We start from the raw sequence: 144,179 nt of genomic DNA on the forward strand, positions 1-144,179 counted from the left end.
TTAAAACTAGCATGTTTGTACAAAACATACACCGCCAGCTCAGTTATTCCATCAGAGGACTGCAGTTTCGTGCTTTTTAGCACTTATCTGCCCGGAATAGGAAGTAACTGAGCTGGAGGCAGAAAGCCAGGTTATTTTATTAGGTTTTTAGTATCCAGCGCAGATGCATCCTATTCCGGGCTGATGAGTGCTATAAAGCACGAAACTGCAGTCGTCGGATGGAATAACTGAGCTGGCGGTGTATGTTATGTATTTTTGCCTTAGCCCTGGCTTAGGGCGGTAACTTAATGCAAAATAGTATGTTTGTATCTGTACAGATTTACCCCGAATCTCCGGCGTTAGTTCCATATGAAAGCGCTTAATAATGTTCACCAAAAAAAAAAAAAAAAAAAAACATTTTTACAAATACAACCAAAATACTAATGAAACCGAATTTAGCTCTTAGAAATATTTTTGTGACATTTGATTATTGTCAAAATAAAGAAGTTCCATTCGATTTCTATTTTTATAGGAATTTATTATGCTTCAAAACGTTACTTATTTTGTTGAACAACAAGGTATTGAAATAAAGGTTTATGTTTCCGTTTTTAAATTCACAAATAAAGCTTATTTATGTTAGAAAAGAAAGATGTGCGTTTAATTTTTTTTCATACCTTAGACACAAAGAATAATGTTCCAAATTAGTATTTTCTTTCTATGTTTTTCTCAATCAGTAATTAATTAATAGTTTATTTTGTACTCTCGAAAGATTTTAGAGATAAAGGTTTTTATAATAAAAAATCGAAAAATTTCGTACGTGCATTATGAAAAAATATCGGTAATGACATCCAGAGACTGCAGTTTTGTCCTTTTTATGGACTCGTCAATACGGAATAGTCAATGACCGAGCTAAAAGCAGATGTCATTTAATTGAAGCTGAAAATGCCAACAAAATCAATTTCTTGGTGCTTGTAATTGCCTTACATTTATTCGTATAGGTGCTAATATTATTTTTTTCAACTATCCAAAATTTAACGACAAAAATAGTCGTACCAAAAAAATAATAATAATAAATAAATAAAATAAATATGGGAATAATCTGTCCACGCCAAGACATTTCTAATGTAAAAAGTATGTTCAAATTGGGTTATTATCTCAAATGATTTATTTTGGAAGGAGGGGGGGGGGGCAAACAAACCGAAATACACATACAGTGGCTCCCAAAAGTGTTCGTACACTTTGAAATTTTTTAGTAAAACCAAAATAACTCGAAACTGAATTCGAATATGAAGTTCAATATTTTTTCACATCATTCCTATGTCATTCTAAATACAACCCATTGGTTTTTTCAAAATATTGATAGATATTTTTTTCGAAATGGGTCAGAAAACGAAGAGACAGAGAAATAACACGCCACAAAAGTCATCGTACACTCAAATATTTTAGAATAAATTCATGATTAAAATTATCATATGTCGTTTTATTAATATTTTTGCATTCTGTTGACCCTTATAAGTCATTTAGCTTTAATTTTTTGTTTATTTATTCCTTAATATTGTGCTTATTACTGAAAAAAGGCTGAAATTCGTAAAAAACGGCAAACACCATTCAAAATTTGAATTTCTATCCCCACAGTAGTGGTAAATTGGTTTGAAATGTCTCTAAATTAGTTAATTTATTTGTTTGTATAGTAAAGTGCTTGATAAAATGCTTTAAAGAAAGGAAACGGACCGAAAACAAGGTAAGAAAAGGTCAACCGGCAAAGTTGACAAAACGTGATCGGAGATTTAAAGTTAAAAAAATTATGAAAAATACACATTTGAGTGCTATAAAAGTTTCTGCAGAGTTAAATGAAACCTTTTACATTTAATTTTCACTTAAAATTGTTCGCCAAGTTCTCCGATTATCTGGAATAAATGGGACCTCTTCCCGCAGAAATTTTCTTGGTCGTGCGTAAAACAGAAAGCTTACGCTTTTCGTCGCAAAATCGATGATAAATAAGCTAAAATCATTTTAGAATCATGTCTTACTTACAGATAAACATTAATTCAACATTTTTGGTTATATTGTTGCATAACTGTAAGTAGAAGAAAAAATTAGGAACTTGTTGTTGTTGCAAATCTCCGGTGTTTAGCAGCGCTAAACCAGGTCTATGAAATTCGTCACTCTCAAAAAATCCAACACCAACATTGGATCCGGCAAAAAATCCAACCTTGAAAGTCCCAGACAATTCAGTATATGTTCGGGGGTGGCCTGATGATTGGCACACTTCACACAGGTTGGAAAAGTCTTTTTTCCATTGCAATAAGTCAATGATTTTAGATTAGGAACTTAATCTTAAGAACTCATTTGAATCAGTTTATCAGGACGGGGTGGAGATGTTCTAGCGTGAGGGTGCATATCAGCATCAGGACTTGGTAGTTTGCAATTTTTCGATGAAATAATGAATCATGCTGTTCCTTTAAATATTTTAAAAACCAATTTTGAACTCTTAGCCAAAAATTTGGTTATTGGAAACAACTTTGGTTTTTATCAAGATAACGATAAGAAGCACACGGTTTTTCAACGTTTGCGTCTAGTGCCTCGAAAATTGTCCTAAAGTTTAGAAAATACCCCCTCAATCTCCAGATTTTAACTTAATGTAACGTATTTAGAGATATCTGGAGGCTAGATTACGGAAATAGGGCTTTAAAACGAAAATAGAGCTAGAAACAGTGAGACTCGAAGTGTGGTTGAACACTTTTTCAGAAATTACGCAAAAAAAAGAAAGAAAAAGAATGAAATCTATTCCCAGAAGTTTAAAAGGTGTTATGAATACTGTATGATATTCTACTAATTAATAACTTAATCAAAAGTTAGATTATTCAATAATATATAGACATTTTATAAAGTGTACGAAGACTTTTGTGAGATAAAATTTCCGGCACTTTTTGGTTTTTGATTTTTAAAAAATTAAGTTTTAATATTTCTTAAAAACTTTTCATGTAGTTTTGTTAAAAGTTGATCATAGATCTTATAATTAAATACCTATTCCGAAATATTAATTCTAACTAATGGATTGGGGTTTATTTCGTTGAAAGTCGTAGGTGTGCGAAGACTTTTGGGAGCCACTGTATTTCTCTGCCATAAAAACTGCACTTTACAGTTTTTATTTTTTTTTTCTCATGTTTATTTACTTTTTACCTTTTTAGCGATATTTATTCCAAGAATTGAACGTTCTTTCATGCTTTTAAACTCCTATTTTCACTTTTAAGTTGGGCTAGAACACATTTTGAAAAAAAAATTACACTTTACAGTTTTGAAATTTTTTGCACTGATTCACCTATTGTTTAATAAGCAAAATCATTACATAAATATTATTTTATTTTAATTTTAATTTAGTTTATTTAAAAAATGGGGTTACTTTAAATTGTTAAAACTCAAAATATTCTTGTTCAATTTTCAAATTTTTTAAACAAATATCTAAGTTTTAATTTTTATTCGGTGATTTCAAAAATATTAATTCAATAAAAAATAGAAATTATTTGAAGTACTATTTCGAAAAATTCGAAGATACTTTTTCACTCTTTCTTTTTTTTTTTTTTTTTTTAAATTCATATTTTTTTTTTTTCCAGAAAAAGTTTCTTTTTTTCTCAAAATTTACCGAAAAACAATTTAAGTCAACTTTTTGAAAATAATATACTCCAAATTTCTTTTCTTTATCTTTATCAGTTCTTGTGTTATAAGTGTTTGAATGCAAAAAATCGGTAAAAATCATTATATCTTTCGATACTGAAATGGAAACAAGATTCAAACTTCCTTGCAGAAAAAAAAAACGGATAAGTTTTTTAATGATTAAAAAAAATGCAAAATTTGACGATTTTTGTATCCCATACCCCCTTAAGGGAAAGTAGGCTAAAAGGGGGAGGGCGTATATTTTTCTTGTCAAATGCATAGAGTTATTTAAAGAAGCAAACGCGGAAAATTTTTAGTTGATGAAAACGACGACACCCCTTTTGGCAAAATCAAAATTGGCATTGCATGATCGCAAATTTGCTCAAAACAGTCATCCTTCTTATTCGTTGTGGTGCAAAGTAGTGTAACTACTGAAAAACTCTGAACATCATTTTATAGATTAGAAAGAAGTGAATTGAAAAAAAACAGTAATTGAATAAAATACTGTTGCTTTTATTGAATAAAATACTGTAAAAAAAATCAGAAATTGCAGGAAAAATTCTTTTTCAAGAATACAGAAACATCAGAACGCTACACCGTTAAAGTTATTGCATTAAACCTTCTAATAGTATGGATTTTTACCGAATGTAAATTCGCTGAAACTATCAACGTTAAAGTTTAGCAATTAAAAGCTTTGTTCAATTCCATTTCGTATGAAACATAATTAAAAATCATATATCTGCTACCGATATTTCCATATAGTACCGTAGAAGCGGGTGACTATGGTACAGTTTTAGTACATTTCTAACTTTAATTACTCATTCTAAAAAAAAAAAAAAGAAGTTGCGTTATTATTATAGTTTAGGACCTTGGCTTTTGATTTCGATCCTGAAATAATTTGAAACTTTACTGACATCCCCTACAGAGCAGTTTTTCTTTGTATTATTCTCACCCTCTCATTGCACGTGAGAATGGTACAGCACATGTTAGCACAACGTTTTCATATAGGTTTTGGTGGTTTTTACCATACTCTACCTCTCCTACATTTTAAAGGGGAAAAGTTGTAGATTTAAGTTATAGTAAAAAATAAACTTGGCAAAGTCAGGTACATTATAAAATCAAGGTAAAACAAATATTTTATTTTCTTCATAATTTTTGAAGATGGATACCAAATATTATCATCTCTTTCAGGCCTCTGCCAAAACTTACCTCGCTTCAGCATTGTTGAAACATCAAACTCACTTGCATCTACACCTGCGATTTTTCCTGGGTACTTTTTCCCCTGATAACCCAACGCTCTTTCCAAAATTTCGACAAATTTTGGTACCGCACTCACCCTCCAAATTGTAAACTTTACACATTTGTAACTGTAGCAACATCAAAATATTTTATTTTTGAGTGAAAATTGGAGGTAACTTTCTTTATGTAATGTGGAAGCGAAAGGTACTTACGAAATTGTGATTCCTTCTGCACTAAAAGTCCACCAACATAAGTTTCCGAGCTACCTACAAACAAGTAGCACCAGTTGCTCACAATAAATAAATTTATTATCACCAGGTTATTCGTTTGGAGGACCGTTATGACAGTGATAACAACTGTCTCATCACCAGAGAATATTTCACAATAGTTCCTACTGAAACTGAGCCATCCCAGAATGAACTACGAACGCTTATTACGTCAAAACTGAGGTTTGTATCATTCTCACCCTCCAAACCATTCTCACACGCTTTTAAGGTATGTGTCTATGTTTGTATAAAATCTGAAGGTTTAGAGAAATGGTGCTAAATTGCAATTTTTAAACAAACGAAGAATTAAAAAACATTTTAACTTATTGATGTATAACTGTATTACGCTGTCCTTATTCCAGAAACATTTGAAGTTTATCTTTTATCGTTTGCATTATCAATTGCTCATTTGGGTTCTAATACTTAAAAAGTAATTGTTGAAGAAATAAAACGATTAGAATTTGAATGTAGACGCGGTCAAATTCGACGGATGATTTTTCTTAATGCATCTGCTTTTAAACGTGAATATGCTCAGCTATGTTTTCTGCTCAAGAAAAGGTCTTTATTTTCAATACGATAAGAAACGTCTGGTAGAACTAGCACCGATGTTCAACACCAGGTTTTACAGAACAAAATCAACCATCGACATCGTTCACTACCATTCTTCATGTCATCAGAATTCCAAAGAAGTAACAAATCAAAACAGGAACTCCTCGGGAAGAATTCCAAGTAGTACTTCTTAAAACTTAATCTTCTTACCAAAGAGAGCATCTTCCGTTTCACTTCCTTCTTTAGATTAAGTTCAACCGCCTGCAAAGGTTCCTCATTGTAAAAACTCCACAGGAAGCTACCCTTACATACTAATCATTGCAGTCCGAAAATCAGACTGATTGGTTGCACCAGGATTTTCCTTCTGCGGGTTTCGAACGAAACCCTCTTACATTTATTACAAATCCACTGCTTTTATTTGTTTAGACTGCATGATTTCGAATTTCAAGTTCTTTGATATGGTAACAAATCAAATAAAAACAATAGAAAAAGTTATGCAAATTAAAAGTGTATTTTCAATCTTATATAATCTTAAAATATATAATAAATACAATTTTTAAATGCAGTGATTATATAAAGTAATTCAAAATGGAATTTTAATATAGTTGCCTGGAAAAGAACACAACAACACATGTTGTTGATGATGAATTAAAAGTTCTGTTTGGGTAAGATAACAAACTAAAATTGAAGCGTGTTAAAAAAAAATCGTGTTAATAAAGACACCGGATATTTCAAATTGTGTTGGAGAAACAAGGGTTTAGTTAATACACTTTTTGCATTTAGTTTTTTTTTTCTTTTTTTCACTTTTTCTTACTAATGTTACGTACCAAAATAACATTTCTTGTAAAACTATTACGATTTTTCTATGAAATATTGATTTCTAAAACGCTGTTGATATATTTTTTATATGAAAGTGTTTAAAACATTTTTTTAATGCATCTTGAACCAACGTGAGTCAAGTTGATTTAAAAAAAAATCCTAAACAGTTATGCTGACGTAATAACCAACAAAATGAAGATTTAAGAAAAATTTTCTTATTTTTATGAATAGTCAGTCCTCTGATAAAATGTTTAAAATATTGATACGAGTTTTATGATGCATAAATATTTGATTTACAGCTATTACAATCATTAAAAAAAATCCAAAATATGCCCTTTGAATTGTTTTTAGAGGAATCCACCGCCCCCCTCCCCTCTTATATATATATATATATATATATATATATATATATATATATATATATATATATATATATATATATATATATATATATATATATATATATATATATATATATATATATATATATATATATATATATATATATATTTTTTTTTTTTTTTTTTTTTTTTTTTTTTTCCATTCTTACGCATTTTCGTAAATGGAAAAAGCACTTAAGAATTTATGAGTTAAATTATCACACGTATCAACTAGAACCCCGGAGCGATGTATCAACTTGTCTTAAAGTACTCATTTATTTAACTGAAAACGGTGAGAAAACTGCTGCGAATATAAGGTAATTATCTTAAGTAAAAATATGGATTCTAGTCAAGAAACACAGTAGGAGCTTGCTGAATATGATACAGCTAAAGTTACTTAAACACCTTATACGACACTTGAAACTAAACCAGAAAAAAAAAGAAAGAAAAAACTTTGGTGAGATGAACGATTTGGTGCAAAAAACAACAACATTTCTTTAGAATTATTTTCTGCAAACAAAAAAGACAGATTTTCCCGCGTACACAGGTCTTGCAGCCTAACTCATACTTTTTATACTAGATAGTCAGTTTTGGAGATATAAGCTGTCTAGAATTGTATTAACTGAACACAATCTTCCCAATAGTTTTCAGCCAAAGAGAAGATGAGAGATTACGTAAAACATGATCAACATTATTATCTAAATAACTAATAGCAAATAGTATTTAAAATTCACATTCGACAATAGGTAATAGATGAGAAATATAATCATTCGGGGTTAGAACAACAGTCCCTAGAAATCCTCGTTAGAATGATATTGCTAGTACTTGAACGGTTTTACAAAAGTCAACCCCCCCCCCCCCTTCCCTTTAGCTATCTCCAAGAGTGTGCTGACTAATGACCTCAAATGATGCTGCATTGTAAAAATCAGATGATGGCATCGCAGCAGTGAATCAAATCGCTGAAACGTTATGACGTAGAATAAAGGTCTTTTTTAACAATGACCACGTCCAAAAGTGACTCGTGGCTTGTAATTGAAGGATCACCTACATTTCAGCTGAAAATTAGGCAAAAACATTATGATTCGTTTCCTACTCACCTTTGAAATTTTAAATTAAGTAGAAAATTGCCGTTTTCAACTTACCTTTCATTTTATGCAGAAAAAAAAAGTGTTCTATATTGATCTTTAATATAAATATGTATGAGTATATTTTTATTCATAAATTAGAAGATGTATACGTATATGTGATCATTTTGCTTCAAATGGGCTTAAACTAATTATTATATTTTAATTAATTGATCTGAATTTCTAGAATTGCATTGTCACAAAGTATGAGAACTCATACCAAAGTTTTTCAGAATTTGAGTAGAGGAAGTAAATGAAAATTAAATTAAACGATTCTAGAAATCAAGCACGTAACTTTAATCATTGGAATTTAGGCGTAAACCTCAAATTTTTGGCAACAGTCATTTTATTTTCTCAACCTACTTGACCGAAATACCTTAATTGTTAATTTTTGGCACGAAAAAACGGCCAAAAAAAAGTGTAATTGCATAGGTGTCCAATTATCAAAATCTTCTCGCAAATGAACTCCGAAAAACCGATATGTTTTCATACAAACTTTAAATTAGGCTCAACCAGTGAATGGAAAATTATGGTATTTCACCGACTGAATAATGTAACAGTATGTTTGAATTATAACTGAAGTATGTGAATTCAGCCGTGCTATTTATTTTTCTTTCTAAGATTCAAGAGAGCTGTGCATTTATTTATTTTTCCTTTTCTGAGAGTAGATTATCTCTGTGATAGTTAAAAAGCTGTCTGAAGTTACTTTAATATCGAGTAAGCGGGAAGAGTGATTTAATGAGAACAGCGCAAGCACTTTCGATGGTTGACAAACGGCAATGAAAAGGGGGACGGTAACACCCTAGTACTTCCATTAAAATTAAGAAAGCTGCTCCTAAAAGTCCTTAGTTAAATTACGAAGATGCGAAAACGAATTCTTTTGACTGACAAGTGAGTTTTCTCTCCTAACAATCGTGAATCTAGTACATATTATATGTTCTGAAAGTACATTGCCTTAGGGGCAATGGTGTAAAATATATTAAAGGTAACTGCAGCCTTTAAAAATTATAACTGCTATTGTGAGCATATTTTTCTGACTGAGACTATATTAAACAAACATATTTCGAATTTAAATGTTTACTCTTGTGCCGGAAAAACTAAAAATATTGAACAACTTTTAAAATTCATTAAAAAAACAGCTTATATGTGAAAATGTAACTCCTTTTTTTGAGTCTATTATCTTAATTTCACAAATCTTAATTAAAGTTATTAGTCCCTAATGATTTGCTACAATATAATTTCGACATTCTAAAAATATTACTTGTCTATTTTTAACAATTACCACTTTCACTTTCTTCTATGAAAGTGAAATCAAATGCCAATCATAGTTTTAACATTTCATTGCTTTTATTTAAAACATTTTTAATACTTAAAGATCAAGTAGACATTCATTACTACCACTATATACAAATATATTTTTGCCTGATAAAGCTTAAACTTCCCAAAATCCATTTTAGACAGGAAATACACCATCTTAGCACCAAAATACATAACCATTTTACTGGAAGTGCTAAAGGAAAAACAAAAGGAACCGTCCACTTAGCAGAAGGCGCTATTCAAAGAAAAGTCTTTGATACTTCGAATCCTTCTTCTCAACTCCCGACGGACAGCTTAATCCACTTACAACTTGATCTGAGCCGTTCCTTTCCTTCGCTTCTAGAAGTACCCGATATCTAAATGTCTTTATTCATCGGAGACAAGAATAAATCGAAGTTCAGATTCTTTTAGATACGTTGATGTTTAATGATGAATAGAAGATTTTTCTCGTTGGTGAATAACGGTGTTGGCAAGGATTGCTGAAATTCCTACGAAAATCACTTGTATATATGTTTATAAGCCTGCGAAACGACAAGTTTCTACGCCTGTCATCTTATGATTCATATCCTTGATAGCAAAATGTCTGATCTCCAAAGTTGAAATCATGTTAATATTTATAAAAAGTTAAAATAAAGTTAAAATTTTAAAACGAAAAGCAGCTATATTACTTGAGGGTAAAACCACGAAAAACTCTGACATTGAAATTCACGAGATAAGACTAATTACTTCATGGTATTTGCATTTTCTGTAACTTTTTTCTCGCTTTTTAATTAAAAAAAAATATATACACATTTTTTTTAATCTTAAAAATGTTAGTATTATTCACTAATAATAACATTAATCTTTAGTTTTTCGTACAATGAGCTAATCTTTTCTGGTAAAACTCTTAACCAGGATAGACACTATAGTGGAAGAACTCCTATTATTTCATCTAGTTATTACAACCTGTTTAAGGTATATTTTCACAAGTATAGCTTCCAACTCTTTTAAACCATGCCCATCTTTTAAAAACCTTTCTTAAAAAAATAAAACTATTCTTAATCACATTATAATCTAATGATTTTTTTTTTTTTTTTTTGATGATAAAAAAGCGAATAAAAAAAAAGAACTCCATGCTGTTGGTTTATCGATTAGACATCCATCATCTTCAACAAAAGCTGTTGGCATAAATAAAGGTAAATAAGGGCTCGTTTAAATAATCAATTTCGGTAACACCATAGAAACAGGATGTTTTTGAAAAATCTTGTGCTGTTAAACATAATTAGGTATTGTTGAAAATTACTGGTAACAAAGTTTTCATAAAACAACTTCAAAAAAAGGGTTGTGAATCAAGTTCAACAGTTTATTCTATTATTTACTTTTAGTCATACTTCTGCAGAAAGAAAGACTCATACATTAGATTTATTATCGCTTTAAAAACATTGATTTTGAGGAAATGAGCATTTAGTAATTGTTTTTGAACAAAAGAATATCACTTTATCTATCGTCGCTTCAAAGAAACAGTAGGACTGCTATTTCTGAGATAAGGTCTCTTACGGTTGCTCTGAGATGACGGCATGTATTTTCGATTGAATTCAAATAGAGTAAAGGTCGCCTAAACGCTCCAGTAACTGTTGTTTACGGTTTCAGCAACGGAATGCGGCTGTATCTACTTTTTCTAGAGAATTTGTATATAAAGAGGTTCTAGGCATACACTGCAGACATTTCCAGAAAATTTAGTCTTGTGGCAAAGTGCTTGGTAAGAACTTTTTAACGCTGGATCTACGATAGTACTTTTAAAAACATTTGTTTAAGTAACTAGCGTTCCAGTATTATGTTAATTTATCATTTTATACTGTAAGCGAACATCATAAAGCAAGTTGTTATCTTTGATTGCAGATGTATTGGCTTGCTGCTTGAAATGAGGCGGTGAAGTAATTCACCCAGCCAAAAAGGTAATATGCATCACCATACTTCAGGTTATTTGCCGCACTGGTAACTTGACAGGGTAACAGGGTTGTTTCCTTCACTCAAAAGTACTACACTGTTGAAAATTCAGGAAGATTTTCTGGTAATTGTTACTGTAAAATGGCGGACTTACAGCATCGCTGACTTTTACGGTAATTTATACCGGGGAAATAAGCGATCCCAGCGCCAATTGGTTGCTGTGGCCTACCGCGGAAACCGTAAAATTTTACAGTAACATTTGATTTTTACGGTAATAGTTACTGGCAACATGGATGCCAGTAACAATTACCGTAAATTTTCCGGAAAATTTTTAACAGTGTACTTTCATTTGACTACTACTACTAGTTGATTAAATAAGCAAATATAAATGAATAAATAAATGAAAATAATAATAACATGGATCTGGAAAATACTTTCATTTTTCCAACAGTTAATTTTTAATTGTTGTTTAAATAACTAATTTTTGCAAACAAGACGTGTTCTTTATGACGTCACAAGTGATGTACTTTGGCACTCATTCCACTGGCACGCTGAATGTTTATGTTTATTGTCTACCGCATTTCCAGGTTATGATAATTCAGAAGCGAATTAAATATTACGCTCTACGCTTGCTATCAATCATAACGTTGCCACTATTATGAGTAAAAAAGCGAATCAAATATTGCGCTCTGCGCTGATGGTATCAGTAAATGGTATATTATCACTTGTGATGTCATGTGCAGAAGCGTAAAAAATGAAATTGAATACGCGCACCGATTAGAATAATTGTTAAAAAATATTACACTTTGTTAAATTATTTAAAAAATGTTCAAATGATATGTTTTTGAGCATGTTATTTCAGAACAAAATACTTTTTAAATTTCGGAAACGACCCCACTGCGCCTCACATTTTATATCGGTACTTGTGTTGAAAAAAAAATGAAATAATTACTTTTATTTACTCTCTTTTGCCAATATAATTGCAAGATAGAAATGTATTAATCAGCTACTTGTCTGCATTTATGAAGTTTTTATTTTTAAATGAAAAAAAAATATTTGAGTATATTTAGACATTTAATTAAAAAATATACATAAAACATAACATTGTTAACGTGCTTTCTGTTTTATGAATTTTGAATGTTTTACAACGTTTCTTAAACTTATAATAACGTACACTTCATATTATAGAGAGGGTATAGGAAATCTTCACATGTGACCTAAATTTTATGTTCACAAGTGCCCCAACATCTAACTTTAAATAAAGAATTCTTCATTAAATGAAAAAATAATACTGTCGTAAATTTACCTGAATGTTCATACAATGGTTCTCAATAGTTAAATTTAGCGTATTGGTTAGTTTAAATTATGTTTTCATTCGAAGAAGACAGTGATGAACTACATACAACTTTTTCTAAAACAAAGAAGTTGTCACCGTAGAAACCAGGGCTGTGGAGTCGGAGTCGAAGAGTCGGAGTCGGACTGATTTTGGGGTAAAGGAGTTGGAGTCGGAGTCGTTAGAAAACATGCCGACTCCGACTCCGACTCCGGGTTTCTTGTTTCTTTCCTTTTCCCTGACTCTCCTTGCATTTTTTAAAAACGGACTACCAATTGGTTCGATTACATGTATAAAAAGATACTAATAAGGAAATAACTGCCATTATGGCAATCAGCTAGCTTGAGTGCTTATCGAACTTTCTGTAGCTGTCCCCTAGTTTGCTTGCTTTTTAACTTAACTAATAGCAACTGTCAGCAAACGGTTTTGTTGCCTAACATTTTCAAGTAATCACTTTCAAATAAAAATAGAAATATAGTGTTTTGTTCGATCTCAATTATAAAATAGTAAAAGAAACGTAACAAATTATTAAATTGAGGCCAGTAGCTAAGGTTGAAGCGTTTAAGGGTAAACGGCAAATTCAAAGAAGTTCTGGCGCGAAAGTACGAATCCAAAAAATTCGATGAAATAATCTAATGTTTTTTTCTTTATTAAGAATATTTCTATAAGCTTGGTTCTCACTAAAAAGTATGGAACAAAATAAGTGTAAATGATTTCTTGATTACAACACTCAATAATTGCAGTTAATCTTAAAATCTTCATATTAAGGTTAATTCAAAGCAGCCAATAAAATTTAAATTAAAAATTTGGCGAAGAAGAAATATAGGTATAGTAACCGCTATTCGTACAAATTTATATACCGCCGCATTTTGTGTAAAATTAGCTCCTGACGTATATGTGCCCTATTTTCGTTGAAATTTTATTGATAAAATATAATTTAAAATATATTCGCAAAAATTTTCAGAATTAAAGTATTTGTATTTTTTATAAACTCTGAAATTAACTTTGGGTGTCATCTACCAGATGGGTGTCACCCGGGGCGAACCACCCCCTCTCAAGAACTTGGATTTAGAAAAAAAAGCTTTTTTTCTCTCAAGTTACAGCTTTAAAAAATTGAAAGCACACGATTTGATCAATATCTATTTGTTAAACATTACAGGGGGGCAAATTACAGATAATCCTTTTCAAATTTTTTAAAAGGGATTTTTAAGTCATCTCACTTTTTAACTCGTAACTATTGGAAAATTTGATCTTTAAATTGAATTTCTAACGTTGTACGCGTCTTAGGTTTACAATAAAAAACAAAATGCGAAATTTTCATAAAAAGGAATTAATATTTCAATCTCTGTTTAGAGGTTTTCCCCCTTCCCCTGAAGAGAGCGAGGGAGTTGAAAAAATACAATTATTTTTTTTTTTTAATCCGGAGTCGGAGTCGGAGTTGGAGTCGGAGTCGGGCGTTTCAAAATCCAGGAGTCGGAGTCGGGGTCGGAGTCGGTCATTTTCCTTCCGACTCCGCAGCCCTGGTAGAAACCAAGATGGCTCATTGTTCTAAAATTGATGAAACTGCATAAAACATTATGCAACGCAGAGTTAGGATTGGTACTGCACTTACTTTAGACATTTCATGAATTTTTCGAGTAACTTAGTAAAAGACTATGTTCAATTGTGCCCGAGTTCATATGTGCTACTCTTTCTCCAATATTTTTAGTCATGAAAACGGAACCAAAAGGACAAAACTAAAAGTTTACTGTTGCCAAAACAGCATCTTAAAACAATTCTTTTTTTTTTTTTGAAAAATACGCAAAAAGTCAACTACTTAAATTTAAGTGTTAATGATCAGTTTCTGATCATCAAACACGAAAAAATATGCCGCCAGTTAACGTGAAAGTTTATAATTCAATTAGAAATTGAAATGATCTCAGACTCTGTGATGTGAAAAAGGTTAGAACTTTGGTTCATAGTAGCTTTTTAAAAGTAGGAAACAATTTCAGGTTCACTGTGAGAATCTGCAGTTTTGATTAGCATTAAAAGTATAGACACGCAAGTTTGTTTAACTCTTAAATTCGCACAATTTTGAAATTTTTAACAGCTAATTCAATTTTTAACTTCCGTAAGTTCTTGATGATATTTCAGGTTCAAATATTTCAATCTTATTACCTTTTTACGGTGGTTATTTAATCAAGCTGATTATCACTCCTGGTGAAGTTTTCTTCCCTTTCACCCTCGAAAGATTTTAGCTTCAAACGAATCTACTCCTGTTTTCATTTAGGTAAATGAAAAGTATAAATTTCAAGTAAATGAGTGAAAAATAAAAAAAACTATTTTGAAATGGTAAAAAGTAAGTATCTCTTGGAATTTCTTACATACCTACATCAACCAGGCCATATGTACACATATATATCTTAACCCATGCGCATGCATTACACATACATACTCTTATGCACACATTGCTCTTTTACACACGTTGCCCTTATGCAGATATTGATATACAGCAGCTCAGCAATATCAATAAAAATAATTGAACACAGTGTAAGAATATTTAAAACTTCAATAGTTCTAAAAAAATAAAATATCGAAAAGAAAAATCGAACTAAAAAGAAAAAAAATCGATACATTTTGCACAAAATGTGTTCCGCTCCCTTATCACGAAATTATTTTTAGTAAAGCAACAGCCAAGAAAACAGCGCAAAATTATTGTTATGACTAAGATATAGACGTGAAGGAGCTCGTAATGAAAATACCTTTTGTGATTCATACCACCTGTTAGTCCATTTATGTCACTGCGGAGAATGGATCAGATATTTATGATTGAGTCTATAAAGGCCACATGTCTTTGATTCATAGGAGATGCATTGTTCGCTTTCATATTACTCTGTGCACCAAATGAGTAATGCCAGCGATAGAAGAGTTTCACATTGCAGTTTTTCGAAGATAATACCGTTAAGTGAAATTTATAGGACATTTCCTAAAAGCTATGGATGTAGCTTTCGCATACTGTCGAATTTTAAACACGATGAATGTTTTCATGATTAAATTATTGTTTTACAGTTTCATTCAAAGCAATTAAAATGAACTTTAGCTGCAGTTCCAAATTATTTACTCACAAATGCATCCCTTAAGGATCATTATTTGAAATTCGTATTCATGCATGGCACACATGCACATACAGACACACAAACGCAGACATAGTTTCAAAACTTTCTTTTTAGCATTGGGTAAGTGACCACCTCAGTAGAAATATTTTAGGCAAATGTTGTAATGATGGGGAAAATGTTAATACTCCCTTCACTGCAAAAAAAAAAAAAAAAAAAAAAAAAAAAATATATATATATATATATATATATATATATATATATATATATATATATATATATATATAATAATTTGAATTCTGAAATTTTGAGTTCAGATTATGTTTTTTCGCAATCACGAGCTGCAAAAGGACCCTACTCATTGGAGTTATTGTTTCTAGAAACGACTCCTGTCTCCCCAAGCCCGCCCCTCCTCTTGGGCGGTTACATGTGTATAGTTGTGTATGGTATGGGTTTGTGTGTGTGCGTAGACCTGTGTGTATGGACGTTGGCGTGTGTGTAGTGTATGTGTGTAAATGCGCGTGTGTGAGTGTGTATGTGTGTGCAGTGTATGTGTGTAAATGCGCGTGTGTGAGTGTGTATGTGTGTGTAGTGTATGTGTGTCAGCGTGTGTGTAGTGTATGTGTGTAAATGCGCGCGTGTGAGTGTGTATGTGTGTGAGCGTGTATATATGTCAGCGTAGGACATGGACGCCACCGACCAGGACAAGCGGATCCGGGGGAAATTGCTCAGGGCCGAAGGAGCCGCGCTTGCAGAGGACGATGAAGTTCAAAAAGGAACCTAACATCAAGGACGGTCAAATGAAAACAATAAGTAATCGTGATTGCTCCAAAAAAAAAAGTTTTTTTTTTTTTTTTGAGTACTCACAGTTAAGGTTCCAGTTTAAAACTGTAAAAATAACAATAATAAACGTTAAACTAGCGGTATTATACTGTGTTATAAAGAAGTTGTCCTGTAAAATTAACAATGATAATTTGCAGGAGCCCTTGCATGATCTGTTCACAGTGAAACCCTTATTTTTTCCAACCTTTCATGACATTATATTACTTAAACTGCACTAAAGGAAAATTTATCTGTTTACCGGAGAGCGTAAGATTAATTACCATCGATGAATTTATCTTAAACGGTTAAGTACTTGAGCCTTACACTGCTTTCAGATGAAAGACGTGTTAAAAGCGAGTTAAGCTTTTTACAGCAAAACTAACAGAAGGCGCAATCGCATCTTGAGTACTTTATTTATGACCTTCAGACTGGAAAGTTTTACGAAGACAAAGAGCACATGTAAGTATCAGTTGTTATTATAAGCACATAAGATAACCTTTCTTTCTCCGGACATGATAGCTAAGAAAGCATTTCTTTTTAACAGGCATAAGTGTTGCAACAAATGTTCATACTATAATGTATTATAAAAAGTTTTATTTAACACAATGGAATCAGATTTAAATGGGGTGATGCTTGAAATATTCAACACACTATTAAAATGAGTTTAAAAAAAATTAAGCAAAAAGTACTAAAGGTGACTAAGAGGGAGTGAAAATTATGGATAAGGTTAATGTGTGCATCCGGATTTAAAACGTACAATATAAATTAATTTCTACACCATAGAAAAACGCGAACACTGGAATAAGACAAAAAAGCTAAATATTGACTGCAATAAAACTAATTTGAATGCAAAGATAAAGTTTGAGGGTTGCAAAAGATTTGTGTTGTCAAAAAAAAAAAGGCTTTTATTATGTAGAAACTTCATTTCGGACATTTTATGCTGTACAGGTTTACAATTAACTTATTTTTCCTGTAGAAAAAAAAAAACTAAGCAGGGTAAATTACTCCTATTTTGACAAGCCTAGCTGGGCAGCATCGCAATGCTGCACTGTCAAAAAAATGTGTAAAATTACTAGTATTATTGGGTGTAACGTTACGCGAATTCTGTAGTGTGTAGCTTTATTGTTTCAAAAACTCAAATTGTTTTAGGAACCTCGCGCTATGGTTTCAGTAGAATTTAAAGCGCATGCGGAAAGATTAGAAGCGGCGCAGAACAGGTAAACTCTTATTAGCGTAACAAGAAACTCGAAAAGTCCAGCGGTAAAAGCTCTTGCTTTGCGAGTCTGTAAAATTCGTTGTTGTGAGTTCGGACACCACTCAGGTCATTTCCTCTCTTAGTGCAATAAAGATGTCTTATTCGTATATTAAAGTAAATAAATATTGTATATTAAAAAATAGGTTGTTTAAAAGCCTGAACTTGGTAAATCGTTCAAGAAAATTAGATGGGAGTTAATTTTTGTTAATGTATAACCTTTCAAGCAATTATGCTGTAACCTTACGCAGAAATAAGTGAGACGTTACGCTACAATTTCATTTCCATGGTGTAACATTCCACAAGCATTTGTGTTACTTTACACGAGTTATATCTGTGGAGGCAACTAAGCAGCATCCTATTTTATGGAGTAAGGTTACACAAAATTTTGTACAGTGTGTATTAGGATCTACGTAGCATTCACAATACTGCCATGATAGGTTTTCCCTGACTATAGTTACAGACATGGTTAAGGTGTTTTTTTTTAATTTAGATTGTTGTTGAACTGCTCTCTTGCTGTTCTAGGTGGAATGCAGAAAATAATTCTCATGGTGTTAGAGTTTAGAAACTGCTTTTTCGTGGCTGAGAAAGTTTCATTAATTTTCAACTATGACTTACAGATTTTTCTTGACAAAATAAAAAATTCACAATTTTGACCAATTATGGTCCCACTCGCTATGTTACGGGGATACTCAAAGTTAGTAATGGTCATTGAAGTTGAATTAAATTAGTTTATACACAAAACAGGAAGCATTCGATAATACTAAAACACTTAGTTTTCTTACAATAGAACAAACTTTGAAGTTAACAATTCGAGCAACATTTAAATTTAAAAATGAATGCCTGACGAATTCCTTTTGAAAGATTTGTACAACAGCAACAAAAACTAATAAGCAAATAAAATAAAGATACCTATCCCATGGCTACATTTAATATTTATCGTCTGTCAAATTTAGCTACAGTTTTATCATCAAATCTAAGTAATTCATTCGAGAAAGAATGGCCAAAAACCTCAATTATAGTAATAGGAGGCAGTTTGAAGCAAAGGGATTTTAGTGACAATTTTCAAGTTTTGAATCAAACGCGCTTAAATTTGCTGTGCTCAGTAGCCTTTTTTTTTAAATCATGCTGCATAACAACAACTATCAGAGCTGTTAGTAATATATCTTGTCCCTAGACAGAGGAAGGGTTCACCTACCATTTGTAATAGATATCTCCAAATTTTTCCTCTCCAAAACAAAGAAACGAGCTGATGTGTGCATCACATGACTTCCTCTTACTCCAATTTAATGTCATTTTCTCATTATTGGCAGTTTTAATGTGATTCAATAGTTTACTCTCTAAATATCACCAACAGTGGCCAAATTGAAACCAGATTTTTTAAAAAATAAATTAATTTAAAAAATAGCCAAATTTGTTGCCAAGTTGGCGACAAAACTTGGCGACCAAAATACTGGGAATATATCGCAGAGTGTCCGCCAAATTATAACACCACTTGAGTTTTACATCGAAATCAACAATGATTTTCCCCCAAAAAGGAGCAAAAACCCCCTTTAGAAACACCCGAATGCCAACAAAACGGGAGGTGCACAGCTAGACCCCACAAGGAGTTTACGTACCAAAGTTAAACTTTCTAGGACAGTCCATTCTTGAGTTATGCGACATACATACGCACACACATACGTACATACAGACGTCACGAGAAAACTCGTTGTTTTTTTTTTTTTTTTCGGGAGTCGTCAAAATGGTTATTTCGCGTGTCTAGACGTTCTTAGGCCACCCACGTGTGATCGAGTCGAAAAAAAATTTAACATTCATTCGGGGGTGAGCAAAATGGAAATTAAGGTCGATTTTTGAGTGAAATTTTTTTCGCGAATACAATACTTCCTTTTTTGTAAAAGGAAGTTAAAAAAAACTAGTTCTTGAAAGCACGTGGAGAAGAAAACGTTAAAAAGAAATCTATAAACTTGCTTCATTATTTTCAACTTTATCTTTTGGAAGAAGTAATAGAATAGGAAATGGAGAGAAATTTGAACAATAGAAGCAAATAAAGTTTTAAATAAATTAAGGATTTAAGTGTCGTTTCTAATAATAAAGGAAACTCGAATAGAACAAGAAAATTTAATTACCGTGCAAATAAATCCAATAAACTTTTCCGACGAAACAAACTTTTGCAACTCATATACAAAGTAAGGATTAACAAGGCATTTTCCTTTTGCTTTAGATAAGAATCCAAAAAGTTGTCCTTCTTTTCTTTTTATTTAAAAGGGAATTAATCAAAATTTCGCAGTTGTCCCTTCTATCCAAACGTCTCCAAACAAATTGCTCGCACAGATAAATTTTTTTCTATACATTTTAATTTAAAGGTTTAAAAATATTTATAAAAAAACAGGCTTATTATAGCTTGATACCTAGAAAAAATATAAGGATATCTTTTTCTTTTTAATTTAGAAAACTACCCGTCAAGAAAAGGCGGTCGGAAATAGCTTCTACATTTGAACGAAGTTATTAGTACAGTAAAATTAGGCCAAAAAATGGCCAAACCCAAACATCCAAAAAAAAAAAGTGAAACCTGTTGCAAATTACTTCTTACCCTTCCAGCAAGAAGGGGTAAAAAGTCCCAGAACTTTGCGCGTCGGGTTTTGGGGGGAAGGGGGGGGGGGGGGGGAACGAAATAATCCTCTATTTAAATAAAAATAATTTCTATTACTTAAAAAAATACTCAAAAGTCGCAGAAATCACACTCTATAATAGTAAAATAATAAACTCTCCCGTTAAAAAATTCTAATTAACAGAGGGGTGCACAAGCGGGGGGGGGATGGGGGGGGGCTCATGGATCAGCTTTGCGTCATTGAAATTTTTAAGGCAGTTTTTTCAAGGGGTATTTCTTTCTTTTTTGAGGGCTTTTATTCTGGATGGATACTCCGTCACAATTAAGGGGTGCGCCATCGCTTTTGGGGGGGGGGGGGACCCTGAATTTAAATTCTAAAATGAACTGTTGCAGTGAAGTTCACGAAAAAATTTCCCCAATTCAAATTTTTCAGAAGTACAAAATGCCACACAATGATATGGTAATGTCAGAATGATAATTCTAAAAGATATAAGCGAGCTCAGTAACCAAATTATTTGTGATTGGAGTAATTAAACTGTTTAGAGCGCTGGAAAACAAAATTCCTGTGCAGCTTAAAAAAAGTCCAAATTGACCAATGTTTCCCTACTTCTTGATTAACTTACTTCAACTTTTCTACAATCTTTTGCCATCACCGTAAGGGGGGACAAATCAAAATTGCCAATAGTGAGACGGGCAATGTTGCAATTCTGCACCCTCTAAGTCGGTGGGGGTTCTCATTGACAAACACCGAGCTACCTCTCTTTTACGCAGCTGGTTATGTGAATTATGCTAAATATGCAGACATATACTTGCAACACTATCTCAAACTTTTGAGTACATTATGCGATAAAAAAAAAATTTGATCACATCAAACATCAGCTAAAACATCAGCTATCCAACGATCTAACGCAGTGACAAATTCAGGTGGTCTAGAACCTGTAGTGATTCAACGATAGAACAAGTCTTGATGAGAGCAATGAGCAATACAACAATAGAATGCTAAATATTTACACCTTTTTGTCTCCCATTTTGGAAATCACAATCCGTTTCAAAAGCCCCCAGAAGTTTCTTCCCTCTCAAGTTGGTAGTGGTATTGCTCGCTGATGATAAGTTGCGATGAGACCTTTAACGTACGGGTACAAAGGAAATTGAAGGCAAACAATTTTGTGGCATTTCTTTGCAAAGGAGGTAAACAGTTATGTCTTTAGCTTCTGTTGCGAGAGTAGTTACTATCTGTAAAGATGTGTAAGCCCAAACCATTTTTTACACCGAATGGTATGAACAGTAAAGATGGAATAACAAATTGTTAAAAACTTCTGGTACGAGTTATGCGCTGATCCTCCATCAGTATTCGATGAATCTGGTTTCAGAAGGAAAGAAATCTTGTATTGTTAAAGTGCTATTATCTGAAGCAAAAGGTTCATCCACCATCACAGAACGAACAGCTGGTGTCATGTATGAGGCAGTGAGAAGCAAAGGGATGCAAGTGGACATTTTCAAGTTTTGAATAAAACTCGTTTAAAGATAACATCCTAGGTAGGCTTTCACTGATTTTCTTTTCTAAATCATGCTGTATAGAATCAATTACCAGGTCTACTAGTACCATGTCTTGCCTCAAGATAGAGGAGAGGTTCACCAACCATTTGTACTGGTTATCTCCAAATTTTTAATTTTGCCACTTACATCCCTTTGCTTCTCACTGTCTCATATGTAATAAATGGAAGATATCTGCTTGGTCATATTTTTGGTAATGATCTGTAAACTTCAAGGAAATATTCCAGCAATGCAGTGTATAGGTAACTTGTAAGTATGAGAAAGCTTGTGTCATCTTTGATGGGTGCAAAGAAAGCAACACAGAAATATAATCTGCGTCCTGTTACAACAGCCAAGCCTTCTGCTCTAGAAGACTTTCTGCTTCTCAAATCTTGTGCTTGCTCTGAAGGGTTCATTGGATATAGTGAATGTTTGAAAAGTCTGAAAATGGACTGAAGTGCTCAATTATATGCTCAAACTGTGTTAGACATAGCTGCAACAATAACGATTTTGCTGAGGATCTAGATTCCAAAAAACATCTTGACTTTTTGTTACAAGATTAGGAGAAATCATTTGAAAGCAAAAAACAGGTCAGCGTAATTTTCTGGTTATTTAATCGAATGTGCACCATCAGAGAGGGTGGGGGGGGAGGATAATATTTTAGTATATAATTTTGTTTTGGGAGATGAGCTATGTTCTTATGGGGTGGACAGTCCTGATTTAATGCATTTTAGATTTGCATGGAATAATACTTCTACTTGAAATAAAAGGGGGGGGGGGTGAGGATTTATTTTATTTGACGAAGGGGGGGGGGGTGCTGTAGCTTTGAGGTGCACCATCGATCTTGGAGGATGGACGCACTCGATTTCTAACTTTAACTTAGCATAAAATAATGTTTCCATATGAAATGTATGGAGGGGGGTTCGGGGGGGTACTGCTTCGTTTTACGGGGATAGGGGGGCTCTGTAGCATTGGTGGGTTATGTCATCCCTCTTGGGGGTCGAACACCTTTAATTTCATGCTTTTAAATTTAGTATAACATAATATTCTCACTTTAAATTTACTCTAAAAATTCTGGAAAAATACCCAAAACGGCAATTTTTAGATGCCCCCCATTCAAAAACCCGACGCACAATGGGGTGGGACTTTTTACCTGTTCTTATTGGGAGGGTAATAAACAATTTGCACCAGGTTTAGCTTTTTTTTTTTTGGATGTTTGGGTCCGACCCCTATTTTTACTGTACTATATTGCCTGTTTGGTGATACTTTGATAGTTGAAATTGTAACCCTAACTCCAGTAGATTAACCTTAAACTCCAGTAGATAGAGTTCATTGTTGACCATATTATCGTTTTCTTTATTCTCCTGAAATGACAGTCTTACCAGTAAAACAGTTAAGTTACCAGATCCAGTTTAGCCTTGCCACAATAAAACCTTTCAATGCATATCAAACATTACCAAAAAATATTATCAAATTATTATAAAGTGGCGCGAATTTCATCCCTGGTGACGTCAGGAGCGTTACTCGGTCATTGGCTATTTTATGTATGAGGATTGCAGCAAAAATGTGCACATACATTTATTGAATATAACTTGAGAGTATTAAGCTGTAAAATTTCTCATTTTATCTTGATATAATAGTTTTAAGGGGGGGATATTGATTACAGAAAATATGGAACGAGTAGACGTGAAATTCCACGGAAAATAAACCGATATAATAGAGGCAGGAAGAAGCACCCAGATAGACTACGAGTAATCGTCCGACACGATTACTTTTATTTACTGGTATTAAACCTGAAATTGGTTTATCATGCACTAGCCAAAGATTGCATAGTGTTCTAAAAACAGCCCTTATATTAAAGCCGCTAAATTTAGTCACATTGACCCTCTTCAAAATTTCAATCAAAACGCAGGATTATTCCAACCTAAACGTTTCGGTTCATCTTAATAGAAAAATTAGAGATTTTCCGAAAAAAAAAACAAAAATAGATAAATAAATGAATTTATTCGACGTATTTTTTTCCCTCCTGTTGGTAGAACTTGCGACAATAACACCCTTTTCTATTTCCTTTTACAGAAAAGGAACTATTGTATTCGAGAAGACATTTTCACTCAAAAATCGGCCTTCGTTTCCATTTTGCTCACCCCCGAATGAATGTTGAGATTTTTTTTTTTGACCCGACCACACATGGATATATGCATAGGAACGTACAAACACCCGAAATATCCATTTTGACGACCCCCTGAGTTAATTACAACGAATTTTCTAGTGTCGTCCGTATGTATGTACGTATCTGTATGTGTGTATGTACGTTTGTATCTCGCATAACTCAAAATCGGTATGTCCTAGACAGTTGAAATTTGGTACGTAGACTCCTAATGGTTTCTAGTTGTACACGTTCTCTTTTGGTTGCATCGGTTGTTCCTAAGGGGTATTCTTTTACACCTTTCTGGGGAGAAATCATTGCTAATTTCAATGCTAACTCAAGCGGTGTTATAATTTGGCAAACACTTGGCGAAATATCGCCAAACTTTTTGCCGCCAAGTTTGTCGCCAACTTGGCGATTTTTTTTCTAAATTTTTTTTAATCTTGTTTAAATTTTTCCAATGTTGGTGATATTTAAAGAGTTAACCACTGATTCACCATAAAATTGACAAAAATGGAGAAATAAATCTGTGTAAAACGTTTTTTTTTTTTGCTTCGGTTCGCAAGAAACTAGGGGTGAAAATGTTTAGTGTTTCTTTGCGTACTCCAAGACGCTATTTTCATCAAATCGGCGTAAAAGGAAGTCATATGATGCACCACGCATCAGCTCGTTTCAAAATCGCTTCCGGAGAGGTTCTGTGATTGTGTGGTGAAGCTTTTCAAGCATTGAAACGCCCCGAAATGTGTCTATTTAAAGTGCCTAGCAACTATAAGTATTCGTTGATTTCTCAAATAAAAGCATACGTTTTGCAGCACCCCTTATCACAAGTGGTGGTTTTTTGTTTCAAGAAGTTGTTACGCAAGTCCCCGAGTGTCTTGTAAATTTCTGATTCCCAGATAGTTCCGGTAACGCAGTACTTCTGCACTAGCTACGAAGAGGACCTGCAGTAAACAACAAGGAATCTGTGGAACATTTTATTTTGAAATTTGCAAAAATATGGCATCCAGTAAGAAAATAAAGACGAACTGGCATCTTCTTTTGAATTAATCGGAAAATAAATTTTAAACAGACTTTTTCTGGATGATTGTTATGTGATTTTAATACAAAAATATTATTTAATATTGACTTCATGTATAGTTGTTTTTTTCATATTTGAGGTATTACATTTTATTTTATATGTGTCTTTACTAGCAAAACAAAAAGGAAGGGGGTAAGAAGTTTAACGTGTTTGTCTGTATCGTTGTATTTTCGTGTAATCGTAGCTCCTAATTGATCAAAAATTTTTAAAACACATTTCATTGTTTGAAAGGTGACTTGATCGATGATGTTCTTCGATAAAACTTTAAGGAAAGTATTAACTCAAAACCGGGAAATTAGCAATTTCTTTGCAAGTTTGGTAATAAAAACTTACTCGCATAATTAAAATATTTTGTACAACATGTTTTTTTGAGTATGATAGACTTTCTACGGACCTTCACACTATTTTAAACACATAAATGAAAATATTTTTTGATAAATTCTAAATACAAGATTAAGCTTTATTTTCCCTAATGGGAAGGCTCAAGGACCCAGTACGCCTTTATTCACTCGATTGTTAAAGATTTCCTTTTCGATAAATAAGGAGAGAAATTTCAATGACTCAAAATTTTATCTGTTTCTCATTTATATGTGTAAACATATAATCTACTTGAAATATATTTTGATTAGAAAGGCTTTGAAAGGGCTTTTCAGTTTCCCCTCGAATTCTTTGCTTTCGTTACGAACAAACCTTAGAATAGTCCTACAGCAATAAAATAACCATTGTCATTTATTTAAGAAAACGAGTTCATTACTCAAAATAGGTAGACAAGAATGAAATAACGCGTGCCTTATATTTTTGAGTTTAGGGACCTTTTTTTGATATGAAAAAGAAAATGTATTCCCAGACTATTTTCGTTATGTGACTCTTTAGACCTGAAATGTTTCAGTGGCAGCAATAACCGCATTCAGTTTGGGAAGCAGTCAAAATGACGAGCTTTGCATTCTTTATTGCAATTCTACTCACTCCAATTTCCAATTCAAATTAATCATGTTGTTGTTGTTGTTTCTCATCCCCGAGATCCGCAGAGATAGATCAGATCCATGAATCCATTCTATCTGAGGAAGTCTAAGACCAATAAAGGATCACCAAACAGGTGCTGCCTGGTGTACCCCAAACAGGATAAAATGTGTGCATGAGAGGCCTGTGGAGATGAACACTTAGCGCAAAGTTGGAACTGCTTAATACCATTGACAAAAAATCATTGTTGATAATGTCCACAAAAGAGACGGATGAGAGCAGTTTGGTCCCCTCTACAGTAGTCCCGTGTAAGAGAGCCAACAGGCTGCTCGCTTTGATACCAATTATGCACCGGCGTGGCTTTTCAAATGGATATAAAACTGGCCATTTGGAAAGCCCCATTTGTTTTGTCTCCCTCAAGTCCTGCAGGCCGCCTCAAAGTGTGCTTTCGAGCCGGCGAGAGGGTGTACTGAGCAAAGTGGGTGAAGAACGTCGGGAGTGTATACTCCTGGTAGGTTCACCAAGGGCGTGAAGGAAACTCCATTATGCTCAGATAAGGTCTGCAGGCATTGGAGCTAAGTCAGTCTTCAACCACTGGTGCACCAGGTCTTTGATCAATGAAGCTACCCTTTAACCCATCCATATATAATACACCCAAAAATTAATCATAGGATGCATTGTTCTCTCTGACCAATGGCTGCTGTAAGAAGTAAAACCAAAACCCACCTACTTACTTGGAATATGACCTGACCAATGAGACAACTACCTTTCTCATTGGACAGGAGTCTTGACTGTACAAAATTGAAATGTTGTACCTCTTTGGCCGATTTCATAAGTTACAAGCTGAGGAACGAATTTCACATTGCAAATTCTTTTCGTTAGTTCTCCTCTTGGTATCTCCCTTTATGAAGATAGACGCTTCTAAAATAGGTGGAGTCAAGGGCCAACTAAAAACAGCTGGACTAAATTAGTTGTGATCATCTTTCTTTCCCGTGTTTACCCACGTCATCAAGCAAAACTTTCGTGTCTATTTGAATGTTATATCTATTTCGACCAGAGAGATTCATTTTAATATGAGGTCCGCCTTCTGGTTATGGTTTTGCTTTTATTTTTTAAATCAATATTATTTCTTGTAACAATTTTATTGCATCTTGATCTAAGTTTTTTTTTTTTTTTTTAATTATTAGCAAGTATTGTTGAATTTTGATTTTTGTTATTGATTTCTGTTGTGATTTCTGTTCTGAAAAGTGATACTTGTACTAAGCTCTTCACTTTCCATGACTGTATACTCAAAATTGAATCTCCGGGTTACTTTCTGATCTCTCAAAAATTGACTTTTCCGAAACTAAAAGGTCCTGCCCAACCATTTGACCATTGTGGTACTTAATAAATCCATATGCTGTGAATGTAGTATATAATATACAATACAAACCAGGTGAGCTTTAAAAATTAGGCCTAAAAACATATCAGTTTTGAGAATAAGCAAGAAATTATTAAGACGTCAATAGCTAAACATTGTTGGGACAAAGATCACAAATTCGAATTTCCGAAAGCCGAATTATTTGCAGAGGGTAGTTGACTGCGTTTTAAGCGTTTTGCGTACATAAAAACTTACATAATATTTGTAACAAATCGTTTGCAGCCCTCACATGGAGCTAATCTAAGGCCTCGATTTGCATTTTACAAATCTTGTTCTACTATTTGATCATTGTGGTACTTATTAAATAGACTCTGAATGTAATATTGAATACACTAAAAAACCAGGCGGACTTTAAAAATTAGGCTAAAAAATCATATCAATTTTGAGAATAAGCAAGAAATTACCAAGAAGTCAATAAGCTGAACAATTTTGAGACAAAAGTCCTGCATTCGAATTTCCAAAAGTCAATATGATTTACGGAGAGTAGTTGACTGTTTTTGCAGCGTTTTACGTACATGAAAATGTACATAATATTTGTACAAATTGTTTGCAGCTCTCAAACTAAGTCAATGAATCTAAAGTTTTTACAATATCTCTCCAGCCGATCGTGGCTAAGAAAATCAGTCCGGTTTCAGAGCTGTCATTTGAGTATTTAAACTAACAAATTTATTTCTTTTTGTTTCTGGGCGCAGAAGAATTTAAAGATTTTCTTTGAAAACAATGCTTACTTGAATCATTTAAATCTTTCGCATTAACTTTTTCGTATCTTAACATTTTTAACACAATGCAACTAAAACATCTGACAGCCATTTTATACATAAGATCACTTATTTTGCATTAAAAAAGGTGGCTCCTTGTAATCCCAAAACAAGCGTGCGTAGTAATCAGAAATTTTGTGTTATTACTCGTTTATATTTCCTACTTCACCTAGAAAATGGTTCAGTAGTTTCAAAATGGTAGAAAATCAATTTCAAAGGACGGTGGACCAGACGCTTGGATAACTTCTGTAGCGAAAGAAAACGTTGGCACCGATGTTGTAATGGTTAGAGAATATAATCAAATCAAGTAAGGAGATCTATCGTAACTAATGAACATTTTATTTGGTTCCACTCAATTTTTATCAAAGAAAAACTGTTAGTGATAAGTGCTTGTGCGTGGACATACGATTTAGTTCCTTTTGCTTTCTTTCTGCTACCAAATTTGAAGAATCGCTTCTGGGGCAGGCGTTGGGTGACTTTGGAGATGACTTGGATGTAACTTTGAAGAAGGTGTCCAAAAATGTATTCCAGAATGTCTTTCATTTGCGGCAACTGGAAAAGGACATCGACAAGTGTAATGCATGCACGTTTAATTAATGTTAAAATTTGGAGGATTAATACTCCTATTTTGCGTTATTTATTTAAGATCATCATTTTTTTATCATCATTTGTATAATGAAATTAGATGGGCATAAATAACTTAATGATTTCTTTTTTTTTATATATTAACTCGTAAAAAAAAAAAAAAAAAAAAAACACACACGTACGATTAGATTGCATTTGTTTCAATATGTGACCATGTTCTATTCAATCTCTTAACATGTTAATAAGTTTTTCTTTCAAAAAGAGCTTAATTAACCGGCTCTAAAACATGATCTTACGTTAAATCATTAATCAAACATGAAAATGATTCGTATTAATTATCTAGTTAACTTACTTTACAATGAATAAATGATATTTCCATGTTTAAAAAAGTAAATTATCGAACTAGTACAAACATGACATTTATGTTTAAAATTCCTGGCTGAAATCCTAATTAAACAACATATGTATATTATCATTAAGCTTTAATGGTGAGTACATATCTTCCATGAAATAAATAGCACATAGTCAGTGTTTCACATTCAAGTGTTTGAAATGTTAGGGGATTTATCTGCAGGTTAATTCCTAATGCGTTGCAACAACAATTACCCTTTTCAAATGACTTACACTAATTGTAACATTGCTGCTCTGTAAAGCAGGAAATGTTTAAGGATGGAAACGTGTAGTGCTTTTCAGTTCCGAAGTGCTGTCTCATTGTAATAATTCTTCATTAATAATTTGGATATATTAAGTGTTAATGTTATACATAAATCAGTCTATAAAAGGTTTTGTTGATATTTAGTTACATTTAAGAAATGTCAATAGCATTATTTATTAGAAGGAAAGAGACATACTGTTTGTGCAAAGGGTTTTAAGATTTAAAAAAAAAGGAAAACGTTTAAAAAAATCTAATATATCATTCATGCCAAAGTGCGCCAAAAATGTTGGATTCTTTTCTTCAGTAACATATGCTTTACATTCATGGTTAGAACCCATATGTTTCAAACTAGGTTTTGGATTAGACCTTTTAGAAATGTCCTTCTGTATCGTTGAGAAGTAGACAACGTTAACTCTCAAGTTGCGGAAAACTTGAAAATATATGTCTTTATCAATCTTTTAGAAAACATGCGCCAGAAAATAGATTTATTCTTAAATCCTGCTTTCAAAGCCATTTACAGTGAACAAAAGCATATGAAATAGCTCACTTTAAACGAACATTTGACAAATATCGTTTTGCTGAACATTTAGTACTAACCGCTTTGTTAAGTATTTTTTTTTTCTTAAACATTTTATGTTATCCCATTTAGTTTGTTCCATTTCATGTTCATCCATCTCGCTTTAAGAATGTGGTTAACAAAAGAAGCAATTAAAAATGAAATATAATTTTTTTTACAAAAGTTTACAGTGTGATTGAAACAACCCAAAGACAAGATTATAATTACCGAATTGCGAAGGGATTTTCTTTCTAGGTAAAAAATAAGTGAAAAATCTCATGGTTAAAGTTATTTTCTTGCACTACGTAAAGTTCAATTTTTTAAGTAGTTTGTAAAACAATGATTAATTTCACATGACATAGTTCCGATTGATGAGACTGGTTATTTGTTTCCTTAAAGAAGCGAGTATTTTTCTGAACAATATAACAGAAAGATTTGCGGTGGCCATGAATTTTTTTGCTATTATTCATTCTACTAAATACTATTTACAGCATGAACTCGATTTAACGATTGCCATGGGACTGGTTAAATAAAGGATAGCGTTAAATCGATGACCATGGACATTTAATACTGTCAAATCCAGATCTGTGAACTGTATCATTAAATTGAGGAAATCGTTGAATCGGGTATCGTTAAAATATAGGATAAATACAGAAAGAACAAAACAGCTGCGAGGAAATAAATTGTGAAAAATTATTTCCACTCTTCGTAGTAGATACATTACCTTTGTATTCTTGCTGCTCCTACAATTAATAGACATTCCATATTTTTTTTAAAATTTTATTTCGTTTGATAAATGTTGCCTTGGCATCCCCTCCACCCATCTCATTCCGCTGATAATAAATAAAAGAGGTAAAATAATTTTAAAAAAAATGTTCCCTCTTAATCCCACTCTTAGTTGAAAATATAATCAAATGCAAGACATATGAAAAAGCTGTAGCAACTGCAAAAGATTCATTTAAACATAGATTATGGTTTAAGCTTCAAGCATATATTGTAGGTGATTTCATTACAATCTTCAAACAGCAAATTGCTTTGAAAGGAGTTTCCTTACGAACTTGTAACACGATATTGCATTTGTAGAACTGGCAAAATGTTGACTGCAAATAAAGGCTGACTTTGTATTGATATTTACTAAACTTATTGAAACGTTTTAAATTTATTACTTTGGTAATTAAAATGTTTCCGCGAGGATAATTTTTCGCCCATTTTACTCTAAGGGAAACATTCATCAGGTTATAGTAAGTGTTTGATACATCGCACCCTGGCCACCCAAGTGACACACCCTAAATTTTTGGAAAAACGTACTATCTATTGATATTAAATGTTTAAAGTAAATGCAATTACTTGCAGAAAACTCTCACAATGTTAGCTTACATAACTGATGCGTAGTAACGGAAAAACAGGACAATAAATAATCACAAATCCTTAACATTTCGCAACTCAGAAGAAAAACTTTCAAAGTTTAAATTTGCGCAATTAATTTGGTTAGCAAAAAATAACCGTTAAACAATACATCATAATATTTTTATGCGTATTTTAATATTTAAGAATAAACACCAACCTATTATTAGGTAACATCTTGTTTTTCTCCTTGTAGCAGATAAAATAAGTGCTGATGTGCGAAATTTTATTTTTCAATTGTTTATCTAATATTTTGATGGTTTAAAACTTCAAATCATTGTAACAAATATACATGAAAACAAACAATAACCATGTCATACGAATTCAAATACATCCATTAAAATGAAGAAATATATCAAGTTCTCAAAAATTCACAGATTGCACTTTGCATTCATCAGAAGGTCAGAAATACATTAGCTGTGCTTTGCGATGCTCGAAAACAACATCAATCTTTATTTACTGTGTCACATCATGTCCTTAAAGCAAATAGCATTTGAATTGTAAATCGTACCAGGTAATGATTCACGTCCATCAATTTTGAAGTATTCTAAGTCGCTATTCAAAGTGAAAGTTTCACTGCTTTAAAGTATACTTGATGGGTACTTTTTGCATGATGTAATTTAAATTATATAAACATGTCTCCTTTAAACAAAAAGTATTTAATATTTTGTAGTTAAGTTAACAATTTTATACTACGCTTGTATTTGCCTTAAAACTAATAATATTAACTATTTAAGCAATTTTAACGTTAACATTAAGCATTCAAACATTAAGCAACTTCAAAACATCACTTAAAAAAAAAAAAAAGAAAAAAAGAAAAAACTGAGTTAGTACGTTAGGATGGGAAATTATTTTTCTTTTAAAAAGTCTAATATTGTTGAACTCGCTTAATAGAATATCGAATAAAAGAATATCAGGTTTATTGCATTAAACTGTCAGTGTACCTAACCGTATTAATGTGTTTTAATTTTCCAGATAATGGAATGGCAGGTTTGAAGATATGCCAAATAAAGCAATAGTTTTTAGCAATGACGGTATCGAGATTATTTTTGACTTTCCAGCCTTATTGTAATATTATTTCTTTCCATTAAAAACTTATGTATATCACTAAATGTCTTTTAATGCAATTTTATCACTTTGCATTAAGTGTAGGAAATGGGGACTTCTTGGATTTCAGAGGAGGGTTTATATTTAGTGCTTTTTTTTGAGCAATCACGATTGCTTATTGTTCTCACTTGACAGTTTTGATGTTCCTTTGATTTTATTTTCCCCCTTCCCACCTCCCTCTGTAACACCACCGTCGACCGGCCTCACGATGCTGCCTCCAGAGAAAACACCAGGTTGCGTCCATATCATACACATACACACACATGCCTGCGCACAGACACAAACACACACGTCTACATATACACACTTGCGATTGCGAAAAACATACTTTGAGTTCCAGATGTCAAAATTCAAATTAATTTTACATTTTTTTTCCACCACCTCTTGTATTGTTTGACTTCTCATCATCCGTTTTGCTACTCAGAAGTCCAGCAGTAGATTTTTTTTTCAACAAATTGCGCCACAAATTGAAAGTTTCAAAAATAGTCTACACAGTGAACCAGTATTAGATTCGTAACAATTCGCCGCCTCAAACAAACAGTAAGATATCTTAGTGTTATTCCTGGGATTAGATATCTTAATGTTGCTTTGAGGCGACGACTTAGTGTAACAAAACATCTCCAAGAAATGGCTCGGAATAAAATTGTGATTTTAAACATCAAGTGTAAAATGTTAAAATGTAAGCTAAAATGCTTAAAAACAAAATTTTAAACTCATATGCAGGTAGGCGACTTTTGAACTCTCAGTCACTGAAAACTCCTTTATAACATTTTTATAAACTATTTGTTTGTTTCCTCCTTCGAAACTATTTTACTACTGAAAACTCGATAGATTCATAAAAAAAAAGCGATAAAAAATTCCAATTCAGAAATAGTTTGCAGGAAGCCATCATATATCCAGTTCAGAAACAGTCTGCAATTGACTGCGTAGCTTCGCGGTGTTATTGCTACCAGACTCACAATGATCTAAACTTAAATATGAGAGCTAAAGCGACACCTACAGAATTACTATTTTAAATGTAAAATAACATATTTACATGTGAGCACAATTATTATATACTACTAATAATTAAATACATATAAACTAGCAAACCATAACTAATTATTTTTTTATTATTGCTTTTTTTCAATAGATATGATGGATTTAAAGAATAATAAAAGAGCGTTTCTCTACAGCTTCTTTTAAATTTATTTCTGAAATGAATAGAATGTCCATAGCGTTGTAATGGGAATCAAATGTAGTTAAGTTTGTTGAATGATGCCAAGGATGTCATTTTAGCTTGATTTCTGCATCAACCTGAAACAATGAAATACATAAAATGCTTATTCATAGTAAAATTGTAACATTTTTTTAATTTGCTTATTATTACCGTTATTATGAAAAGGAGGCTCTGCCCCCAGCTCTATAACGATCACTAACCACCAAAGAATGCTTCGCAATCTTGTTTTGTTTGCGAAGATTTCAATAATTGGTTGGGAAAAATCAGATTAAAATCACGCGATTAATATACGCCTTTCGAAGTCCACCCCTAATTTGTACCGAATGTTACAGCAGTACTGCCGTGCTCAGAGCAAAAGTCATATCTGCATCTGAGTTCAAAATGAGAAATTTCGATTTAAAGTTGTGTGCCTCCATGTGTTTGATACAGATGCAAATTTTTAGTTTTTTTTTTTTAGATATATATATGCCATTTACAAATGAACATGAAACATTGTATTGAGGTAAAATATATGACCAAAAAGCACTTGGTGAACGCAACTCAATTTTGATATAAAAAAGTGCAGATACGACTTTTGTGCTTAGCACGGCAGAATAGATAGTAATTGTCATAAGTATAACAAAACGACCATTTTATTTATTTCAATGATCGTTTTCAAATTCATTGTCTCCAGTAACATTTTCCTCTTCAGATTCATGCTTGAATTGAGTTTAGACTAGTACTTTTGCCAAATTCGAAACTTAGGAACCTCCTGTTCTAATTAATTGAGAAAATCGGGAGAAACTTGATCTTTTACAGACAAAATGGATTTGGAACGACTGAGAAGGATAACGGGCGGGGGAAATGTATCGTCCCATTAATAGGCAGATTATGTGAAAATTTACAACAATTAAGTGAATAACTTGTGTTTATGCTTTATATACAGTGCACGATAATGTATTTCAAAGTTCTTTTAAACTTCAGTTTTGGATTAAATAAGAATATTGTGTCTTTTTATTTTCAGTAGTTATTCTGATAGCGCTAAATTGTTAACTAACTATTTAGCAACCAAAATTTAATGTTTTTACTTCCTTTTACAGAAAAGGAAGTACTGTATTCGCGAAAAAAAAATAACTCAAAAATCGACCTTATTTTCCATTTTGCTCACCACCGAATGTATGTTGATTTTTTTTTTTCGACTCGACCACACTTGAATAAGGGCCTAAGAACGTATAGACAAGCGAAATATGCATTTTCACGATTCCCGAGTTAGTTACAACGAGTTTTCTCGTGACGTCTGTATGTACGTATGTATGTGTGTATGAGTGTATATATCTCGCATAACTCAAGAAAGGTATGTGCTAGAAAGTTGAAATTTCTGTTGACTCCTAGTGAGATCTAGTTGTGCACCTCTCCTTTTGGTTGCCTTCGGGTGTTTCTAAAGGGGTCTTTTGCCCCTTTTCGGACGAAAATCATTGTTAATTTCGATGTAAACTCGAGTGGCGAGAGTTATAATTTGGCGGACACTTGGCGATATATCGCCAGTGTTTTTTCGCCAAATTTTGTCGCCAACTTGGCGACAAAGTTGGCGATATTTTTTATTTTTGAATCTGATTTAAATTTGGCAACTATTGGTGATATTTAGAGAGTAAACTATTGAATCACATTAAAATTTCCAGTAATGGGGAAATGACAGTAAATTGGAGTAAAAGGAAGTCATGTGATGCACGCATCAGCTCGTATTTTTTGAAGGTTTGTAGTTACATTACTCAAGTAATTTGAAAAGGCTTCATTGCGAAAAATTGGAATAGTTTATCACATATTTTTTAAAAAAAGAATTTTACACTGATTTAATTAGTACTAGATAAACATCTTCCTCGGCTTATAATTATGTGATTTTGTTTTAAACTTTAATGTTTCTTGAAAAGGAAGTTTCATATATATATATATATATATATATATATATATATATACATACATATATTTTAATCTGGTTTCAATTTGGCCACTGTTGGTGATATTTAGAGATAAAACTTTTGAATCACATTAAAACTGCCAATAATGAGAAAAATGACACTAAATTGGATTAAAAGGAAGTCATGCGATGCACACATCAGCTCGTTTTGTTAAATTCTAAAGTAATTTCTATAAGCTTGGTTCACACTAAAATTAATGAAATAAAATAAGTACATGTTTTCTTGATTAAAACACGAAAAAATTACTGTTGTTCTTAATATATTTATATTTAGCGTAATTCTAAAGAAACAAATAAAACTTAAATTAAAAATTGAGAGAAGAAGAAATAAAGGCGGTATAGTAAAAATTATTTATAAAAAGCTGTATACCGTATAATTTTCCTCATATTTAGAGCAGTTCCAAAGCAGCTTATAAAATTTAAATTAAGTAGTGGGAGAAGAAGAAATACTTGCGGTAATATAGTAAAAGCAATCCGCAAAAAGCTGTATACCGCATACTTCTTTTTCTCTCAGTTTTAATTTAAATTTTATTGGCTGTTTTATAATTACCCAAAATATAAAGATATTAAGATCACCTACAATTTTTAGTGTTTTTATCGCGAAATCATGTACTTATTTTATTTCATACCTTTTAGTGCAAACCAAGCTTATCGTAATAGTCTTCAGAATAAAAAAAAACAAAAAATTTTTACTTTCTATTTTAAAGTTTTTTGGTTTTAAAATGTATTTGAAAAGAAAATTTTTGAAAGTTAAAACAGATTTTCTTGCTACTTATCCTTTCTAGGAGGAAAAAAACGGTATAGACAAACGTTTGAATATAAATGTGTTGCGCAGACAGAGATAATAGATTTTTTTTTCCATTAATCTTCTTTCAGTTATGCTGGTTTGTGTGCTCGAATTTAAAAGCAATTTTGAACAAGTATGGAGAAAAAAAAGAAAGTTTTTAGAAACGCCGACAAATATATGAATGCTTCACTTCAGCCTGAAAACTGTTTTTTTTTCTTTTCTTTTTTAAATTGATTGACAATCATTTATTCAATTTTCCATTGTTTATGGCAGCAATTAAAAATCAAAAGCATGAAACTTTTATAATTATTTTTTTTTTATTGTTTTTGGCAACAATAAAAACCCGAAAGCTAAGCAAAGGATTATGACAAAGAAAGTGAATTGAGAAATAATCTATAATAAAAATAAAAACTAATAAATCAAAAAATAAATACATTTTTAATAATAATAATATCAATTAGAAATACATTTACTGAAAACGATTGTAGAAAAAAAAGTTTAAATATTGAAGCATTTTTAAGCATTTATACCCTACACTTATTTTCATATTACACAGAGGATTTGAGAATTGTTCAAGTGTGTCCGTAGATATTCACAAGTGTCCCATTGTCTACCTTGGAGTTAACTTGCAAAAATCAATAACTCCTCATTTTTAAACAAATTAATCTGTGTCATAAATTTACTTGAATGCTCATTTAATGGTTTGCAATGGTTAAGTTTAACTTAGTGCAAAACATGTCTTTACGTACAAAAGACTGATAAAATTATACACAACACCTGCTAAAACAAAGTAGCTGTCGCCAAAGAAAAAAAATGTATATTATTGCTGTAAAAGTTTGTTAAAGAAGTAGACATGTTAATGTTATTACTTGAGATTTTTTAAGATTTCTCGGTTGAAATATACCTTTGTAAAACATACCACATTCCCCTACGTCGCTTCCGTTACGCCAAAAGATATCAAATCAAAATCTCGAAGCCATCGCATAAAAAGTTTTAATTCAAAAGTTTAAGTACGAAACCCTGATGATTTATTTCGGTGTAGATCTTCTATTTTCGAGGGTGATGCCGAGAAACAGTCGCATGACCGCTTAATGTGTCGTCTGTTTCTCGTTATTACCGCAGGAAAGTTCTATACCAATAGAAACATAAATTTTGGGGTTTTGACAGAGCCCAACTATCAAAGTGCGAATCTGTAATATCCTACACATTGAGAAATGCAGCCATTTAACTGAAGCCGGATAGTTATTGATACATTGGGGGTTTATCTTTTTTAATTCAACGACAGGCTCCGCAATAATTTCATTTGAGTTTTACATTATTGTTACTTTACACGTAAAAATTCTACTGGAAATGAATACTCACGTTCCAGTTATTGTAGTATTTTTAACTCCGGTTTTATATTATTCTTAATTCGACTGAATAATTTCAAATCGGAGATGCATGTAATGGGCTTATTTACATTCAAGAAAAAAAAAAGGAATGACTAAAACTGCGAATCTTAAATTTTACCTGTGATTTTGGATGCTTAAATTTGAAGGTTGAATTACTGGTACAGAAATATGATTTCTAGAATGCGAAGAAGGTACTTTGATGTTGCATCTGAAACAAATATTTAAAGATATTTCAGTAAAATTTATTAGTTGAAATGCAGAGCTAAATACTTCTAACATGATATTTAATTTTCAAATCATTTGATAAATAATTTTGTAATCTTCAGTAAAGAACCAAATTCTTAATAGGCAATATAAAAAAAAAAAAACTTAACTGGCATTTTTTCTTCATTCAATTTCAGTCTTCTAGGACAGCCGAAATCGATATTTTTGTTGTTTTTTTCCGCTAATTCATTACATTTTTAATAAAAATTAGACGGGATTAATGAAAACTGTCGACCGGTTTTTCGTTTTTTTAAATATCCGCAAAGTACAACCAGAAACCGGATCCTTCTAATGTATGTAAATCATTTGTTTAGGTTTCCATAGCATTAGGACTACATAATTCTACTGCGATGGTTTATATAAGTCCGGGTACAGGGTAAGGGTTGTGTGGGTAATAATGGGTTTCGGTACAACTATTACACGTGATATAGCGCCCTGAGCACTCATTATTTCTGCAGAAAACGCTTGAGAACGAGTTTCCTTTTGAGCACATGTATGACAATCCTCGTCCAACGAAATGCTCCTTTTAAGTCACTTTCCCAGTAAAAGTCGGAAAAAGAAAAGAACAATACGTTCTGTCCAGAATCAGCCTACTTCCCGCTATACCAATATCGACTTTTTATTATCTGACCAATATTCTCAAAAATTAGTTAACATCAAAAATTATTTCAAACATAATTTAAATATTTATATTTTATATTACAATTAGCATTTTAATATTTAAGCTGATTTCTAGGAATAAAACGTAACTCGCTCCTCTAAAGAATTTGATGCGTAACAAATAAATAAAGGAACACATAAAGTAGCAGCAGCTTTTAAACAAAGTAGCTAATACACTTTTTTCCATTGAAAAACTCTTTAACCGCTTTCAAAATGACAAAAAAAAAAAAAAAAAACTAAAATACATAAGCTCATTAAAATAAATGCCTACATCATATCAAAAAAGAAAAAAAAACCGCTTGCTTTTCCCCCATATCCAAAAAATAATTTAAAAAATGGATTAATGTACTTAAAAAGTTTATTGAAACAAAAAAATGGCAACTTAAGTAAATAATTTTCATTATAAAAAAAATCGTCTCCGCATATCTTTATTTAGAAACGAAAGGGACTCTGAATTTCTCCGCCAAAAACGTAATACATAAATTTAACTTTAGAGTGAAAGTAAAAACAAATCATATGATCAATAATGGGATTGTTTCCTTCAGTCAAAAGGTCTACTTTTTGTCACTAAAATTGAGAGAATAAGAAAAAAAAAGAAAAAAAAAACATGGACCCAGAAAATACTTTTATTTTCCCAACAGTTATTTTTTAATTAATTTTTTAAAATGTCCGATTTTTTAAACAAGGCGTTGTCTTGATGACGTCACAAATGATGCACTTTGCCGCATCTTTCTACCGCGATTCCACGTTATGATAATCAAGAAGCGAATTAAAATTGCGCTCTACGCTTGCTGTAAACCATATTGTTGCCAATACACGTGAGTAAAGATGCGAATTAAATATTTTACTCTGTGAATGGCAACACTGAATGGCATTTCATCATTTGTGATGTCATCGGGCATGAGCGTAAACAATAAAAGCACACCCATTTAAGTTTTTTTTAATGTTAAACTTAAACAAATTATTTAAAAATGGTTTAGATCCTATGTTTTTAAGCATGCTCTTTCAGAAAAAAAAATACTTTTAAAATTTTGGAAACGACCTCATTATTTTACACATTTTTCATGGCTGCGGAGTCGCAGTCAGAGTAAATTTTATTTGGAGAAAAAGAGTCAGATTCGGGAGCGGAAGGTTTTTAATTCAAAGACTCGGAGTTGCAATCGGTCATTCTCCCTTAAAGGCCACAACTGTGCCAATGTTTGCAGAATCGGACTTACTTTGGGAAACAATGAGTCGGAATCGGAGTCGAACTCCCAAGAATCGGAGTCAGTCATTTTTCCTCCGTGCATAAATTTTTGCTAAAGCCGTGTATAAATTTTGCCACGTATAAATATTTGCCAAAAAAGTCAGAGTCGAAGTCAGGAAGTCGGAATCCGACTAATTTTCGGGCATAGGTGTTAGTCAAATGCCCCAAAATTCTTGAAGTCGGGTTCGAGAGTTGTTCGTCAAGAGCTATTACCAACAAAACTAGTTTGAAGGATCCGCCTTTAAGTTCGGAATCTATGTTGACATTCAGTTTTCTCGTAGGCGCTAATATTAAGGATTTTGAATGTTCAAAATTGAACGAAAAAATGATCAAAACAAAGGAATATGTTCTACACCAGTTCTTCATCAAAAGCTTTTTAACCCCCGAGACACAAAGAAATGGGGTGATAAATCTGACGTGTCTGTGTATCTGTGTGTATGTGTATCTGTTTGTGGCACTCTAGTACCTTAACGGATGGACCGATTTTGAAAAAAAAAACTGTTCGAAAGGAGAGTTAATCGAGAGTGTTCTTAGCTAGGTTACGTCTTTGGATGACATTAATTAACGAAGATATTAATTAAAAACCTCTAAAAGGTTTTTCGTGATTTTTGCAATGAAAACATATTTAAAAAAATTAAAATTGAATACCAAAATAAAGAGTTTTTTTCCCCGAGTCAGATATAATGCGTTTGGAACTTCCATATTACAGAGAACTCGAATTATAACGTTTTTTAAGGCAGATTTTAATAACGGCTAAGCCTTTATTTACGCGATTGATCACCGAATTCATTGTTGGCCGACAAGGAAATTAAAAGCAATGATTTAAAATTTTTATCTGTTGCCAGTTTCTATTTGTTAGCAAATAAAATAATTGAAATTGATTTTTAATAGTTAAGGCTTTTAAAACGATTTTTAAGTTTCCTTCTTGATTCTACAGCTGCGACTCAGTCGGGTTTTTTTTTTATAATTTTGAATTTTATATAACTTGTTTCTACAAAGTTTGTTTGAAGCGAATTCCCCTCTAAGTTCAGGATTTATATTCGCGTTGAATTTCACCGCAGGTGCTATCGTCAGGGTTTTTTGAACGGGATATTGTTCGAATCAAAAATTGAAATGTGCTAATGGGAGGTCCTTCTCGAGATCTTTCGAACAAAAAAAAATGTTCGAATCTCGAATCGAACTATTCACCTAAAAGTTATTAGGGGGGGGGGGGCAGGTAGATCAACAGAAATTTTCCCCCATCTTAAAACCCTACTTTCCAATTTTAAATTTTTTGATATTTTTATTCATTTTTTTTTCACTTTTTGTTTTTTACGATATTTTAAAGGTGCATTAAACCTCATATGAATGCCATTTTCTTTCTCCGACTTTAACTGAAAATGGCTAAAAACATGAAAGAAAAGCCAAAAACATCAAAAATAAATACAATAATTAAATAAATATCAAAATATTAAAAACTGGAATGAATGGTATTGAGATGGGGAAAAGGTTTGTCGTTCTGTCTGTCGTTCTGTCCGTCAGTCTGTCTGTCGTTCTGTCCGTCAGTCTGTCTATCGTTCTTTCCGTCAATCTGTCTGCCGGTCCCTCTATCTGCCCCCACCCCTTAATAACTTTTGAGTGAATAGTCCAATTCGAACTTTTTTTTTCGAAACATCTTGGTAAGGAAACGTTATTCGGTAATTTCATTTTTGATTTAAACAATTTTCCGTTTAATTTTGAATACTTAAAATTATTGATTACAATAAAATAGTAGCTGCGTCGCCCGGCTTTGCACGGGGCATCTCGGAAATAAAAGTTATGTCAAGTGACGCATGTTCAACAATCAGGCTTGAAAAAAAAAAAAAAAAACATCAGTGAAATTTTGAGGCATGTTGCGGAAAAAAACCCGAAAAGGATACATCTTTTGGAAAGGTAGAGCCAAGTTTTCCCACTTCTGCTTTTCGACGAGCTCATGGTAGTCTCTCAGCTTTGACATCAGCTGTCCAACTTACCGCATCCAAAGTGACCCCAGATATGCTCAATCTGGTAAAAAATAAAATGATCAAGGAACCCCGAGAAGAAGGTGATAAAATAGAAGAGGAAGAGGAAAGCCTTTGACACTTGCTGTGAGTGATCGACAATTGTCCTGTTAAAAATGGCTCTTGGTAGCCCTGACAGTGGCAACACATGTGACTGAAGCATGACACAAAAGTATTGTTAGACAGTCATGGTATTGTGGAATAATGTTATGGTGACCTTGCTTCGTATGACTTGATGCCCAATAATATTTACCAAATAGTGGATGTGGTGCAACGGTGTGCCACTGAAAAGAATGACGGGGGGGGGGGATGTTAAAACTGCCTCCTACATTGGAAATAATGACACTTTCAACGGGATAGGACAGACACAGCATGTATTCAGTTCGTCCTTAACGACAAACTAAAATTTAGTTTGGGTGACGATAACAATCGTGCAAGCTTGGAGAGACCCCGTTTTCAACGCGCTATTAGTGACTCTGCTTATCCACCGCACATTGCAGCCACAGTCGAGACTATGTTATTGGGTGCTATCGCATGCGAAACATGTTTACCCCTAATAATAATCCAAAACACCATGGAAGCCGAACGGTACCATTGTTTTTTGCTTCAGGAACACATATGGGCACTCATAGCAAGGCTCCCAGGAGTATTTTTTCCACAGAACAATCCTCAGTGACATGCAGCAAGGCTTAATCAGCAGGAGACTTAATCTTTTACAGCTTCAACTTCTCTGACCTACTAATCCCCTGATTTGTTCCAAATCGAGCTTATCTGGGAGCACTTGGGACGGTAAGTGAGACAGCATACGAGTTTGATCAAAGTAGAGGCATGTTTACCGTCATTGTGGGACGAAATGACGCAGGACATCGTATGATACGTTTATGCCCAAATGCTTATCTGTATCGCCTCGTACATTCCCGCTACAAGTAACCCAACACAGTAATAAAACCTCCCTTCATTTTGGATTTTCTCTGTAATAAATGTTCTTTTTGCTTTCATATTGTAATCAATTGCTTGTGTTACTGCTGTCATTACGATTGTAAATTTTCGTTTTATTCTGACAACTTCTACGACTTGGTCAAGCTTTTGTTACGTAGTGTATTTCTTATTTAAAGAAATTAAATATTGATGACTTTCCCCTAAATATATAAAACTATATATTTCTTTTCAACCAAGTTGCAATTAATGACTATGAAAATGAAAAATGTATTTTAACTTTAAAATATTTACTTTTAGTACATTCCAATTACTTACCTCATAGGATCTGGAATGAACCTAAATAAAAAGCAGAGGTATATGATTTTGACATTGTTTAAGCATTAAAGGAAAATAAAATGCTTAAAATAAGAGTAATTAAAATATTGCATGAATGGACCATGGAAACCACGAAGCTCTGAACAAGTTGGTATACTTCGTAAGTAATTGGTCTGAAATATTCCGAACAATTCCATTTACTGGAGGTTTAAAAAATCTTTTGCTTAGAATTGGTATAATTTACTATGCACATTTTTTTCCTGTTAAGTGAAATCGATAGTTTTTCACGGCGATACAACTAACGTGTAAACTGAAATATTAACGATAAAAATCGTTTTTTCTTGGTGTTATTTTCTTTTTATCAAATTCTGATTTTTTTTTTATTATTTACTTGTTTATTTATTTATTTATTCATTTATTTTTTTTTTGCTTTGAAGCTCTTACAGATATAGAAACATGGTAGCACTATATAACTTACATTTTGATTTCATTGATGATAAAGGTAAAAATTTCTTAAGCTCTAGAGCTTGCTACCATGTCTAGAGTAACTTTAAGGAAACAGTTGAATCACATTTAGAGGAAAAATATATATTAAAGATTTTAAGTTTATTTACTATAAATATTTTTGCAAATATAGTTTAATGCCTGTATACCCACTTAGAGCCCATACAAAATTAATGATAAAATTGTTACATTGTAAGAGATAGTTGAATGTCTGTATACCCACTTTCAGCCCCTGCAAAATTATTTATAAACTTGTGACTCTTTAAACTAATAAGCTCTCTATGGAATCTCAATTCAAAGCAAGTCACATTTTAATTTTTCGGTGATAATTTTGAAAAAAATTAGTCAAAACAAATATTTTTCAAAACTAAGATGTAAAGTTGTTGGCACTGAAGGTTTTTTTGATCTTAGAGCAGTAAAAGCAAATTTCAGTTGGAAGAAGTTAACGATTTATTAAGGAGAGAAATTTAGTATCTTGTTTATTTTCAACATTTAAACTTAAACTAATTTTTAAGTAAAATGTCAGTAATCCAACGTTATTAAGCACAAAACTTGCAAATGATTGCAGACACGTGTTTCGGTGTTACAAGGAACAACTTTGACTTTTCATCCAAAAGCTCACACTTCTTTGCATTGAAAAAGGTGTTCCTTGTAACACCGAAACACGTGTCTGCAATCATTTGCAAGTTTTGTGCTTAATAACGTTGGATTACTGACATTTTAATTTTTCAGCACAAAGGTATTTATTCTTTATAATTTTTAAGTAGTTTAAAATGACTGCCTGAAACATCATGTCATTCAAGAGCTAAAATATGACTTAAGGGTTGCTAGTGACATAGTTTACACAGGAGTCAAACTAATCCAAGATTTCAATTTCTCTTCGACGAAAAATGAAGAAAAAAGGCAGTTTCAATTTTTTACTTGTGTTTTTTTTTAATTCTTTTTCCTTCGTTTTAGTTCTGAAAATTGTAGCATATACTTAAAAAATAATAATAAAAACCCTTAGCTGAAGTATTTTTATTAATATACAAAATTGAAAGAAAATGAGGACTCAACTGTAATTGAATATTATAATGCTTTTAGGCTTTTGGGTGAAAATTGCTTTTTGATGATATTCACTACAGCCTTACTTGGAAAATGTTATATACTTCTCTTTAAAAATTAGCGGAAACATAAGTGGGTGCTGCTTCCGTTCAACCATGAAACGTAAAAAGAGCCTGCATTTTCGTACGAATGGTTATTCTTTTATCGTAAAAAAAAAAAAAAAAAAAAAAAAAAAAAACCGTTGTTTTCTAAACTTTATCGTGTTTAAGGCACTAGTTAATATTATTCAATTGAGAAAAACATTTGATTTGCTATCAAGGCGGCACATTTTAAAAGGCCGCCAAGGTTAAAATTCGGAAACTGAATTCCTGTGACTACCTTGATAAGACATGCAACAATTAATGAAAATAATAGTTTTTTTTTTTTTTTTTTTTTGCAATTGTATGACGACAAATAAACTTTGAATCAAGTCTTAGAAATCAAAATGTAGAGAAATCGCTTTACCTTGCTTGTGCGAATGATCCTGAGTCGTCCAAAGCATAAATTGATTCCAACATAACTTCAATGCTCGAGCTCATATCTCTGTTATTGAATCAATAACAAAAACGGCAAATTAATGAACATAAAACTAATGATACCTAGCTACTGTGTGAATTATGTGTTATAATTTCAATAAACTTACTGCTATAGATAAAGCATGCAGAATCCTGTGAACGTGGTTCTCAGAAAAATGACAGATTAATTTTGACGTTATGAAGTCATCGCACAATACTCTGTCTTTTGCAAATAAAAAAAAAGAAATATCGCATTCAAGTGGATCAAATGAAAACAGAATGAGGCTCATAATCTGTTTTGTGGTAACATAATTGGTGTTTGAGTGCACCTATCAGGTAACCACGTGGTTTGGACTTACGGCATTGTCGTTCGACAGGCAATTATCTTGCGTCAGATTTGATGGCATTACAGATATTGTCAGCTTACACACGGACAATTTAATCAACTTTGTTGTTGTCTCTACATAATACTAAGTGATCTAGCAACAGCTGAATATAATCTATGAGTCTATGTATTCTTGCAAAGTCAATCACTACAAGTGGAGATGATATTAGGTGTTCCAGTCTTAGACTCAAGCAGTCTAGTACTTGCTCTGAATAGGCTGACTGTAGGTGTCACTAGGTGTAGGTTGGGAAGATTTTGCATCCGGAGCCGAAAGCAAACCTCTAGGATGGCCATTGTTAAGTCTAGAATTTGCCGTGATATCTGATCGATCACCATCGAGCTCAAAAATGCTGCCTAGGCGCCTTCTTCAGTACCAGTAAAGAGCTGGAGGAATAAGCCATGTTTCTCTGCAACTTCTTTTCCGTACAGATGCAATCTTTTAGAAAGTGAGAGTCACAACTTGTCAATATCTTGTGGAGCTCCATTTCAGCTAATGTGTCAGCGATTTCATTATCTCATTGTCTGTTCAAGTTCATTAATCAATGTTTTTGTGATAACAAATTTGACCAGAATTACTCTCTTCACTTGCAGAAATGCTTGTGCCAGTCATTCCTGTGAGCCACTGTCGGTGAGGGCTCTCCACATATGGTTTTCATGAGCTCCAACCCCATCCAATTCTGAAAATGAATAACACCAAGTTGTTTCTCCTTATTCGTGCACTTGTCACAGCCTAGTTTCCTATTGAACGGCATTGATATCGGACCATCAACTCATAGAACATGATTGCACTCTCATATTAAAGGCGAGTCCATTCCACAATAGGATTACAATATTCCTATATCTCCTGCAGTATAATACGTATACGTAAATACATCAAAATATAGTTTTCAGTCTATTTTCTTTGATCCACACGAACATAAATTGTATGGAGCGAAAATAAGCACACTACATGCTCTATAATTTCGAAACCAAGCAGACAATTTTTACAAAAAAAAAATTAATTACGATCTGACTATATTTTTAAACATAAAAACTAGAGCCTCGTTGAATCCCAAACATCGAAAAAACTACATCGTTTAATACATTACTACACATCGTTAATTTCCTTGTTATAAAAGCTTAGGAATTTTAGAACACTACACTGAAAATGCTAAAATGCAATAAAAGTTTATATTTCACTAGCTGTACCCGACGCGCGTTGCTACGCCAACAAAAAAATTCATCATTATACTGATTTTCATGACAATCAGTTGAATGGGGCAGAAGTTGCTACTATGCAGTGCCACCTGGTGGCGAGTGGCTTCAATGAGCATATTATGCACCTTCTCCGTGGAAAAATACATATATATTGCAATTTTCATAATAATCGGTCCAGGTATCAAGTGAAGCCGTGACTATACTCAAATTTTGTTCTCACGCAGTTTGCAAGATCAATCAATTGCTAAAAATATCAAATAGAAAAAGTTTTAAATCCCCCCGTTGCATGAAAAGCCATAAAACAATAAAGAAAGAAATTATTTGTTCAAACTCAAGAAAAATGGCAACATCTAACTTCTTATCAATGAGATCTTTCACGCGAATCAATTTCTGCAGCCGATAATATTATTCGTATTTATCCAATGGATTGTGACTTAAATTGCAATAAAAAAGGAACTATCGATCGGATTTTTTTCAAACTGCTCTATAAACATTCCCAGTACCAAAAATAACAAACGGTGAAAGTTTCAGCCGAATCTGCCGGGTAGTTTTTGAGTTCATGGATGACATACAGACAAACATTCATTTATATATATATAGAATAGATATATTGCACACTCGTTGCTTCGTGGTAGGTTGCATAAAACAGTTGTTAGAATAAAAACGCCAATTAACTTTGTAATACTTCATTAGGTTTTAATACTTTACTTCCATAAATAGCAGCTTTACTTGCATCGATAATAATTATCTGCAATTCGCGAAATGACGCCTACAACTACTAAACAAATTGTTTAAAGTCTCTTTTTTTTTAACATATTTGTATATTTGTATGTTACGATAGAACGAATGAAAAAAAAGCTGTATTTTCTTCGACAAGCAACAATTATTTTTAAAACTTCATATTTTTGAGCAGTATTTCAGCTAGAAGTTTTCAGTTTTGGAAAATACCCGTATTTCTTTGTCTTAAAAATTTAGATTTAAGTAACTTTACTAGAAACTGCAAATTACGGTAGTTATGCTTATTTCTATTAGTTTTAAAAAAATAATATTTAAACATTCCAAAAAAAACGATAAAAACAGGCAAAGGACTTGTGTATGACGCAACATATTTAAGAAAAAAGAGTAATAAATTATAATACATAGTTGAATGGTTTTCAGCTAGTTACAGATGTTAATATGAGCTATATATAAAAAAATAAAACTGATGTAACAACCAAGTTTTATTTTATTAAAATCGAATTTAGTAGAAGGATGATAAGGAATGCTTTTAATAGGAATAAAAATTTTTAACAAATGTGAAACGATGTATCTCACCCTCCTTTAATTAATTTATTGTGAATTTTATAGGAGTATCTAGCGATTATTTTGCACCTAGGTTTAGCGTGTCGTCAGTATTTACTTTATTAACGTTTCATTATCTGTTCAAACAAATACCACCAATAAAATTTAATTACAAATCTTAAACCTATATGACTACTTTATTCAAACGTAATTAAATGTATCGCAAAACACATCCATTCTAATTTGTTGAATTTAATTCTGACGAATAGGTTCAATCAAATCTAACTCTTATTCGAGAAAATTAAGTTTACATTGCGGCATACGCGAATTGTGTATAATTAATTTATAACTCTACTGGTTTTCCATTCCTTTAGAAAACTCAATTAATTTTATTTGCTTTAGGTTTATTTTTAAGATTCCACTTAATTTATGATCCAGGCACGACACACACACAAATGGAAATATACAGGTGCATAATATACTTACACAGTGACATTTTGAAACTTCAAAACTTCTCGGTTTTGAAACTTGAAAAGGGCTTTTTTACTTTATTCTATGTAAACACCCACTTAATTGAAAGCATTAACTCCTAGTAATTAAAGCAGATTATATACTTACCGCTTTACGTCAGCGTCTTGACATGAAGCAACTTCCTTTCCATCCACCTCTTTCTTTTCGGTATCATCTGTAGAAAGCTTCTTGAATCTGCTGTTTTTATCTAGCCGATCCAGGCTGAAAGATTCATTAGTCCGTTTAATTAGAAAATGAGTAGTCACTAAGGCAATTAATGAGAATATTTGCTATTCAAAGGATATATGTGTAATGCTTTTTAAATGGTTGAAATGCGATCATATGTGAAAAATACTTTCTTTAGATAATGAGCATAAGCATGAGTACATATTTTGTAAGCAAAATAGGGAAAATATTTTAGTTACAATGTTATTTCGTCGAAACAAAGAGAAATATGAAATGATGTACATCTTTACGTTAAGATGCAATTGTTATTTCGTAGAGAGTAAATGGATTAACAGCCAAAAAAAGATATAATTTGCAATAATTCATCCAAATGGAAATAACACTTAATTTGATATTAAATCTCACGTTAGAAATTCAATAAATAACAGTATTCAGGCCAAAAGAAGAAAATCAATCGCATCCTTGTTTTTTTTTTTTTTTTTTTTTTGTAAAATTTTACTGTTTGACCTTCAAATGCCATTGAATGTTATCCATATGCCTTTCTTCTCCATTAAAACATTATTTTTGCTTATGTCTTATTGCTTTCAAATAACAAAACCGTCTCAGGCTGTAATTTAATCAACATTAAATCAAGAAAAATAAAATGTATGAGTAGCCAAGTTATTTTTTTCCTTTATAGTTGGTGGTAATTATTAAGAAAAGTGCATACTAGTTGTCAGTTGTCAGTGCAGTAAAATAAATTCGAAATTTCAATTATCGTTTATTGTTTGAATATTTTCTAACATCAACACTAGATGGCTTCTGATAAAAACTCGGTACGTTACTTTATACACAACTTTAACTAAGAAGCAACAGTAAAATTTAGGAACACTGCACTTACGCCATATAGGTGAATTTAAGGTCTCTTTTTCTTTCTTTTCTATCACTTGGTTTAGGTCTAAAAAAGAATTGAAGGACAAACAAAATAAGTACTTATAGAATGATCTAATGGATTTTCTTTCTATATAGGGAAGGGTGGCTCAAAGCAGGTAGGTTAGCGAAGAACGATAGAAAATTAGGCTTTTCTACCATTTTTGGCTTTTTAACCGACGAAAAAACGGAGGAGGTTCTCAATTCGACACGTATATATATATATATATATTTTTAATGTATGACCACGCATAACTTTTTACAGAACAGTCTGATTTTGATAATTCTTTTTTTATTGGAAAGGGTATACCCCGAAGGTGGTCCCATAAAAATTTTGAAAAAAAATTCCTACCCTAAGGGTGGGAAAAGGGGGTTGATTTGTTGTTCACTCACAGATTTTTAATGCATGACCACACATAACTTTTTACAAAATAGTCCGATTTTGATAATTCTTTTTTTATTGGAAAGGTTATACCCTGAAGTTGGTCTCATATAAATTTGGAGAAAAAAATCCTACCCTAAGGGTGGGAAAAGGGGGAGATTTGTTGTTCACTCACAGATTTTTTTATATATGACCACACATAACTTTTTACAGAATAGCCCGATTTAGAATATTCTTTTTTTTATTGGAAAGGGTATAGCCTGAAGTTGTTCCTATATAAATTTGAGGGAAAAAATCCTTCCCTAAGGGTGGGGAAAGGGGGCGATTAGTAGTTCACTCTAAGATTTTTTGATGCTGAATTGGGTATAACAAAAAAAAAAAAAAAACCTTACGATGAATGAGATGCAGACTTGTATGTCTCTCGTGTGTACTCTCTTGAGCAGGTAAACGATAGTATCTGCAGAAATGAGTTTTCGAGATATTTGAAGAATTGTGCGCTGGATTCAGTACTATCAACTGGGAAATGTTGGAATTATATTTTTTTTAGCGGAAACCAAATAAGTTAATTTGTACAACAAAGCTAACGTACAAACAATGATGACAAAATGCAAAAAAAAAAAAAAAGATAAAATTGCAGTTGTAGCCCTTTACCTGCACACGGCAGTGTAGACCTCTCAATCTCTGGTACTTGTGATTAGGGTTAGTTTTCAGTGCCAGTCGTCAAACATTTTTTATATTCAGGATCTGTATGAAAAAATAGGGCGAAGTTTAGTGATGGTGACATACTATTTTTAACCGACGAAAAAACGGAGGAGGTTCTCAAGTCGACACGTATATTTTTTTTTTTTAATGTATGACCACACATAACTTTTTACAGAATAGTCCGATTTTGAATATTCTTTTTTTATTAGAAAGGGTATAGCCTGAAGTAATTCCCCTATAAATTAGAGGGAAAAATTCCTACCCTAAGGGGGGGAGAGGGGGTGATTAGTTGTTTACTCCAAGATTTTTTGATTCTGAGTTGGGTATTACAAAAAAAAAAAAAAAGCTCACAATGAATGAGCTTCAGACCTGTATGTCTCTCGTGTGTACTGCCGTGGGCAGGTAAGCGGCAGTATCTGCAGAAATGAGTTTTCGAGATATTTGAAGAAATGTGTGTTGAATTCAGTAGTACTAACAATAAGAAAATGTTGGAGTTATATATTTTTTTCAGCGGAAACCAAATAAGTTAGTTTGTACAACAAAGCTAACGTACAATAGATGACAAAATGCAAATTCGTCAGCAATTTGTGTTATCGTAGAAATATCGATCACAGTAGGAAAATGCACACGAACATCTTTATACAGTGCATTATTCTTTAGGAGCCACTGCAATGCCACTTGAAGTTTACCTATATCAATTTGAAACTCCCTAGAATGTTCTAAATTTTCACGACTTTCTACTACGAGCACTAATCCAGTTTGATTAGGTTCAAGCGGAAGTTGTTCCGCCAGCTCGACCACATCCTGAGCAAAAAGGATTGCCTGCCCTTTGCACCAGTCTTGACTAAAAAGATTTTGAACTTTTATTATTTTAAGAAATGGCACTACTCTGCAAATAAAACGTTTCTCAATTTCCGATAACTCATCAATTTCTGTAGGTATTGCAGCTACCGACATTTTGTTCCAATAGGCCTGGGGTGGAGTTTTATGTTTTTTAATATTGTTTGAGCATTGTGAACAAGTAATTATATTACCTAAAGCTACCAGTTCGTTAGGCAAAATAGAGCCTAAATTTTTAGTTTGCAATTTCCTACGTTGCTGAGGATACAAATTTTTTTTTGCATATTGAACACGACAAGTCAGCATAAACATTAATTGAATTCTTAAAGTTTTCTGCGTTACACTGGTTTCTTCGATCGCGAGCTGCTTGTCGCATGGCGCTCAGACGATTAGTTCTCTCCTCGGAAGATTCGTGAAGTACCACCATTGCTGAACGGTTACGAGCAGCATCCAAACGCAGCATACGTTCGTCCTCAATTTCATTTGAAAGTCGCTCTCTTATCAGATCTAAACGATGAGCGCGTTGCTCTTCACTCTCATTTGAAAGTCGCTCTCTTATCATATCTAAACGACGAGCGCGCTGCTTATCACTTTCTTGCAATAACCTATCGTTATTGTAGCTTCTCATTCTAGACAGTCTTTCCTCGCGCTGACCTAAACTCTCCTGTGAACGTGTTAATGTAATTCTCTTTCTGTTTGCTTCCAACCTTTTTTCTTTCTTATTAATAGATTCTTCTAAACATCTTTTCCTCATCCGAGCAGCATTTTTTGTAGGCCTACCTATGTTAGTATATAAAGCCTGCTTTTTTAAAATCATTTATGTAACACAACAGATAATTGTTAAAATACGATTATATATATATATATATATATATATATATATATATGTTAATAGCTAAAGTAAGGTAGGTAGATATTTTAAAAGTAATCAAAAATATAAGCATACAGATTATAGCCACATTAGTAGCTTATAGTCACAAAAAATTATAAAATAAAAACTTTTTAACAAAAAAATTGAACCGCCGAAAAAACTGAAAAGCAAAAAATAATAAACCATTTTAATTAAACCTTAATAACTAAGTTCTTAAACTGATGTAAGTATACCTAAGTATATATTTTTGTAATAATTTAGAGTTTTTAATTAACCTTAATAACTCAGTTCTTAAATTAATGTAAGTATACCTAAGTAGTTTTGAGTCGGTGCCAAACAATAAATAAACAAAGATCCCTAAATTACCTAAATTTAAAGAAATAACCAAATAAAATTAGCAATGTAATGTGAAATGTCCGGCGATAAACATAAATGTTTCAAAAAATGCTACCTCCACACGCCATCATTAAATCATGAATACTAGTAGATCGTATGCAACAAAAAGTACCTCTCGTTGGAGCTTTGAAACCTTTGGGACCTCGCACGAGAGAGGCAAACAACCAGTGAGAAAAATCTTCAGGATCATGTATGCAATTAACGGCTACAGTTGTTATGCCATACTTACGCTGAATAATACTATGACCCACAAAACCATTTATTTGAGCTTTTAACAAGATGAGAAATCCTTCTTCAGTATGATGAACAATTATATAAACATTTTGACTGTTGTATATGAGGCAAAAGCTCAGTAGCAGCCAAATACTCGACACGTGCTTCTTCGAGACCACTCGACGACGTTCGGGTTTAACTTCGTGAACGCTCGGCATTTTCCGGCGAAGGGGCGTGTCGCCATACGCCACCGCTGCGCCTCACGCTTTACAAAAATAATTAATTTTTATTGAAAAAAATTTGCTTTTATTTCCTAGCAGGGATCGTGAACTTTAAAATGAAAAGTGATTCTTGCATTATTTCAAACCAAATTTTTTTTGATAATCAAATAGTACAAACACTTGAAAAAAACCCTACCAGAAGATTTAAAGCGGGTAAGCTTAACTAATTGTGATTTCGTACATTTGTCAGTCAACTATAAAGTAATAAATGATTGAATCAACTGTCTAGCTAACTGCCATTACAAAAAAACTAAAATAAAATAGTAATATTTTCAATTAAAATTGGATAAGTATAAGTCAGTACATTTGTTTATAAAACATAAAGAAATAACCTATTAAATCTATAGACTAGCTGATAGACATCATTAAAAAAACATTTTTAAGTTATACTTACCCTATTTAAATAGAAAATCCAAGTGTGGAGTACATTTGCCAAAAATATAAAGAAAGCCAGTATACCTGTTTACCTTACCCCCTTCGCCCGAAAGCATGTTTTTATTTCAATAATTATAATCTTAAGTTAATAAAAAGAAAACAAGCAGAATAACCATAGTAGTTTATAGGTGGATAATGTCAGAATAACGTAATATTATTGATAAGTAAAAAATAAGTTACAAACCTTCAGTTCATTTTTTTTATTTTTTTGGAAACTTATCTTTTTTTTTTTTTTAAATTTTAAGCCTGGCTACGCCATGCAGCTTCATCGCTAGTTTGTCGGGATTGATTCAAACTCGGGGGTAAAAAAAACATATTTTATTTTTCAAAGAGAGTGATTGTTTTACCATGTGTATTAGGGTGTCCCGAAAAAAAAATTTTCTGTTTTTCTTAATGCAAGACCTCTCAAAATTTGCGAAATCGATCGTAAATTACAAAAATAATTTAAAAAATAGAATAAAACTATATCTTCAGGGCTCTACCGATCGTCAAAGTTTTGAAAAATTGTCATTTTTATGGCAACTGAAAAAGAAGTACTGTGAATAAAGTTATAAATTTACTGTGAAATAAAAGCTCGACAGCTGAAATAAAAAGATTGTGATTCGTAATATCAACACGAACAGAAAAAAAAAAAAACATATGGTGATTACTACTGTAAATGCCTATATGGGAATAACCCCCATTTCCGCAGTAGAATCGTCCACGAAGCTCGGCGCCACGTCTCGATTTACATGCAACAATATGTTAGTGACGACTTCGACTTTGTTTGGTTTCAACTTGCTAATTCCTTTTACTTGTTTCGAGGGCTTTCTTGGCTTGACTCACGGGTGTTTTCTTCGTAGCCAAAGTAATTTTAATGCTATAAAAGTACAGTTGCAATTGTTAGTGTTATATGCCGATTCTGTTAGTTTTAAGTAATGAGTTCGAGACGTAGTGAGACTACTTGTGCTATACTGGGACCCTACAAGGAATTTGATGATCGGAAGCTACCTACTGTAAAAGACGTCATAAAATTTATTTTATTTGTCAGGAGCGAACAGGAATGTATGCATAATGGAAAGGATCCTTCCAGTTCAGATATATATATACAATTGTTTCTGAAAAAATCAACAGTATTTGGACAAAAGCTTCAATTCCAATCGTAACTAAGGAACGAGTAATTCAATTATTAAAATTCTATTTCGAAAAGTACGTCAATTTGAAACGATATCCCAGAAACAAACGAAGTGATAGTTTTGAAAATAAACTGAAGTGCTTTTTAGAGTCATCTGAGAAGCTCTTCGACGTTGCGGCTTGTAAGTGCCCTGTATTTGAGTCTTGTTCGTGTTTAAAACCTAAAAAAGTTCCCATCAATGAGAGAAATTTCTTGTTGGATCAAAGAAATGACAGGAAAATGGTGATAAGAGGTGTCGATAAGAAAGAAACAGCTAGATTAATGAAACAACAGCAGAGAAAACTTGAAAGGGCAGCAAAAAAGTCTTCTACTGAAAATAACGATTCTGTCTCAGCAAATTTTGATGACGATTCGATGTGTGAATTTTCTCCAGAAACGTATCCCATAACAGAGACGAATACGGCCTCTACAGGGACACCATCAACTTCAACGACAAATAGGAATACACTGATCTTGCCAACAGTTGCTAAGGTCTGTGACAGATACGGTTTGTCGACGCGATCTGCTGCTGCTGTTGCTTCTGCAGTTTTAGCTGATGTCGGCTTGGTTTCAAAAGAAGATTTAACTCTAGTTGTTGATAAAAACAAAATCCACAGAGCTGTAGCTAAAGCTCGGAAAGAAGCTTCCAAAGATATTGGAAGTATTGTTATAAAAAGCATTTACTTTTATGGACGTAAAGACAAGACTCTGATAAATGAGAAAATAGGAGCTCGTTACCATCGCAAAGAAATTTTAGAAGAGCACATCTCAATTTTAGCAGAACCCGGATCAATTTATTTGGGACACGCACTGCTTCTAATGCAATTCTAACTTCGATTACAGCTCTATTAGAAGGTCAATGCTTGAATTTAGAAGACGTGATTTGCGTTGGATGTGACGGAACTGCAATAAACACCGGTTGGAAGGGTGGCGTGATTCAATATTTAGAGGAGACCATTGCAATGGTGTGTGTGTATGCTTCATGCCAACGAATTACTCCTTCGTCATTTATTCTTGACCTTAGATGGTTGCACTTTGAGTTCTAAAGAATATTCCGGACCTATTGGAAAACAGTTAGCTGGTTGTGAAAATAAAATGACATTGTCTTTTTGCCCGGTGGATGGTAATTTGCCTAATTTGCCGAAAAATGTGGTTGATGAACTAAGCACTGTTGTGTATTCTGTTTTCGAAAGAAATGCTTTTTTTGCGCACCCAGAAAACCTGCTGGTCAGTATGTTGTTTGATGATAGGGAGCACATTCGGGAGTTAGCATTACGAAGAATAAAAAAAGCTAGAGAGGCTGAAAGTAGCACTAAACGCAGAATATTTAAAACACCAAAAATTAACTTCTCTGCTAAAGATTATACGGAAATAATTGTCTGGCAAGAGTGTCAGGTTACAGCACCACCGGTTCTTCGACATATTTCTAACGAGAACTTTCAAATTATGGCAAAAGATAATAGCTTGGAAATCGTTGACTTTCCTTGCCACTCACAATCTGTGGAAAGATGTGTTAAACTAATAACACAGGCTTCACAAAGTGTTACTAACGCTACTTCTAGAGATGGCTTCGTTAGAACCAGGTTGCAATCTCGCGCAGAAATGCCAAATTTTGGACACAAAAATAAGTTTAAATTCTAAACTTTTGTCATTATTTATAAACTGTAGTTTGTTTATTTTGTTTTCTTGTGCTTTGTTTCATTAGTTTCTTAAATAAAATGCTTTCTAAACTTTATTTTTGTATTTTTTAAATCATATCGTTTAGGTCTGTCAAAAATGTAAAATATGCAAAACTTCAAAGAGCGGTAGAGCCCTCAAGATGACACGCAATTCCATTTTTTTTACCTTTTCCGTGATCTGTGAAAAATTTCGCAAATTTTGACACCTCTTGTGATAGTGTAGCTCAAAATTTTTTTTTTCTCATATATGGACGGGACACCCTAATGTGTATGGTAACGAAATTATGTCTTTTAACCAAAATATTCGGTTACAGTTATTAATATTATCCGTTTTCAAATCTTTTAAAGAAATATATAAACTTTATGCATAGAAATAAAGTGTTTTTGCTTTTAAAAAAAAAAAAAAAAAAAGAGAAAGAAAATAATAGCTCTTCATTTCTTCCGCACCGAACATTACTTTTTTAACTTTTAAAGTATCCAAATAAGCAGATAAAACAATATTTGCTCTTGCTCAACACAAAAATATTAAGCTGGTAAAAATAAAAATCAAAAATAACACTGAGATATCCTGGAGAAAATCTTCAGACATATGTTTTCATGGTTTTGAATATTTCATTAAAAATTGTAAAGGAGAACATTGTTACGCAACGAATAAATATCAAAGCGTGTTTACTATTGTTATACAAATCAGTTATCAAATTAAATTTACTAAACAAAATCTAACTTTAAACAGATAAAGAAAACTACTTGTTTTACAACTTACACTATTCATATCTAGCACAACTTTTCCTACATTTTTTTTTCGAATCAATTTTCTTTTTTGATTTTGGAAGTTAATTATGACTATCACTGAAAATATTAACTTTAAGTGTTTATATCATATAGATCTATCCTTTATCAAGGACAATTTTACGATACGGTCAAGTTCTTGTTTTGTCAATTATCATCCTCATATATATTATTTATCCTCAAATATTTGTAATTACTATGCTTTACTTTCCTTCGGTAATTACTATATATATATATATATATATATATATATATATATATATATATATATATATATATATATATATATATATGGGTCATTCTCACAAAAAATGTTACTTTTACAGTCCCTTAGTAATAAATAATAAAACTTCAGTATATTCCTTAATATTTTTTTCATCTGTTTTAGTTAAGTTTTGAACTAATTAATTTTATGCATGACAATTAAATAAATTTAATATTTCAGTTTTATTTTTTAATAAATGTTGCTTTAAAATCCCCTCCGTGGACGTCCTTAATTCTGTGAGACAAAGTAATTTGTAATTGGTCTCAAACTGTTTAAATTGGTTTTAAATATCTTTTATTATATTAACTAGCTAAGAATTCTAAGATGTTTTTTAAATAAAATTTAAAAAATATATATATTTTTAAAGAAAATGACTCATAAACTTTGTCTCTAAGATTGAAGTCTCCCTCCGTGAACACTTAAAATAACTTAATAAATACATAATAGAGGGCAGCAAAAGTCAAGTCCATATAGGGTAAATGGTAGGATACTTAGCCATTTTGTTTTCTAATGATCAACTTTAGTTTTCTTGTACACGTGTTGGATTGTTGTGTCTAAATTTGATTTGGCAAAGTTCTTAGTGTATTCTCCGTGGTCATCATACAAAAGGTAAAATAAAACTGTTTTGTATTTGAAACATCATTTTTAGATAGCAAAAATAGTATATTTGATAAAAAGAAGCATTCCATTTTTTTAACTTTAAAATCAAAACTCTGAAAAATTCTAAAACTTACTTTTGTCTCCTCCATGGACTTCCCCTCCGGGCACGTGGCATGTCCATGGAGGAGATGACGTGGTCCACGTAAGAGACAAAGCCTTAGAAAAAACCATAATAAATTTCAGTTTGCTAGACAAAATATAGGGCAATTTTGTTTTGTATTTTTTATAGAAAAGAAATTAAATTCGACTCTTAAAGAAGTTCATTTTGTCAGTTTTTCTATTAAATGATTTCTGTAATGTTTTATATATACTATACATATATATATTCTTTTAATAGTAGAAAGAAATGGCAAAACCAAAAGGCAAAAAGAAGTCAGACGTTCAAATCCAAAAGAGGAGGGAACAAAAAAAAAATCTTAGCATGAGACGTGCTAGACAGAACTTTAAAAAAAATCCTCTTATGTTTGAAGAAAGTAAGAAAAAAGAGAGAGAAAGTTACTACCAAAGAAAGGCTAGTGGAAAAATTAAATGTGTTCTATAAATGAATGAACGTGAAAAAAGAAAAATAAGAAAACTTTGGAAAGAAAAAGCAAGGAAATATCGTAAACAAGGAAAGTTGGAAGGAACTGAAGAATTAATTATAGATACACCTCCAAGCACCTCTTCTCAATTGGATAATAGTAACAGTGCCAAGGAAAACAAGAATTCTGGAATTTTGAGATGAAAAAAAAAACAATAAGAAAAAACCGTTTTAAACTAAAGAAGAAGATAGAGGAATTATAAGAGAAAAACAAAAAATTAAATACTAGACTTGAAAAATATAAAAAAAGATTCAGCAGATCTCAGAAAAGTGAAGAAAAGAAAAATGAATCACCAAGAGAAAAAGTTCGAAGAGAATTGAATAGTAGAGATAGAAAAAGCAAATCCAATGTGTTTGGCTGAAGCTATTGGCAGACAAATACAAACTAACTTTAAAAGCCAAAAATCTCACGAAGTGAAAAAGACAATGCTACAAGTTTTGTCTGGTAAAATTATGAAAAAGTATCGACTACTTAATGAGGTAAAAAAAATAACCTCAATCAAAATGCTTAGCAATTATGGTAATAAAACATACAAAAGTGTCAAAAAGAGATTTCACAGAAGAAACACAGCTAAATGTTCAGAAATTTCTAGAATCTGACAAAGCAAGTCGCTTGTGACCAGGGAGAAAAGAAACAATTACAAGAAGAAAAGAAAAAAAAAACAAAAGCGTTATTTAAATGATACTATGTATGATTTGCATAAATGTTTATAAAAGAATGCCCACAACATCAAACTCTTAGTTATCAAACTTTTTGTCATCTCCGACTTTTTTGGATCTTATTTCCGAAAGTTTCCGATCGGGAGACATGTTTATGCAAAGTTCACGAAAACATAAACCTTTTAATAGTAAAACTACATAGTTTTGTTGTTATAAATGAAAAAAATATATCTCAAGTTCTTAAAGCAACATGTTGTGATCCTCAGAGAGAACTTTGCCTAAATCGTAAATGTTATAACTGCAAATTAAAAGAAATTAAAATAAATGACTTTCAAGATGAACCTGTACTTCTTCCAAAATGGGTTAACAAAAAATTTACTATGAAGATTAAAGGTGAAACAAAAATTTGCCATAGAACCATGAAAGTGGATATTGAGAGTACAAAAAAAGAATTAGTGAAATTATTTTTTTCTGATATCATCAAATTTTTTAATCATACATCTAACATTGTACACCAATATCAAATGATTTCAGATATAAAAACAAATTTGAAAATTAATGAAATCCTAATGCATATTGATTTTTCCGAAAATTACATGTGTAAGATTCACAGAGAAATTCAATCAGCCCACTTTGGTGGCTCAAAGCCACAGGTAACTATACATACTTGTGTTGTATATTTTTATAAAGATATTAAAGAAAGTCCTATTTCATATGAAACAATCAGTGCATGTAATAGGCATGATGCATCAGCTGTTACTGCTCATTTGCTTTCACTCAAAGATAATTTAAAGTCTCTTATACCTGATTTAAAAAAAATTCATTTTCTCAGTGATGGTCAGAGTGCTCAGTACAAAAACAAAACAATGTTTCAGTTAATAGGGGGATATTTTTCCTCTCAGTTTATTGTGGAGGAAATTCACTGGCACTATAGTGAAAGCTCTCACGGAAAAGGTGCTCCAAATGGAGTTGAAGCAGCAATAAAAAGAACAGCTGACAATTTAGTTGCCCAGAAAACAGATATCCCAGACTGCGAAATTTTAGTTTCGGTACTTAAAAAAAAAACTGTAAGAATGTAATAATAAAAAATGTTGAAGAAAGTTTTATAAGTGATGTAGATAAACAAATTCCAAAGCATATTTCAAAGTTTCCAGGAACAATGAAAAGTCATGAACTTGTATTTAAAAAAGACCAAATAAATATGGAAGCAAGATACCTCACCTGTCTAAGTTATGGTGATCAATGTAAACATTACCATTTGGGATTAATTCATCGAGAAAGGATAAGAAGCAAACCAAAAATCAATCATTATGTTTTTGTACAGCAGGGATGCACAACCTATAACCTGCGGGCCAGAAGCGGCCCGCGAAGCTTGTTAAATCGGCCTTTGGCAAGTTCTTAAAAAAAAAAAAAAAAAAGAAAATGAATTTTTTTGAATTAAAAAAAAGGTCTTTTGATTTATTAGGTTTTTTTTTTACTCATCAATGAAACTAAGAAAATACTTTCGATATTTTCTTTTCCAACTAAATTAGGTTGCACTTTATTGATTTTGTTACCAATGCTAGAATGATGATTTTTTTTCAATAAAACAGGATATTCATAAAGAGCGAGGTCCTGAGATTTTATTTCAAAAACCTCCAAATTTTAATTTGTTAATGTTAAGTAAGAGTCACATAATAGTTCATATAGCTTTAAAACGCATGTTTACTTTCATAACAACCTTTATTGACACTTTCTTACACAAAAAATATCCTCCGTTGACTATTGTATCCCCTCCGTGGACGAGGTGGGGTTTAAAATATTTGAAATCTTTTTAAAAATAAAATAGAAAACTTAACCACTACTATAGGGACATAATTTATAAACAAACAAAAACATTTATTTTAAATTTGAGGTAAATAATAAATTTCTCATTTTGGGAGCAATATGATATGACGTTTACTGCAGAGCTGCGTTTTTGCTCAAAAATGTAGGTCACAAAATGTTATAAGTAATCGTAGAAAATGAGTCACGATAAATATGCAATGAGCACTAGGGTTACATAAAAAAAGCACTGTAGCTTTATACCTTCTTTGTTAACTGACTACAGAGTTGAGGAAGATTTTACCATTAATGACACAAGAGACCACTATTCGAAAATACACAACTTTACGAATGGAGTTTCATTTCATTTTCGTGGTCATCAGAAGCTTTTACGATGACGGAAAAAAAGCACAAGCATAACTTCACGAAATAACCTTAATAAACCTAAATATTCTTTGGAATTCAGAACATAAAAGGACATCTTTACATGTTAAGTTTCGGGGAAATCTCTAGAGCAAAACAACATTAAGCACAACTTATCTCCTTTATGGCTGAATGTTTATTCTTTCAATTCCAACTTAATTTTATGCTCATTTGCATCCAACTTCTTTATAAACGAGAAGATTTAAACTACTGATGTTAAAGTATTTCCATAAATTTTATCCCGTTAATAGCAGTTACTGGAAACGAATAGAAGCAATCGATTTCCTGAAGTTTCTACGAATCTTTATGCTTCTTTAGTTATTCATTTAAATTTTATTAGATAAAGTTTAGATAAATAATACTGCAAACTCATCTACTTAAGTTTTAAAGGGACAAGAAAACATTTCTTTTTTTTTAAATACATTAAAGAAAATAAATAATAATGATGTAATTAAATTCGTTACCAATATCATATGCCATCTAGAGTGCCAATTTTTAATTACGGACAGAGAAAAGTCAACAGTTTCGTAGCAAAATATCCGGAGAAGGCATTTTTTAAATTAAGCAAATTTTTAATTTTCAAAGCAGAGAATGGTACAGTAATCGGAAAAGAGTATATCCCACAGAAAGGGCAGGACGTTAAAACCTGATTGTGAACACTGTTCTTGACAAAGTGAAAAAAAAGCACCTCGAGAGGTTAACCATACCCATTAAATGGGGCACTCGTAATGCTTCCTCAACATTACATCACATGGTTTCCGTTTATTCACAGCCACAATTGTTCACAACCACGAATTTTCAATTTGACTGATAACCAAAATGTCATCCGCAGAAAATTTGCTCCCTAACCAGTGGATTTTGTCAATCCAGGAATAGGAATTTGCCTATTTCATTGCAAAAAAAAAAAAATGAACGAAGAAAATGAAATGAATAATTAAAGGTTTTAATTTGATAAAAAATCATTTGTTTGAATAAAACGAAAATAAAGAGATCCTAACTAACTATCCTCACTCTCATCAAACGTTTTGAAACCAATCTACCTTACTTACAGAATTCTTGTTACACACGTTTCTATTTTCTTTTCAGGGGCTGTTTTGCGTTCCTTCTGCAAGTAATTCCTAAAATGGTATGAAATTAATAATAAAATTAAAAAAAAACTTTATTAAATACATTATGTAAACTTTATCAAATCAGTATGAGGAAAAGGGTAGAAGAAAGAAAGAAAAAAAAAACATACATAACAAACAAACGAGGAAAGCCAGTGGGACCAAACAAGCCTAACTTCCTGTACATTAACATCAAATATCTAACATTAGCTAAACCTCTTTCGCTACTGGTTTAAGTTTCGACTGTAAACTCTTTCAAAAAAGCTATGGCCAAAAAACCATATTCTAAAAATGTATACGTTTTGAGCAAAATGAAAATTAATAGCTGATGTAAAATCGATTTCAAACAGTTAGAGGCCAGGTTCCTGCAGATTCTAACTCTCAATAATCTCTTTGTTGAAAGCTTTTTTATTCACAAATTGTTGCCCATCATTTAAGTATTTAATAGGAGCAAAAATGTAAAACTGTAGGGGAGAGTGTTGTACTATAGGTCACTTTTCATATTTTAATTTTTGACGTCAATTATTTCAATCATATTTAAAATCTAAAAGTCACATTAAAATACTCCAACATACTTCTATACAATATATTTTTTTTTAAATTCAGACAGTTTGAAAATAAAATATTGCCAGCCATTTTTTTAAGTAAAAATTCCAAGCCGTCCCAAGGTAAAACATCCTACTGTACCTTGGGACACATCCCGTTGTATTCCGTGGTGTTCCCATAGAGTATACTCCATACACGCCGTATGCTCTCAAATTTTTTTAGACATATAGCGTATACCCTCTAGCTTCAAAAATTTTCATATTATGACATATTATGTATGTAATCGCAAACACATATTGTGCGTAATGAATTACTGGGAATATACCCTCAGAAAAATTGATGGGAACAGCACTGGTTGTACTATGGGAAAGTCTTCATGATTCCGAAAACAGCCATATACATGAACCAATTTTGCACCAGGAAACAAAAAATATCTTTTTTCATGGTAGTGAATTAAATCATGAATATTTAATAATAAATTATGAATAATGAGTTATGAATTATTAGCTAACATGCAATGTGCTTAAAAAACTACATAAGATTAGAACATTGTTCCATGTTCCTAAGCATATCTTAATTATTAAGAACCATGCATATGTTGTACCTTAGAACGTGTCCTAAGGTACAAAATGTTTGCCTGTCTCAAGGTACAATCACCACATGGTTTAAGGAAAACCAAAACGGGGTCAATCTAGACTAGATGCATTATCATTATTTTATCATAAGCAAAATATTTAAAGTACTTCTCTTTCATTGCAAAATAAAATTCAGTTGAATAAATTTACGTATACAAAAACAGAAAATAAAATAAAAATGAAGAAAATATTTTCTTTTGAGTAATGAAATTTTCTTTCTCTCGCAAAGTCGTCAATTTTACTCATTTGATGCTGATTTTTCTTATGGCACCATTTAGTGGTGAAGGTTACTATTAGAGATTACAAAAACATGGCTGCTAAAAATAGATTCTTATCAATTAACAGTGTTCCAAAGTACAACACTCTCCCCTACTATAATAAAAATTTTCTCTTTGTTAAATTTCAAAGTAGTGTAAATAAAGAAAAAAGGAAGTGGAATATTTCTCAATGAATTACTAATATGAAAAATAAAATAAATTGCAGCCTTTTCTTTTTATTGAGAAAAAAATTAATAACTTAATTTTACGGAAAAAAACTTATTTATACATTCTTTATTGACTTTTGTCGTGCACACATTTTTTTTTTTTAAATTTCCTTTAAAAATGTTGAAATTCTACCCAGTGTACCTGCAAAATTCTTAACTTTTTGAGCTAAACATAAAATTTATTAAACTTTTTCAAGATGGCTAGGAGACCAGTCCGAGATATTTGTTAAGTTAAAAAATGATAATATGCTTACATAGTTTTAGGAAATCCTGCTTTTTTTCCACGCATTTTTTGCCTCTTAGGAAAACAAATAAGACAGAGCAAAAAAAAAAAAAAAAAACACTTAGAAAAAAAAAACATACACTTGAGACACAAAGTACAATTTCATCTCAAATTATTGAATAAATAAAGGAATTTACAGAAACTGGTAAGTACAAAGACGATTTCCATAAGCAAAATCTTTAACTAGTTGAATGAAATCAATCCAAAAATTAAAAAAAAAAAATTGTGTGTGTTCATTGTTAGTTTGCACATTTCATCGCGCACACAGTAGCTAAGTAACTAGCGTTCATGCATTTTGAGTTACAAAGAACAATTGATTCAGTGTATAAAAACGTGATACTCTCACACAATGAGTGACTAACCGTGTGAGCAGTGATAGATTCAATATTAGATTTAGCACACATTAAAATTCATTAGTGAAACGTAATTTTATATTTTTTGTGATTTAATATGTCTTGCTTTACTATATTGGCTTGCGGAAGTAAAACTTTAAAATAAACTAGTTATTTTACCACATTTTTTTTTTAAGAAAAACTTTTTTTTTCACTAAAATTTAAACACTTACGTGTATGGCAAATGAGCTTTATGACCACATGACAGGCATCTGAAATAATATGAAGTATCTATCAAGAAAATATCTTGTAGTATGATAATCGCATTCAACACGCTGTATGGAAAACTTACTGCTCTGAAGGGTAAGAATGTAATTCAAAATAGCTGTAACTATACTTTGAAAGTGAAAAAGTAGTTCGTAATAGCGCTAAAGATACATTTAAATATGTAGAAAACCGTATTTTATGAGGGTAAAATTATTTCTGTACTCTAATGGTGCGAGGCGTTCTCGTGTTCACTAGTTATGTGCATGATTTTTTAATATCCTTTAATAATTTCTTAAATTAGAAAAAATGTCATTCAAATGATTAAAAAAAATATTAATAAAGTGATGAATCAGTTATAAATTCTTTTAAAATTTCAGCATTTTTATTAAGTAATTTTGACATTTTAGAAGTATATTTTTAACCCAAAAACGGTTTATTTTTTTCGAATCAAAAAAACAAAAACTATATACTTAATTTTACTGGTTTTTTTTTTTCTCTCTATTTGAGATTCAAAATTGTATAATAAATTTATAATTTCAAAGTAAGTGACAAAATAAAACAAAACAAGAAAAAAAAAATTCTTACTTTGTAACTCCTGGCGCCTCTGGGTAGATTACTGCTTTAACAATGTCATGCAGGTTTTTAACTGCTAATCCGAGAGCTTTCAGCTTTTCGTTAACTGGACCTCGATACTTTGAAATCTCTTCTTCGGAAGCCTTGATGCGAAGTTCATTTAAGATGTCATCGCTAATTAATTCACTCCTTGAACTCTTCAGGAGAAAAAATCTGACTTTATATTAACCAGTTATTTAACTAAGAAAACATTATTAGTTTTAGGTAGGCAAAACATATGTAAATTAAAGTAATTTATATATATATAAATATATAAGTAATATATATATATATATATATATATATATATATATATATATATATATATATATATATATATATATATATATATATATATATATATATATATATATATATATATATATATATATATATACATTCATTTCTTTGTTGTATTTATATCGCTTCTTTATTGATGGTAATGTTGTAGAAAATGATAGATACTAAAAGTTTGTTTTTTTGTTTCCATTATGCAGAGTTTATAAGGAAAATTATAGGAAGTTAAACGAATAAATCTGAAGATGTTTAGTGATTTCTGTCCATGCAACTTGCATTTGCTTTTATGCAATTAAAGTACTGAAACTCGCTAAAGCTTTTAAGATGCAAGTAAAAACAATATGTACCGAAAACTGATTTATTTTTTCGTTATGAAGCAGCCAAACAGAGTAAAATATAATATTTTAGAGGATTAATGTCCTTGCTTTAGCATACATAGTAGAAGCAACCTCGAAATTAATGATTTTTGGATTAAATTAAGAACAACTGTTTAAACTGTTGAAAGGTTTCAGAATCGCTTTAAAATAAGCAATTGTTAACAAAGAATACTACTGCAAACGACAAATTGATTATCTCGATCAAATTAAAAAATGTTTTTTTTTTTCAGTTAAAATAAGAAAGAAATTTGGTTACGGATATGCATAAAACATTATATAGTTATAGTTAGTTGTTATTCTTGTTCCCTCAAGAAATTAAACACCCTCGCTTTGTATTTTCGGAAGTTTTTAAATTTAATATTTGTTAAAAATATTTAAAAAAAGGAAGTTAGTCAGATTATCGTCCCCGCCCCTGAAAAAAAATCCTGTCTTATACTACAGTACGCTAAAGATGCCAATCTGTGTGACGTTTCTCACTTCAACAATCACTTTTCAATTTTTAACAACATTTTAAAACTGCGTTATCTTCAGAACGAAGCACAAAATTTTGATTCTTTTTTTTTTTTTTTTTTGAAACATAATGATTTGCTCTTTTAAATTATCTGCACCATTTTGAAATATCAGTTAATTTTTTTTTCAACAGTCTTTTTTTTTTGAAAAAATCAGATTTTTTGAAAGAGAAAACGCATTTTAAAAATACTCTCAAAATTGGAAGTGTGGAATCGCACTCAGGTTGGCATCCTTGATGGGCTGTATCTCGGGGCAAAAGTTTTTTTTTTTTTTTAGAGCAAAACAGAAACATGGCAACTTTTGAATTTAGCATTTGTTAAATTCAAAATCTTCTGAGACAGTGCAGGTCCCCTCTGTCTGGATGGACACGGACTACAGTTGCAATGACATTTAAGCACGATCTTAAAATATAAGTCAATGATGAATATAACTATTGGACAATATTGACAGGCACCGCAAAATTGATATTTACATACAGCAGAAGATTTTATGTGGCACCACATTACCTGTTTCTGTAATTTCTGTGCTAATTCACTTATAGCTTCTCCCATTTCCTCTAAAGCACTTTCAAACTCTTCTCGATCTACATCGCCAATTTTATCACCTCGTTGTAACATCTATTAAAGATAATCACAATTCTTGAAATTCCTATTTTAGTTTGTATTATTACGTAGCGATTGTGTCAAATTATAAAAGAACGATTTCAAAAATGGGCATGTTAATTGTTACATCACAAAAAAGCTGAACATCTGCCATAATACAGTGCGGCGTAAAAGTTTAAGCAAGATGCATGAAATAAAATAAAAAGAAATTTGTTTAATGAAATGCTTTCAATTATCTACTGTAGGGGGTAAGAAGGGTAATAAATATATGTATCTGAAGTTATGAAGGAACAATAGTAAAGGAAAACAAAATTGCATTTTTTTTTTTGTGTGTGTGGCAAAAGTTTGTGCACAAATAAGATATTATACAATTATCTCTTGAATCATGATAGGTGGAACAAAGGTGATTTTTTTTCTTACATTACAAAGTATAAGGATCACTCAACAAATAAGCTAAATCCTAAAATATATGTACTTCTTGTCTGAAGAAAATGAGAAAAATTGTAAACCGGATGCATAAAGTTAAACCACTTTGCAAATTTCACTTGTTTCAGATCGGTCTAAATATGGTAATGCAATGTGTTTAACTACGTGAAGATCAATTCAAACATGATTATCCTACAAAAAATCCAAGAAAAATCATATTTAAATGAGGGTGAAGGAATTAAAAGAACGACTTGAACTGATAATTTGTCTGTTACTCAATAAAATTTCAACTGAAATAAAAAAAAATAGTACGTGAATAGCATAAGTAGACGAACAACTGAATCAGGATCTATCAAAAAACAAATATTTGTTTATGAATCGTTTAGTGTCACAAATGAGCGTAATTGTAATAGGAAAAACAGTACATATTGTGACTAAATAGTTAGTGTTACTACCTCTAATTAAGAAGAAATGGATGGTCCGGATGGGTTGTCATTTTATTAGCGTGACTCATGAAAACTGATCTAAAGGGTAAATTTTACAAGTAGTAACGAAATGATAGTTTGTTTATGGTATGATGAGCTTTGAGAAATAATTGAGGCACCTCTACTTGCTTTCTAAATGACACATAAAGCTCAAAAAATTTTCCAGAGACTGCGGGTGAGCAGCAAATGAATCTTTCAATAAGACAGTGCATCATTGCATACTAAAAATTTTAAAGAAAAATGGTTCATATCTCAGAATACCAGTATGATGAACTGACCAGCACTCAGTTTAGATCTCAATCCAAGCGAAAACATCTGGGAGTCCCATCACGTTACTTCTAAATTAATGGAAAGCAATATTATTCAGCTCTGTTTAGTGCTATAGAGCTTAAATATGCGATTAAGAATGTCTGGGGACGGACTTGTGACAAAAACCTTCCATTACCTACATTATCGATTGAAAGTTACGTATTTCGCTTCATCATGCATAACAGAAAAACCACATTTTACTAATAATATTTTTGTACTTTGTGGAATTAAAAAAAAAAAATATTGCGCATACACTTTTACGACGTAACAAAATTTGATTTTTGCCAATTTATTAATTCTCCTTTTCTGAATGGTTTCCATATTTGACATGAGATCTTGTAATAATTATTTTTATGCGGTAAGAAATTGAAAGAATTCTAGTGTAGGATATTTTTTATTTCATAAAAACATGTATTTTGTTCTTAAACTTTGGTGCCGTAAACAGTACTGTGTGAAATAAAAGTAAACAAGAGAGAGAGTTAAAACCAGTTTTTAAACCAAGACTGTTGAAAATTTTTTTTCCATAATTTGATGCTTTCTATCGGATACTATCACGTTACGAAGCGGTTTGAAGCGCATTAAACTCAACTAAATTAAAACCAGCTGTCTAAAACAGGTACTCTCTAAAAAAACAATAAATCAGAAATTGAATTTGTTTTTTCCTGTAAATATTTTTGTGGTGGATTGTACTGGTTCTTGTTTTAATCGGCTGACATAAAAAGAAAATGGGAACTGAAATGGAAAAAACAGTTTAGAATATTTTAAAATGATTTTAGATGCTTTATATACTTAGAAGAGAAACTTAAAAGTCTCTGCATATATATATTGACAAACAACATTCGTTTTATACTTAAGTCAAAAAAGCAGAAAAAAATCGAATATAATGAAAACATCCAGTCGCGCTTTTAACGCACTGAAGTAAAAATTAAAGTGTAGATCTATTTTGTGCCTGAATATGTTCGAAAATTCAGAGTATTCTACATTTCACACTCTTGCTAGTGCCCAAAAACAGCGTTTTAAAAGTATTTCCTCTGGGGAAAATAAAAGTTCTTTTAAGACTGGTTTAAAATCTGAATCTTCACATTTTGTGTGGTTCCTTGCACAAAACAAATAACTGTTAAACCACAACTGTTAAAATCTGTGTAAACATCTTTAAAGATTCATCTGGTACGCCTTCTTCAGATTAAACCAAACGTTAACTTTAAGCAAAAGCGTGAAAATACTTTTCTATTACTAAGCATTCCTCATGAAATTGGGAGAGACTACTTTTATGTGATAGCATTTATTGCTTGTTTCCGGTGCTTTTCTAAGAATCTTAAATGTTTTCATTAACAATATGTGTTTTGATGGAAAGAGCACTTTACCAGGATCATTTAAAAACATAAAATATTTAAACATAAATTTCAATTTCCTTGTAGTATTAAAACTGAAGCATTTACGACATATTAAATATTATAAATATTTTGCTGTCTCTAGAATTGGATGCTTGACAAATTCTGCAGTAAAGCTAAACCCACATTTTTCATTAGCATGTTTAGCTGCACTGCGGAAAAAAACATAAATATTCCTCACAGGGGCAGTATTGACATTTACGTTTATCATTATTTACCATTAATAATTCTTCTTTCAAACCGTTCGTATATTTAATTGTATCTTTCTCTTATGTAGACGTAACGCTCTATCATATATTTGAGACTGAAAATACTTATCTATACCTTATTCATGGCAGTCAGATAACATTTGGAAAACAGTTTTGTATGGTAACATTCATAATTACCCTCCTCATTCTTGTATCTTTTTCTTTTCCTAGTTCTTCAATAACTTTAGATGTCTAAAAAAAGAAGTTTCTGTAAATTAGATCTTAGGAAGGTCAAAAATATAAGGGTTAAAATGTAGCAAATGGTTATTTTAACCATTTTAAATTCATGCCGATTGCAGTCATGTAGGTACATAGCTAGAAAATCGTCCGTCAAGCGATTATGGGTGAAAATTGTTTGTACATTTGAACCAATTGCATGTTTGGTGATTTTTCGGATACTTCAAATTTTAAGACTAACACCAGTGGATTAACACTAAACTGTAGTACATAGTGTTCATTGTATATACTTTTTCGTTTCTTCATTCTCCTAAAATAAGTCTTACCAGTAAAAAAAAAAGCATTTCCCTGCATGTCAAACATTACCAAAACACATTATCAAAATGTCATGAAGTGGCGCGAATTTCATTGTTTGTGACATCAGGAGCGTTACTCGATCAGTGAATTCGCTACTATATCAGGATTGCTGCAGATCTTCCGCTTTTTTTTGGACGCAATTGATGCGTAAAATGCTTAAAAGAATTCAATTTTTTTAGCATGGAATATATTTATTATATTTTGCAATATGTAAGAATGAAAGAAAATTTTTCCGTTTCGACCAATCCGTTTATAAAGTCTCAAAGTCAAATGTCTAGAGTGCAACCACGTGAGCAAGGTTTGAAACCAGTATGCGTTTAGAATATACTTTAACTCAACATTCGTTGAATCTCATAAAAATCAATGTATGCAACATCTTTGACCTTGCTTTACAATTAAAAATTATATTTGGAGGAAATAAAAGGTGCAGTACACTTTTACTGAACTATCTTTCTCGAAAAATGCAAAATTGTAAGTCTCGCCTTCTGTGTGCTTGCTAATAAAGAGCGGGGGAACATTTTTTTAAATCAAAATACAGTCCGACCATGGATGATATGGAAGTGACAAGTGTCCTGTTAAGATATTGTTTATCTAGATAAGGGGGAAAAATAAAAATTTGATGCGCGTTCTTCGTCAATTTAATGTGCCCCTGCTAAATTTTAAGACTAACGAACGTCTACAATAACTGGCATCCCTGAAATGTAATAGACGCGTCCATTTCCAAATGTTAACCGAGTGTTTGTCTTTCCATCTCATCGGTGATCAGACTGTATGTCTCTGAATAAAGAACTAGGATTTCGTCTAGAAATTGCACTATTTCAGGCAAGATCGTTTTGAAAAATAAAATTACTCGAGCAAATGATTGAGACACTGCAAAGTATGAATAAGTGACACGATATAAATTCCATAATTTAAATAAATCAATTGTTATGTTATAACACTTTTTGTGAACCAGTATCATCTGACCATCGAAGTATCCTCATCTATGTAATAGCCAATGAGGGCCGTGGTGGCCTTATCGTTAAGGCATCGAACTTGTAACCAGAGGGTCCCTGCCGGTCGAAGATACACCGTCTTCACAAGGGTGACTGGGGGACGTTAAATATGCTCGTGGTTACAATGTCCTCCAAGTAAAACGATACCTCTGGGAGTGCTAGGCCAGAAAGTTATTCAGTATCTGGTCTGCTTCTAAGTTATCGAACTGTCCGCAGATGGTGCTGCCATCTATCGTATTGTCTGAGCCAAATCGGAGTTCAACCAAAAAATAGGCGCTCGATGAGCAAACGGAAGCCGTTCCCCTCTCCCTTAAAATAGAGTAGCATTGCTACTCGGGCTCGGATTTCCGAATGGCATAAGTAACAACAACAACAACATAGCCAATGATCAAGTAACGTACCTGACGTCATCAACGATGAAACTCCCGCCACATAATGATAGTTTGATAATGTGTGTTGGTAACGTTTAAAATACAGGGAAAGGTTTTATTGTGACGAGGTTCAACTTGATCCGGTAATTTAAAAGTTTCACTGCTTGTGTTCGACGAGCTCAACCGGTCGATACCGGTTAACCACTCACGTGACAGCTAATGATCACGTGCTTCAATCAACCAATCAACAGCTTAAAATGGTAACCGGTGAGGTAACCGAAAGATGATAGAACGCTGCGGTTAGCAACTGGTTACTCACCGGTCGACCGGTGAGGGTCGTCGAACGCAAGCACTGTGTCATTTCAGGGGAATGAAGAAACGATAAAGTTGTCAACAATGAACGCTATCTACTGGAGTTTAGTGATACTCCACTGCAGTTAGGGTTAAAATTGCAACTATCAAAATATCAATAAACAGGCAATTGCTTCGTTCGAATGTAGAAGCAATTTTCACCCGTCATAACTTGACAGGCGATTTTCTAGTTAAAGAAAGAGAAAACAAAACCAAACGACTGCAACAACACGATGGATAGAATTCAGCTTTCATTGCAACCAAAAAATTAACGCGTTTCAGAAACTTACTCTGTTAAATGATTTCTCTAGTTCGTTGACTCTTCTCTGCAGTTTCTTCAGTTCCCACATACGCCAAATGAATTTTCCGGCACTTTTTTGACTTGCACTGTCTGCTGCGTTCTCCTCATCTTCCTCGTGCACATCAGAGAAAATAGAATACTCTTCTGATTCTTTCTTCACAATGTCTGTTCTTTTAGCAAACTTTGAAATTTCAAGCTCCTCTCTAGAAATTGGCTTACATGGTTCAACAATCGTCTCAGGAGATATATCTTCCTCTTCTCCTCCTAAAACACGTAATTCAATTTACATCGTCATTGTTTATCTATATCCATACATATATCGTCCACTTAAATATATCTGCAAGAGGAATAATATGAAATTTTTGTCCCTTTTGTGTACAATTTGCACAATCTAGTACCTTATCGAAAGTTGTTTTAATTGAAGAAAATATTTTGAGGTTCGAGACTCTTAAATCTAATTTTTATTTAGTTGATTCTAAAGTTGATTTTTTTCCCGATCTTTTCGATCACATCAGGAAAAAAGCATTAGTTTACTGCATTTTGCATTTTTCAATATCTATTTGCAAGTATTACGTTTTTCCCCCTCTTTTGTCATGTCATGTTATTCAGGAAAAAAACCTAAATAGTAGGTACATAATCATATTTAAAACAATTTCTGCTTTATACGCAATTCTAGCAGTTATCGCTTGGTTTGTGTGTATGTGTGTGCTTGATTTCAGCAGCCACAGAGGTTTTTTCTTCTTGAAGTAATTTTATCAGCCACTGAATAGTTTTTTTCTTTCAAAAACATTCTGAGTAGATAAAAGTTTCTACTTTGTAGAAATTGAAAACGTCCGTAAAAATTACAATAATTTTTAAAACCAAGGAAAAAATATTTAAAAAAATGTGCTAATCACAGTCACTGGCACATTTTATAGAACCTCAGGCAGATAATCTCAAACTATTCGTACATAAATAAACATTCTATACCTAATTCACCATCATTTTGTGAATATATCTCGGTTTCTTGGTCAGTGGCAGCTACAGCACAGATCACCCCTGAAGTTTTTGTCCCAAATTTATTTAAGACATAAATATCTGAACAAACAAAAATAGAATAAATTTCTATTTTGATGCATATCCATAAACACTACTGCCAAATGATATTACGAAAAATAGCTGTTTAGCATTAAAGCTTTAAAATTATATTAAAACTCGATTACATGACCCCCACGTTGATGATTACGTTCTTGCTCGAGGTAAATAATAATAACCAAATGTTGAAAAAATAATCGACACAATAAAATTATTGAAAAATATATTTATCATATTAAAATTAATAAACGTATTCAAACTTTAGAATACGTAAATTCTTGCAAAGTTTGTCCTACTTTGGCAATGATATTGAACTTGACAACAGAGAAGAGAAGGTTTCACCATTAAATAGTCTGTTACTTACGGACTCATTTGGTCATTATAATCCACGGCGGTGGTAGATTTACTGATTCGAGGACTCATATAATTGCATTTTCGGGGGTGCCTTTGTCTGTTACAGACAGAGCTGCGGAGTCGAAAGGAAAATGGTCGACTCTGATTTCAGGATTTTGAAACGTCCGACTCCGAATTTCTTATTTTTTTAAATTTATTTTTCAAATCCCCCCCCCCCCCTCATGGGAAGGGGGAAAACCACTAAACAAAACTTGAAATATTATTTCCTTTTTATGAAATTTTCACGTTGTATTTTATTGTAAACCTAATATGCATACAACGTTAGAACTTCAATTTGAAAATCGAATTATCCAATAGGTGCGATTTCTAAAGTGAGATTACTAAAAAGTCCCATTTTTAGAAAAATGAAAACGATTAACTTGCTCCCCTTCGATGTTTAACAAATAGATGCTGATCAAATTATGTGCTTTCAATTTTTGAAAGCATAGAGAAGAGTGACAGAAAGCGTTTTGAGATATTTTTTTTTTTTTTTGCTAAGTCAAAAAACTATTTTTGAAAGGGACGCCGCCCACCCCCCGGGGTGACACCCATCTGGTGGGTGGCACCTCAACGAAATTTCAGAGTTTATAAAAATTGAAATACTTTAATTCTGAAAAAATTCCCCAATAGTAAATCTTTAATTTCATCTTAAAAATTTCAACAAAAATATTGCACTATATTGCGGAGAGAGGTCGGGTACATTTACGTCTGGAGAAAATTTTACACAAAATGCGGCGGTATACAGCTTTGTACGAATAGCTTTAACTATACCTATATTTCTTGGCTCCATTTGTTTTTAAATTTTTTTATTGACAGCTTCAGAATTAACCTTAATATGAAGATTTTAGGATTAACTACAATTATTGAGTTTTGAAACCAATAAATCATTTACTAATTTTATTTTGTACTTTTCAGTGTTAACCTGGCTTTCTTAGATAAAAGTTTTTAGAATTAAAAAATTAATTATATTTTATCGGATCTTTTGGATTTGCGCTTTCGTGCCAACACTCTTTTGAATTTACCAACAAAACTGAAAAGTTTCCCGACTTGCTCAAGCGATAAATACATTCCTTTTACTATTTTATAACAGAGATGGAGCTAAAAATTACATTATTATTTTTATTTGAAAGTTATTATGTAGAGAATGTTAGGCAACAGAACTGTTTGCTGACAGTTGCTACCTCTTAAATAAAGTGAGAAAATATGCAAACTATTAGACGGCAAAGGTAGCTGTTACAGAAAGTTCAATAAACAATCAAGCCAGTTGGTTGCCACAATGAGGAATTTTCTTATTAGTAGGTGTTTATACACGTAATCACATTAATTGGTAGTCATTTTTTGTGCAAGGGGATTCAGTGAAAATTAAAGAAAAAAAAAAGAAACCCGTAATCGGAGTCGGCATGTTTTCGAACGACTTCGACTCCACTCCTTTTCCCCAAAATCAATCCGACTCCGACTCTTCGACTGCGACTCCACAGCCCTGGTTACAGAACTAAGTAAAACTTTCACCGTGTTCTTTTTTGAGCCCTTCTTGAAGCTCCAACAGCGGTTGCATGATGGTAAGGCCGACACTGCTTCATTCTGTGCTTCGGTATATAGCTTTGGTTCTAATCACTCCATTTTTATGAATTCATTTACTGTGATTGGTGTAGTTGGAAAACCTTTTACTTATTTATTTTCTATAACGCTATTCGCTTGGCTGTCTCATTTATTTGCAATATGCGGATTGCTATTTTTTTTTTAAATTTTATTTTGAAATGACCGCAATACTTTTCATTTTCTAATTCAATGCTTAGATATCACGTTTTAATGAAGTTTTGTTTAATCTATGTAATCGGCGTATTATGGACACTTTTAACTGGGTCATTTACATCGAGCAAGTGTTGGTGTAATTTTACCTTCATGACGGAAAAAAGGTGGCTACAAAGATTTAAATGTTACATTTGTATGTCGTCATATTTGCTCAGAAGATAAAAACTCGAAAATAATAATAATGATAATAATAAAAATAATAATAATAATATTAATAATAAAATAAAAAATCCTACAAAAACATGAATTCAAAGTTCTTTGTTATATTAATTTTTAAAAAAATCATTTTCTAGTTGGAAAGACCTACAACCGTTGTACGATATAATTTTGCGTCGCTTCTACATATTGACGAGTTTGGCAATAGTCGGTCGGTAAAAACTAAGCAACATACTAATTTGATGTATCAAACCTGAATCAAACATAATTTCCTCTTGAGAATGGTCAATTTCTTTTATTTCTTTAACAGGTGACGCTGCCCTTTTCTCAGAAGAAATAACTTCATAAATTGTATCAATTCCTAGATCAGTACCTTCTACCCTCTCAATTTCCGAAATCTTAGATTGATCACTTATCAAATGCACTCTTTTAATATCGTCTTTATCAATTATCTTGATGCTGGACGTTTCTTTAGACTTCTTAACATCAGTTTCAGAAGTTTCCTCAGACGTCACTGTCTCCCGCATTTCTTCAGAAGAATTAATATCCGACGCATCTTCCATAATATCAGATGTTTTTGAAGATACTTTAATTTCAACTTCGTCATCAGTAGCTATACTATCATACTCTTCCTTTTTTCTTTCGATTTTGGTCTTCTTTTTTCCTTTCTCTTTCATTCGAGAAACCTTAACTTCTCCTTTGTCTTCAGAAGCTATACTACTGTAATCTTTCTTTTTAGTTCTTTCCCATTCGGTGTCTTTCCTCTTCTTTTTCTCTTTTCTGGGCGATACCTTAACTTCAACCTCATCTTCAGAAGCTATAATATCATGCTCTTCCTCTTTTCTTCCCTTTTCGATCTTCTTTTTTTTCTTTTTATCTTTATTTATTTGTTCCTCCAGACGACGAGCAACGTCTAACATAGCTGTTTTCTCTACTTGTTCTGTTTCTTCCTCTAAAGTTTTTCCTTTTAGCTTCTCTCGCACTACTGTATACTTTTCACTTGATTTCCACTTTAATCTTATATGATCAATACCAGTCTCTGCAATAATTATCTGAAGAAGCACACGAAGTGTATTAAAATTCACAGCTCCAACTTCTGGCGTTCTCAACGCTATGTCTACAAGTTGAGTTAGAGTGTATGTTTTTTCAGCCATCGTCTATTAGAATAAGTAAAAATAAATAAATAAATAAGTAAAAAAATCAATAAAATTAGAATAAATAATTAGAATGAACATTGCTTAATTTTGTGAGCAATACCCTAAAAGAAACTGTAAAACATTATTCAATATTTTTCGTTAAAGACTTTTCTTGTTAAAAGAATAAATAACAATACTATTTGATTTATATTAGGAAAAAAAAATTCAATTAAGTACGGAAATTTTCATGAAAAAAAATCTCACTTCACGACTTCAATGAGTTAAACAACTTAGATAGGGTGTGTATAACCAATTGCGCACGTTAAAGTAGTATTTCGTAGATAAAAACATTTTCAATGACTTTTATGATTTTTTTAACTTTTCTGCACCAATGCAGAATTGTTATTTTCAAGAAAGACACTTTTAAAAAAAAAAATTCTTTAAAAATATTATACTTTGGTATAACTGAAACATTAAATTACAGACTCATTGTATTATTGGAACGTATAAAAGTGCAAAAACTAATTATGAACGTACCTTAGAGGGAAGAGAAAAAAATATTTGATCCCTTTGCTAATTGAGAATCGAGGTAGAAAAAGTTTCTTGATGTTCATGATATTTAGTATTGCGTTGGGAGGCAATTTCACCAAGTAATGCTAAAATTGTCACACTGATCCTGGAGTTTCGCATCGCATTTTTTTTAACTTGTAATTCACTAGATGATAAGCCACCAAAATATTTCCTTCTTTATGACGCCTCTTAATTTTCTAGTCCGTTTCAGACTAAAATTGTGCCTTCATCGCCTCAAAGGATTTATATTTTCAAAAATATTTTCTATTTATATATATTAGGGGGGATCCGCCCCCTGCTGACGCTCACCGATCCATGAAGTTGCGCAATCTTATCAATCTCAATCATATTAGATAGAAACACACACAACCGAGATATTAGAAGAAAAAAAATAATTTGAAGAGCACCCATATCCCTTGTTCTAAACTAACTAATAGAAACTTGCACATCTATAGGTACTAAAGGAGATACTCCTGACCAGGAAACCACACGATCAAGAAATGTCGAAAAAATTCAAATTGGTAGCATTTTGGGAGAGCATCGTTAAACATGTTTGTGACACATAAATTATGAGCCCTCGTGGCCCTGTTATCGAAATATGAAACCTTAAAGTTTGCAGAATATTTACGTAAACTCGCCAAATTGAAAGAGTGTCTTTCAGAAATGGAAGGTACGGCGCGAATTCAACATCAGCATCTGAAGACATCTCATTGCCCTTTTTAGTCTGTACCAAAGCGCGTGAGAGATGTTTATAGTTAATTCCTTACTCAGGGGAGACTACCGGGGGGAAGGGTCGTGCACAGACTGTGCCATTAACGTTTTCAGGAGGTTGTTTTCCGGGGCATTTTTTCCTTGTTTGGGGGGGGGGGTGTTTTTGTGGGGTCTTCAAATTATTAGAGGGGTAGCACTATCGCTCTTGGGGCAAAAAGGCACCCCAGCTTTACTTGTGTGTGTCAAAGTTGAGAACCACAATCAAGTTTATGAAGTGCAAAGTTTTCCCAAAGGAACGACAACTTTTAATTAACTTAAATCATATCTTACTAGGGGTTCTGCCCCCTGCTCGTCAACGATCACCAACCCCCGAGGAATGCTTCGCAATCTTATTTGATTCGCAAATATTTATATGGTCAATTAGAAAGAAACAGATTAAAAATGCATTATGAGTTAGTTCCCTTTGGAACAAAAAGCACCCCTTCCCCGGGTTTCAAAATATCTTGTACCAACTTGCAGAACCGTAAGGGCTAAGGGGCTCCTGAGCATTGCAAAACTACAGTTTTGTACGTTTGAAAAGTCACTTTCATATTCGTGGTCTCTTGTAATATATTTTGTTCTTTATCTTGGGGCTTGAATTGAGTTGCGCCTAAGTTTTTTCTGTTAAAATTGAAACCCTTAAAGTTTGTGAATAAGAAAGAAGATACAAGCGAATCGAAAAGACGTAACTATGTTAACGCCAAATAAAACATCAATAATTTTAATGAACATGAGATTATTCGAACTTAATTTTTAACGGGTTGTAATTTTTTTCCTCCGGAGAAAGAAGGTCTTTTATCTTTTTTCAAGATAGAAGCTTAGTTTTTCGACCATAGGTCGAATTAGATCTGGAGTTAAAAAAGCCGCTCTTTCCAGTGACGTCAAAAAGAAAACTGTGGGACAATTCCTTTTTAACTGATGGATTTAATGAAGAAAATAGTGCCTAAGTTTTGGATAAGCCTAAAAAAATTCGAGCTAAAAACGCAAATAAATCCCACCGTATTTGAGTTAGAGCACTAAAACAAATTGCTTAGGAAGCGGAAACTTCTACCCTTTTCAACGGTATACAATATTAATATGTGCAAGTAATTTTTCACCACTTTAATAGCATATTAGACAATTTAAGCGAAATTTGAATAATTACAAAAAAACTAATTCGAATTTTAAAAAGCAAAACCCTAGGTGCAAACCACTGGGGCTCGAAGTGATTTTGTCCAAATTGTCGAGGCTGCAGGTGCTATGGGGTCTTCTGGACGCAGGCCCGCCACAGACTTCCATCCAGAATTTCATTAAAACCTTACTTTTATTTAATACTTGCTGCATCGCCCGACTTTGCACGGTCGACTTCGAAAATAAAAGTTTTATCAAGTGACGCATGTTCAACAATCAGGCTTGAATTAGAGGAAAAAAAACTGTAAAATTATCTTCCAAACAATCATTCTTAAAGAAAGAAAACGTCAAATCAAAAATTCCCGATTAAATTAAACGCAACTTTCCTGATTATCTTCTGCTGGCGGTACAAAAAAAAAAAAAAAAGAAGAAGAAGAAGAAGTAGTTAAATCGCCAAATAATAATCAAAAGGAGAAAGTTTTACCCTCAAAATAAAAACAAAATTTTATTTTGTCGCAGTCGAGAAAAAAAAAGTGGCAACCTTCGGACACACAAATTTAAATATTTTTCCTCGTAGTAGTCAAACAATAAAACTTCATGCATTGTTAATAACTAAAAAAAATAATAATGAAAAAATAATTGATGATGAATTTCTCGCCAATTTGCTATTTTCATTTGCTCGCCCTTGTTATGGTTATTTGCTTGTCCACGTTATAAAAATTTACTCGCCCATGTTACGGTAATTTACTCGTCTACGTTATGGTAATTAACTCGTCCACGTTTTATTAATTTGTTCGTCCACGTTGTGGTAATTTGCTCGCCCATGTTATGATAATTTTATCGGGAAAATATTCTTAAAATATGAATAGAAAAAGAACAAAATCAAATTTTTGAAAAACTAATTTTAGGCCAAATTCCATGAAAATCGGCCGAACGGTCTAGGCTCTATGCGCGTATCAGACATCCAGACAGAGATCCATATATCCAGGAACAGGCTTTTACCTTTATTATTAGTGAAGATAAAGATATATACATAAATATTAGCCTGCTTTTTGCACTTATTTATATTAATTATCCAGATTATTAAGAAATACTTACATTTAATTAGTCAAAATTGACTCTTAAATTAGTTAACTTAAATACACCTTAAATACAGAAAAATTTGCGTTTAATTTCATTGTAAAGTTGTCGTTATTCTGAATTAAGTTTACTGCTTTCCACTTCAAAGGTTTGATGTTCATTCTTTATTTTTACACACACAAGAAAAGGATTAATGCAAAACATCTTTCACACGGGGAAGATTTCGATAACTGGGAATCTGGCGATCTTTCTTCATTGCCGCCAATTTTTGGCTCCGGCTCCTGCGCTAGAGGTATTTTTCGTTGCAAATCAAAACAAAGAGAACGGAAACATCTTTTCACATAGGCTTACTGTAAATCAGCAGGGTTATAAAAGTAAAATTATTTACGCCAAAAAATGAGATGACCGGCCAGATTCCCAATTATCGAAATATCCTCTTCACACGCTTTGCACATGACCTAAAATGGAAATCAGATCCCTTGCAAGATGCAGACGATGAAATCACGCGCTGTTTTCAATGTCTTGCCAAGTCTTGAAATTCGGCGACTTTTCTTGAGATTTTGTCAGGCTTTACGACCCTGTATATCGAAAACGAGGAGACGAGGGCACATACTTTAAATGTCAAAAAATGTCTAAATATGCTCTTTTGAATGCGACCAGTTTAAACTTTTTTCATCATATACAATTAAAAACCGAGCGTATGTACCTATGTATGTACTCTGTGTATGTATGTCCAAGTTATTTCTCCCGAAAGCCAGTGAACTGAGCATCGAACCAGGTTCGATGGATTCGTAATCTTCCCGTCTTTATGTTTGGCTATTTAACATAATCCTCCGATAATAAATACCAATAACCAATAAAACTATTAATTATGACACTTAGATTCTGTCATAAAATCCCTATTTTTCGAAGACTTTCCTCCATTCAAATTATGATTCGGTGCTTCATCTCAATTTTCCGTAACAATGCTTTTATTAAAACTTGTAGCGTGAAGAAAATCGTTGAGAAGAAAGAACTGGTCCCCATTTTTTTTCTCGATTATGAAGAAATAAAGTTCTGGCTTTTGTTTTAAAGGCTTTTCCTGTAATCGGGGTATTTAAAATGTTTACTTTTTGGTTACTTTTCCGCAATCTGCTGCAAAATTTTACTTTTTTTTTTTTTTTTTTTTTCAAGCCTGATTGTTCAACACGTGTCACTTGACATAACTTTTATTTTCAAGGTAGATCGTGCAAAGCTGGGCGACGCAGCTAGTTATTACTTAATTCGTGTGGTTCCCTGATGAGCATTTCAAAAAATGTGCTTTCAAACTCGTTGTCTCTAGTAATACATTTTGCTCTTTAGCTCCGGGTCTGAAATCAGTTGATGCTGGAACTTTTCACTAAAATAGAAATCCTTATATCTGCTGGTCTTTGAAAAAATTGGAACAACTCTTGTTTGATGCAGAAATAAAATATCTTTTGAACGACATAGAAAATTAAGTGGAGTGGGAAATCATTCACCTATTTAATAGCCAATTTAAGCAAAATTGTAATTCAAAATATTAATTACAAAAAAAAAAAACTAGTTTGAAAATTAAAATAAAAACTTTACGGTTTATTGCCAAGTTGGAAACAAATTTGGCGAAAAAGAATATTTTTTCGAATTTGGTTTCAATTTGGCGCTATTCGCGATATTTAAAGAGGTATCCATTTAATCACGTTTAAAATTGTCGATATTGGTAAAAATAATCTCTGTAAATGCTTTTTTGCATCGGTTCGTAATGAACTAGGGGTAAAAAAATTATAGCGTTATCTTACTTATTCCAAGGCAATATTATCAATAAATTGGTGTAAATGGAAAATTAATTAATGGTCCGGTTAAAGTGTAATTTAAATCACCCAATAAAAGTTAATAAAGATAGTAAAAAAATAGTAAAAATAGTAAAAAGTATAATAGAATGTTAAATAAAACCATTTATGGATGTAACGTAAATGATCTATATCTGTTTTCGTCTAGGTCCAATCAAAAGTGAACAAAACGCCGTGCTCCAAGTGCTATTCTCTACTTTTGCCTGCCATACTTAGCTTTATATCACATACTTCGTATTTAAAGTTTGTAAGTTAGTGTATAAAGCATTTAAATATCTCCTTGGGAGAATAGGGTCGTTTCCAAAATTTTGAAAGTATTTTTTTTTCTGAAAGAGCATGCATAGGACAAAGCATAGGATCTGACCATTTTTTAAATAATTTGTTTAAGTTTGATATTTTTGAAAAATTACTTAAATCGGTGCGCTTTCATTATTTACGCTTCTGGCGATGACTTCACAAATGATGAAATGCCATTCATTGTTGCCATTCACAGAACAAAATATTTAATTCTCATTTTTACTCACGTGTATTGGCAACGATATGGTTTAAGGCCCCTATATACACGAGCCGACGCATCAGCTTAAGATCAGCCTTTTTGGATCGGAGCGCGCGTTTGAGTGGTTGTCTTTTCTGGCGAGTAATCGCGTTTGGTGATTGTTCACTGCGAGCGAGTATTAGCGGCACGTGAATTGTTTATTAAATAAAGTATTATTTTCGGCAAATTTGGTGAAATCCAAAACTTTATTACGGTAACCCTGGCAGTGCAACAATGAAAAATCCGATCCAAAAAGGCTAAACTTAAGCTGATGCGTCGGCCTGTCTATATAGCGGCTCTAATATGGTTGATAGCAAGTGTAGAGCGCAATTTTAATTCTCTTCTTGATTATCATAACGTGCCGCCTGCTTTGCCTAATGGTCAGTGAAGTCTGACTGTGACAAGAAGGTTCGGGTTCGAATCTCGGCTCGGGCATGGATGTACTTTCTCTTTCCTGTCCTTGTCCTTTCTTTGTGTGAATGTTGTTGTGCTGTGAATGGTTGCCTAACCTATAAACGGGTTCTTATGGCATGTGTGTACTGTAGAATTCGGACTTCATACCAAATGATGGTACAATTGGAAAAGTGAAGCAGCACACCCCAAATTGCCAGCATCGCTGGCACACGACAACAACAACATTATCAAAACGTGGAAACGCGATAGAAAGATGCGCCAAAAAGCACAATTTGTGACGTCATCAAGACCACGGCTTGTTTGAAAAATCGGACATTAAAAAAAAAATAATTGAAAAATAACTGTTGGGAAAATGAAAGTATTTATGGGTCCATGTTTTTTTTTTTTTTTTTTGTTTATTCTATCAACTTCAGTGACAAAAAGTACTACTTTTGACTAAAGGAAACAACCCCATTATAACAGGGAACACTTTCAGATTTTTCAAATTTTTCGCCTAACTATCCAAAACAAAGCTTGAAAACGTTGACAAAATCAATATTGTTGCAATCCAAAATGTAAAGCTGCAATTTAAAATGTAATGTCTTAATTTTTAACTAAGCAAGAAATTAAACAAGGAAAGGTGGCCATTAGAATAAAACGTACTCTGCAAAATAAAATACAAATTGAACTAAAAAAAACAAGTTCTTAATATGAAACGTGACATAACACATTTTAAGATGAACATTTATAGAGCGAAAAAAGGCAACGATTGTTTACACAATGGCACTTTTTTCGCCAATTTGGCATGTTTCACGTTAACATAATTACACCGTCTCATGTCTTAAATACCGTTAAGTTACATAAAATCTGAATAAATTGGGATAATTATCGCAATGTGAAACATTCCAATTTGACGAAAAAAATTCATCATTTTGCTAAAACTGCTGTTTGCCTTTTTTGTTTTTCATGGCTTTATACTACATTTTGCGGTTCATTTATGCTTTTTTAATGCGTTATTATATCCTTACGTATTATTTTACTTTTTAAAGGCCGTATTGAATTATTTTGCGAATTAACTTTCATTTTACAGGCTTTTAGTGTTATTTAAGATCGTGCATTGTTTAAAGTTTATATTTAGTTTTGGAACTACTTTGATATACCCCCCCAAATCGGAAATTTGGCGACTTTTTTTGTTCTTGTTGACACAAAACTTTGTTGCCACAAAAATTGTTGCCACAAAACTTTAAAAAAAACTCAAAAAATGGTACAAAATACAAGAAAATACTAAATTTGGCAACAGCAAAAAGCTAAAAGCTGAAAAAACCTAAATTGGCAACACCAAAATAAGAAACAGCAACCCTAAAAAGTCCGTAGGAAATGCCAGATTTGGCGCGTAATTTTTGGGGGTGTATATCAAAGTTATACCTTAGTTTTTAATTTCAGTAACATTGTTGTTAGCGGCATTTCATAAGCAAATACATAGGTACCTTGTTTTGGTTAGTGAAGCGTATTACAATAAAAATGTAAATTTCCGTTTTTTGATAATTCCATCAATATTTTTTTTTAAAAATGTAAAAGTATAATTTCAATGCAGATTCGTTGTTATTTCTAATATAATCCTTATTTTTATTTCGTTTGGCACAGATCTAAAATGTTAGCAGACGACTAAGAAAAATGTTTTGTTTCCCAGATATCAAAATCTTCCCTTCATATTATTGTTCGAAATAATTTAAAAGAACCAAATAAGTGATTTTGTGATAAACCAATATTTACCTACTTATCTTGTGCCTCAATGCATTAAACTAAAAATATGCATTTAATTCAGTTTAAAAAGTAAACTTTTATTTTAAACTGTTGCCAATTACATAATAACTAACACTATTCTTACATGTAAAGCATTTATGCAAGGCAAAATCCTTTTTGAATTCACACAATCTCTCTCATGAAACATGGCCAGAATTATTCTGAGTTCCAGAGTTGAAATACGCCATCTTGCGGCGATTTACAGAATTAGCAAAGAAGGTAAAACATTTATTTATTTATTTATTTATTTATTTATTACAAAAAGGGTTTCATTTTAAAGATTTCATCCTACGTAAAAGGTTTGTATGTCTTTGTTTTACCTCCCTCCTCAATCATTAGCCAGAAACTGCAGCGCTTACTATAGTTTACATGAAACGCAAATACGAGATGACCCATAGTTTATCTATGTTTGAATATTATTTTTACTTTCTTGCACATACTAGAGGAATTATTGTAGTCACAAAAAAATGGTCACTCCAATATCGGCAAAGTTCCAATTTACTCACCATCGAATGAATGTTGAGAAGTTTTCTCGACCGAACAGCATGTGCATATATACCTAAGAACTTTGGAACGCCCGAAATATCCATTTTGACTAACCCCAATTTATTACTACCAGTTTTTTCGTGATATAACGTAAGTTGAAGGTATGCATGTAGGGGAGGGTGGCCCAAAGCGGGTAGGTTTTTGAAGAACGCTCGAAAATAGTAGTTTTTGGATTTTTATTGCAACAATTTCGGTTTTATTTCCTAGCAGGGTTCTTGAACCTCAAAATAAAAAGTGGTTTTTGAATTATTTCCAACCAAATATTTATTTATTGTCAAACTTTACAAGCATTTGAAAAACCCGCTTTGTCCTACCAGGGAGTCCAAAGCAGGTAAGCTTAACTAATTGTGATTTGGTACATTTGCCGATCAAATATGAAGTAAAAAATGATTGAAATAATTAACTAGCTACCTATCATTATAAAAAAGCATATGAAAAAAAAATTGTACTTATCCAATTTAAAATCAGCACATTTGTTTATAAAACATAAAGAAATAACTGATTAAATTAATAGACTAATTAATTGCCATCTAAAAAAAACTTTTTTAAGTTATTCTTATCTATTGAAATAGAAAACCTTAGTCAGCACACGAGTCAAGAAATTATAAATAAATATATGATTAAATCCTATACCCGCTTTACCCGGCCCACTTTGCCCGAAGGCACTTTTTTATTTCAATAATTATAACCTTTAAAAAAGAACCAAACGAAATGATTATCGTAGTTTGTTGGTAGATGGTGTTAAAATAACGTAATATTATTGACAATCAAAAAGGTAACCTGGTCTTCGACTAACGACAAGTTACAAATCTTCCTTTAAAAAAAAAAAGAAATGCATCATTTTTTTTTTTAATTTTAAGCTTGGTTGCGCCATGCCGCTTCACTGCTGCTTCGCCAGGACTGATCAAAACTCGGGGGTGTTTATGTAAACACGACAAACGTATGATTCGCCGCTTACACACTATGGAGGCATGCGAAGGTCTACCCACTTTGGGCGACATACCCGCTTTGAGCCGCCCTCCTCTATATGCAAATATACCTATCTCGCATAACTCAAGACCGGAATGCCGTAGAAAGTTGAAATTTACTATGTAGACTCTGAGTGGAATCTAGTTGTGCACCTTCTCTTTTGGTTGCGTTTGTATCTCCTAAAAATGGGTCATTTTTACGTTTTCGAGACAAATAAGACAAATCAATGTTATTGCAAATGGTTGCTAAAAAGTAATTGGGTCGGTAAACAGACAGTCCACCGACAAAAACATTTAATTTTTATCTCAAAATCTTGTTTTATCATTTTTAATTTTAGCTTTTTTAACTGTATTTATTTTGGTGCTTTTTTTCCTGTTTTGTTTTTACCGATATTTTTGGGATGCATTAAATGCTCTCTCGTGTTTTCTTTTCTTTCACTTTTTAACCGACTTCAAAAAGGAGGCGGTTATCAGTTCATACCGTATGTATGTTTTTTTTTTGTTTGTCCACTCATAGCGTCTCACCTAGTGAACCGATTTTGATGATTCTTTTTTTAATGGATAGAGGATGGCTCAACTTAGGTCCCATTACTTTGTTTGACCATATTTGTTCTTTAGATAAAAAGTTATGGGCAAAAAACAGTAAATTTCCCTATTAAATGATTAAAATCATATTGTAGCGAAGTTCGCTCTTTTCATCCGAGGATAACGGTGGCTCAGTGGTAGAATTCTCGTCTCCCACACGAGCAACCCTGGTTCAAATCCCGACTAGGACAAAGTGAATGTTACTAAAATTTCGTTTCTACTGTTTCCCGTTTTTTCTCGAATGTTCTATTAATTTCAGTATCTTTTAAAGTCTGGAAAGTTCCAGCACTTTTTCAAGTTGTATATAAGGAGATGTAACGTTCATTCGTGGTTCTGAATAAAGATCTCGAGTTGAGACTAACGAGTATTCGCTTCATTTGGCTTTCACATTGTCTTCGCTATTTTCATCTACGCGACAATATGAAACTCATTGTTATAAAAGTTTGGTGCCATATAACTGTAACATTAATAGTAATTGTAATGATAATTTTGAATAAAGGCTTTTCTAAAGCAATACAGTGATATAGAGCCGCACTTCTTACTAGGTAACTTCTTACTTTTACTGAAATATCTACATTTACACTAAAAAGAATGAAATAAAAAAATTTTGAAAAAAAAAAAAAAATAGAACCGACTTCAAATTTGCTCTAAAAAGTGAAAAATAATTTTATTCTTTAAACACCATCGATAATACTTTTAAACATAATTTTTGAAGTTGGCGCAAAAACAAAAAGTAAAATCCATTGTAACCATGCTTCGTTCATATTTTTATCAAAAAATCATCCAAACTTAGGAACGAAACATTTATATCGTTACTCAGATATGCTGTCATCAATGCGTAATGCATGTGGTAGTGAAGAAACTGGACCTGGTTAAATTTATACTTGTAGTTGAGTTATGGCTGTGAATGATTTTATCGATCGTTTTTGCGCCAACTTCAAAAATTATGTTTAAAAGTATTATCGATGGTGTTTAAAGAATAAAATTATTTTTCACTTTTTAGAGCAAATTTGAAGTCGGTTCTATTTTTTTTTTTTTCAAAATTTTTTTATACGGAAAAATATGGATTGTTACAATTTATTATGTCCTTTATTGCTTTTAATTTATTCCTTTACTAAAAATATGTTATATTTTAGTTCAAAAACTCTTTTCAGACCGAAAAAATAAAAACTATATATCTATGTAATTTAATAGTACCTGTTGCTTTTGAAGAGGAATCAATACATATGAATCTTTTTGCAGGCATTATTTATTTACATTCAAAAACTCTTAAAAATTTGATGTGTACGTTACGCAAGAGTTTAAGTGGTTTCTCGGAACAATAAACAATAACGACATCTGAAGGAAACTTCAATCGGGTAATAAAATATTGCATAAGGGTCTATGCTATGAATAAATGCGTATTTTGTTTATAAAAGTTTCCGATCGTATTGTTTAATATGTATCTTTTGTTTTTATAATATCAGTATTACGTAGCGATGTTTTAAATAAAATTGTTCAGTTTTTAACTCCCGACAAACAATGGAAAGGGGTTATAAGTTTGACGTGTCTGTGTATCTGCGTGTCTGTCTGTGGCACTCTAGCACCTAAACGGATGGACTGATTTTGAAAAAAAGAAAAAAATTCAAAAGGAGACTTGATCGGTTCTTAGCTAGGTAGCATCTTTGGATGACATTAATTAACGGAGATATTTATTAAAAACCTCCAAAAGGTTTTTCGCGATTTTTGCAGTGAAAACATAGTTGAAAATTAAAAAATTTAATACCAAAAAAAAGAGAATTTTTTTTCCGCGTCTGATAGAATGTGTTTGGAACTTCCATGTTTCATAGAATTCGAATTATTACGTTTTTTTTAAGCAGATTTTAATAACGGCTTAGCCTTTATTTACGCAATTGATAACTTAATTCATTGTTGGCCGACAAAGAAATTAAAAGCAATGATTTAAAATTTTTATCTGTTGCCAGTTTGTACTTAATAGCAAATAAAATACTTGACATTGATATTCAATATTATAAGGCTTTCAAAAGGATTTTCAACTTTCCCTCTAGATTATACAGTTGTGATTCAGTCGGGGTTTTTTAAATTTTTAATTTTATCCTTATTATAAAGTTATTGTTTCCGGTTTTTTTTAGGCTTCTGTGTCTTTAAGTATTCAATAAATGCTATTTCATTCAAGATGAAATAGTCTTATAGATTTATCTATACGAGTTGCAATAAAGTTGCTGTCACTAAAATGATTCAATTGTAGTCAATAATCAGTCAGATAAGTCAATGCTAAGCAATAATTCAAAAATACGTAAAGGAAGAACGATTAGAAAAACTATATAAACGTTGATCTGACAGCACTTTAGCAAGACAGTTTAAATAGGGATATTTTTTTTGAAAACTGTTTAGTAGGTGTCCTATAAAGTATTTTAGACTTGAGTGGACATCCGCCACCTGGTACTAGAGCCGCTATATAGATAGGCTTGCGCATCAGCTTAAGTTTAGCCATTTTGGATCGGATTTTCATTGTTCGCTGCTAGGGTTACCACAGCAAAGTTACGGATTTCGCCAAATTTTCCGAAAATAATATTTATTTAATAAACAGTTCACGTGCCGTTAATAATTGCTCATAGTGAACAATCACCAAATGCGATAACTTGCCAGAAAAGAAAGCCACTTAAACACGCGCTCCGATCCAAAATGGCTAATCTTAATCTGATGCGTCGGCTCGTATATATAAAGGCCTTACCTGGTACATTTTTCTGCTGAGACGTCATCAAACACGGAGGCAGCCCGCTCACATGAATTCTCTTATCTATATTAACTCGTGTTTGCTCAGTGGTTTAAATTGGAACCATGTTATTCATAAATGAATATTTGAGAAAACGTGTATGAATTTAACTATTTCCAACATTTTTATTTCTATTCTTATTCATGTTTACTGCATATCTGGAAGCATACATTTTTTATATCTACACAATACCAAACAGATTTTTTTTTCTAATTTTACTTTTTGTCTGAAAATCTCAAAATAAATGGTTGAAAGGGGATATTTCGGTAATGGAGCCGTTTCCGGATTTTAAAAGTATTTTTTTAACTAAAAGAGCATATTTAAAGCCATGGGTTTCAAACATGTTTTAAATGATTTGAAAAAAATTAATGTTTTCTAACAATTTTTTTAATCGGCTCGAAGATTGAAATTCATATTTTAAGCTTCTGCACATTGCATCAAAAGCGATGAAATGCCATTCACTGATGCCATTAGCACACATCGCAAATTATCATAACTTGGAAACACAGTTGACAGCAAAGCGTAAACATTTAGAACGGCAATGAAGCAGCGCGCCAAAGTACATCACTTGTTTTTTTTTTCTTGAATTTTCTTCAGTGATTTCGTGTTAACGAACTTTGGCCGCGCACTGGAGTTGGTGATTCCACGCAACGTTTGTCATAATATTCAGCGAAAAAATAGGTGAAAACTTATTTTTTGAATTAAAAGGTTAAATAATGCAGTATCTGAAATAGATTAAAGGGGTATCTTTTTCACCAAAAAAGCTGTTCTTCATTGTTTCACCGTGAAATATTTGAACTTTGTCGTAACACCTAAATAGAATTGTAAAAATAACAAATTCTAAGAACTGCGGAAGAATTCTTAGTGCAGGTATTACAAAGAGGATCATTCTGTAAATCTTCAGATGAATTTTTATTATCTCGGTATCATCATGTGAAGAACATTGGAACTGAGATTTTGAAACTAACTAGCAGAAGTAATAAGCGTTTACTGAGATCATATTTCAGCACATACCGTCAACGTTATTTTATTGACAATGTAGCTGTTGGCGTAGACCCATGTGAAGTTGGTTTTTTGTTAGGACATGCAATTGCTTAAAATGTTCAAAATCCTCCTGAACCTGTACAGCAAATGAATTAACTTGTTTGCTATTTCTGAAAATGCAGTAAGGGACTAAAATCAAATTATAACAATACATTCTAATTTTCATTGTTAAATAATATTAGTTATTAGATTAAAAATTACTGTCTCTTAGACTTAGACATAAACATTTTTCAGCGTATTTACTGTTTCTAGTTTTCTTTTGGTATTAAGTATTTGTGAAATAACTAAACTATTATGTTAAAAAATATATGATTAAAGTGAAAAAACAACGTAAATAAAGCACAAATATTGAAGAAAACACAGCATATAGCTATTTCAAGGCTACAATGGAGCCTCTTCATTAGTGCAAAAAAGCTCACCAACACAACCAGGAGTTGAGAGAGAACTAACAGCAATCAAGTGGACACTTATCGGTAATTAAAATACATTTGTATTCATCTTTAAACCCAATATTGAAACATACTGACTTAATTTTCATTAAAATTGGTTAAATTTTAACATCGATACGATCTATAAATAAATAAATGCATTTAAATCATTTTTAAAGGGCAATGCAAAATGCGCAATTTAAATAAAAACAAGCATCTGACAAAATACAATAAAATGTGCAAGTGTCATGCGAATCAGTTAAGTACTACTCTAAATATAGGAACATTTATGTGAGCTAGCATACGCCATCTTTGATGACGTCATAGCAGGAAAATAAACCAGGTGCAGTGTGTCTAACCTAGTTCAAAATACTATCAAGCATTTACCTACTAAACACACCAATTAATCATTTTTGGAGAAAAAAAAACTTCTCCTTTCTCAAACTTTCCTACAGAAGTGTTGCAAGATTCGGGTCTACAATGAGAGAAAAAAATCACTCTCTCTTCATTAACTGTATGATTTTGATGCTGATACTCTGTGTGTGCTCGTTCAAACTTGATTCATGTAGAACGTTTTAAGAAAAAAAATAAATGATAGTATGATGAATCCCAAAGTTAAGAAAAAACTTTCATGTGATTTTTAATCGGAAAAAGTTTAATTTCATTTAAGTCTTTGATATTTTAATGAACTAGTTTCTTTACTCTCTCTTGTCTCTCGGGACCATTGAGCTCAGTTTACATTGATTAAAGTAATGAATAATTAATCATTCTTTTTTTTTGTGTGTAAGTGTGTGTGTTTTCTTTTTCTAACCTTTTCTGAAAAACAATTCAATGTTTCAATTTATTGTTTCTTGATTAGTGTTAGGTAATTTTTAAGAATGGACTTGTTGATTAATATTAGCGTTTCACTCTTCGAGAAATAACAACATAAGTTATTATTTAATATGTATGGGTGTTTCTCTAAAATCCTAAGATTAGTATGCCCCAGGAGCCTAACACAAAAATTGTTTAACTTAGTTTTTTTTTCTTTTTTTTAATAGTTAGAAATAATTTCTCTGTTGTTATTTTATTCTTATTAAAACAATAACTCATTTATTTTGTCCTGCAAAATTTTTTGAGCAATCGGAAAGTATTTGCGTGTCCCCATTCGTTTCTTAAATATACTTAAATTATTAAAAAATTTTACATCAACATTCCACAAATTTAACTTGTAGTACTAAATTACGCATTAATGGTGTAAAATGCCATTCTTTAAATAAATTTTATTATTTAAACAATCAAAGTACATCTTTTTTAAGTTTGTCCCTAGGTTTTCATGTCATTCTTTTGTCCAAAGAATGAGTTCAATTATTATCAATATAATAAAGATTTTTTTTATGTGGGGGGTATGTACTATAACATTGTTTATCATTACCATTTTGTTGGAATCCTAGTGTATTTTGTTAATATGACTTGTCTGCTGTTCTTAATAAAACTTTGAAGTTCAAAAATATGTATGTAACATTTTTGCTGACATTCTCCTGGACAACATTTCTGTATTGAATAAAATAAAAATAAAAATTCTACTCATGGTGTGAACTTCAAATATAGGGTAGAAGAGAAAAATAACATTAGTTACCTTATATATAAATATAATCCTGGGCTTACGTAACAGCAAATTACAAGGAAAATGTCATACTTTTGGCGCGAAAAAATGTCATGCTGCTATCGCAAAAAAGTCTATCTCCTAGCATTATTTATAACGCATTGGTAATACATTTAGTAGAATAGAATTTATTTTCAAAACATAATTAAGAAAATGAGATAACGATAAAAAAATTGAATTTGGCAAACGATAAAGAAAAAATGCAGCAGTGAAGAAATTCTTTTTAGTTATTTAAGGTAACGCACCAGTAGTGGCCACAGTTAAGCATATTTTGTGTCTTTTTTAAACTGTGGATCTACAATATTAATTCCAATTTTTTAGCTCAATAAACGTATTATAGCTCAACTATTCCTGAATCGTCCCATTGTCTAAAATTGACAGAATTTCAATCTTTTCTTCGAAGTACAGATGCACTTAGGATAAAATAAAGAGTTTTTAGTAGAAAATTTGTATTTGTATTTTTTGTACGCTAATGTAAAAAAAACAGTAAAAGAAAATGAATGTACCTTTTAAGTATTCTACATATGAACTTTGGTAAGTATGAACTGAATAATTGTTGCCACTACGAAATCATCTTTACTAATAAAAAAAGCTGAAAGTCTGTCTGTCTGTATATCTGGATCTCTGTCCGTCTGGATGTCTGTGACGTGCATAGCGCCTAGACCGTTCGGCCGATTTTCATGAAATTTGGCACAAAGTTAGTTTGTAGCATAGGGTGTGCACCTCGAAGCGATTTTTCGAAAATTCGATTTCGTTTTTTTTTTCTATTCAATTTTAAGAGCTTTTTTCCGAGTAAAATTATTATAAAATGGACGAGCAAATTACCAATTTACCATAACGTGGAACTATAACATGGGCAAGCCGATTGGCGAGAAAGTTACCATACATTATTTGTAAATACATAGGCGAACCAAGAGACCTTTCAATTTTTCTACTACGGGCAAAGCCGTGCGGGTACCACTAGTTCATAAGAAAATAGTTACACAATTCAATGTAATTCTAGGACAATTTGTTTCCTACAACTTGCCAAGGTATATCAATGGATATAGGAAATTGGCAGCATAAGTTTTCAATACTACTAAAGGCAGGGTGTCCATGCACTTAGTGAGTCATGGATTTCGGCTATGATCAAAAAAGGTCATGGAAAGTCATGATTTTCGGAAAAAAGTGCTCAAAAATCTTGGAAATTGGCAATTGGTCTTGGATTTTGAATTCAAGAACATGCATATTAATCAAATTCTACACATTAGCTTAAACTTACGCATTTTGGCCATTTTTTATGCTATTACGTGTTAAGCCCAATTTTTCACACATTTCTAAATCCGATTGCATCCGCTTCTTTAATTCTCAATCATTTTTCTTTTCCTTGTGATTTTACCTTTGGACATTTATAATTATGTATGTAGTATTATTTTTAACCCTCCTTATATGTCTTATTGTGTAGTTGAGGACTTTTAGACTTAATACTGCCGATTGCATTCGATGCAAAAATTTTAAGTCATCCGTGTTGATTCAAGAGACTCATAAAAACTATCATTAATTCTCAACTTTGTCTTAAGTTAATGAAGATTTTAGAAAATAAAATTGGTCTGAAGAATTTATTACGGACGTTTCGTACATCGATAAAATACAGAAATCAGATAATTTTCACAGGTGAAATTTTTAAAAAGTCCGTAGATGTTACATATTTCAAATTCGGATATTTTACAACATTTGTAACCTATCACAAAAGTTTGGCGGTAAATATCTGGTATTGTCTGGTAAATTATTTTTTAAATACTTCAATTGAATATTTTATTTTTTTTTCTGATGTTTTATGCTATTTATTGTAAACATAATTTTAGTAACTATTAAATTATTGCTAGTCACAGATAATTTAGAAAATTACTAGTAGTACCATGCTCCTATTTTTATTCGGTAAGCTTTGAAGTTTTATCCGGTAAACTGATAATTTCCACCTTCCCAAAAATTTGAATTTTGTGCGTCCCTGACTATTAGCAGTCACAAATAAATATGAATAAATAGATTATAAATTGCAAAACACATACTTACTGACATGATTTAGACTTTAAAGAGAAAATTTGTTCCATAAACAAGTGTTATAACTGGGAATTTTATATATCACGGCTTTTACTAATTTTACTGTGTGTGACTTATTTCTAATAAGTGTTTTACCTTAAAAACATCTGTATTTTCAAGAAATGATTGCTTAAATCTAAGGAATTAAGAATTACCTGCTTTGCTTAGAAAAGGGATTACTTCGATTAAGCATTATGCCCTTCCCCCTTCATTTTTTTACCTGCTCAGCAAGCAGGTTGTTCTCTCTCTCGGTTCTAGTAGAATTGTTCTCCTCTATATGTACAGGCACCAAATTTCTGTTTTTTTTTTTAACCAACAAGCTATTTAATAATCCCCCTCCCGATATGTGCCCCTAGGCCAGGGCTTATGGATCTAGGGGATGGCCTGTTGAGTAATCCGGGCCTGTCCATAGAAGAGGTAAACGCACCATCAGTCGCCACGGTGAAGCATATTTTTCTGACTTTTTTAAACTGTGGGCCTGCAATATCATTTACCATATTTGAAACTCAATGAGCATATTGTAGCCTTTCTCTTCCTTAATCGTCTTATTTTTTAAAATGCCAGAATGTCAATTTGTTCAATTTTTTTCAAACCTCAAATTTGATTCATCAGTGGCCATTGTACAATGTACATGAGTCAGTAGTGGCCATATTGCTGTTTAGAATCGGCCACCGGGTGGCCACTACTAGATCACACAATAATATTATGTCAGAAATGAGACAGGTTTTTATGTTAAGAGATTACAACCTACTAAAAGGAAAATTGAGTTGATTTATGAAAAACCTTGCTGATTCAGTAGTGGCCACTCGGTGGCCACTTTTGAATTTCCCAACTTTTTTGGTACCAGTAGTGGCCAGGTAAACTGTCAGCCAAAAAAGCAACTATTTCGAGTTGAAAACGTTCCGAACATGATCTTTTACATTTCATAACATGGTTACAGCTCTAAAAATATTATTTTGAGCATTGTTCTATTCATAATACAACACAATGTGTACATACCTCGCTACACTCTTAATTCAAAAGAACGAAAAAATAACTCTTAAAAAGAGTGAAATCTATTGCGGGTGCATTCATTCTTTCTGAGTGCTAGCTTTATCGAAAAAAGACGCTTTACGAAAAAAACCAAGACTAAAACTTTTCCTGATTGGCGTGAAATTCGGAAACACTCTTTTGAAGAGCGAAAAATAAAAACATTCTTTAAAAGAAGGACTCAAAAGCATTTTCATTGGTTCGATTCTGTCACGTGATTTTGTTTAGAGAGAATCTTCTATACCTCCACGTTAGGCTTAACTAACGTTGGTCGCGAATACGAAGTGGATGTCGCTATCTGAATGTCTTCATTTAATGAATTAAAACACTACTTGTTGCCGAATGAGGATTCTGAAGGAAATGCACAAAAACTGAATGGTAAGTGCGAAGAATTTTCTTTTTTATTAAAACTTGTAACTGTTAATATTTCTTGAACTGCTATATCGTTACAAATCACCCACGTGCAATGTTACGGCGAACTTTTTGTAACTCTTTCTTCCAAATTAATGAAACTGTTATCAACAATTTTATTTCGGTCATCGAATAAAAAATATGACATTTGAAACAGTCGTTACCATCTTTGGTGTGTGTGTACTGTATATATATTTTAGGTAGGTGTTACAGACCCGACCATGCGCAAATCTATAGGTCGGATACCGAATCCGCTCCCGATGGTCGGAGCTCCAACCACTGCGTATATTTTAAATTAATCAAACATTGTTTTTGTGTATAATAAACTTTAAAGAGTATCATAAACTTTGTATAATACACTCATTCATATGTATAACGGGCCATTCATTAATTCAGGGTCCTGAGGGGGAGGGGGGAATTCTCTACATACCCTTGCTTGGAGAGGGGGGTTGGTGGATCCATTCTTACGTGATATTTTCCAAGCCGATATTTTATATTAGAAATCCGCGGTCAAGTGGTTTGGCAAATATTATATTTCATTTGCTTCAGGAAGGTAAAAGTATGTATTATAGGATGAGCTGTTTTTTACTTGTGTTTCAAAGAATGAAACGTGTAAAATATAATAAAGGAATCGCACTGTGTTTTGCATGTGTTATTTTTAATTATTATCGCATCATATACAAAAATTATTTGTCGAAAAACATTCGGTCTAGATTCCTTACAGTAAACATTTCTTTACTCAAAAATGTTTTTGAAAAAAGAAAAAGATAGTTAATTTAAGAACAATCCCAGTGATGTAATATTTGTTATTATTGAGAAGAAAAAAAATAATCTTACGTAAGATGGGGGGGAGGGAGTCTTACATACCCTTACATAGGGGGAAGGGAAGGTCAAAAATTGCCAAAATTGTCCTTACGTAATTAATGAATGGCCTCGAAGAAACAAAATTGAATTCAAACGTATCTTGTCACAATTTATGAGTGACTCTTTAAATTAATTTGAACTGATGTAACTTTTAAAACATTATTAATGTTAAAAGGCACACCGAGAATATCAATATAGAGTTTCAAAATTTTAAATCTTTTTATTTGGAACTGTGTGGGTTTTTTAGTTTTATTTCAATCTTTAGATTCGGAAATGTAAGTAATATTGCACGTGGGTGATTTGTAACGATATACGAGTATTCAAGAAATATTACCAGTTAAAGTTTTAATAAAAAAGAAAATTCTTCGTACTTACCATACAGTTCTTGTGCATCCTCTTCTGAGACTCTAAAAACATTTTTTTTTTTCATTTTTTAAATTGAAAAACTAATTTTTTTTTTCAAATGAAATAAGTTTTAAAAACAGTTTTAAATTCAAATGCACAGCATAAGCACATGAAAACACGTTTAAAAAACAATTTCACCAAAGAAGAGTGAAATGATTTTACCTATTTTATTCTAAAAAAAAGAATGAAATAGCGGCTTTCCAAAACGGAAAGCAACCACTCATTTAGGATATTAATTTAGTCTTAAAAAGAGTGAAAAACACTTATCAAAAGGGAGTGAAATTAGCTTATCCAAAAGGAGTGAAAATAACCGCTCCGCAAAAGGAATGAAATTCACTCCTATAAGGAAAGTGCGTTTTCGACACTGGAAAGGAGTGAAAATTTACTCAGTCTGAGTTAAAATCGCTGGAATTTTTTAAGAGAGTACGGAGAACCGTTAGAAGACAGCTGAAAAAACATCGACGATTCAGGCGACCGTATTAAATAGTTGATAACAATTTTCTATGATGCTCTACCTACTCCTCCTGGAGCTGCCCACTACACTATAGCCTTAAGTCTATCTCTTGCAAGTTTGAATCCACTGGGACCCCTAGAATCCTTATTTTTAAAATATAAACCTTAAAGTGGCTACTACTGAAGCAGTGACCACTACTGGTGCATTTACCTTATTTTCTCTTTTATTTTTTCTTTTTGTTCAGACAAATCTTTCAAAAAAATATTTCTTGGTTATATGTACATTTTTTTTTAATGTTAATGTTGCTCGGATAGGTAAATGAAGTTGCTTTAAATTTCTGACTAAGATAAATAAACGTGAAGTTCAATAAAAAACGTTTTTAGTTACTTTCCATGTGACAAGTAAAAGTGGTTGAAACCATTAACCGCATTTTTGGACCTACTGAAAAAAATGCAACATCACTAATTTTACTTTTTTACCGTTTACTACATGTTTCCTATTACTCCAGCTGACGCTAAAGGTTCTAAATACATTAGTGTTCAGAAAATATAGGAAGGAAAAGATCATGGATAAAAAATGTATATGATAGTGCTGAACAGAAAACAAATGTTTATTTGAAATTAAGTTCACATAACTAGTCAATTTAAAGAAAATTAGTTTTTTTTTTGTACAAAATTGATATGAAATCTGGAATAATAATTACTTCCCCTTAGTCTCATGTTGAAGAATAAAATAGGCAGTTCTGAAAAGTTCTTTTTGGCAGTTCTGAAAATCGTTTGAAAGTTAAGATAATTGCGCATTTCTTAAAGACAATGAAATAGTTGAAACTGAAATTTGTCTTTTTATAACTTCAACTTACATTATAAATTGATCCTAGCATAGGTTTGAGAGAAACAGGGTTCCTTCAAAACACTTGCAACATTATGATATATGAATTGGCCTAAAACCAAACGGAGTAGTACTCCATAATTAGGAAGATAATAAACCCGGGATAGTAATACGTATTGAGCAAAATGTATCAAAAAAAAAAAAAAAGACTCATAAAAACTAACTATTTATTCATTTTTCTTCAGTTATTTTTATGATCATGTATTCTTACAGTAGAAACAACTGTCCAACAACATAACAAATTTCCTTGATAATAAGAGAAACTACTGAGGATTTACTTTTTAAATATATTATTTCTTATTTTCGTGAATTTAAAAGTTTCATTCCCAAATATGAAATATATTTATCATCCAAGTTCGTGAACAATGTGTGTCAGAAGCATGACGTATCATCGATGATATTTATTATTTTTATAATCTTCAATTCTTTGTATAGATACATAGATGTTTCAGACCCAGGTATCTTTCACTTTAAACTATCAAAGACATTTATATTTCAATGCGTTTGTATTAACTTCAAATTACATTTTCTGAGTTTTTACTAACAGAAAGAAGTGGCAGATCAACAGCTTCGTTATTTCTACTAGTAAGATTTTAAAGACATATTTGTACGTTTTTCTATATAAATTTATATTTTCTATGAATTATAGTGCTAAAAAAAGAAATGTTTTACTTTATAAAAGCTTTCAAAGTTGGAAAACTATCATTTATGAGTGCACATAATTATACAGATTTTCTTCTTTTTTTTTTTTTTTTTTTTTTTTGTCATTAAAGCTTGAGAAATAAATGGCAGACAGAGGCTTATATTTCCTTGCTCAATTTAATTATATCTCAAATGTTGAAAGGAAAAAATAGTATATAATGATTTTTTTTTTTTAATTCTAAGTGAAAATTTTTCATCATTTAATTTTTCTTTAAATCTTTTGTTTGCAACGCTGATAGTTTTCCAAAGTTTTAAACTTCATATAGTTAGAAAGGATTCATTAAATTTAATGATGCATTGCGAACTAAAGTGTTCTCTTTTTTTTCCCATCTTTAGAAAATGTACGTATCATGTCATATAAAGCAACCTATTAAAAATATCTCTTCCAATATCGATCTTGTAGCATTGCTACTTATATTTCTTTTGTTCTTGATATTTAATATATCAAACAATATTTCCAGTCCTTAAAAGTACTTCGAGCTTAAACACAAATAACTTTGTTTCAATGAAAAAAGAAAGTAAACTTCTTATCGTAATTTCATTGTATTACAAGTTAACCATCACGTTTTAAACATTTTTATTTTTTGATGATAATATAGATTTTATTTTTTCACTGAACAATCGACAATGTTTTAGCAATTCAAAATGTAGTGTTAACTTTTTCTAAGCGGATTGAAAGAGTCTGAGAATAAACCACCAAATCTAATTCTTCGTAAAAATAGCATTAGCAAAGGTGACTGGCTAATTGAACACTATAATTCAAATTACGATTGTTTAAAATTTGAAAAGTTTTTTTTTCAAATTAGCAAAGAGACATCTCAAACAGTTTTACTTATCTCTTCTTTTCAATCTCATTATTCAAAAATATTACAATTGTTTCTTTCTCTCTCTCTCTCTCTCTCTCTCTCTCTCTTTCTCTCTCTCTCTTTTGCGACATTCCACGAGAAAAATAATTTGCTTCATTTTTTTCTAAACGAGTCAATAACCCTAGAGTCTCAATTAATTTCTACTAAATTTATGTACTTCAGTTAATACAGTCCGCAAAAAAACTGCTTTTACTTATAGTTTATTCGTATAATGTTTAGTTTGAAAGCTTATGCTACAAAGCATTTTTACTTCAAGCATGATCTGCATAACGTTTGTCCTCACGCACGTATTTATTGAACAATAGCTGTTGCAAAATGTAGTTTATAGGGCGTTGAAAGGTCCCAATGTAAGTTCAAACTGGATACTCTTGTTGTAAAATGTAGAAATGTATCGTCAACTCAAATCAACACCAAGACATGTAATCCCAGGAATAACACTAAGATATCCTACTGTTGCTCTGATGCTACGATATGTTGTCTTGTAAAACTAAATATGTGTTGTAAAGGTTTTCCGTATTCCCATAAATCTTAATCAGTGGAAATTTCGTTATGAGTTTTAAATCACAGAAATAAAGGATTAATTTAATAATCTCTAATACATGTTTAAGAGAGGCAACTCAATGTCGTTTATGTAATTTCTAATAATTTGGATTTTTCTCTTTTGAAATATTTTCTTAAACATTTAAAAAGGTATGCTGGAAGTAAAACCGAACATAATTCAAATGATAAGTGTATAATATCAATGATTCCAGAAATGGCGTAATTTCTATTGAATCATTTTCAGAAATCATCGAATCATGTATTTATCATGTAATGAAATCGACGCTGGTATAAGGGGAAACTATAAATTTATTTCTAAACAAAATTCTTCTCTAAAAGTTGACTCGTCCAAAAACATATTCACTATATTAAAATCTAAGAAAATAAACAAAATAGAAAGTGGGCTGTTTCTCTCCTAGATTCTTCATAGAGGATTTGGACGTTTTCCTCAAGCATAGAACGTCTTTCTTTATGAGCGATGCTATATTTATGACTATGCAGTTCTACATCACTTAGAAGATTACGAACTCACCATAAAAGAGAAGTGTATCATTATGTGCTGCATGACAGGGGTATGGCTATGTGTCTTTTTTTTTCTTTTCTATGAGATAAACGCAAATTTTTATTAATACAAAATAAAGTTGTATTTCTTTGCATTGATTATTTTCTACTTATATACACACACACACACGTATATATATATATATATTTATTATCAAGTTCAATCCTAAAATCAAGTGTGCATAAAGGTATAACAACCATATGACAAATACATTTGAAAAAAGTCAATTGAACAGAACTATTTTGTTCAGAAAAATATTTCCACTAAAACAACGTGTTAATAAATAAAAGTGTGCGACCTAAACAACAGATCGATATCTCGGAAACTTGTCGGCCATTTCAAAAGAAACCTACTAGAATACCACACTTGTCCGATTTGATGTTCTTTCGGTGTCTTGTAATGGATCTTACAACTAAAACTTTGCGGCTGTAATTTTTTTCTACGGAAAAAACACTGATGCACAGTTGTCTATTTATTTTCTTATTTTTGTTTCCACAAGTCTTCTTTGTGCTTCCTGAAACATAAGTCGTATTTACAGAATATGTTATGTGGATGAGCTACACCAGTTGCACAAAGCTGCTGTTTCTAAATATTGTTTCGCAGAAATTGATTTTTGTTTGTACTATTATTCTGAATTATACTAATATATATATATATATATATATATATATATATATATATATATATATATATATATATATATATATATATATATATATATATATATATATATATATATATATATATATATATATATATATATATATATATATATATATATATATATATATATATATATATATATATATATATATATATATATATATATAAGTGTTTTTATAGTAAATACGATGTTGAGATATCTAACTGGGATTTATAACAAACACTATCTATGTAAACTTGTGGGAAACCCATAAATTCATCAGATCGGTTCATGCAAAAGAAGAAATCCCAATTGCGCAAACACTTGAACTCCCACAAGGCTAACTGAGAATCAGCACTGGCAGTCAGAGGAAGATTGTCACTAGAAGAGTGAACGTGTAAACATGTGTATTAAATATTAATCTACTAAAACCGAGTTATGTAGTGAATGTACCATGTCTGACATAACCACCACATAATGGTGACTCTTCGGACTAAACACCCAATTCAACAAAACTAAACTTGTGCTCCATTTTCGCTTAAAAACTCGAAAAATGGATTAAATTATGTGATGAAGCTGAGCACAGCATCTTCAAAGTGTTCCAACCGAATAGAAATGCCAAAGCAACAGTGGGGAACTTTTGCTTTCAAGGTCGCAGATAAGTGCAATTTCTGTAAATCATTTCTCTGTGCTTTGCATTTGATTCGCGTGGAAATATAGGTCTCTCAGATGCCCCTTTATTTCCCTCAACTTCAGTTTAAGCTCTCTCGGTCTTTTTCTTATGCTAAAGTGGAAGAAAATGTTCCATATGCCTGTGATTACTGTTCGTTTTCATGAAGTGTTATCTTTAAAAATATAGTAGGCTTGATAATTTTTTTAATTGCATTTTTCAGTTGTATATATGTCGCGTTTGTGATAATAATGTCAAATTCCCATTAAGAGTATAAATTACTCATTTATGTTAACAGTACTATATTTATATGCATTCATTCATGATTCATTCAATGTCTGAACCTAAAGAATCTGAACCATGTCTGAAATAAGTGCAGTACAAATACCCCAGTTTCATAGATCAGATCCTAGTTTATGGTTTGTAATGTGCGAAAGTACTTTTGAACTTGCTACTCCAAAGCCAATTACTGATTCGAAAACGAAATACAATTACGTAGTTGCACCTATTCCTCCTGATACAGCTTCTTTAATAAGAGTTGTATTAATGAAACCAGATAAAACCGATCCTTATTCCTATATTAAGAAAGAACTTATAAATCGGTCTGGGGAATCATCCCAACAGGAAATTCGGAAGTTACTTTCAGGAGAAGAATAAGGCTCTCGCAAACCATCTGAATTGCCACGGAACATGAAACATCGCACCGAAACTTTAAATGTAGCAGAAAATTTAATGCTAGAGTCATTTTCGCAGCGTTTGCCATCTTCAGTTCAAACAATTTTAGCTGCAGTTTCCGAACTTACTTTAGACAAAGCTGCAGAAATTGCCGATAGGATCTTCGAAGTTTCAACATCTCCCACGGAGACTTTTGCAGTGTCTAATAAAAGTGAACCAATACTTGAGACTAATTTTCTTCGCGAAATTGAAAAGTTAAATAAAATAATTGATCGTCTTTCCTATTCTCGCGCTCGTTCGCCCAATCGCAGAAACAATGGGTCTCGCGAAAGGAGTGTCTCTCGTAAGCGTTATTTCTCAATTTGTTGGTATCATAGACGCTTTGGAGACAAATGTAGTAAAGAAAAATGCGTGAAACCTCGCAAGTGGCAGGGAAACGAAACGAGCAAGGAATAGCGGCGACTTATTCTTTGCCTAAGGAATCACGTCGTCTGTTCATTCATGACCAGTAAACAAATATATCTTTTCTGGTTGACACGGGGTAGGATGTCAGTTTAATTCCTGCTAATATCTACCAGAAACGAAATACTACGCATTAATGTTTATGGTCAGAAAACCTTATCGCTGAATCTGAATTTAAGACGAAACTTTTTATGGACTTTCCTGATTGCAGATGTTAGTTCACCTATTCTTGGAGCAGATTTCCTCCATTATTTTGAATTGGTGCCAGATCTCCGCAATAAGTGTCTGAGAGATGCGAAAACAAAATTGCAATCAGCAGGCCAAATTAAAGTTTCGGTACTACATTCGATTCAAATTTATCTTTCTGGGGATACAGAACATCATAAATTGTTGCGAGAATTTCCTGCTATTACCAAATTACCTAATCCACATCAAACAGTAAAACACAATACTGTTCACCACATAATAACAAAAGGTCCTCCCGTAGTAGCAAAACCTCGAAGATTAGCTCCAGGTCGTCTTAAAATTGCTAAGCAAGAATTTCAAAATATGATGCATCTAGGACATATAAGACCTTCGAAAAGCAACTACGCTTCGCCACTCCACATGGTTCCCAAGAAAGGAATTTTAGAGTGGAGACCAGTTGATGATTTTAGATCTCTAAATTCTCAAACAATAAAAGATAAATATCCCATACCTTGTGTTGCTGATTTTACAGTTGAATTACACGGAACAAAAATTTTTAGTCGAATTGACTTAATAAAAGCGCACCACCAAATTCCTATTCATCCGGACGATATTCACAAAACTGCAATTTGTACTTCTTTTGGCCTATTTGAAAGTACAGTGATGCAGTTCGGCCTCTGTAACGCGAGTGCTACATTTCAACGTTTTTCAGACGAAATTACTCGAGGATTACCAGGAGGTTACGCCTTCGTCGATGATATGCTAATAGCATCTAAAAATCCCGAAGAGCATCACCAACATTTGAAAAACATATTTTCAAAACTAGATGAATACGGTCTCTGTATTAACGTACGAATGTGCATATTTGGTGTGTCAACTATAGACTTCTTAGGATTCAATCTTTCGGAAAACGGGATAAAACCTCTACCCGATAAAGTACATTGTACCCAAAATTTTCCAAAAGCAGAGATACCTTAACCCAGTTGCGTAGATTTTTAGGTATGTTCAACTTTTACCGATGTTTTATACCCAAAGCTGCGCATTTACTTGCTCCTATAGTACAACTTTTAGAAGGACATACAAATAAAAAGAAATCTCATTCCAAGGTTCGCAAAGCGGCAGAACAACTTAAATGGAATGAAGAAGCAGAACAAGCCTTTCTTGACGCGAAAAACGCGATTGCTAAAGCCACTCTTTTGAGCCATCCCATTCCAGGAGCTCAATTAAGCTTATATGTTGACCCCTCAGAGGTTGCTATAGGCGGAACCTTATCTCAACTATCGCATGGACTGTGGGAACCAATCGCCTTTTTTTCAATGAAACTAAACAAAATTCAACAAAAATGGTTAACCTATGATAGGGAATTGTTCGCAATTTACTCTGCTATTAGAAAATTCAAACACATGTTAGAGGGCAGAATTTTTGTAATATATACAGACAAAAGCTTTTAAACAAAGTCCAAATAAATGTTCCCCAAGATAATTACGCTATTTAGATTTAATTTCACAGTACTCCGCAGACATTCGGCATGTGAAAGGTTCTGAAAATGTGGTATCAGATACACTTTCGCAAATTGAAATTGATTCGATTACCAAAGCTGCGAATTTAAATTTTAAAGAATTTGCAAATGGACAGAGAAGTGATCCAGAAACTCAAAAATTTCTCAAAGACAACACATTTTCTTTAAAATTGGAGTTCAAACCATGCCAAACTGCAATTTACTTTGTGATACTTCAACAGGTGTTCCACGTTCATTCGTTCCTGTTTCCTTTCGTAAACTAATATTTGATCATATGTTAAACATGGCACGTCTAGGAATCGCAGCTTCAACCAAGCACATCTGTGCGCGATATGTATGGCCTAATATGAAGTGCCAAATTAAGCAGTGGGTGCAATGCTGTGAATCATGCCAAAAATCAAAAGTACACAATCACATCAAAATGCCTCTAGGTACATTTTCTCATCCTGATGCCAGATTCTCGCACATTCATGCGGATATCGTGGGTCCCTTGTCACCATCTGACGGTAAAACATACATTCTCACTATGATTGACCGTTTTTCCAGGGGATACTCTGTGGGAAACCCATAAGTTCATCAGATCGTTTCATGCAAAAGGAGAAATCCCAATTGCGCAATTATGGAAACCCCAATTGCGCAACCACTTGAACTTCCACAAGACTAACTGAGAATCAGCAGTGGGAGTCAGAGGAAGATTGTCACTAGAAGAGGGAACGTGTAAATATGTGTATTAAATATTGATCTACTTAAACCGAGTTATGTAGTGAATATACCACCACAAACTCAATTTGTGAAGGAAAACAGTTTTGGATTATAAAGCAGCGTGTTTAAAACTGCACACTCATTTAAAAGGCTGTATACTTTCGTAACGCAATTCTCTTTAAATTACTTAGTTTGTTTGGAAGAAGGTATGCTAAATATTGAGATCTATATCCGTCAAACCTCGATCTTCTACAATTGGGGATTACTTAAACATGAAACGTTTTAATACTGTGATTAGAATCTGCGTTGTCTTCACAATGCTGTTCGGTTAGGTTTACCCTAACTGGTGCTACAGTTAAGATGAAAACTAATTAACGCATTGGGTACTTGTATTTAACATCGACACAATGTGTACAAAAACTTTGATCCAAAGTCACTAATTTCATTTTGTTCCATGATTCAATTCAACCTTAATTTTGGGTGTCAACATACGTATATGTTGAATCATTGCTTCTTTCTTCATTTGAACTAAGAAACAGTCCATTTTGAACAATTTTTAGTGATTGAGAACCTAACTATGTGCATGTTTCTAACAAAAGATTAAATTTAATTTTGATTTATCAAAAAATAACGAACTTGTCCTTCAACCAAAACCCCACTTGTGTTCATTCAGGTAATTTACTAGTTTAAAAATTGGATAAAACACAAACTTACCGTTTTTTGTCATAAGTGTGGTATGAGATGATATAATCACTAAGCTCTATTTTTATTGACGCACATTTTTGATTGAAAAAAGAAATATTGTTTCATTAGGATTATTCTAACAAACTTCGTACTTGTTTTATATGGTTCTAAATTTGATACAAAACTCTAATTCGGTGTTATATATTTTTCATTGTTCTCTGGGAAGAAATATGCAGCAAATCCAGAAATTTTTCTTTCGCTTGAAGTATTTGAGAGAATGGAACAACCAAAGAAAAATATGAAGTAAAGCAAGGAGAAAAGCATATCAATTATGTTATGTTCATAAGAAAAGGTTCTGATTAGAAGCTATGAGGGAGCATGATTGATTGGGATATTTCTTCAAGAAACTGGTAAAAAATAAAGACAGATTTCGCTATCACATAATTACAGCAATCCGGGAAAATGTTCTATAATCAGCGGGTTTTTTTTTTCTTTTGGGAAATTTTACATGTAAAGCAAGAATTTATTTATTGATCTTTTTTTTTTAATTTCTTCTCTTGCTTTTTTGTTTCAATTACTTATTAAATGAAAATTTGTTTTCAGAAAATTAATAATATAGAGATTTTCTATGTAATGCTATAATTATACAGATTATATTTTCTGTCTTTGTTGTACTATTTTAGTTTCTAAGACAGGATACCTTTAGAGGGATGAAAAATGTTAAGCAATTTATTATTTTTTAACTACATTATTTAATAAATGTATGTTTACTACTCAAGTTTATTTGCACTAATATACTGGAAAAATTTATAATATAGCATATATGTAAATAAAATTTAAATTTTTAAGGTTGATGCTGTGAACTAAAATGATAACAGTTCACCTAACAGCGTAATTTATACTTTTATGTGGAGAAAAAAAACTTCCTTTTTTTAAAGATACAAAAAAAAAAAAAAAAAATCTTGCTTTCATTAGCGGCACATTTTACATTTTCTATTTACTGCTTGTTTCTTACCACTTGACATTAAACAACGTGTTTTGAGTTAATGTGGTTAATCCTCTTTAAAGATTATTTTTCTCATAAAGCTTCATCGAACCTTTTTACGCTTCTGATGTATGATTTTTAAACAAGTACCTTTACGAACTTTATATAAACTTAGAAATAAAGAAACTCCTCTTCGCAGAAAAGTAGAAGAACATAGTAAAATATTAAATAGCACATATTTGCAAATAACTGCAAATACTTGCTTCGGTGTAACAAAGAGAGTCTATGTTTTTTTTTTAAACTTTTGCGGGGATGGTTTCCCATTCATAAACACACCTCCTTTGCTTTTAAAAATGTGTTCCTTGTAACCCCGAAACACGCGTCAATGCAGTTCTCCACAAATTCGTGCGATTACCGTCAGAATATTTTTTTACAACACATAATGGTTAATACACATCATACAGAATCAACTATTTTCCCAGTACTATAATGAAATCTGCTAAACTGTAGAAATAAATGTTACTAAACCGCGTATTTATCCAAGTGACAGAAGTTACGATTGAGAACAATAATATTTTTCTTTTGGCTGCGTCACATTTTCACTCTTCACCAATTTTCTTTTACGCCAATCTGCACTAACCACGTTATTGGTCTTCTGCTGACAATAAATGTCACCATTTTTTTTTTTTGTCATTGCTTGCCACATAAGGACGACGAATTGCAGTAGGACCAAAGAGGGCATGGTCTGGATAGAGTATTTTACTTGTTTTAGATACAAAGGCTGCGAACATTCTTACAAAAATAAAAATTGTTTTCAAAAAGTATGACTGAAATAAGAGAGAAAACGGAACCATTTATTTACTTACAGTAAAATAACTCAAGTAATGTAGATTATACAAATATCGTTTTAGAATTTTTATGTTTTTAAATTCTAAAGCAATGACAAACGGCCATCTTTTATTTTGCATTAATACACATTTTTTTTAAAGTCATAAATGTTTTTAAATTTTTTCTACATTTCAAGAGTACAAATTTAACTTAGATAAAATGTTAATAATGATTTAATTACAACAATTTATAGAATATTGTGAACCGTCTGTACAATGCAGGTACCTTTTTTTTAGTAGAAGTAATTGTATTAATCTTGTAACGGCTTTACAAATCTTAAATGTCTTAATATTTTTTTTTTCCAATTTTGATGATTTTAAGGTAGGTGCTAATTAGTTAAATTTCTTCTCGAGAAAAGTATTTATATGTATTGCTAATGCGTTTTACATTAAACTCAGGATTTTTTATCCTTACATTTTGAAGTAACATTTCGTAAACTTAAAACTTCACGTATTTGCTCCATATCCGCCACATATTGTTTGTAAGAAATACATGAACTATGTTTTAAATACAGAGCAGGATAAGTTGTTAATATTAACTGTACTTGACAACAAACAAGATAAAACGTCCGTTTGATCATGCTGAAAAAAAAGTTAACTTTCAGTAAACTCCCGATAATCTGCAAGCAGCATATCCGCGGTGCTGATTATCCACGGTGGGTCATTCCATACGAAACGAGCAAAATTCGCAAAAAAGAGGTGGCCGCATGGTAACAGATTTTTATGAAATTTGGTATACAGGTTCCTTTTGTGCCTATATAAAAATATCTAAAATATTTTTGCTTAAAATTTTTTATTTGAATAGTTACATGCGTTTGAAAATTGGTCAAATTGAACAGCATTCTCATAAATGCTAAATGTTGCATTTTTGAAGGCTTGTATCTTATTAACTATTTAATGAAAACATAAAAGTTATATTTTGTTGCAGTCTATGGAGTAGGATAATTAATCTGATGTCAGTAAAATTTTCAAAGTTATTATAGTTAACTTTTAACCGAGTTTCAAAAACTGAAAATATTTCAATTTTCTCATAATTAAACATTTTGTTTTTTAATCTCAATCTTTAAGGAATGCATTAGCTTTGATGAAATTAATACCCAATAATGAGCTAAGTATAATAAAAGAAATACCTTACTTTTGAAGTTGTATTTTAACTCCTTTGTCTTCAAAATCAGTTTTAAACTTAGTGACATTTTGTAAAATGATGATTTTCCCCTTTACACAGACGCAAAAATTCAAATGAGGGAAAATTCAGATAACTTTCAAATTTTACAAGAATATAGAACTGTGTTTGTTCTATTTGCTTGAAGAAACTCGAAATTGGTTTTTGATTTCCAAACGTAAAATAAAATTCATAAAAATAGCATTTTCTTTGTGTTTTATGGGTCAATCCATACAGGTTCGACGATGGGTGCGCTCGAAAATTTTTAATATTTTTGAAATTCATATCCCTAAAAGTTAGATGTGAAAGATGTTTAAAACCACGTTTATTTTTTCTCTCAACTGAACCTTTGATTTTTTTAGAGGTCATCAAAAGTGATTTTCGTAGTCAAAAATGGGACTTTTAGATCTTTGCATTTTGGTCAAAATCTATTTGAATTACATTTATGACAGTTAATTTAACGCTTTGATGTTAAAGTGCATACATTGATAGTCTTACATGCTGAGTTACGTAGCTGTAAGTTAACAATTAAAATAATGGCAACTGGTTAAAGTTCAGGGCCAAAGGTAAACATTTTACTCATTTCAAAGGGGGATAACTCGCGTAGGGGACGGAAACACAAAATGAAATACGGCAAAAACTAATCACTGGAACCATGCTAAAAAGAATATGTAACTGTTGCTTTGTGTTTGTGCACCCTTTACAAATTACAGCCCCTCAAAAATCGGAAAAATGACAAAAATGACATTTTTAGACCCCTGTAAACCAAAAGGGGATGGAATTAAAAATAAAATTTCTTGGCCAATTGAATATTCCATTCAAGTACTATGCATGATATACATATTGGTTTTTGTATTTGGTTTGTAAAAAAGATACAGGTCTTTGAAATTGAGCAATTTAAAACAGAAATAAAAAGTGTGAAAACGTCATTGCACCTTCTTAAAATACGTATATTGTGTCCTATATAACACATTATACTGAAAAAACATATTGTAATTTTCAAAATAATTATTTTAATTTTATAACTTAGAAATATTTGAACATGAATGAGTAGTTTATACTGTATGGAACCTGTATGGATTGACCTTTATGTGAAATGACGAGAATTCAAACAACTAGATAAACGATTCAATGATGCAAAAGCAAGTGTATCTAACATCTATTTCGATTTTTAAAAAAATGTACATTTTAGCAAGTACTTCATAAACATGCTTTTGAGAAAATGAAACACGAAAGAAATGGTTGGTTTTGCTAAACATGTAGAAAGAACTAACTAATGAAATTTTGCATTAGTTCAAGTTTCTCTAGTAACAAAAATAGGCTGATACCAATGATTTAATTTTAGTAGCATCTAAAAGACACTTCAATATGTTACGTAAAAAAACTTGAGTAAATTTAGAGCTTTCCCTCATCTTCAAAAAAACATCTAAAATAGAGGAAAAAATGAAATTTTCGATTTTTTAAAGTACGATTTCGTCATCAAGAAATTTAAAAACAATTACTAAATTAGAGCAGATAGTTAGTTATAGATAGTTTTTAAATCTAAATAATTTTTACTGTTATTTTTTCATTAAAAAGAGCTAGAAGAGTGATTTGAAATCTGAAGTAAATTGGCGAAATTTCAATATTTGTTAATATCACAGATTCAAAAAAAGATCCGAATAAATTCTACTTTACTCTTTCCTGATAGATATTTCTTTATAGAATGCGGAAATATTTATTTTTTAAGTGTACGTTTATAACTTATGGAGTTATTGAGTCACAAGCTGGCAGCAATGAACTCTGAAAATTTACGCTTAGCGTAAGCATCAACTTCTAATTTCAATAACAAAGCAACAAACAGTTTTTAAACTTCCATACTTTGCATTCCCTCAAAGATATGCATGGTTTACCTAAATAAAAATTTTCATTGAAAAATGTGACATGGCAGCCACAGCTGATTTGCTCATTTCGCATGGAGTGACCCCTGTCAATCTCACTTTCAGAAAATGATTGACACAATGCAGATGAATGCATCCATTCTAACTTAACAAGTAAAAACACTATTTTTAGACATTCATATTTCTTTCATCAACCCTAATGTCCAACAATATCACATTTTCCCTAAAACCTGACTTGTTGAAACCTGTTTCTTTAGATCTTCACTACTCACTGCTTTTGATTTGCAAAACAAGCCGATTTTTTAAATCTACACTACTAGTTGATACATAACTTTTACACATTCAATATACAGGTAGTTATCGAAATAATGGAAACACTTGGAACAATTTTTGGGAATCGCTATTCTGCCGTGAATGTTCTGTTTATAAAGGTGTTCTTCAAACTCTAATCACTCACACTGGTGAATCCAGATGGTGATTGAGTTGTGTGGTCACTTTTGCTGCTGTTGTTCGCTTTTTGGACTTCACAGTCTGCTTCAATACCCATCGACCTCTTTCACTGAGCTTCGTTCCACCACTATTTTGCTTTGCCGAGCTTGTCTTACCGCGCTGTGCGTATGCTGTCATTACTTTAGATACTGTGCCTCTATAAATGCCAAAAAATTTAGATGTTGCAGCTACACTTGCTCCAACTATACGCGCCGCAACAATTTGGCCTCTTTAAAAATTTGAGAGGTCCGACATTTCACGCGCTTGAAAAAAATCCAAGACTTCCAGAACTTCCGTTAAACTACCATATTACTACCAGACTACCAGAATGTAAACATTCCTTCTATATATATATAAAAAAAACAGATATCTAGTTTTATTCTTTACTACTTTCGAAGCGCATTCAAAAATGCCCCTTTTATTCACAGGTGTTTCCATTATTTTGATAACTACATGTACTTACTGATTTTTAGATTTACTCTACCAGTTGAAACCTAATTTTTAGATCTTCAATATACTTACTGAATTTTTGATCTATACTACTTTTGTTCAAAAAAGGTGACCAGACCTGTTTTGTTCAAAGCTACCACCCTCTCGTCCCCTTTACGTTTCTGGTGTAACCTTGCTCTGTTTCAGCTGATTTGTTTACACGTGTATATGTGCGTAATTCGGTTGCAAAAAGAAGCAATCATTGCTTAACTTTAACAAACATATTTTACATCCACTGTAATCGTTTCTACGAGTAGCTGTAGTTTAAAGGTATGCAACTGTTATTGACATTTCTTAAACACATGCACTAGTACCGGTCTTTTTAAAATTTTGTGGATTATTTGCATAATTAACTTATCCACGTTTACAGTGCCACCTTATCCCTCCAATAATTGATAGTTTACAGTACTCGTAGATTAGTAACCACTTCTGCACAAACTACTACTATTGTTTCGTTTCACATTACTGTGTATCGTCATGTACACTACTCAAAACAATTAGGGGAGCAAGTAAAAAAGTGAACAAAACCGGGCGAGACAGCTACGTATTGGCATACAGTGGATAATGCACGCATATCAATGCGCAATACATAAAAAGACTTTAAAAAAAATGGAATTAAGCTTGCATTCTTTAAAAATATGGAGAAAACATAAAAAGATTATGTGGGGCAACAATTTGGTTACTTGTAAACGAGAAAAAAAAAAGGTTGTGCTTAAACATTATGCATGAGTTTTAATGGAACAGTTTAGACTGCTGCACACTTGTTTGCCATGGATTCGATGAGATATTTGATCTGACTTTGAGGAATACTGTTCCACTCCTCAAGAAGTGCAATCTCCAAGTCTCGAACAGTAACAGGCGGCCTTGGTCGCGCAGCAATGCATCGTCCGAGCATGTCCCAAACATGCACGATTGGATTCAGGTCGGAAGAGCACGCTGGCCATTCCATACGTTGCATTGTTTCAGCTTCAAGCATGTTCTCCACCAATCGAGATCTATAGAGTCGGACATAATCATCGTGGAAAATCATGGAATCTCCAATGGCTCCAGTGTGAGGGATGACATGAGGTCGCAGTATCTCGTCTGCATACCTGCCGCCCGTCCAAGTGCCATTCCGAATGATAAGCAGGTCCGTACGTCCGCCTATGCTGATTCCACCACAAACCATCCAACCAGCTTTTTGGTTTTATGACCTTTCACAAACGAAGGCGGTGCTATTTCAAGTGCCCCTTTCCCTCCATACCAGAACACGCCGAGTGTCACACGCCAGATTGAATCGGGACTTGTCTGTAAACAGCACTTGGCTCCAATCATGTTGATTCCAATTTTAATGTTCAGCAGCCCATCTTCTTCGGGCCGCAGGGTGGTGTGGTGTCAACGGAATGCAACCATTGGCCTACGTGCATACAGCCCTCCCTCATGGAGCTGATTACATACGGTTTGGCTGGACACCCTTCGTCCTGTAGCCAAGCACAACTGTCTTTGCAGTTGCGTAACATTCTCTGTTCTATTTTGACGAGCTGTTAACCGCATATACCGATCATCAGTTGCAGTAGTGGAGCATGGGGACCTTGCTCTGATCAACGTCTAACATTTCCTGTTTTTTGGAATCGATTCCACAGCCTTGCAATAACACTTCTGGCGACTCCAACAGCTTCATCGACACTACGTTGTGTTTAACCGGATTAAAGTCTGCCTATAACTTGCCATGCCATGGATTCAAGTAAATCAAGTTGTTGAGACATTTTTCTAGTAACGTTGTCTCAAAAACAAATGTTGCGCAATCGAACTTTACAGTTATGGCAATACAACAGACGTTTCTGCAACATCCCGATTTCTGCCCTTATCTCTTTTTTCTGGTTTTTGACGTCATGAACTTTGATTTGAACATAAAGTTTACTTCTTTCGTTTCTTAGTAGGCTTTAAATTACAGTAGTACCCTAGTAGGTCTTAGTACCTAGTAGGCCTTAAATTTTACATTACTTATTGGTATACATCTTTGCGTACTTTTGTTAAAACCATTTTCTCCCCTAATTTTTTAAAGCAGTATAGTTGAATCTTGATCAACGCCATTTTTGCATGAATAAAATTGAGGTTAAAACTAATTTCTTATGGTATAAATGCAAATTTTATGTATAAAATAAACGTACCACATGTTTGCACTCAACGTCACTGTACGTACACATTTATACGTTTATTCGCAATGTAAATGTCACTAGTACGGTAAGAAAAGGGTTTATATGTTTTACTACAACTATGACAAACAAATACAATAATGCGCATTTACTGTTAAAAAAATGGCTTGAACTGGTATTGTACTTTTCCCTGCAATAGTACGATTACTGAAAAAAAAAATCTAATTTCCTCTGCAAAATCCTTACAAATGTTGAATTTAAAGGTAAGAAATATTTGACCAAGAGAAAAGTTTTAAAATGTACTTTCAGATTTATGTGTTTGAAACAGCAAAACTCGTATTGAGAAAAGTATAATCTCGAATACAAAATTTTCTTTTTCCGCTAAATTGATGTTTTCCTTTCATTCTTTTTGTAACGAATGGTTATTTTTCTGCTTCATTACTTTTTGTTTTGAAAATAAATTCAGAAAATCTTAAAAGAAAATTTTTAGCTAGGCTTAGAAATGTAGAAAAGCAGTGCTGATCGAAATTCAGAAATATGATTGTAGGATTTAAAATATTTTAAAATAATCACGAATACTCAGATATTCGGGTTTAATAAAACTATTTTAGGTTTTTAATTAGGCTACTAGGCAGTTACGGATAAGGGGCTTGAATATATGGAAAATACATCATGTTTTGCATATTGTGGGAGAAAAGAGATCTTTTCAAATTATCTGTAAGTTTATTATTTACAAATCAATTTATGCATTGAGCATTGGACATTACACGCTAAATATGTATATTAATTTTATAGTAATTATACATAGTTACCATTGTTTGACACACCAGTGTTCATGTCTATCTTTAATGCTTATTTTTCTTTTTAAAAAACGGAAAGACTGTTTCGTGCATTTTTACCACTTTCTCCAAAACTTTACTCAAGGGGATCAACACTTGATGCGGAAACTATCTCTTATCCTCGTCACCAAAACTTGTATACCGTAATATGCACAATTTATTATCTTCCCAAAATCTGTTCGACTTCTTTAATGCTTCTCCTTTACTACCACTTCGCCACAAATGTAACAAAAGAAATCGGGTGAATTCAAACAGCCCTTGCTGCCGTTTAGTAGTATATTTAACAAATAGGTTTAATCTTTAAACATGAAAAACTATGCACACTCATCTCTGTAAGACCTCAATTTTTAAAACACCTATGCAGAAATTGATCTCCTCTGCCCAATCGTTTCAATCAAAGATCAAAGAACAATCAAGCAGAGAGCATATCTGTGAAATATTTGCGGAGGGGAGGAGGAAAGTAAGTGGGTCATTATTTTCTATCGTGCCTGAATTCGTACCCTTATGAAACTTTTCTTTTGGTAATAACTAAATTTTGATAAGAATTTTAAACACATTCGCTTTACAAACTAGCGCTATTTTTAAAATAATTAAATTAAAAGAATGGACACGCTAATTAGCTTAAAATCATTTTTTAATTAGTAAAAACTCATTATTACGTTTTTTAATTATTTTATCCCAGAGACAAAAAAATCTTCAACTTTAGCCATAAATGCATAATGACAACTTTGGACACTATATGCTGATTCTTTTCCTGTAGTATAACACGATTTCGTGGTGGGGCGACAAAAATCAAAACTTTCAGTTGGTACGTGATGGAATCTTTTGACTAATTTTCTGGCAATCAGGGTCCAAAAATCTGTCAGAATCAGCTATTGATTTGTAATCACATTTCTGGTTGCAGGTCTTTGTTACTCTAAAAACGTTGTTTTGAGATTGTATGTTCAGAATTGATGAACATTTTACTGTTCATAAAACTACCAAAAAAAAAAACATATTATGTAAGGAAGACCGACCAGTCAACAGTGGAATAGCACTTTCAAAAATTCATAACACCGTAAAAAATTGCATTATGTGGTACATGACAGCAGAAACTGTTGAGTTTATACATGCAGTTATTTTTTTCAAAATATGAGACAACTTTTATACTAGTAGTTCAGCATCAGCTTTTTAGGAGGTTGACGGGATAGGGTCAAGAATTTTTGTGACACCGAAAAAAAAGGGAAAACATATAAATAAAAAGTAGAAATAAAAGTAATCGCTGTATCATCACAGGAAGAAAATCAAACTTCATATGAGATGCTTAAACATTTTATTAAACAGAAAGTAATACCTATCATTACCAGAGTTCAATGCCTGTACCCTTTGGGGACATAGAATGAGCTAGAGTACCGTTTAAATGTGGTTCGGGCAACATACAGTGCACACATTGAACTCTGGAAATGCTTTCTGTTTAGTAAAATTATTGAGAATCACATATGAAGCAGTGAGAAGCAAAGGGACGTAAGTGGAAAATTAAAACTTGGAGGTTACCAGTACACAAATGGAAGGTGAACCTCTTCTCTCTTTGGGCAAGAGAAAGTACTAGTAACGTGGTAGGTGCTGTTATACAGCATGATAAGGACAAAAGAAAAATCCCCAGATCTTGGCTGCATTTTATCGGAAAGTAATGCAAATTTTAAGCCTTGAAACTCATGGTAAAAAACATTTTTTTAGTACTTTTATTGGAAATTCATTGAAATTTTGTATTCATACAATGAAGGTTGAAGAATACATACATCCCTGTTATTTGGACAAAATCGAAAGGACAATTAGATTTGTGTGTTCTAAAAAGCAAAATTTGCTTGTTTTTTGTTCTGTACACTGCCATACATAACAGTATAAATGATCCGTAACGATTGGAGACGTCACATTATATTTTCAGTCATGACATTATGGGCTAAACTTTAAATACTTTAAGAAAACAAAAGCGGTTGCTTCTAAAACTTAACGACTTACTGTACATCAAATAGCAACAAATCTGAATAGATAGGGATCGGTCATTTAGAGCTTTCTCAAAAATCCCGGCAAATTAGGACCACAAAGACGATCAGATAAGAAATCTTCTGTTTCTGTACGTGTGAAACACATAATAATGAGACAAGTTAACCCCAAAAAACAAACATTAAAACGTAATAGATGGCAATTCAAGTTATAATGCAGTTCTCGAACTGTTCGACATGTTTCTTAAAAAAAGAAAAGGTTTTATGATGTGAACCTACTGTCACGACCGATTCTTAAAAAAAATCATAGGAGATCAAGGGTTGAGCCTTGCCAAAAATGCGTTGTTATGGGTAAAAAGTGGAACAATCTAATATTTTCTGACGCGAAAAAGTTAAATTAAGATGGACTAGATGGTTTGTTCTACTCCTGGTGCGATCTCTCTGTGAAGGGAAAAAAAACTCAACGCGTACGTTTGGAGGAGGCTCAGTAATGGTTTGTGGAAATTTCGCTATGGACGGAAACTATACCAACGCTTTTTGTGCATAGTAGAAGAGAGTAATGTTGATATACTGAGCGGTACTTTTTTCAGACAAAACGAGCTGATGTGTGCATCACATGAATTTCTTTTCATAAAATTTAATAATTGTATTGCCTAGAAGTTAGCAAAGGATCACTTTAAATATTTTTACCCCAAGTTTTTTGCGAACATAAGAAAAATAACGTTTTATGCAGATAAATTTTCCCAATAATGGGATTTTTAATGTAATTCAAAGGTTTACTGTCTAAATATCGCCAAATTAAAAGTAGATTTTAAAAAAACCGCCAAATTTGTTGCCAAGTTAGCGAAAAAACATTCGGCGACTAAAAGCTTGGCGATATATTGCCAAGTGTTTGCAAAATTATAACATCACTTGAGTTTGCATTGAAATTAACAATGATTTTCCCACAAAAAGGTCTAAAAGACCCCTTTGGAACATCCTAATGCATCCGAAAGGGGGAGGGGCGTGAACAAATAGACCCCACTAGGAGTCTACGTACCAAATTTCAACTTTCTAGGGCATACTGTTTTTGAGTTACGCGAGATAAATAAGCATATATACACATACAAACATACGCACATACATACGTACATATGGACGTCCCGAGAAAACTCGTTGTAATTAACTCGGGGATCGTCAAAATGGATACTTTGGGTGTCTATAAGTTCTTAGGTATAAATCCACGTGTGGTCGGGTTGAAAAAAAAAAGAACTCAATACTCACTCAGGGGCGGGAAAAATGGAAATTAAGGCCGGTTTTTGAGTAAAATTGTTTTTGCGAATGCCGTACTTCATGTTTTGTAAAAGGAAATAAAAAAAACCGTTATTACTATTTGAAACAATTTGTTCCAGCTGGATAATGTCTAATTGCATGTTTCTTCAACTTCAAAATCATCGTTTAATGCTGTACTGGCTCGACAAAAGGCTCGATCTAACTTTAATGATGACTAAACTTTGTGATGCATTCTGGCACCCGAAGTATGAAAAAATAGCATTCAATGCTATTTTTTCAGACAAACAAGAACTTATTTTCTCCATCGAAAAAGCCAGGATAAAATTTTTTCCAGAACGTTTTTCAACTTCCATGACATTAAGACAGATGAAAGTGATTGAAAAAAATGAGTAAATTATTGAATACTAGGGTTTTTCAGGGCAAAATGCTCGTTGTCTTCATAATTTTGTCCAATTTTAACGGCGACATTTTTGTATTAATCACGGCAAAATATTTCTATTTTATATTTTCAAATATTCTGCTTTCCGTGACGATTTCTAGCATAAGAATGCATTTTGTGTGTTAATTTCACTGAATTATTCCAGAAATAACTTTTTTTCTGAGAAATTTTCTGCTGTCCTTATATTTCTGACCACCACTGTAGGACCTCGTCTTTAAACTTGTTTTATTCGAAACTCGAAAATGTTCACGTACATCCTCATGCTTAGCATTGTGTTTGTTTTCTTATTGTGACAATACAACGAATTCCTATAATTCTACTTTTTCTTTTTTCCTTATTTTTTTTACGATGTCATAATAGTCCAGTCATATTATACAAAAAAAGAGTGCTAAAATCACAAAACCCATATTTAGAGAATCAATAATTGCTTATAGTCCAGTCATATTAGACATTAAAATCGCAAAACACGACGTAGTCCTGGTTTTTTATATGTTGTTTGGGTCAGTTAGGGTAGTGTAAATCTAAGTTTGCAGCTTTCAAAAACCTGTGCCCAATGCGTAATTTGCAAAAAAAACAGCGAAATTTTTGGACATTTTTAAGTTTTTCCTTTGTAACTCCTAAACTATCCAACTTTTGATACTAAACATTAGACTCTTATTATATCATTTTTGCCCCGTTTTTTAGAATAGGAGCTTCCATATTGTATTGAAAAGTGTTTTGTCTCATTTCATCAGAAATCGAATTTTCCGATTATTTATTTGTTTGTTTAGCGATTGTAAAAAAACTATTGAATCTGCAGACGTTGCTTTTGGCTTAAATGAAAGCCTATTAAATGTACTATAAAAGTATAGCCAGATTTTTTTCGATTAAAGTGGGAATTCATGCCCATATTTGGCGTGGATGTGATCAAAGTATATTTTGTTTCATTTTTCGCCATAAAAAGCTAGATTTTGAAGTAGGATATCTCCTAAACTATTGGTCGTACAGAACCCCACTTGAGCTTAAATTGTTCAAAATTTAATGTGCTTTAAAATTAGCTCATTTAGCATCAAAAGTTGGATGGTTTAGGAGTTATAAAGGAAAAACTATAAAAAGTCCGAAAATTTCGCAATTTTTCGAGAATTACGCTGCGAGCACATGTTTTTGAAAACTGCAAACTTAGATTTACACTACCCTGATTTACACTTACATTTACTGATCTAAACAGCATATTAAAAAGTCAGAACTACATCGTGTTTTGCGATTTTAATGTCTAATATTACTGAACTATAAACGATTATTGATTCTGTAAAATATGTGCTGTTGCATATTGATACGGCAATTTGTTGTTTTTTTATGAATTTTTAAAAAGGACTTTTCCAGCGTCCTGTATTTTAAATAACTAGATTTTTTGTCTTCTTTTATTTTTTCAACATTTTTTTTTTCTTTACAAGATGATAAAAATTTAAAAAGAATATTCTGAGTTTCCACGAATTATTTGGGTTTAAATTCATATTTTGAAAAATATGTCTTGTGGATGTAGTACATGTAGATTACAAAACCCCGCTTCATTCGTTAATTGCCAAATAAAATATTCAACTGAACATTTCATTTGTAATTTTAAAACAAAGAACGTTTCCAAAGATTGATGTACTATTTAAATTGAATGAATTGGTGTATTAACCAATATTTTTTTTTCTGTCTTTGTTGTTCAAAGTATTTTGAAGGCGAGTTGTGGATATGGAAAGCTGTTAGACGCATGATATTCAATATCACTTTAAAAATGAATTTTTGCAGAGATATTTATTACCTCCCTGGACATGGCATCACGGTAATGTTAGAACCCATTGCGTCTACAAGTACTCTAAGTATCTTTCAATGTTGAAGAATCGCACTTATCAAAAACATTTCAGTACAAAGATGAATACTAGTGAAATTACAATTTAGTATGCGTTTTTTTATACATAAAACTGAATTTGAAGGAACATTCAATGTATCATTTTGGCTGCAACTATTTAATTGTACCATTTCTCATTGTGGGTACACTCACCGTTTTTTTTTTTTTTTTTTTTTTTTTTTTTTTTTTTTTTTTTTTTTGCATTTCCTTAACACTAGAAAGGCTGAAATTTTCTGCATACCTAGAAAGACTGAAAGAGTCAGTGTAACTCCTACCCATTTTTTTTTTTTTGGGGGGGGGTGTATTCTATTACAAATTCTTCTCGAGTGAGTTCACATATCTGACGCTCCTTCTTTTATGAATAATAAAAACTTTAGTACGAAATTATTTTCAGTTTTTCTGTATTTACTTGCCAAAAGGTAAAATTAGTTTATCTTCCCAAGAGTAATGGCTGCCGTTTGGCTGGTAAGCAATTGGTACTGTTTATAGCATTTGGATGTCGAACCAATTGCACAAAAAGGAAGTTGCAGGCTAAACTACAGTGATTATGATTTTTTCATGGTACAACAATTAGGAGAAAGAAAAAAAAAATAATTGTAAAAATGCTTAGGGGCCACTATGGCCCCTCCCGTCCTCCTAGGTATATAGATCAATATATACAGTACTGTGAGGCGAATGATCAAATGATTAAACACGCATTTAAATACTGTGAAGTCATGAAAAGTCATAAAGTTCGATTCAGCTCTGTTAGACATTCGAGTTACTAAACAACAAACTACGCGAGTATTCACACAGGTCTCTCCGTCTTTCTAATGTTAATAGATATAACTTTCTACAGATGTTTGTTCAGTACTGAATAAATATTTAAAATAATTGTTTTTTGTGGCGTACAACAATAAGCTGAGAACTTGAGAACTAGACAACCGGGAAAGACTACATAATAAAAAAGTACAGCAACTAAAGAAAGAAGAAGTCTTCATGAACTTCCCTTAAAAGAGAACATGATGTCAAGTTTATCTGAAGGAAAGAAATACTCCAATATAATGCACAAAAAGTCAATTTCAAAAAAAAAAAAAAAAAAAAAAACGCAATGCAGATAGTTGAAGAGAAAACTATCTTAGTCATTATTTTTTAAACCGGAATTGAAATTTTCTTTTCATTCAAAGAAGTTTTTTTTCATCTAAAATAAACAAAAATAATCATAAACACGTACTATTTTCTCCTCTATTACGCCATATATTACCTGCCAAATCCTACAGTTAGGCTTTTTTTGTGACTCATATATAAATTTATGAATGCAATGAACTTCACTGAGTCTTACATATCCTTCTTCAAAAATTCTCAAACTATCTCTATTTATGGTAGTTTTGTGTCTTAAAAACCGAATATGTCTCATAACCTCTCTCTTTCTTCTATCATCGTTACGCATAAATATCTCTTAATGACTTTTTCCGAAGATTTATGATAGCAAGTTTTTTCATTAAATCCCCAGAATCCATTTTGATTATCTACTTTATACTGTATTCGCCTTTTTTAAAAACAATTTAAACCACATGCTATAAAAAATACGTTAGATTGTAAATTTTGTTTTAAAATTTTTATGTTTAAACCATATCGTCAATGACCAAACTTTTCCCTTACTCTCAATAACCGGATACTCGGGTACCTATTTTGAATTTTGAAGATTTAGAGCAGGGAAATATATTTTTTTTCTGACACCTCTTCTATTTAGTTGGAACTTTTTCTTCTATCCTTATCTTGGGATATGTGTGTATCCTGTTTTTACCAAAAAAACGAAATATCTTATTGCTTTTCCAGCGTTTAATGTTTGAGTTTCACGCTAAAGGGTCTGTTAAAAAGCTGTTTTTTTTTTTTTTGTAATGCTGGATGTATTAGGTATTACGCTTTTGTATTTCATAGTGAATTCGTAGTAATTTATTCATTTGTACCAGTGATGTTCAACTTACTGCACGCGAACCACATGCAACCCACGAAGCTCATACATGTGGCCTGTTGAATCGAATAATATTGTCTGTAATTTTCATCCTCACTGTTATTTGCTCAAACTTCGCTGTTATAGCGTCTGATAGTCGTAGGTTCCCCCCCCCCCCCCAAAAAAAAGGGACTGATCATACATTCCAACTGAAATATTATTGTCTACATCTCGAGAGACATGAAGTACCTAATTTGGTATCACTGACGCTGTAACAATATGTTCGTATATCAACAAAAAGAAAAAAAGTCGTAATATTATTTTCCTCTTCACAACATAACAAAAGCAACTCTGGAGCAACCAAAAGTCACAACTATTTTGTTTTATGACAAAACAGAATCTGGTGTGGACACGATTGATCAAATGCTTCGATAATTTCGAAGCATTTGATGGAATGGTGATAAACAATGGGTGCGGTGCCCTTTAAAATATAAAAACACATTAATCCGTATAAAAGAATACTTAATTTCATTTAAAATCTTAATTATATCTGTAAATGTAATTTGAATAAATGTCAATAATAAGGAAAGTTTCTTTGAGTCTAAGATCCATAGTGTGACTCGTATGTAATATGCAATGTTTTTAAGTGTTAATTAATTTTATTTTTTTACAGCGAGAGAAAAATTTGTTTCTGCGGATTTTTTTTAATTTGGGGGGGGGGAGGTACTCGCTTGGAGAGTCTCAACTTGCTACAAACATTCATGCTTTTGAACTATACACTTCTCTAACCCATCATATTAATGGAGAATACAATGCTGTTTCCTCAATCAAATATAAATAATAGCTATGTAACTGCCAAAAACTGAATAAAATTAGGGGGCGCGATATCAAAAAGGAGGGGGGTGATGCTGAGGGAAAACGGTGCTCATACTTTGATTCAAAGGCTCATTTTACATGAGAATAATAAAAAATGGTGTCAAAAGCATTTTGAAGGGGTATTCTTTGATGTGCAGTGTAATGGGTACCCGGGTGGGTACCTGGTTATTGAATATAGGTATAAAAGTTTTAAATGCTAAAAAAGATTCCCTCTAAAAATGTTTCTGAAAACACGGTTACAACTTTCTTTAGTTCAGATTCATGTAAATAACCAGGATTAAAAGCAATTTTACCAAGACTTAGTTAGAAAGGGTACAAATTGTGATAAAAGTTGCAAAAAGGTACCCGGTTACCCGGTCATTGACGCCAGAGTTAAGGTAGTGATACCTTACATCCGATCACTTCATTCTAGTAGAATAACTTTTTTTTTAACCAAAAACACTTTTGTTAAATATCAATAAATGTAAAAGCTTAAAACTGGACGTGTTTCATATGCATGAGAGTTTTGTATTTTTAAGAATATTACATTTTTTTCTGAATTCCCTTTGAATTTCATAATTTACTAATTATATAATTCAGGAAGTTTAGACATAGTATTCAGATGCTATCTTTAATATATAGGGCTTGGGATGTATCACACTTAACGCATGTAAATCAATTTAATTTTAAAGCAGCACAATAATTTAATATACGGTGGAATGCAGCCCATATATGAAAAAGAAAGAGTGATAATATTATTTCATTTTTTTTTTAACCTTTCAATAATTTGGATGCTACAAGAAAAAAAAACAATGAAATACTAGGAGTTATACAGTCTCAAGAGCTATTTCAAAGGATTTTGCTGATACACAGCTTCCTCGAAAATACTCTTCTCATCCTCTAAACCATAATTTAAACTCATTTAAGGCTTTCATGTTTCACGGTTTGAACATGTGTTCTTCTTCCAATTCTTTAAATGCTGACCTTTCTCACCTTAAATCTCTGTCTTTCGATTGTAGTTACTCGTCTAGCATTATTGATTTGATAAATAATAATCTAGTTGAGTCCCCTGGAGAGGTGTTTGTTTCGAAATTATCTAATCCGATATTTTTCCTTATTATCCAAAAGTTAGCCATCAAGATTCAGAGATTTTTCAAAATTTAGTTTCGATACTGCCTGTTTCGCATGCAAGTTTACAAACTAAAAGCACCACATTTACTGCTTACGCAACGATGGTATTCATAACATATCCTGCAAATGTGGACGTTGTTACGTTGGTCAGGCTAAGCGTGCTCTCAAGCAATGTCTGAAAGGACATGAAGACTTCGTTAAACCTAAAGAACTTGCACGTTCTTCCACTGCTAAGCATTGCTAGACTTCTGGCTTTTGCTTTAATTCTTCATCAGTCAAAATTATTTGTAAATGTTGTTCGGCGTATTTTTTTATCTCAATTTTAAAGAAAATGCTTATTCTCTAGTCAATGATTTTTGCAGTTCTCATTTTTTTTTCCTGATATTTGGAAGCCATTTTTATAATTGCTTTGTCGGGATGTTTGTTTTTTCAAATCTTTTTGTTTCCTTGTTTTTTAACGGCTCTCCCTCCCCCTACCCCTTTGATACCCGCTCCGAGATTGACATTTTTTTTTTGCTAATTGGTAAGTTGTCGTACCCTGTGTTGGCTTCCTATTGGGTGAGCCATTTGGTATATCTGATGATAGATCTGAGCCGATGTCCACGTGGTGACGTGAACACCGGCCCACTTCATTTCTCTCTTCACTTTCTCGTTGTAAGGTGGCTCCACTGCAGCTTTGAAAAAAAAATTACAGTAGTTTTCATGACAATTTATGCGTTATCTACGTTGGTTTTTCATTTTATTCGTCTTTAGCGCAAAGCTTATTTGATCACATTTAATTAACTAGCTGCGTGGCCCGGCTTTGCACAGTCCCCCTCGAAAATAAAAGTTGTGTCAAGTGACTCGTGTTCAACACTCAAGCTTGAACAAAAAAAAAAAAAAACAGTAAAATTTTGCGGCAATTGCAGAAAAATAACCAAAAAGGAAGCATTTCACCCCCCCCCCCCCCCAAGTACAGGAAAAACCTTTAAAACAAAAGCCAGAATATTATTTCTTCATACTCGAGAAAAAAAAAACGGCAACTCATCTTTCTTCTCAATGATTTTCTTTGCGCTACAAAATTTTAATAAAACATTGTTACGGAAAGTTGAGATGAAGCACTGAATGATAATTTGAATTGATTAAAGCCTTCGAAATATAGGGATTTTATGTCGAAATCTAAGTGTCATAATTAATAGTTTTTAATTGATCTATCCGCTAATTATCATCGGATTATTATTTCAAATAGTCAAACATACAGACGGGAAGATTACGAATCCATCGATACCTATTTGATGGTCAGTTCACTGTCGTTCGGGAGAAGTAACTTACACATACATACATAGGTACATACGCTCATTATTTAATTATATAAGATGCTGCATAAAGTGGTAAAAAAAAAACATGCCAAAAGATATATAAAACTCAGATAAAAGATCTTTATAATTTTTTTCTATTGTATTTATTCAAAAGATTACGAAAACCAGAATTTTCAGCGAATCTACAATTTGTGACAAAACATGCAACTTTGAATTATATCAATGTATAGATCAAGTTTTTGCTTTTTCTATTCAAAAATCGATATGTACTACATTCTCGTATACGACATGTTTGTACAATTCATTTAGGGAGGACGCAAACTGTAAAACCAACGCGAACAACTCCGCATATATTTATTTCGCAAGAACCACGTTGCATGCATTATGCATTAAGATTTTACGAGTTCTTTTGGAGGTTTTGAAAACTCAAGAACTTCTCGAAATCTGATTTGGATTTCTTGTGCGTGTTTTGCTGTTTTATATTGTTAAGATTCTTGGAAATCGTTATCGAAACAATGATATTTATGACACAAATACATAAAAAAAATACTTCATAAAACTAACGCATGAGTTTACCGCTTCCGACTGATGTATAAGTTTGGTTATTATAAGAATACAAATTATGTATTAATATGAGTTAGAGACCTTTTGTTTAATTGGAATTTATTAGATGAGCACTAAGCTGTTAAAGTGTATTTTTTCTATGTTTCAAAAACCGTATTCCTTGTCATAACAACCGTAAAATGTTCTTATTTGCGCTACATCCTACATGAATTACGTACTGTTTGTCCACGGTTGCTATTCGATAACGTCCAGTTAAGAAGAATCTATCTGAAGGAGTGGGAAAACTCAAAATTCGAAACTTGTGTTTCGCTCACATCAAAGTATGTTTGCTTAACTTAGAAAGTATCACACATTTGCTAAAGCTGACATCCCTGAAAATTAATATATGCCTCTATTTCCGCTATAAACCGGATATTAACATTTCCATCTCAAGGATGATCAGACTGTATATACCATACACTAATAAGACAAATTAGTATCATAAGTTAGTATTAGTATCTGTCATTTTAGTCTAAAAAATACATATACTTGCATTATTAACGGTAATTCATGCATTAACTTTGAGTTACCGTTGGAAGTAGCACGTTACACGTGGCGAAAGTACGGCAGTAGGGGAGGTTGGGGCACAGTGAGAAGTAGGGTACAGTGAGACAAAGCTATTTTTTTGAATGATAATCGGCAAATGATGCAAGGTACCCATGAATCTGCAGCAATTGGCCGGGTGGATTCTGGGATCTGAAGTTGTTGCTTGGTTTGCAATCAAATTATCGTTATTTTTATGATTTCTGGCAAACAATGTTTTTTATTTCTCTCTCTTTTGCATGCATCAATTTACAACAGTTGTTTTTTTTATGAATATCTATTAGCTACTTGATCACTTTCATTTTTAACCTATTAAGCTAATTATCATTCAAAACATTTAGGATAGACTTTAAACGAGTTCCTTAAAATGTTGAATTAGAAGAAAAAGACAGAGTGGGGTACAGTGAGACAGTCGTAGTTGGGACTGGAAGAGACTATCCAACTACGCCCCATCTAGAATTCTGAATCGAGGAGGGGGGGGGGTTAACTGATGCAAAAGAGCCTTTTTACCCGACTCCGATTGCACGACGCAAATGAGGGTAATGTGTTTATGGGTGTAGTTATGTATGTATAACGGACTATTTTAGTTTGGCGAGAAAGATTTGTTTGACTACGTTTCCGAGCTTGCGTCATCGTGAGTTATACAGGCTGTTTATATAGCTGTGGTTGACTTAAGTTCGCGCATTTTTGCTAAATGTCAAGCATATGTAGCTTTAAGACGAGTTAGGTCCCTAGAAGGACTAATAATCAGTAGTTTAGTTAGACCACCGCAAGTTACTAAATAATGAAATGAAAAGATTGCGAATGAATATATATATATATATATATATATATATATATATATATATATATATATATATATATATATATATATATATATATATATATATATATATATATATATATATATATATATATATATATATATATTATATAATAGGCAATATAAAGTTTATTTAACAAACTGATCAGGTAGAAAAAATCAAATGGGATATCTGATATTTTATCAGACCATATTGACATTTTCGTATGTGTATAAAAAAACACTGTATGAGAAAAATGTATTTATTTTTAAGCCCTGGTCTATGTCAATAAAAAAAGTTTTGGGGAGTTTCTATCAGTTTCTAAAGTCAAATTTACACGTAGTGTAAAAAAACTGTACATTTTGCAAAATCTGATTCTGCAACATTTTTTTTTATATTCAAAATTAACTTTCCCTTAGTTCTTTTCTTTTCGTCTTCCAATACTTCTAACATGTATGCTTTCAAGAAGTTTGTTCTTTTTTGCGTTTCCTAAGGAAATTTTTCTTATTTTCAATCTTTATTACGCTTCGTTAAAAGGTAAGTACATAAAATAAAATTTCTTATTAATAATTATTTCTTATTATATAAATTTAAATTTTGCAATCACGTAGGGTACAAAGGTTCCATGCCATGTCGCTGAATTGCTGTTATTTTATTTTTGCTCATATATTTGTGCATTATATTTCTTTTTATGAGCACAGTATTGAATTTGTATCGAAGTAAGTAACTGAATAATAGTTTAAAAACTATGCCGGGGTGAAATTTTTTAGTCTTTAAGACAGATTTGTCTGTACATTGAAAGAGAAGCAGATATAATCCTCATCCTCATATATATATATATATATATATTATATATATATATATATATATATATATATATATATATATATATATATATATATATATATATATATATATATATATATATATATATATATATATATATATATATATATATATATATATATATATATATATATATATATATATATATATATATATATATATATATATATATATATATATATATATATATATATATATATATATATGTAAGACTCAAAATCACTGATCGAGTAACGCTTTCACGTTACCAACAATGAAACTCGAAATGCAATGGTTATGTATGAAATTATGTCCGTCAATTTCTACCTTAATATGAAACATTAGGTTGCAAGTTTTTAACGTGAGGGCATTTGTTAACTGTTAGAGCACCTGAAAATCTGAAATTTCATTTTAAACATCCTTGAAAACTGATTTTCAAGGAACTTTTTGTTCATTTTCGCCTGCAAACCGGATGTTAGAATTTCCATCTTCTATATCGTCAGACTCTATGAATAGATTCATTTTCCGTATTAAGCAAAAAGAATTTAATTTTGCACACAAAAAATATTGGTCATTTTTATAACAGCGCGAGTCCCAACCTACGCATGCAAAAACAAACGTGTTTATGTTCTCCTAAAAAGTAGTGACAAAGTGACTTAACGTCATTCTGGCTTTGCAAAAAACAGATATTTTTTGGAACACATCAAACTTGAAGGCCATTTTCTAATAAAATACAATTTGCCCCTGCCATACATTGACTGTTTATTTTCTAGTTATAAATAATTAAATGAGTTGGAGATATTTTTTTAAAAATTATTTTAAGGTATTTAAGATAATTTCTATCGTTGCCTAATGGTTTGAAAAAATCTTAAACTAAGTGAAACAACTACTTATGATTTTAATTCTTAAATCATCACATTTCTTCAGTGTCTAAATATTTTCTTTTTTTGAGCAATTTTAATAGGAAATAATTGTTTAGTTTTTATTGTGACATTTTCACCCTTTTTACTCAAAACTTAATTTGGGACGCATCACTTTTAAAAATATTGAAACTTTAACCCCTGAAGCTATAAAATCCTTTCATTCCTTTTCTAAAGCATTATCAGTTTGAAGATTCCACTACATTGAAATATGTTTTATCTCCATGTAAGATACATCTAAGAAATGGGATAAACATCTTTGTACTACAAATACGAGTTACTAGTGTTGGCACGTTTTGCCTAAGGTGGAAAAAAAAGATACGCTTAAATTTTACAGTAACAATTTCAATTTTTTTAGAATTTAAATCTAATCAAATATGACTTCAATGTTTTTTTAAATTTTAGAATGTCTCATACATCACTTAAAACAGCAATCTAAAGGCTATTAAGTGAATTTTAATTAAGTACCTTTTAAAGTAACACTGGAATTACAAAACGAAAGAAAGGGGATGGTGCCAAAATTAGATTTAAATAACATGGTTTAAGCTATTAACGAAGTACTCAGTAATTTACCGCCCTATAGCCAGGGCTAAGGCCGAAATACGTGAAATACACCGACAGCTCAGTCATTTTCAGCCGAGGACTGCAGTTTCGTGCTTATTTGCACTCATCAGCTCGGCATAGGAAAGTGACTGAGCTGGAGATGGAAAACCTCTTAAGGAAGCCAAGAGTGCCAAACAAACTGGTGGCTAATGTAGAATTAGCGCAAACCGACGAGTGACCGAAGTTCAACTCGAATTTAAAATTCGAGTTGAACCGAGCACGAAACTGCAGTCCTCGGCTGGAAATGACTGAGCTGGCGGTGTATTTCACGTATTAACGAAGTGTTGTAATTATAAAACTCTTTTTTAATGTTACCTATACAGTTACTTTTCAAGAGATAAGTATTTTTTCAGGTTTATCGGAACAATGAAAATCTATAACCTATAATTTGCATGGTATGAACAAAAAGTAATTAATATTAAACTGAAACTTCAATAATAAGAACAATTACACACAAATAAGTTTACTATCAGCATATTGAATAATTTTCTATATCAGGTATATATATATATATATTTATTTATTTATTTATTTATTCATTTATTTATTTATATACAGGTTGTGTATTTTAAGTAATGAGAATAAGTCCACAAAAAATAACTTATCAAAGATATTGCTACAAAACGTTAGTAGTCTTCAAAATATGCTCCTCGAGTATCAACATATTTCTGCAGGCGACGTTTCCACGCTTCGTGCACACCCTGGAAGTCACCAACCGAAACATTCTTCAGAGCATGCGTGCAAGCAATTTCGACATCTTCCAAGGTCCCGTGGTGGTGCCCTTTGAGGGCGATTTTCACTTTGGGGAAGAGGAAAAAGTGTGCTGGGGCAAGGTCGGGACTGTAGGGAGGCTGTGGAATTGTTACGATGCCATTTTTTGTGAAGTGCCTTTTGATGTCTTTTCAATAATGATGTAAAAAAAATCTAAATTTTCATCAAAATAACGAAACTCAAATGACAAAGAATTTGGAAAAGAATCCCTATTGGGAAACGACAGCGATTGATGAAACGAAACCTTTTCATACGTGAAAGTAAAAGTTGTATGTATCCGATTATTTTGGGATAATTTTATTATCAATCATATGTCACCCTTTTTTTTTTTAGTCGTCGCACGGTTGTATATTCAAAAGTTACCTTTTCTGTATTGAGGAAACGAACCCCTGTGAAACCCCTGAACAGGTGCATAGCTGCAAATTCTCCGGATTCTTTCCGGAGACTCGCGAATTTTGCTGCATTTTCCCTAATGATGTAGGGGAGGGGGCCCAAAGCGGGTAGTTTTTCAAAGAACGCTCGAAAATTGCAATTTTGGGATGTTTATTGCAACAATTTCGGTTTTATTTTTTATATTATTTCAAACCCAATATTATTTTATTATCAAACATTACAAACACTTCAAAAACCTGCTTTGCCCTACCAGGGGGTCCAAAGCAGTTAAGCTTAACTAATTGTGATATGGTAAACTTCCCAATTAAATATGAAGTTATAAATGATTAAAATAATTTACTAGCTATCTGCCATTATAAAAACCATATATGAGGCAGTGAAAAGCAAAGGGATGCAAGTACAAAATTAAAAATTTCGAGGTAACCAGTACAAAGAGTAGAAGATTCTCTCCTCTCTTTAGGGGCAAGAGATAATACTAGTAGCCCTGGTAGGTGCTGCTGTACAGTTTGATTTTGAAAAAAAAAATCAACGAAAGCCTACCTAGGACGTTATCTTTATATGCGTTTTACTGAAAACGTGAAAATGTCCACTTACATCTCTTTGCTTCTCACTGCCTCATATGAAAAAGTACTTATCCAATTTAAAGTAAGCACATTTGTTTATAAAACATAAAGGGATAACTGATGAAATTAATAGACTATATAATAGCCATCCTAAAAAATAACTTTTGAAAGTTATACTTATCCTATTGAAATAGAAAATCTAAGCTAGCACACGAGTCAAGAAATTACAAATAAATATATGATTAAATCCTATACCTGATTTGCTGAAGGCTAGTTTTTTTATTTCAATAATTATAACCTTAAATTAAAAAAATAAACAAACGAAATGACGATCGTAGTTTGTAGGTGGTTGGTGTCAATATAAGGTAATATTATTGACAATCAAAAAATAAGCTGGTCTTCGACTAATCACAAGTTATATTTTTTTTAAAGAAATGTATATATATATTTTTTAAATTTTAAGCCTGGTTGTGCCATGCCGCTTCGCTGGGACTGATTAAAACTCGGTGGTGTGAGGGTAAACACGACATACGTATGCATCGTCGCTTGCACACCATGACGGGGGACATACGAAGGCCTACCCGGTTTGGACGACCAACCCGCTTTGGACCACTCTCCCCTAAATGTCCCCTGAATTTTCATGAAAAAAAACGAAATTCTCTATAAAAGCAATTTTTCAGTGGTTAGAATTTCAAAAAAAAAAAAAAAAATCCCCACAGGGAAACGACAGCGATTAAAGAAGCGAAACCTTTTCATGCACGAATGCGAAAGTAGTATATGACCGATTGGATAATTTTATCATCATTTATAAGTTTTTTTTTTTTTTTTTGCCTCAATTCTAGGAGATATAATATTTCGAAAAAAAAAGTTTTACCTGCTTTAAATCTCCATTAAAATATGTTCCATTATATCAAAATTGAATTTATAGCAACTATATTCCACACAGATTACTAAATAAAACATTGAATTTTCTGAAGTTGCTTCAGAAAAAACTCAAGATTTTTAAGATTGAAGAAAAGACTATAAAAAACCAAAAGCAGGTAAAAATCTTGAAATATTTACAGTTTTATGCGTAAGAATTTAAAATTTCATTTGTTAAAATATTTTCCGTGCTGAAAATGGTAAATACTTTTGGGTGTTATTTCCTGCTCCGAAAGCAACATCATCTTTGGAATCTTTAAAGAACCAACAGTAAAATGTTCTTTTTGTGCCAATGTTTTATTCAACAAAGCTGCAAGGAGCAAATAGCCCCGAGAAAGTATTTATGCTTTGGCAGAAATATACTACAATTTATGTACTTTACTACATTAGTTATAGTTTAAGCTACAGTTTATAAAACAGTAATTTAACAAATATACTCATAGACATTTTGAGACTATTTCATAATTATGATTAATGAGTATGCTAAAATGTTCCCATTTTTTTCCAATCAACATAAAAAAACAAGTGTCTTAGTTGTGTGGTTTACACTCATGTATCTATTTAAAAATGAAGAAATATTTTGAATGTTTCTCCTTAATTGTTGTGATATCCCGTCATGTAAATATAATTATCATTGTAACTTTCGCCTATATTTTTTACTAGCTGTAACCGCAAGGCTTTACCCGTAGTGGAAAATTAAAAGGTCATTTGGTTCGCCTGTATATTTTACAAATAATTTATGATGAATTTTTTGGCAGTATGTTATGGTAATTTGCTCGTCCATGTTAAGGTAGTTTTCTCATCCATGTTATGGTAATTCGCTCAGTATTGCTACAGAGGAATTTAATCGTTGATTTAATCCACCAATGGTGGCTTAAATTTGGAAAAGAAAAGAACAAAAGCAAATTTTTGAAATATCGTTTCAAGATGCGCACCCCTATGCTACGAACTAATTCTGTGTCAAATTTCATGAAAATCGTCCGAACGGTATAGGCGCTATGCTCGTAACAGACATCCAGACAGCTAGAGACGCAGACTTTCAGCTTTATATTATTATTAGTAAAGATTAATAGCGATACCAAGTATTTTAACTGCTATAGTAATATAAAACGCGTTGATGTTTTTGTTAAATAACACTAACTTTTGAATAACGGTAATGTCAAACCTTAAGTCAATCACTGTTTTGAAAATGACGCAGAAAATACTTCTCCTGTGTTTTAAAAATTTTTACTCGCAATATATGTTGCTACCAAAATACAGTCAAATCGCGATACCTTGAAGTCCGATAACTCACATATAACTATAACTCGAAGTGTTTATGAAGTCCCGACCCCTTTGTCTTTAATTCCATGCTAATTATTTGTAATGTCTCGAAGTTAACGTTCTTTTACTCGAAGTTTTTTCAAAGATGACTCGAAATTTCTTTCGAAAGAACGGAAAAAAAGAAAGAAAGAAACAATTGACTAAGAGAGAAAAATTAATTCACCTTGCAATTCCTGCATATTAGACCTCTTAAGCAAGAGAGCACCTGTTGTGCCAATGTGAGAATAAAAAAGATACACATGCAAAAAGGAGTTAGCTTGTTTTCTTTTGTTGTTCTGTACTGTTTACACTTTGACAGGTTGCTGGAATATGAATTTGCTTTTAAGCTGTCAACTTGTCACTATTACTATTAAAGATGTTTAAGCAAGTACTCTCTCAAGATATTTAAAGAAAAAGAGAAACTTCTAAAACGGTCGAATCCATGAATCCGAATTTGAAACGATTGAAGATGTGCACCGAAGTAGAATCAGCAGTATCAAATCAAAACCATGCTTTTGATTTTTTTTTCTCTCAATATTTTTGATTAAAATGTGCAATGTGCTTAAAAACTTTTAAGTTTTGTAATTTTGTCTTTTATATCTACAAATTAATTAAAATATTCGATGGTTTTTAATATTAAAATGTCAAAAACCAAAACTAGCGGTACGTTAAACTTCTGATAAGTCGAAGTTTTTCGTCGGTCCCTTTAGATTCGAGTTATTGCGGATTGACTGCATACATTGCGACATTAGTTAACAAATTGGTTTCTTGTTTATAACTCATCATTTCATATTTTATTGGTATTTTTTCAATAAAAAACTACGTAATAAGAACCACTCCTTCGATTAATTATTCCTAATATACATTGCGTGCAGTTAGACTAAAAAGCCAGTTTTTTGAAACAAATAAACTGTTATGTTGTGGTCATCACGAAACTTTCTTTTAAAAGTAATTCGGAGGAAGACGCAAGTTTTTAATATTACTTTTTGCTTTGATATATGTTAAAACTGAGTCCCTTGTGTGAAAAGTCTAGTCCAACATTGGATGTGGTTTGTGAATTTATGTGTATTACTGTTTTTCATCGGCGTTATTTTTTGAATTCGTGGGAATTTAACGTGATGAGTACAAATTTTAAACTACTCCGTTACTCGTATTTAAAGTTCATAAACGTGAATGATTTTTAAAGTAAGATATTAGCAATTTTAGTGAGTGATATGTTATGTTGCACATACGGTGTATGCAGAAGCGGGCACAACAATGTCGCAATAAGTAAGTAAGCGTGTGTGGCATTTTCCCCAAAACGTAGGAGCCGACACCACATGGTTCAAAAATAAATCAACTGAAATTTAAGAGTTTTGTTTTTTAAATTTTAGAACACTGTATACTATCGTATAAAATATAAATGCAATTAATGATAATTACTACGATTAAAAATAATAATAACCAAATAATAATAAGAAAAAAATACATTTAAACCGAACTTAACAAAAAAATTTAAAAAGCAGAGAATAAATGATTGAAATCAAAAAGAAATTAATTATCGCAATTGATAAGCAATTAAAATAATAATTTTTATTCTTCTTCTAATATGACGTTAATTTACATTTAATATCCTTACCTTATATTATATAGTTGATATACTATCTGTATTAAATTTTAGGTCTTTTCTTATGCTTTCTTTAAAGACTTTATGAATTTTAATAAATATAATTCACGTTTAATTAACATGCAGAAAATTCATCAAGACTGCAAAAAAAAAAAAAAAAACTGATCGCGCTTCTTGGTCACAATCACATTTAATTCAAGCTTCAAAATCATACCGGAAAGCAAATACGATTAAAAAGGCTTGTGGAAAGCAAGAAAAGGCGGGTAAAGGCAAAACAGATAACAAGAAACTTTCGAAAAAGAAGAAGAGAAGTGTCAGCTTGTCACCCTCAATGAAGAAGCTCTAGATACCAGTGGTGATAGTTTTGATAAGGACAATAAAGACGATTTTCTTGATTGGTTTAAAGGGAATTGTTATGCTAAAAAAGGTCCCAAGGGTGACTAGATTAAAATATTAATACTTAAATTGCAACAAATGTGTTGGAACTAGATTGAGAGATTTCCAATTTTTGAAATTTACTCTAACAATAGAAAATCGCCCGTCAAGGTACGTGTGAAAATTGATTCTACATTTGAATGAAGCTATAGTCTGTTTGGTGATATTTTGATAGTTAAAAGTTTATCCCTAACTTCAGTGAATTAACCTAAACTCCAGTAGACAGCGTTCATTGTTGACAACTTTATCGTTTCTTCATTCCCCTGAAATGACACAGTGCTTGCGTTCGACGACCCTCACCGGTCGACCGGTGAGTAACCAGTTGCTAACCGCAGCGTTCTATCATCTTTCGGTTACCTCACCGGTTACCATTTTAAGCTGTTGATTGGTTGATTGAAGCAGGTGATCATTAGCTGTCACGTGAGTGGTTAACCGGTAGCGACCGGTTGAGCTCGTCGAACACAAGCAGTGAAACTTTTAAATTACCGGATCAAGTTGAACCTCGTCACAATAAAACCTTTCCCTGTATTTTAAACGTTACCAACACACATTATCAAGCTATCATGCTGTGGCGGGAGTTTCATCGTTGATGACGTCAGGAACGTTACTCGATCATTGGCTATGTTGTTGTTGTTACTTATGCCATTCGGAAATCCGAGCCCGAGTAGCATTGCTACTCTATTTTAAGGGAGAGGGGAACGGCTTCCGTTTGCTCATCGAGCGCCTATTTTTTGGTTTAAGTTCGATTTGGCTCAGACAACACGATAGATGGCAGCAACATCTGCGGACAGTTCGATAATTTAGAACCAGACCAGATACTGAATAACTTTCTGGCCTAGCACTCCCAGAGGTATTGTTTTACTTGGAGGACATTGTAACTACGAGCATATTTAACGTCCCCCAGTCACCCTCAGTGAAGACGGTGTATCTTCGACGGCAGGGACCCTTTGGTTACAAGTCCGATGCCTTACCAATCAAGCCACCACGGCCCTCATTGGCTATTATATATCTAAGGATACTTCGATAGTCAGATGATACTGGTTCACAAAAAGTGTTATAACATAACAATTGATTTATTTAACTTATGGAATTTATATCGTGTCACTTATTCATACTTTGCAGTGTCTCAATCGTTTGCTCGAGTAATTTTATTTTTCAAAACGATCTTGCCTGAAATAGTGCAATTTCTAGACGAAATCCTAGTTCTTTATTCAGAGTCATACAGTCTGATCACCGATGAGATGGAAATACAAACACTCGGTTAACAGTTGGAAATGGACGCGTCTATTACATTTCAGGGATGCCATTCGTTTCTCCATTCTCCTAAAATGACAGTCGTTCTAGTAAAGCAGTTAAGTTACCGGATTCGATTTAGTCTTGTCAAAATAAAGCCTTTCCCTGCATGGTTAAAAATTTTATAAAAAAATATTATCAAATTATCATGATATGGCACGAGTTTGATTTTTGATGACTTCAGAGCGTTACTCGGTCAGTGAATTCGCAATTATATGTATGAGGACATTTGTGCTCGTGTTAGTTATTTCAAGTTTATTGTGCACTTGAATTTTCTTTAATTTTAATTTTCTGTGGCAGCAGTGATCTGAAAGTCTATAAAAGTCTACACGCCGGTGCTGTGTCGGTTAGCGAGTTTTAGCACGTGTTTGTTGTGTAACTTTAAAGGTGTTTAACATGCTTTAATCAGTTTCATAAAAAAAAGATGTTCTTGTTTTTAACCCTGGTCTTCTTCTCGTCTTTGACACTTAAAAGCCGATGAAACGTATGCTGAAGCAAAAATCTAGGACATTGGTTAAATGTCCCGTGCCAGGAACATGAAGTTTTCAACCATAGGTTAGTTTCAACAAAATGGTTGTACGATGATTGCAATGATAATTATTTGCACTAAGAATTGCAAATAGTGTAGGCTATCATTCGAATCTGTGTTGTAATCATTTTTTACAATATGAAGCTCACAATTCGTTGCATTGAAAAGGAATTTCTTGAAACAAAGAAACACGTGTATACAGTAATCTGTAAATTTTGGGCTAGAAAACGTTGCTATATTTCGTTTTATTTCAGTTTTCCTTGCTTCCCTTTTTAAACGCACGAGTATTCAACTCAACTTTCGAACTATGTTACGAAGAGCAATCAAAATGCGTCTTTATGAGCGATATTCCATCGCTTGGAGATTAGAGTTATTTACACTGTTAAAAAATTCCGAAACATTACTGAGTATTTCCGTGTAACGTTTCGGGATTTCAATGGTTTTTACCCACTTCCTGGAAAAATAAAGTATTCTTGTGAAAAAAATTCCTGAATTGCTATAAGTGGCACGAATACAGACTTCTCACTGTTGTGACAAATATTTCTAACTCCCAGTTTAAATATCAACTGAGCATACTTATAAAGTGTTTCCGCTTTACGTTGATTGCGGCCCGTCCAGACTGAGAAGGCGTCCAAAGGGCGCAAATCAGTCTATGGACTACGTAGATTTGCAAGAATTGCAACGGGTAAAACTCTTAAAATACTTACTTGCAATTCTATCTTAGCTTTGGCCACGTTTGCAATACTGTTTTGGGAGCTTTCCTGGAAACATAGGAAGGAGCCAAACTGTTATAATATTCCCACCTAAGTTTAATCTAAAATTCCAGTTATACGACTAGCTTTAAACGGGAAGGTTTCTGAATATTTTAGGAGGATTCCAGGCTAATTTCAGGAAGGTTACTACATTTTAGCGGAAAACGTTCCTGGTTTTTGCAAGATATGTTACTGGAAGAAATTGGGCACATCAGCTGCCCATTACTTTCCAGGAACATTTCTGAATCGTTTTTACAGTGTAGGGTAAAGACCCCAGTAATTGGCACTTTAAGAGTTTGTCCTTAAACTTACCTCTGTTTTCAGTACTTAGAAAAAAAATTCTCTCTTGCAAATATTTTTGTATCAAAGAGTGCACATCTGTGCATTTATTTGGTTCACTAAAATCAAAAATATTTGAATCGATACTTTTATAAAAATATGCATATAAAAAGTTACCAACCCCAGTGTATGACACCTTGTGATCCAGTAATTGGCACATGTTAATACAGTGGTGGACAAAATTATAGACTCAATTTTTTTTCTTTTGTTTCAATTACAGCATGACTCAGTTTAAATTATTTTCATTTAAGTAAAGATGAATAGTTGAAGAAATAGTTCTAAATTTAGTACATCTAATCAATTAAATTAAAAAATTCATAAAGTTAGAAAATTTGCAAATATAATATTTTATCATTACGTGAAACCTGGACAAAAGTATAAACTCAGAGGTAAAAAATCCAGGATTACGAGAAAGTTTCGTTCCAAAATGTTAATTTAACGCCATAGAATGAATAAATGTTGCCATCAGTAATTGCTAAAAGTTTTGTTTTTGGAAATTAATGAGAAACATATAAATGCACCGCTGGACAAAATTATAAACTAATTTTTTTTTCATTTTTTCAATCATAATTTAACTCAGTTAAAAAACGTTTTGTTCCAGTAAAGATAAATGACTAAATAGTCCTAAATTCAGTATAACTTATAAACTTTATGAAATAAATAATTTAATTAAAAAATCTCAACTTTAATATCTTTATAATACATGAAACCTGGACAAAAGTATCAACTCAAAAGTAAGAAACTCTGAAGTTTGGTAGAATTTTATTCAAATACTTAATCATTTAATATCCAAAAATGAACCAATGCTAAATTACAAACTTGCAATACTGCGTAAACACAATTATAAGCTGACAAAATTTTATTTATTTATTTATTTATTTATTTATTTTTGAGTTTAGTTAAGTTACATTTGCAATTACTTCAGCAAAACAAAAGCATAGATTTAGGAAAATGTAATTTTGCTATTAACATGGATAAATTGAAAAAAAAAAAAATCAATATTTGAAATGTTTTAAAAATTAACACTGCATTAAATCTAGCCATTAGTGTAAACTACAAACTTTTAAAAACGAGTTGGCCCCTCAGTTTTCTGAATTACCTCGAATATGCGGCTGGGCATGTAGATTTCACAAGAGTTTCTAACAGCTGCAATAGCATATGGTTCCATGCTGAAAGTATTGCCCTTTTTAATTCCTCTGTGGTTTGGTGCTGGTGCCGATCATAATAAACTTTGCGAACCGTAGTCCCCGAAAGATTTTCAATCGGATTAAGATCCGGACTACGAGCTGGCCATTTGATAACTTAACTTTGATACCCCACGCCTGAACCATTCTTTTGTACTTTTCGCTGTGTGTACACTCGCGTTATCTTGCTAAAATAACCAGTTACCTCCAGGAATCAGATGAGCAAAAGGTAAGAGATGGTCTTCCATTATTAATTGGTAATCTTCAGCGTTCTATCTTCAATTAAGAAATGCCAATCCTGCTTTACCATGCTGAGAGAGTTATTTATCTTTACTGGAACAATTTTTTTTTAACTGAGTTAAATTATGATTGAAAATATGAGAAAGAAAAATGAGTTTATAATTTTGTCCAGCGGTGCATTTATATGTTTCTCAAAAATTTCCAAAAACGAAACTTTTAACAATCATTGATGGCAACATTTATTCATTCTATGGCGTTAAATCAACATTTTCGAACGAAACTTTCTCGTAATCCTGGATTTTTTACCTTTGAGTTTATACTTTCGTCCAGATTTCACGTAATGATAAAATATTAAATTTGCAAATTTTCTGATTTTATGAATTTTTTAATTTAATTGATAAGATATATTAATTTTAGAACTATTTCTTCAACTTTTCATCTTTACTTCAATGAAAATAATTTAAACTGAGTCATGTTGTAATTGAAACAAAAAAAAAAAAAAATGAGTCTATAATTTTGTCCACCACTGTAGAAGTGGAAAATCACTTTATTTTTTACTTTTAAATTACATACAAATTTTATCATCATAAGAAACATGAGTAATGTTAATGTCTTTACTAATAATAAAGCAGAAAGTCTCTCTATCGGGAGCTCTGTCTGTCAGGTATCTCTGTCTGTCTGTCAGGATCTCTGTCTGTCAGGATTTCTGCGACGCGCATAGCGCCTAGACCGTTCGGCCGATTTTCATGGAATTTGGCACAATGTTAGTTTGTATTATGGGGGTGTGCACCTCGAAGCGATTTTTCAAAAATTCGATGAGGTTCTTTTTTTTTCCAATTTTAAGCCCATTTTTCATATAAATTTGATAATATGGGGAAGAATGTGTTTATCTTTCTTCTTCTTTATCTTTACTAATAATAAACCAGGAAGTTTCTCTGTCTGAATCTCTCTCTGTCCGGATTTCTGTCTGTCTGTCAGTATCTCTGTGACGCGCATTGCGCCTGGACCGTTCAGCCAATTTTCATGAAATTTGACACAGAATTAGTTTGTAGCATGGGGGTGTGCACCTCGAAGCGATTTTTCGAAAATTCAATTTTGTTCTTTTTCTATTCCAATTTTAAGCCCATTTTTCATATAAATTTGATAATATGAAGAAGAATTTGTTTTCTTTATCTTTATTTTTATCTTTACTAGTAATAAAGCTGAAAGTCTCTGTCTGTCTGTCTGGATCTCTGTGACGCGCATAGCGCCTAGACCACTCCTCCGATTTTCATGAAATTTGGCACAAAATTAGTTTGTAGCATGGGGGTGTGCACCTCGAAGCGATTTTCCGAAAATTCGATGTAGTTCTTTTTCTATTCCAATTTTAAGAACAGAATTATCATAAG

At 32.2% G+C, this 144,179-nt stretch overlaps 1 protein-coding gene, 1 long non-coding RNA gene and 1 pseudogene across 2 annotated transcripts; 1 reads left to right on the forward strand and 2 right to left on the reverse strand.

Moving 5' to 3' along the window:
* Positions 1-33,732: 33,732 nt before the first annotated feature.
* LOC129224030 (uncharacterized) lies at positions 33,733-45,489 on the reverse strand. The gene is made up of 4 exons (XR_008580670.1): positions 45,411-45,489; positions 43,359-43,379; positions 38,035-38,124; positions 33,733-33,861 (listed from the first exon to the last, which is right to left on the reverse strand). It is a non-coding gene; the product is annotated as an uncharacterized LOC129224030 (long non-coding RNA).
* Positions 45,490-49,944: 4,455 nt separating this feature from the next.
* On the reverse strand, positions 49,945-73,626 carry LOC129224038 (uncharacterized). The gene is made up of 8 exons (XM_054858439.1): positions 73,512-73,626; positions 71,109-71,162; positions 68,016-68,126; positions 66,299-66,483; positions 65,680-65,718; positions 63,110-63,178; positions 58,669-58,750; positions 49,945-49,956 (listed from the first exon to the last, which is right to left on the reverse strand). Exons 1-8 carry the CDS (start codon positions 73,569-73,571, stop codon positions 49,951-49,953), a joined length of 606 nt encoding a protein of 201 aa, XP_054714414.1. The 5' UTR covers positions 73,572-73,626; the 3' UTR covers positions 49,945-49,950.
* A 31,020-nt stretch (positions 73,627-104,646) lies between these two features.
* On the forward strand, positions 104,647-105,417 carry LOC129229179 (uncharacterized; annotated as a pseudogene).
* The last annotated feature ends 38,762 nt before the right edge of the window (positions 105,418-144,179 follow it).

Source organism: Uloborus diversus, chromosome 1 (assembly GCF_026930045.1).
Source record: "Uloborus diversus isolate 005 chromosome 1, Udiv.v.3.1, whole genome shotgun sequence".
NCBI classification, from domain to species: Eukaryota; Metazoa; Arthropoda; class Arachnida; order Araneae; family Uloboridae; genus Uloborus; species Uloborus diversus.

Excerpts from the sequence above, each read along its gene's own strand:
- LOC129224038 (XM_054858439.1), bottom strand. The coding sequence starts at position 73,571 with ATGTGGGAACTGAAGAAACTGCAGAGAAGAGTCAACGAACTAGAGAAA. Across the intron at positions 63,179-65,679 it reads AAAGCTCATTTGCCATACAC|GAATTACTTGCAGAAGGAAC; the intron begins GTAAGTGTTTAA and ends ATACCATTTTAG. Across the intron at positions 58,751-63,109 it reads ACGTGTGTAACAAGAATTCT|GCTTTGTCTCTTACGTGGAC; the intron begins GTAAGTAAGGTA and ends GTTTTTTCTAAG.